Source organism: Ictalurus furcatus, chromosome 1 (assembly GCF_023375685.1).
Source record: "Ictalurus furcatus strain D&B chromosome 1, Billie_1.0, whole genome shotgun sequence".
NCBI classification, from domain to species: domain Eukaryota; kingdom Metazoa; phylum Chordata; class Actinopteri; order Siluriformes; family Ictaluridae; genus Ictalurus; species Ictalurus furcatus.
Window position 1 is genome coordinate 9357517 of NC_071255.1, and position 144179 is coordinate 9501695.

Consider the following 144179-nt stretch of genomic DNA (forward strand, 5'->3'; position numbering starts at 1 on the left):
TCACTACATAAGATCTAGAGAAAAATACTGCATGACGTTAAAGGCATACCTTCCCCAGGTCCTTCACATAAATTACCTCCTGTATGTAAATAAGATACATCCTTCCACAGACTGGCCTAAATTCCAATTATAACCACAAACAACACCATTTGGTGGACCTACAGAGTATCTGGGTATTTAGGGGAGAGCTGGCCAAAGATTTGGGGAATCTGTAGACAGATCTCCCACACAGTTGCTGTGTGTAGTTTTTCTCTATCAGGTATGCAAATTTGATTTTCTTATGTTGTATTATTATGTTTGAATTTGATTGGTAATGTTGAGTAATGATGACTGTCATTCTTTCTTCTTATTATTGTTAGTATTATTAGATTTGGATATGTTCCTACCTTCACAAAAAAATGATTAGACTTGATTATATTCTGACTTATTCTGGAATTATTGTCTCTAGTAGATTACGTTAAGATTATGTGTGAGGTGCTTCATTACTAGGGATCTTTTCCAGTTCACTATGAGACTGAGCACCATGTGTGTGACCTACAATCTCCAGAAGACGTGTGATGCTAGAGTGAGGACAAAGGGTTTGATATAGAATACTTGTCTCTGAAATGACCTCAAAAAAGTCTCTTGTCTCTGAAATCACCACAAAAGCATATGCTGAGGAACGGGGACATGAAAATATGCATTGTACACATGTAACCTAGTCTTGTGGCTACACGACATAAATAATATCTGATACAATTACCATACATAAAGCCTCTCTTCTAAACCTGAAAGTAGGTGGAGCTATAGAACATACCCTTTGTTCTGAGAGTAGGGTCTACTTTTTTGATTGTGACTCTCCCCAAGAGAGAAGTAACTTATTGGAGCAGAGTGGCAAATTGATTGGACTGGAAATTGGCCAAACACTCAGCCTTGAAGGCTGGAGCCAACAGTTTACACTCCCACAAACTTGTCAAGAGGACCCACTGGTCTGAAGTAGTAATTGTCCAATGATCCAATTAGTAAAGTGTCCTGCCAGCAGCCCCTGTCTTTCTTGGATGGGCTCCACGGTGCTCTTTCATGTTGTGGGAGCATCTTTTGGAGGTCATCCCACAAAGTAGTGGGTTGACCTAGGAAATAGGAATTAGTGCTTTATACAGTGAACCAACAGTGATGTGATCCAAGTGTCAACAGTAGGCATGCACTCAGCCAGAGTCCATTAGGTTAGCTAAGGTGCACACCACAGAGTTCAGGCATGTTGCAGTAGAGGTTCTACAAACCTCCTTAAATGTTCTCAATATCATATTTACACTGTGGCACACTGAAATTCTCTGTGTCCAGGGCTGATCACAACAGTTCATTTGGTTTTTGGTCTTACCCGAATTTTAGTCTACGCTAGTAGTCAGATGGCAGGTGATGTGAAAGCTAACCCCTTTCTGTTTTAGTGATAGCTTAATACTCAAGATAGCTTGAATACTTAATTAATTACCTGTCTCTTGCTCAGCAGAAAGAATGGGGGAGTAGCTGAGAAAACTCGGCTTCAACTCCAGACTGTTTTTAATAATTAAGCTACAAGCAGCATCTCAGCAAGCGTGTAGCAACATGCTTAGACACAAGGCATCTACTCAAGGCTTTGTAATAACAGCCGTGATGTCAGAGGAGGCCCCAATAACACAGATACCCAGACGTTGAATGAAACCCAACTCCAGCTCTGTATGAATGTTCAGTTCAGCTAATTTTGCAAAGTCAGCCATCTACAAAGCACAGTATTGGCCAATATAGGGGCATTATAAATTCGGCAATTGACTGAGAGGTTAGTGCCAGGCTGAGCAACAGATCAGGTGTGGACAGTGTGGGAGTTGTGCTAATATGTCTAGAAAGCTAGTGATGGAACCCGGATAATTGGGTTCCATAGGATTTCCATAGGAGATAAAGAAATGATAGAAGATGAGGAGATTATAGAAATCTATCGCCAGTTTTAGAGCACAGGATCCCTGTAGTTCCAATAGTAGTCACAAAAAGGCCAATCAGTTCTTTTAATGGCATTTTTAAGTGTCAATCAATATTTATGAAGTACTTGTGTAAAACTGAAATGCATATGAACATCCATTTAATATACTATTTTCTTTAAAAAATGTAATGACATGTATTTCATTTAGTGCTAAGACACTAGATAAGTATTGCCTGTTACACTCAAGCCAACCAGGACAGCCAGGAACCTTGGATAAACTTTTGATGACAGCTTGACGTTTACAGACCACATTTCAACAACTGCATTGTCCTGTAGGTTCGTTCTGTATAACATCAAAAGAATCAGACCCTATCTCACCAAACAGGCTACACATCTACTAACCCAGGCTCTTGTCATCTCAAAACTGCCCTACTGCAATGCACTACTCTTGAGCCTCCCAGCGAGCTCCTTCAAACCCCTTCAGATGATTCAGAATGCAGCAGCACGCCTCGTCTTCAACCAGCCCAAAAGGACCCATGTCACACCCCTCTTCATCTCCCTCCACTGGCTTCCTGTAGCCACCGATATCAAATTCAAGGCCTTGATGCTCACATACAAGACCTTGTCGAGAACATTACCCCCTACCTCAACACTCTCCTGAAGGCTTACGTTCCCTCACGCAATCTGCAATCGACTAACAACTGACACTTAGTAGTGCCTACTCAGCGTGGCTCAAGGTCCCTTTTCAGAACCTTCACACTAACTGTCCCTCAGTGGTGGAATGAACTTCCAACTCAATCTGGACTGCAGAATCTGTCACGATTTTCAAAAAACAGCTAGAGGCCCACATCTACAGGTGAAAGAAACCAATTTTAGGAATGGGGTTTATATGAGCTTCAAAGGTGAGGGAGGGATCAAAGATGATGCCTACATTTTTTACAGTACTAGTTGGTTTAATGAGAGTGCTATCAATGTCACAACTAAAGTCATAGAGGATATGTTTAGTAAGTGTTGGTGTTCCGATAATAATGATCTCAGTTTTGTCCATGTTAAGTTTTTAAAATTGGACTTATGTCATTGACACATGCTGATAGTGGACCAGTCTGGAGAGTGGGAGCAGTTCTACAGGCTGTATAGATGTCACGTAATGGACGTAAAGGAGGTAGGAAGGATGCAAATGCAGATAAAAGCTTTATTGTATGAGTGACAGGCAGACAAATTCAAATCGTGAAACATAGATGTGGTCATAAACAGGCAATAGGTCAGGCGGTCGGCAAACAAGGCAAAACAAGAATAGAGAATGAGGGCGAGAACAATATCAAAACAATAACCCACGAATCGAGAAACAAATGCTTGGTATATGGAAACCTCACGTAATACTTCGCAAATATTTAGTGTTCAAACAGTCTCTTTTATGTGTGGTGTGATTGTGTGTGAGATTGGATGCAGGTGCGCATGATTAGAATGAATGTGAGTGTTCTGGGAAATGTGATCCATGGTGGCCATGTTTGTGGGCTGCAGTGCAGGATGGGAAATTTAGCTAGATAATAGGCTCGAGTATTTCATGAATGAAAAGTGGAAGAGTCTTTCTTTCAATGCGGACTCTCGTTGTATAGTTTTGCATGCAACGGCCCATCGGCACTCGTGGAGCTTTCAGAGGTTTAATTAGCTCAAATGACAATTAAAACTGTCATGGTTAAAAATTAGACACATACCTCATTTGAAGGGATGCGGGACTTAGTACTGCATCATTGTGTAGACGCAAACTGCCTTCATGAGCAAGTCAGAAGTCCACCTTTCTCCAATTCTCATAGCTGTACCAAGAAAACACACCCAAACTCTTAGACCACTGAAACAAACACTTGTGACCCATTTGAATCCCTCTCTCATCTACTACATCTGTTGTAGGAAAGCACCATGTGCTGTCATAATAATATGTTTAATTTATATAGCGCCTTTCCAGAGCTCAAGGACACTTTACAATTCAATGATACATAAACAATGAACAATCATGCACAAACACACAATGTGAAAAACAAAGAGCAACCAAACACAGAAAAGAAATACATAGTACAGTCACTGAGAAAATGTATTATAACAGATTAGGACAGATAACACTGAGACAACAGATACGTTTTTAATTGTGATTTGAACTCGGAGATGGATGTGATGCTGTGGAGATTGAGAGGGAGAGAATTCCAGATTTTAGGTGCTACAACACTGAAAGTCTTACCATCCATGGTTGAGAGACAAATCTAGAGACAGAGAGCATTCCGAGCCCAGAGGACCTGAGAGAGTGGGGCGGGTTGTAGGGGAGAAGCAGTGCACTAAGATAGAAAGGTACCAAACCATAAAGTGATTTAAATGTGAGCAGGATTATTTTATATTTAATACAAAATGAAATCGGTAGCCAATGCAGTTCAGACAGGATTGGAGTAATGTGAGCTGAGTGCATGGTATGTGTGAGAAGTCTAACGGCAGAGTTTAAAATATATTGCAACCTAGCAATAGAATTAGCAGGTAGACCAATGAGGAGAGCATTGCAAGTCGAGCTGTGAGGAAATAAATGCATGAACCAGTGTTTCAGCATCTTTGAGGCTAAAGAAAGTACGGAGGCGAGCAATGCGACACAGATGAAAGAAACCAATTTTAGGAACGACGTTTATATGAGCTTCAATATATTGAAATTGATGCTGCTTTGTTGCTGCTTCATACTCTGATTTGGTTTTATTTTGTTCTGTTATTTTGTTTTGTGTTGGTTACTGTCTTGGTATGAGACACTGACGCGTCATCGATGTACATTGCCACATCACTGTCTGTCACGACATTTTAAACCCCAAAGACAAAAATAGTGGAAAAAAGCTCAAAATTAACCAGTTTTCTCCTACAATTAAAATTAACGGATACTAAGATTGTCTTTTATGATGTACGACATGTACGCCTGTGTTAAAATCTCAGAAAATGTAGTTTAGTGTTTCATGAAGCTATTAAGGCCTAATAAGTTTTGACGAACAGAAGTTATTTGCACATGCCAAATAATATAATTAAATAATGAATTGATTTAACTCCATCACACATTTAAAAAAGTCTTTCTGTCATTTTTAACAAAAAGGTAAGTCATGCTGCTTCAGAATATGATATAAATGTTTTTTTTTTTTTTTATGTCATTTGTAAATAGTCAAAACCTTGCAGTTGTGTGGAGGTCTGTTATATTAATAGCAAAATAACTTGGACAAAGTGGAAATTCTAAATGTGTGCCGATATTTTTTAATTCACTCTGTTTATTTTGTTTTTGTTTTTGTTTTTGTTTTGGAACTGCAATCTAATGTGTATGTGTCTGTGTATGTTTTACTGTGTTTAGCTTTTTGTAATATGTATGTACATACATTTTCTTTATATTTAAATATCTTTGATTGCCTTTTTGTTCATTGAATTATAAAATTAAAGATCAAAATGACTTTATTTCAAGTGAAGTAGAAATTGTGGTTTGAGGCACCTATATTGTGGTCTAGGTGCTATCGTCAGTACTAACACCATAACACTATTTAACACCAGACGACACACAAGCAGCTTCAACTCAAAGGCTCTGAAGAGTTGATAAGACTCAAGCTAAAGTAAAATATAAAACTCTATAAGCAGTATTTGATAGTAAGTCATACACTGAGGAAAACAGGATGCTCAACAAAAAAAATTTTGAACTTACAAATGTATGACAAATTAGACCATATTTTTTCTTCTCCAGCATAGAAATGAACTTCAAATGATAAATGGATGAACTTGGCATTGCAAACAATAAATATATTGTATAGTATATTAAATGCAGGGAGACATAAGTGTTTGCTGTTGCTGATCTCAGTTCAGCTCAGACAACTGTTGTTCACTGTCCAATGTTCAATGTAAGTAATTCTATTTATTACCAAATGGAATTTTTTCCCAGGATGCCCACAAAATAACTAAATCTTCTTCATGAAACCAAAACAAATGCTGTTATCTGGGTTGAAGTCAAGAAAGATTATGAATGATTACTTTGTCAGCCTACTTATCATTGATATTAAAATAATTTTAAAATGCATAATTTAAAATTAAAAAAACAAATCATTATTTAAGCCATACTTTTGTAATACATATGAACATCCAGTTCACATATCAATTGTTTCAAAATAAAATGTAATGGCACATATTTCATTAGAATTTATTATTGCCTGTTAAAAACTAACTATTTTATATTTACATTCATATGATTTTTGTGGTTCTGTTTTTAGAAAAACATTCAATTCTATTGAGGAACAATAATTTAATAGCATTCAGGAACTATTGTAAGGTATGTATTTGTAATGTTGTAATTCACATCTATTTCAGTAAATATTTTAAATGCTATTATATAGATTTCCTCTTTGGAAAGCTACCTTGTGCACCCACCTAGTAGTAGAACAAACAGTCATACAATTCAGAGTAGCTTTGAAAACATAAGAGCATGTCACAGGCGAATTAGTTATTGGTCCATACAGCAGAAGAAAGGAAATGATTACTCTATGTAACATATGGCAGGAAAAGCAACTTGGAGAAAACATTAATGATCACTGTTGGAGTGTTTGGTAACACTTTCTATGAAGCCAATGCTTATAATGAATTATACAGTGGGGGAAATAAGTATTGGATGTGTCAAAAAAAGTTCAGTAAATATATTTCCTATGAGGCTTTTCACATGAAATTTTCACCAGTCATCAGTATTAACTCAAGAAATCCAGAAATATAAAGAACTCAAAACATTAAAGTCTATAAATAAAGTGATGTGTAATAAAGTGGAATGACACAGGAAAAAAGTACTGACCACGGTAACTGAAATTTATTTAATTCTTAGCAGAGTGGATACTTAGTCCACCAGCGTGGACCTCGAAAATTGAAGGATCTGGAGAGATTCTGTATGGAGGAATGGTCTCAGATCCCTTGCCATGTATTCTCAACCTCATCAGGCATTATAGGAGAAGATTCAGAGCTGTTATCTTGGCAAAGGGAGGTACAAAAAGGGTGCCAATAATTGTTGCACACTTATATTTAAAAAAAAAAAAAAATTAACGTGTGTTTTGTCGGCAATTGTTCGATACCCATGAGAACATATTATTTTTGTGACTTTTTTAAACAAAAGATCAAAAGATTCAACAATAAAGACAAATTTTCACAGCCTTCTTTGCTCATATTTACCAAGGGTGCCAATATTAGTGGAGGGCACGGTAGGTTCATGGATTTCATTTAAAAAGGAAGAAAGTTTGTCATGTCAGTGTGCAGTACATCTTACATACCTTAAACACCAGACAAGTAACTTGTTTTTGATGCTCCTTGATCCCTTGATCTCAGTTCTCAAGTCAGACAACTGTAAAGTAAAAGTTTGCATTGTAAGTTAGTGTCTTTGTTTACCGTTAGTGTTTTTGTTTATTTAATAATCAAATACCAAAAATTGTAGTACATAAATTCGTTCACATACCATTTCCTTAAAAAAATGGTCTCTACATATTGTGTATTATTAACCTATTTTTCAAAAAATATTATAAATGTTATTATATAGAGTCCCTTGTTAGGAACTTACCTTGCCGCAAAATGTGGTGATTATGGCAAGAAAACAGAAAAGGAGACTTTTAGCTTCTACATACAAAGCAAGAGAAACAAAACGAATAACAAAAAGCAGGAAATGCGCGCGCATACACACAAACACACACACACACACACAAACATTCATGCGATGTTTGCATGAGCACATCCCTCTTTCCATGATGTATTGTCTAACCCATAAAGAACTAAACCTAAGCTTGCTTGGGAATATGTGTGTTTTTGAACACTAAACACTAGGGAAATTGTGTGCCCAAGAAAAAAAAGGTTTATTTTCATCTGTAAATATTGCAAGAATATGTAGAATATAATATATGGAATTAATAAATTTACAATAGACCAATAAACAATAAAACACTTTACAAATTAGTAAATGTTACTGGAGGTCTCTGTGCTACTGTACAACCCTGTGACTGTTTCTATGATTTAGGCATTTAAAGTCAAGTTTAGAAACAAAAATGAAAATGTACTCTAGGTTTTCTTGATCAGGTTTAAGATTGTGTTATTGACAGAACAGCTGCTGCTAACATCATGTGATCCATGATGGTGATCCATGAAAACAAACTGATGCAAATGTCCACATCCAGTTATAGTCAAATATAACCTCCATACAACGCAAACTCTGGATTCAATGTGAAACTAAGGTACAAAATGAAAGTAAATTTCTGTGTATTTGTAATTGTAGACAAACAGGGCAAGACATTTAATTTTAGCAGGAGGACATCTGCTAATAAGCATCCAACATAAATGCTGCCAAGGTGCATGTATGAGCACAACATATCTGTAAATGAAAGACAGGTCATACAGGTTGACTTTATACAGGAGTGATACATTATACATAGTTGTAGTATTGTTTTCATTATATCTAATTTTAAGAACAGTTGATAAGTTTTTATGTAGTTCCAAAATTAAAATAATAATAATAATAATAATAATTTCTAGGTTTTAAGTATAGATTAGCAACATACTGGCCCTGCGATGGATTGGCACCCCGTCCAGGATCTCCCCTGCCTTGTGCCCCTGGGATAGGCTCCAGGCTCCCCACGACCCAGTAAGGATAAGCGGTACAGAAATTGGATGGATGGATGGAGAGCAACATACTGTATACTGTAGAGCAAAGGTTCTCAACCTTTTGTAAATAAAGCCCCTCCAAGCCTCCCCTATCATGTGGCATATACCTAATCTATAATCTGTTTTTATTACTTTTATAAAACTATATAACGGACAGGTATGGAACATGAATTATATAAAATGTTTCTGAACACTATAATTACTTTGAACAAGAGAACTAGGCTGTAATAACGTGGACTATTTTACATGTAAAACATGTTGCATTACTTTCATCATGCATTCTAAAAACATTCACAAACGAATTACGCAAATTGGGATGAAGGCCACATCTCATTAGCCATGACAGTGGGATACATACTCTTGCTTCTGTTTACATTCACGTCTATCAGTACGTTTACATGGACGACAATACTCCGATATTAACCCGATTAAGACAATACTCTGATTAAGAATCTACCATGTAAACACAGATTTCTGACGATCTTAATCCGACTAAAGTCATACTCGAAGTAAACACAAATCGAATTAAGACATGTGGAGTATTCCTGTTTTAGTTGCATTATCGAAGTGCATTACAGACATGGACGCACCTTAATCACACTATTAACATCGTGTGGGAGTTCCCTTTTTGAAAGGGAACTCCACGTTGCGTTTAGCATAACACTATGGGAGCACCCCTCACGCACAACCGGCATCTGAAGATTGTGTAAAATCATGCCTATTTAAAGGCCTGCCATGATCAGGTGACGTGGCAATTAAGCGCGTTGCGTGATATATATATGGCACCTGTGAACCGTGACATCAGCCTTATTATCTTCAGTGAGACTGCATGTCGGTTGTTTGTGTAAAGAAACAAAAAGATGCTTAATTTCCTCTCTGTCTTTTCTCAAAATCTCTGGACTTTTCTATCCCTTTAAAAAAAGAGAAGAAATAAAAGGAATGAGCGAGAGAGAAAAATATGAGTGAGAGAATTCAGGAAGTGTGTTACATCTTGCTCCCGTTTCATCACGGTGAGTAGTGCACACTTTCTGTGTGAAGTGTCTAGGTGTGGAGCATGCGATGGCAGCCTCGAGAGGCTGTGAATTGTAACGCCTACATTAGGCAGCTCCGCTCGCGTCTTGCTCTCTTCTCAGAAGACGAAGCAAGTTGGGTTTCAGAGCCTCGCTGATCTGGGCTGGCAGCTGCCGAGGCAGTTAGCCGTCTCAGGTCCGGGGGATCTCTTATGGATCCGGAGGAGGAGCCGGAGACGGGCGCTGCTCTATCTCATGCTCTGTCTTCCGGGTCCGGCTCTCCGCTGGATTTTGGAGCTCGCATCTCACTCCTCCTATAGAAAGCCAAAAAAAACAACAAAAAAAAAACACACACACACAGACACAAATAATAGTAATAATTCCTCTCTGACTCCGAGGAGCCAGAAGGATGTGCTAAAAATTGAGACCAGCATATAAGGAGCTGCTTGAAGTGATTACTAAGGCTGGATGAGCTTTTTTCTCCCCAGTGAAAGTAAATCCCTCTCACTGCAGAAAACTCCCCCTTACTTCCAGAAGTGCATGACAAAATATCAGGCATCTGGGGGAAAACCATGCATAAGCTGTATTTATAACCCCACGATGTTGGATTATTCGGCCACTGTGGGGAATGAACGGCATGGCTATTTAGCTATGCTGAAGGTGGAGGAGGTGCTTGCGAGCTACCTCTCTCCATCGACGGCAGGTAATTTAGGGGTGCCGGCTTTGCCATCCAAGCCACCGTGTAAGGCCACCATTGGTGGGCAAGGCCTATGCAGTATTAGTCTTGCATGTGGGTCACTGCAGACGATGACAGTGTTGCAGGCCTACCAAGCAGACATGCTGAGTGAGCTCGACATATGGCGGCATTCAGCCAGTTCCTTCCATGTTGTGTCGAGTTCACCTGAGCATCCACAATTGGAGCCTGGGCCAGCACTAGTGCAAGGGAGACACAGAAGGCGAGTATGGCAGCCCGCCAACCCCCGTAGACAGCCAGGGGAACTGGGTAGACACAGTCACGGCCTGCTACTAGGCCTGATCTGAGAATGGTCATAAAGGCCAAGTAGACAAAGAAGAACGTTCCTGAGGGATCGTGGAGGGACGTATCAGGGGACATGAGGTTGTTAGGGCAGTTAACCCCCAGTTCTACCATAGGGCCTCCCCTAGCCAAGGCTGTCCCAAGTTTTCAGTGTTCTCTGGTCAGCGAGCTGTCACAGGGCAATGAAAATCTGATGCTTTCCCTCCAATAGAATGTGGAATAGTTAATGTCACTAAAAGACCATCTGGCAGCATGGAAACTATTGCCAAATGTGTCTCCATGGGTTCTGTGTACCATAGAAAAGGGTTACCGGGACCAGTTTAGAGCTCGACCCCCCCGGTTCAGAGGTGTGCTCACCACAGTAGTCAGCACAGACCAGAGCCCAACGTTAGCACAGGAAGTAAGATCCGTCTTGGACAAAGGGTCCATAGCACATGTACCCCGTTCCCTGAGGGAGGGAGGTTTTTACAGCCGTTATTTCCTGTTCCGCAAGAAATAGAGGAGTATGCCGCCAATTTTAGATCTGTGTCATCTGAACTGTACTCTTCGGACATACAGGTTCAAGATGCTGACGCCCAAATTTATCGTTCCACAGATTCAGTTTGAGGACTGGTTTGTGACGATAGATCTAAAAGGTGCATATTTCCACATAGAAATATCGCTAGCTTTATCCCCTCACACCTTCACAAAGTGCATGGATGTCATTCTACCTCCACTGTGACTCCAGGGCATCCGTGTACTAAACAATCTGGATGACTGCTTAATTCTAGCACGATCTAGGGAACTGGTGGTTCAACATTGAGATGTTGTTCTCACCCACATGAAGAGCTTGGGGCTCAGGATGAACCTCAGAAAAGTATGATTTCTCCAGTGCAGTGGACAACTTTTCTAGGGGTTATAAGGATTCTACTACGATGATGGCATTTCTATCCACGACGTGTGTAGAGTCAATCCTATCAAATTTGAGCAAGATAAAGCTGGATCTTGGCATCCCTTCCAGTTTCTATGGGAGACTATTGGCAGCCAACGTCATACCATTTCAGTGGTGGCTGAGAAGTTGGGGGTTTCGTCCAAGGATGAAACCTCTGAGAGTAATCAGTGTCACGCAGCGATGCCTACGTGCTCTGAGAATTTGAGTGTCCCTGGTTTCTAGCCTTGGGTCACACTCTAGGTGTGTCTCCTTAGTGCAAGGTGGTAATGACAGACACCAATCTCACGGGCTACAGCATGGTCTTAGACAGCTGTCCAGCTCACGGTCTCTGGAGTGGCCCTCATCTGGAGCGACATATAAATTGCCAAGAAATGTGGGCCATATTTCTAGCAGTGAAATTCCTTCTTGGTCAGTTGAGAGGTCACCATGTGTTTACAGACAACACAGCGGTGGTCTCATATATTGACCACCAGGGAGGATTATGTCCACACCCCCTGTTCAGGCAGGCGCAACTAATTCTTCTCTGGGCAGAGGGAAAGTTTTGTCAGTGAGTGTAATGTACATTCTGGGCAACTGGAATGTGGGGGCAGACATCCTGTTGAGGCAGGGGCTGAGGCCCAGGGATTGGTGGCTCCATCCACAAGTCGTGAAGTCCATATGGCGGAGATTTGGCCAAGGGGGTGGATTTGTGTTCGCCTCTGAGGAGACAACACACTGTCGTTCGCTCTCACTCCTCCCACACAATTAGGGCTGGACACCAAGGTGCACATGTGGCTGAGGTCACATCTATATGCTTTTCCCCGATCACTCTGCTCCCAGAAGTTCTAGCGAGAGTTCACCAAGACAGTCTACGTCTGCTGCTAGTAGCACCTTATTGGCCAGCTCGAATATGGTTCTCAGAGATAATATCCCTGCTAGATGGCACTCCTTGTGAGATTCCCATCCGAAGGGATCCACTGTAGACCCAGTGAACTGCACAATAGCTACAGTCCTGGAGTTCTTACAAGAACATCTCTCAGTGGGGTGGGCTCCTTCTTCAATCAAGGTTTATGTGGCTGCTATCTCGGCCAGCCACAACCCTGTTGATGGAGCCTCTGTGGGGCAACATCCTCTAACTTTGAGGTTCGTGCGTGGTGTCAGGCGGCTGAGGCCCATCTGTAGGCCACGCATACCTTCCTGGGACCTTTCTGTGGTCCTGGAAGGTCTGTCAGGTGCCACATTTGAGCCCTTAGACTGGATCTACTGTCTCAAGCCGGAGGGCTGATTTATCAACCTCGGCCAGAACTACGGGAACTGTGGATCTGGCCCCTGAGGGGCACCAGCTCATAGAGTCTGGTCTCACAGCTGAGGTTGTAGAGACCATGTTAAACCCTAGAGCACCATCCACAAGGAAATTGTATGCGCTCAAGTGGCGGCTTTTTGTCTTGTGGTGTGAGGAACGCCAGCTAAACCCAGTGAATTGTGCAATAGCTACGGTCCTGGAGTTCTTACAAGGATGTTTCTCAGCGGGGTGGGCTCCTTCTACAATCAGGGCTTACGTGGCCACCATGTCAGTGTGGTGTCAGGTGACTGAGGCCAATCTGCAGGCAGCGCATACCTTCCTGGGACCTTCTGTGGTCCTGGAAGGTCTGTCAGGTGCCCCATTTGAGCCCTTAGAGTCAGCCTAAGCCTGCAGGCTTTCTGCCCTCCTCTGTTCCTCACACCAGAACAAGAGAGAATGCACCAGCTGTGTCCAGTAAGGGCTCTCTATACTTACATCCAGTCCTCACAGTATAAAAATGTTTATTTTCACTATACCGCTAGTTCTCTTTGCAGAATAGCAATCCTTGCTGCCTGTTTCTCCCAACCAATCTTTTCTCCAAATGTCTCTCTTATTTCACTTTTTCCTTGTTTCTGCATAAAATAGATAAGATAGACAGCTCTCGGGTCTATTTTAATGATACAGTGGTATTTTGGGACCAGTGTCCCACTTAGTATGGGATCACTCCAGGTGAAAGACTGTGTTGTGTGTCAGTCTCGTTTTGATTGCTCCAAAAGCAATAGCACACAAAATACCAATCATTATATACTGTAGCCTGCATTCTTTTTGAGTTGAAGCAGAGGGAAGTGTAAGGTGCTTCAATACATGAGAATGATGAGATGAGATGATATTTCTGAACTTCTAAGAGATGCTGTCAACTGTTTGGATGGCTAAACTAGAGTTTAGTAATGCTTTAAAAAAAAAAAAAACGCCTATGAAGACTTGTCGGCCTTAACACGCAGTAATTGCCCTCTCCTACTGAAATACGTTGAAATACGTTGAAAACACACAAAATATTATGTTTAATACATATTTTAACTTACAGAGGCCACCATTACGTGACATGTGCAGTGCACTCGATGAGTCGATGATGATGTAAAATGGTTGCAATTTGAGCACTCTGAACCACACTCCAGAATAGTGCCATTAAACCAAAATAATTAGCTACCAGCCCCTGCAGCAGGAGAAGAATGCTACAATGTGCTGCTTTTGGCTGTGATTTTCTAGTTTTTGTGTGCGGTGATACAGGGGATATCTGTAAATATAATCAAACCTGTAAGCATGTTGTTAGTGCGTTTTTCTGTAAATTCTCATAAAGTAAAGCTCCTGTAAAATTAGCCTAAAATGCCTAGCCAAGGCATACCCAAACTTAAATTAAAGCTGTTCTTGAACCATTTGGAGTACATGCATGGTTTTGGTCTCTTTTGAAAAGTGGACTAAATATATTTCATAATTGGATTGTTTGGACCTTTGCCAGTATAACAGGACTGTTTTTGTCAGGATGTTACTGATCAGTGGATTACTATGAGGATTCATATGAGGTGAGTTGCCTCCGTTTCGTAAGTGTTTGTTTGTATATCGGTGGTTTGACAGAGACGTTGATTGTAGCTGCTGTTTGTATCTTGAAATGGTTTATATTTATATTGAAGCACAAGAATCTTAGCTTTCCAAAGGTATGAGTACCTTCGTACACACAGAATCTGTGTAGATAGCATAGATTTGCTCATATCATGGTGACAGCGTGCTGACCATCGGAATTTTAACAGGATAAAGTATACGACGCGAGATAATAGCTGGTAATCTTTAAAATTATTGATAGTAGAATACATTTCATCATAAAACGATAGTTTAACTGACTGATGAAGGTATGTTTCATTATGGACAACTAAAAGATGGCATTTGCCTAAGACCCTAAGGTAATAATAAGGTAATAATGTAACAAGATAAGAATAATAAGTTCCTATACAGCTAACTACATCTAGATTATTTTATGTGTGACTAGAGTGCCTGTAATCCAAACACAGACTGAATAAACATAGACTGATGCTACTGACACAACACCTCCCACATCCACTTTCATTTTCATTTTAGTCAATGCTTTCAGCTTCCATGCAGATAAGTATTCAAACTGTACCTAAGCCAAGATAATATGAATAAGAAATAACTTGAGCTTTCTTTTGCATAGTAAAATCTATCCTACATGAAAGACAAATTCAGGATTTACTAGGGTACAAAATGAAAGTATATTTCCTCTCTAACATAAAAACAATCCCTGTTAATAGTAATGCTGATATATTTCTACACATTTTAGACAGTTTATCACTTTAAACCATAGATTCAAGAAATAATATTTATTACAATGGTTAAGAAGAAAAACATAAATTTATACCGTGCATAGTTCAAATATTTCATTTTTGTTTCACTTTTGTTTTGTTTACAATTTTATGGTCAGGTGTTTCTTCCATTAATAGACAGCAGTGTCACAACAGAAAAACTGAGATGGATGCAAATGCAGTAGAGGCAGTTAAATCACAATCGGCAGACAAATCCAGAACGTGAGGCAAGTTCAAGGTCAGAAACAGGAAAAGGCTCAGGCGATCAGCAAACAGCACAATGTAGAAAAACCAAAATACAGAAAGCAGGAAACAATCCTAGTCAAAAACCAGCGTTCGTGATACGTGAACAAAAGACTTGGTAAGATCAGAGTTAACACTACTGGGTTTTACTTTGTAACCGTTTGAATGTCCAAAATCTGTTATGTAGAGTTTGAGTGTAATTGGAAACACGTGTGCTCGATTAGAACTCTCTGTGGATTGTAGTCTGTGGTGGCCATACCTGTATGGCTGAAATGTTTGTAAATGATTGTTGATTTTGGACTCTTGGCATTCAAAAAAATCCATTCACAAGTGTATCCGGGTCTCCACATATATTGCACTGCTACTAAATACTGACATAATCTATTTATAGAGAAGACTGAAAATATACAGCTAAATACTTTTGCTGTAAGTTGTGTCAGCCCCATAAATAATTTGTAGAGCTGTAACTTCAAACGATAGATTGTCAGCTGTCCCATTCATTAACATGGGAATGGGTTTGGTTAAAAATCTCACTGCAGCCAGCCATTAGATGCACTGAACAAGGAATACGCGGTCAGTCAGATTTAAGAAAAAATACTATTTATATTTTACATAAAATATTTAGTTTCTCATCAAAATGTGATTTCATTGCTTATAGTAAATTTAATTTAAACAAGTATCTAATATACTAATTAGAATTATGTATTGTGAGTGTGATCAATTGACAGGGTCCTAGGTTCGAGCTCAGGTGAGTGCAGTGTTTGATTTTATTCCAGGGTTTTGAAAAAGCATGATTAATTCATGCTAGCTGTATGAAAACAAACTGTGTTAATGTACACATTTGGTTGCCAGTTTCCACTATAATGTATTGGTTTTGGAATGTTGAGAATATGATTTAAAAACAGATTTGAAGACCATCCGAGGCAGCCAAGATCAGGATTAAAATTTATATTTAAGATGTTATATATTTCCCAAACATTTATGAACCTGACTGTACATTTCAAGACAACTGACATGTTTTACACGACACAGCTTTTATTTATTAAGAAAGAAATATGACATTAAGAATTTCCCAAAAAACAATATCCTCATAAATAGAGTAAAGATGACTTAATATAGCATTAGATTCAACAAAAGCTAAAACCTACTGTTTATATATCTATAATGATTGCAAACATAAAGCCCTGAACCATTGCTGTAATAATTGACAAAGAACTGGACAAGAATTTGAAAGACAAAAGTCAAATAATAATCCTTAAAACATTTTAAGTAAAAATACATAGATTGCATTCAAATATATATTTATATCTTACAGATAACTCCAGTAATCCCAGCTAATGAAGCACATGTTAACATTAGCAACTGTATAACAGTGTCTGAAACCCTTTATATTTTACTGAATCTATTTTAATCGTGGTTCCAGTGATGGACTGTGATCACCCACTGTGGTACTAATGGGCCCTTATATATGGTCATTCATGAAAAGGCCAACAGAAAACCCTTTTCTTCCAAGTGTTTATAAAATGAAGTGCATTTCAAAATACTTTCTTTCAATCCCGATAAAGAAGACCATAACGATGTACGATATCATGACTTTAGAATGGACCACATTCAAGAAATTACAGTAAACATATTTACAACCAGTAGTCAATACAATAATAAACAAATGCATTAAATAAAAAGTCAATAAAATCATAACAGCAATCAAAATTAAACATAAAAGTAAGCACACACACACGTATATATATATATATATATATATATATATATATATATATATATATATATATATATATATATATATATAAATTTGATCAGACATGAAAAAATAAATGCACCTCTGACGGAGGTTTAAATGCAATTTCAATTTGCAATGCAGATGTTGTACAGAACTTGTCATATGCTTAATATTCTTCAAATGGTTGCTGTTGAAAAGCCCTTTAATAATTCTCAAAATATTTAGTATCTAGGTAGTCCTGTACATCAATAAAGTATTTTAAAGTCAGGATGACAATATAAAATTAAATAGTTTGTCTTGGTCGTGTCTGGATATTTTGTAATCCTACCACAGTAAATGTATAAATGTAATCTAGCTGTCATATACATTTGTGCACTTTAATCATCTCAGTCTCTATTTATGAAATTGTCTTAAATTTAATTCCTGAATCTTCCTGGAATTTCTCAATTAGCCAAACAACTCGCTCCTGTTTGCTCTGGTGTGCATGTATGAGCAGAGCCTGTCTGTGGAAACAAACACTACTCCTGCACTTCTTCTCACTATTGAGAATCCAATCTAGCTTATTCAGAGCTAAATTAAGGATAGTGTTGGTAAGTGGACAGCCAGGCAGCAAATGTCTGAGTTTCCCAGAAGAGCCTTGGACTTCTGGAAGAAGGCGCCCCAGAATACGGAACTTGGTTGGGGGGACAGAGGACCTCAAGTCTTTATGAAGTTCACGGCTTGTCTCAAGGAAAGAAAACTTAATCTCTTGTATGCCTTTCTCAAATGTCACAGTGAGAAATTTATCAAGATTTTTTTCTGGCTTTTCCTTGATATAGGGGGAAATGTATGCACTAAGGCGCTTGGCTAAAATTTGAGAGAATATCAAATATTCTGCACTGAAGACATATCTGTCTTGTGAATGATAAGATTCTTTAAAAGCTTCAGATACATGATTTGTCTTTAACATGTTGTTGTAAGTAATCTTTAAGCTTTCTGTCACTTGGCATCGATTGCTTTTATAGTAGCCCACTTGCTTTTCACCAGGTCTTTGTTCTTGTGAGTCAGCCAAAGTCTTGATGGCACTCAGGATTTCTGCCCCACTAATCTTCCCTGATATCCTGTTATTTGGAATTTGCTTAACAAGCAAGGAAACTTTTGGAAATGTTTTTTCCGTCTGTTGCTGCACTTCAAGTTCCATTACAACTGGATTATGATCAGAAATGTCATTGTCCTGTACAGTGATATTACGTGCTCGTACCAGTGTGTCTTTGTGCAAGAAAAACATGTCTATTCTGGAGTGATTCTCATTCTGACTTCGTGTAAAGCCCTCATCAGCATAGCGTAAGTATGACCAGGTGTCTCTGAGATTCAGAGAAAGAGTAAAGTCTTCTAAAACATCTCTAAATGTTGAAGGCCTTAAAGTTGAAGAACTCCGATCAAAGCTGGGATGTAAAACTGTGTTGAAATCACCTCCAACCACTAGCACACCCTCAGCTGTCTCCATCAAATATTCTTTTAATCTACCTAAGACAAGTCTGTCTGTCTTATGATTGTACACATTAACAAGAGTGTGCAGTTCACCATACAGATGACAGAAGAGCACAATGTAACCTCCACTACAATCTTCATCATGGCATATGTACTCAAATGGTACGCTGTTTTTTATCAGTATTGCAACTCCTTTGCTTTTAGGGCTGTGTACAGTGAAGTAGACTTTCCAAACTTTATGATAAGGAAATGGTACCAAGTCTGTGAAGATTTTGTAACAATCTGGCCCTACACGTGTCTCTTGTATAAAGACAATATCAGCCTGAATTTTACGGAGACTGCGCAACACATTTGAAAACTTTTCATCTGGGCTTCTTATACCATTAGTGTTCCAGGTGACAAAACGGAGGCTTGCTTTTTCTTGGGGCATCATGATTAATGATTGGACTTCTGTAAATAAAAGACACAATTAAAATCACAGTTATTTTAATATTTTTGTCTATTGTATGGTATATATGTTTATAGCAAGGATCAAACAGCATGTCACGGATTTCCCCTCAACTGCTCGAAGCACAACAGCACGCTCTTCTGGGTTTATCAGTGACTTTGTTCACTTTCTACACGTGTGTTTTGTTATGGTTTATGACTTGTCTCCACCCCTGTTACATTATTGGATGTCTCCCTCACGTGTCATTATTATTCACAGCTGTTTATGCTCTGCCTTTGATTACGTTAAGTATTTAAAACTATCGTGTGCCTTTGTTCATGGCGAAGTATCATGAGTGTTTGTACTGTATCATGCCTTTTGATCCTAGTTTTTGTTTCGTAGTTTTGTTCCTGTTCTCATCCTCGTTTATCGATTCCTGTCTTAGCCTAGTTCATCCTCTTTGATTTTTGCCCGACCATTTGCCTGTTTATGACCATGTATTTTGCCTTTCCATTTGGATTTTATCTCTCTCTTCAATAAAGTGCACTTGCATCCGTTTCTAAAACTTTTTACATGACACATCAGCTATCTTAATTGTTTTATATCGGGCCATAATTGTGTGAAGGAGTTTTGAGAATGTCATTTTATGAACACAGTCCTCTGTGTATTGTGTGTTCTCAATAGAGTTTTTACTACATACTCATTCACCTTTTTTAGACTTATAGTTGAAAAGGTATATAAGTGAACTGTATATTAGTGAAGAAATATGTAAACTTGACTAAAAGATATCATTTGTTGTAATAAATATCAATCCCAAAATAAATACTGTATCATACAGATTTCTTTGTTGGAAACTTACCTTGTGCTCAGCAGTCAGCTGGTGGTACAAATGAAAGAAAGAAACAAAATACAGATGTAAGAAGTTATGACATAAGGCATTTGTTAAATCTACAGGAATTATTGTACATAGTGGAGATATTGTACACAAATTAATGGCGTGTATGTTGCGTAGCAGTTGGGTAAATGATCTCTCATTGAAAGTTGTACAGTTTTCACTGCATAAAATTACATAAAGGAAAAAGAGATTGCAACTGCTTTTGTGTGTTATTCCTTATGCATCAGTTTAATACAGAAAACATACATTTGTAGACAATCTGCACAGGTTCATGAGATCACTAAGGAGAACTCCCTAATAATGTTTATCATGTTTGTGTACAGTACAATTTGCAATGTAATGGCAATCTTACCGTAAAGACCGGACAGTCAGCTTTGGAGGCCACACTGGATCACAGAATGCAGAGACACCAGTGTTTGTTTTGATGCTCCTTAATCACTTGATCTCAGTTCTCAGGTCAGACAACTGTAAAGTAAAAGTTTCCAATGTAAGAGATTCCTAACCTCTATGCTACGCTAATGGCCCCGTTAGTATTTTTATATTATGTCCTTTGTGATAATTAGATCTACTGCAAAAAACCTAAGAAAAAGCCATGATCATTATTGCTGTTAAAAATTGATAGACTATTATTTGTTTACATTAAAAATCAAGCAATCTATAAAACACTAACACAAAGTTGTAGAGTTGATGCTCATTATTTAAATTTACATAACTTGAACTAAAACAAACCAGTTTTTTGAGAAATACTAAAAATTACATAAATGTGAATAAATACATAAATTGGACACAAATGTCCAGTTCAGACACAAGTTCCTTAAAAATAATCCTTTATGCATTGTGTGTTCTTAAGACTTTCTTATTCTTATTTATTTTATTTTTTTTCTAAGTATTACAAATGTTATTATGTTATTTGCCTCTTTGAGAACTTTGCTCTCAGCTGGTCTCAGCAGAAATGAAGAAGTGTTTCAGGTGAAGAATCAAATTAGTCGCACAAATTACGTGAAAGTGGAAGAATTTTACCTACAGGAAACATATTATAGGCATTGTAACTATTGGGTAAATATCGGCAAGAAAAGAAAGAACAATAGAAAAAGAGGGTTGATGCAGGTGCTGTGGTGCAGGTGGAAGAGTGGGTTGCCCACTAAACGTAGGGTTGGCGGTTCGATTCCCGGCCTGGATGACTCCACATGCTGAAGTGTCCTTATGTGTCTGAAGGCTTATGTTCCCTCATGCAATCTGTGATTGACTAACAACTGACACTTAGTAGTGTCTATTCAGTGTGGTTCAAGGTCCCTTTCCAGAACCCTTACACTAACTGTCCCCCAGTGGTGGAATGAACTTCCAACCTTAATCTAGACTGCCGAATTGGTCATGATTTTCAAAAAACAGCTAAAGACCCACATCTACAGGTGAAAGAAACTAATTTTAGGAACGGGGTTTATATGAGTGTCAAAGGTGAGGGAGGGATCAAAGATGATGCCTACATTTTTTACAGTACTAGTTGGTTTATGAGAGTGCTATCAATGTCACAACTAAGTTCATAGAGGATATGTTTAGTAAGTGTTGGTGTTCCGATAATAATGATCTCAGTTTTGTCCATGTTAAGTTTTTAAAACTGGACTTATTTCATTGAAACATGCTGATAGTGGACCAGTCTGGAGAGTGGGAGCAGATCTACAAGCTGTATAGATGTCACGTAATAGACGTAAAGGAGGTAGGAAGGATGCAAATGCAGATAAAAGCTTTATTATATGAGAGACAGGCAGAGAAATTCAAATCGTGAAACATAGACGTGGTCATAAACAGGCAATAGGTCAGGCGATCGGCAAACAATTCAAAACAAGAATCGAGAATGAGGGCGAGAACAAGATCAAAACAGTACTCGAATCGAGAGTAACGAATCGAGAAACAAACGCTTGGTATATGGAATCTTATGTAATACTTCGCAAATATTTAGCGTTCAAACAGTCTCTTTTATGCGTGGTGTGATTGTGTGTGAGATTGGATGCAGGTTTGCATGATTAGAATGAATGTGAGTGTTCTGGGAATTGCGATCCATGGAGGCCATGTTTGTAGACTGCAGTGCAGTATGGGAAATGTAGCTAGCTAATAGGCTAATAATATTTCATGAATGAAAAGGGGAAGAATCTTCCTTTCAATGTGGACTCTCATTGTATAGTTTTGCATGCAACGGCCCATCGATGCTCGTGGAGCTTTCAGAGGTTTAATTAGCTCAAATGACAATTAAAACTGTCATGGTTAAAAATTAGACACACACCTCATTTGAAGGGATGGAAAAGTCCTCAGGACTTAGTACCGCATCTTTGTGTAGATGCAAACTGCCTTCATGAGCAAGTCAGAAGTCCACCTTTCTCCAATTCTCATAGCTGCCCCAAGAAAACACACTCAAACTCTTAGACCACTGAAACAAACACCTGTGACCCATTTGAATGCCTCTCTCATCTACTACATCTGTTGTAGGAAAGCACCATGTGCTGTCATAATAATATGTTTAATTTATATAGTGCCTTTACAGAGCTCAAATACACTTTCAATTCAATGATACATAAACAATGAACAATCATGCACAAACACACAATGTGAAAAACAAAGAGCAACCAAACACAGAAAAGAAATACACAGTACAGTCACTGAGAAAATGTATTATAACAGATTAGGACAGATAACACTGAGAAAACAGATACGTTTTTAATTGTGATTTGAAGTCAGAGATGGATGTGATGCTGCGGAGAGGGAGAGAATTCCAGATTTTAGGTGCTACAACACTGAAAAATCTAGGGACAGAGAGCATTCCGAGCCCAGAGGACCTGAGAGAACGGGGTTGTGTGGGAGAAGCAGTGCACTAAGATAGAAAGGTACCAAACCATGAAGTGATTTAAATGTGAGCAGGATTATTTTATATTTAATACGAAATGAAATCGGTAGCCAATGCAGTTCAGACAGGATTGGAGTAATGTGAGCTGAGCGCATGGTATGTGTGAGAAGCCTAACGGCAGAGTTTAAAATATATTGCAACCTAGCAATAGAATTAGCAGGTAGACCAATGAGGAGAGCATTGCAAGTCAAGCTGTGAGGAAATAAATGCATGAAGTAGTGTTTCAGCATCTTTGAGTCTAAAGAAGGGACGGGGGTGAGCAATGTGACGCAGGTGAAAGAAACCAATTTTAGGAAGGGGGTTTATATGAGCTTCAAAGGTGAAAAAGATGATTTTTTACAGTACTTGTTGGTTTAATTCAGGAAAAATTCAGGAAAGAGCAACAAAAATCTTCAGATACCAGGGGGAAGTGTGGGAGGAGGGGACAGGCCTAGTCCTAATAGGAGCATGCTTATGCAAAATATCAGAAATAACAGAGTGGTTTTTTTTTGAGAGTATAACTGAAGGACAGGAGATATCAAAAACATCAGAAATTTTAGAGGAAGCAGTGGAAGCACAGACTAATGTGGCATCAACCGATTAAAGCTCCTGATAGGATATCATTGTATTATTGCATTTAGAGCAGGTAGACTGCGACTAAATTCAATGAGCTTATGATTAGATATGCCAGTGTCAAAAGAGGAGACTACAGCAATATCAAACCCAGATGTACAGATTAAATCAAGAGTATGACCATGGGTGTGAGTAGAAAAGGTCACATGCTGAGTCAAATTGAAACAATCAATAACAGACAGTAGTTGAGATGAGTTAGCGCACACTGTATCCACATGAATATTAAAGTCACCAAGCAGGAGGACACGTGAACACGAAGCACAGGCAAGAGTTAGCAGTTCACTGAGTTCGGGAAAAAAGTCAGATTGAACTTTGGGAGGATGATATCGTAGTATAATTGTAAGAGGACAGTGAAATTGTGAGAGGACAGACTTTAATACCATATAGTCAAATTGTATTTGTAATACTAATACTAATTTACTAATACTAATACTAATACTAATTTGTAATACTAATACTAAATTGTATTAGTATTGTGAAAGTCAAGTTGGGCTACATGGCCACCCCCCTTGCCATGTAGCCACGGTCTGGACAGGTGTCTGTATCTGGTGTAAGTAGGTTCAGCTGCACGTAATCACCAGGTACTTGCCAGGTTTCAACAAGTAGTAGCATATCAAAGTTTTTTTCCGTGATTATTTCACTGAGGTATGAGGCTTTATCAGAGATGGAGCGGCAGTTCTGATGAGCAAAATGATGATGTGAAGCATCGGGGTTGATCAGAGATTTATAGCACTGTACATCGTGGTTAGGATATATAAGCGATTGGCACGTCCTACAGTCAGTAGATGGTGACTTAGACTTAGGTGGGGCCCAGTTAAACCAGATGCATGGGATAATACCAGGTATTTGTGCAATGAGTGTTGAGGGATTCTCCAGGTGTGTGGTGTATGTATTGCAAACGACAAGTAATCCCAAGCATCTGACAGTACTCGTATGTCACAGAATCAAGATGCGTACGGCACTTTAAAGCCCTGACTTGGGATGATGAGTATCCGACCTCCATTTTAGTTTCATCACCAAAAATTATGCATAATAGGAGCAGAAAGTGAGCAACTGCCCGAGGCATATTTATGCTGACAGATATGATGCGGCCACCAATACCACATTAGCCAGACCCTGACTGTCACAGCTCACCAAGAGGATGACAACTCATCCAAACAGTAAGTAGTAAGCAATCAGCAGAACTGATGCAGAGAGCATTAACTCATTCACCAGCTGAGCCAGAAGTGGTGGACAGAATGAGGAGAGAACTTGCAGCAGGCCGACAGCCAAACAAGCATCAAGCAGCGAGAAGAAACACAAACGTATCCAAAAGAGTCCAAAACTGAAAATGTTGGCGGTCAAGGAACCAAAAAAGCTAAATAATTCACACAAAGCACATACAAGTCAGACAAAACAAACAAAAGTCCAGGTGCAAAGTGTTCTTGCACCGGAAGTGAAAAGTGGAAAATCATACACTGGGCCGGCCATGAATAATTAAGAGACAGCGTCTTCTCATAGGATAATAACACACAGTCTCATGAATAATTATGAGACACCGACGCGTCATCGATGTACATTGCCACATCACTGCCTGTAACGACATTTTAAACCCCAAAGACGAAAATAGTGGAAAAAAGCTAAAAATTAACCAGTTTTCTCCTACAGTTAAAATGAACGGATACCAAGGTTGTCTTTTATGATGTGCGACATGTACGCCTGTGTTAAAATCTCAGAAAATGTAGTTTAGTGTTTCATGAAGCTTTTAGGCCTAATAAGTTTTGACGAACAGAAGTGTGTCGAAATATTTGCACATGCCAAATAATATAATTAAATAATTAATTATTTCACTTCACTACTTCAAGTGAAGTAGAAATTGTGGTTTGAGGCACCTATATTGTGGTTTAGGTGCTATCGTCAATACTAACACCATAACACTATTTAACACCAGACGACACACAAGCAGCTTCAACTCAAAGGCTCTGAACAGTTGATAAGACTCAAGCTAAAGTAAAATATAAAACTCTATAAGTAGTGTTTGATAGTAAGTCATACACTGAGGAAAACAGGATGCTCAACAACAACAAAAAAAAATACATATACAAAATTTACTTACAGATGTATGACAAATTAGACCGTATTTTTTCTTCTCAGCATACAAATGAACTTCAAATGATAAATGGATGAACTTGGCATTACAAACAATAAATATATTGTATAGTATATTAAATGCAGGAAGACATAAGTGTTTGCTGTTGCCAATCTCAGTTCAGCTCAGACAACTGTTGTTCACTGTCCAATGTTCAAGGTAAGCAATTCTGGTCATTACCAAACGGAATTTTTTCCAGGATGCTCACAAAATAAAAAAAATCTTCTGCATAAAACCAAAACAAATGCTGTAATCTGGGTTGAAGTTAAGAAAGATTATGAATGATTACTTTGTCAGACTATTTATCATTGATATTAAAATGATTTAAAAATGCATAATTTAAAATTAAAACAAACAAATCATTATTTAAGCCATACTTTTGTAAAACATATGAACATCCAGTTCACATATCAATTGTTTCAAAATATAATTTAATGGCACATATTTCATTAGAATTGATTATTGCCTGTTAAAACTAACATTTTATATTTACATTCATATGATTTATATGCTACTGTTTTTAGAAAAACATTCAATTCTATTGAGGAACAATAATTTAATAGCAATCAAGAACTATTGTAAGGTATGTATTTGTAATGTTGTAATTCACATCTATTTCAGTAAATATTTTAAATGCTATTATATAGATGTCCTCTTTGGAAAGCTACTTTGTGCACCCACCTAGCAGCAGAACAAACAGTCACATGAGTCATAGAATTCAGAGGAGCTTTGAAAACACAATCGCATGTCACAGGTGATGTAGTTATTGGTCCATACAGCAGAAGAAAGGAAATGATTACTCTATGTAATATATGGCAGGAAAATCAACTTGGAGAAAACATTAATGATCACTGTTAGAGTGTTTGGTAACACTTTCTATGAAACCCATGCTTATAATGAATTATACAGTGGGGGAAATAACTATTGGACGTGTCAAAAAAAGTTCAGTAAATATATTTCCAATGAGACTTTTCACATGAAATTTTCACCAGTCATCAGTATTAACTCAAGAAATCCAGAAATATAAAGAACTCACAACATTAAAGTCTATAAATAAAGTGATGTGTAATAAAGTGGAATGACACAGGAAAAAAGTACTGACCACTGTAACTGAAATTTATTTAATACTTAGCAGAGTGGATATTTAGTCCACCAGCATGGACCTCGAAATGTGAAGGATCTGGAGAGATTCTGTATGGAGGAATGGTCTCAGATCCCTTGCCATGTATTCTCAACCTCATGTCATTATAGGAGAAGACTCAGAGCTGTTATCTTGGCAAAGGGAGGTAGAACAAACTATTGACTAAAAAGGGTGCCAATAATTGTTGCATACCTATATTTAAAAAATATTTTTTTAACATGAGTTTTGTTTGCAATATTTTGATATCCATGAGAGCAGATTATTTTTGTGACTTTTTTAAACAAAAGATCAAAAGATTCAACAATAAAGACAAATTTTCACAGCCTTCTTTGCTCATATTTACCAAGTGTGCCAATATTAGTGGAGGGCACGGTAGGTTCATGGATTTCATTTAAAAAGGAAGAAAGTTTGTCATGTTAGTGTGCAGTACATCTTACATACCTTAAACACCAGACAAGTAACTTGTTTTTGATGCTCCTTGATCCCTTGATCTCAGTTCTCAAGTCAGACAACTGTAAAATAAAATTTTGCATTGTAAGTTAGTGTCTTTGTTTACCGTTAGTGTTTTTGTTTATTTAATAATCAAATACCAAAAATTGCATAAATGTGTAATAGTACATAAATTCCTTCACATACCATTTCCTTAAAAAAAATGGTCTCTGTGTATTGTGTATTATTAACCTATTTTTCAATAAATATTATAAATGTTGTTATATAGAGTCCCTTGTTGGGAACTTACCTTGCCGCAAAATGTGGTGATTATGGCAAGAAAAAGAAAAGGAGGCTTTTATCTCTTCCATACAAAGCAAGAGAAACAAAACGAATAACAAAAAGCAGGAAATGCACACACACATACATTCATGTGATGTTTGCATGAGCACATCCCTCTTTCCATGATGTATTGTCTAACCCATAAAGAACTAAACCTAAGCTTGCTTGGGAATATGCGTGTTTTTGAACACTAAACACTGGGGAAATTGTGTGCCCAAGAAAAAAAAAAAGGTTTATTTTCATCTGTAAATATTGCAAGAACATGTAGAATATAATATATGGAATGAATAAAGTTACAATTTACAATAGACCAATAAACAATAAAACACTTTACAAATTAGTAAATGTTACTGGAGGTCTCCTGACTGTTTCTATGATTTGGGCATTTAAAGTCAAGTTTAGAAACAAAAATGAAAATGTACTCTAGGTTTTCTTGATCAGGTTTAAGATTGTGTTATTGACAGAACAGCTGCTGCTCACATCATGTCATCCATGATGAAGATCCATGAACACAAACTGATGCAAATGTGCACATCCAGTTATAGTTAAATATAACCTCAATAAAAGACAAATTCTAGATTGAATGTGAAACTAAGGTACAAAATGAAAGTAAATTTCTGTGTATTTGTAATTGTAGACAAACAGGGCAAGACATTTAATTTTATCAGCAGGACATCTGCTAATAAGCATCCAACATAAATGCTGCCAAGGTGCATGTATGAGCACAACATGTCTGTAAATGAAAGACAGGTCATGCACTCTGTCTCTATTTTGAGAATCAGATCTTCTAGCTTCCTCAGAGCCAGATCGAGGATGAGGTTGGTGAATGGAAAAATGTCTGAGTTCCCCAGAAGAGCTTCAGCTTCCATTACATGATACATTAAATACAACATACTAAATGCTAAAAACTGTTAAATGTGCTTCTTTACCTGAATTCATTTATCATTTGTAAGGCAAATACCAGTTTTGGAAAATGCTACACAAAATTGTAATTATCCTGTTTGATTCTAAATCCCAGGTACTCAACAGCTTTATTAGAAAGATTTCAACAAGATCAAAAACTTGAGGCAGAGAAAAGTATATACAGGCAGTGTGTATATATATATATATATATATATATATATATATATATATGTGTGTGTGTGTGTGTGTGTGTGTGTGTGTGTGTGTGTGTGTGTGTATATACTGTAGGTAGCGCTGTACATCAATAAAGTCAGGATGACAATATAAAATTAAATAGTTTGTCTTGGTCGTGTCTGGATATTTTGTAATCCTACCACAGTAAATGTATAAATGTAATCTAGCTGTCACATACATTTGTACACTTTAATCATCTCAGTCTCTATCTGTGAAATTGTCTTTTAAATTTAATTCCTGAATCTTCCTGGAATTCATCAATTATCCAAACAACTCGCTCCTGTTTGCTCGGGTGTGCATGTATGAGCAGAGCCTGTCTGTGGAAACAAACACACGGTTATTTTAATATTTTTGTTTATCGTATGTTATGTATGTTATGAATGTTTATAGCAAGGATCAAACATCATGTCACGGATTTCCCCTCAACTGCTCGAAGCAAAACAGCGCATGCATCTTGGTTTATCAGTGACTTTGCTCACTTTCTACACGTGTGTTTTGTTATGGTTTATGACTTGTCTCCGCCCCTGTTACATTATTGGATGTCTCCCTCACGTGTCATTATTATTCACAGCTGTTTATGTTCTACCTTTGATTTCGTTAAGTATTTAAAAAAATATGGTGTGACTTTGTTCATGGCGAAGTATCATGAGTGTTTGTACTGTATCATGCCTTTTGATCCTCTTTTTTGTTTCATGGTTTTGATCCTGTTCTCATCCTCATTTATCGATTCCTGTCTTAGTCTAGTTCATCCTGTTTGACTTTTGCCTGACCATTTGCCTGTTTATGACCATGTATGTTGCCTTTCGATTTGGAATTGTATGCCTCTCTCTCTTCAATAAAGCTCTTAACTGCACTTGCATCTGTCTCTAAAACGTTTTACATGACACATCACTTATTTTAATTTTTCATATCAGGCCATAATTGTGTGAAGGAGTTTTAAGAATGTCATTTTATGAACACAGTCCTCTGTGTATTGTGTGTTCTCAATACAGTTTTTACTACATACTCATTCACCTTTTTTAGACTTATAGTTGAAAAGCTATATAAGTGAACTGTATATTAGTGAAGAAATATGTAAACTTGACTAAAAGATATCATTTGTTGTAATAAATATCAATCCCAAAACTCCCTAATAATGTTTATTATGTTTGTGTACAGTACAATTCGCAATCTAATGGCATTCTTATGGTAAAAACTGGACAGTCAGCTTTGGAGGCCACACTCACAATAATAGTAATAATAATAATAATAATAATAATAATAATAATAATAATAATAATAATGTGTATAGCATTTAATAAGTTCCTGCTCCTGATCACCCTTTCCTTCTGATTGTGTCTTGTTTTCTACACTTGTCACACACACTTGTAAACAAAACATTCACACTAATCCAGATAAGATAGAGTGTGATGGAGAGGAAATAGATTTCTTAGTTTTGTTAAAAAAATAAAAAGCTCTGTACAGGAGATTGTGTGTCCTAAACATGATTTGGAGTATGCATGGTCATACATTGTGAAAAGATGTAGCCAAAGAAAAATTTGCACATTTTATTCAATTAATATTGTATTAATATGCACAGGAAACCAAGATGTAAATACTTATATATAAGTATATATATAATTATAATTATATATATATATATATATATATATATATATATATATATATATATATATATATATATATATATATGTAATTTAAATGTAAAATGAATACTATTAGACTAAACAAAGGCTAAAAACAAAAGAAAAAAAACTAAACAAAAAACCCACAGTTTATGTATATATAATGATCACCAAATCTACTATTACTGTCAAATTGCTACCATTTACACTTGTTGCTGTTAATAGATACAAGTATATGTCCTTATAGAATAGAGATGAATCCAGTGACTCTCAATATAAGTAACTGTAGACAGTGTCTAAAACCCTTGATATTTTTCTGAATCTGTTTTAATTCTGGATCTAGAGATGCCAGATTTTTCTGGTGTCCTCACATTGCCAGGAGGCTATTCTACATTGTCTCTATGTATGAATGAGCCTCCCACTAGCACACCCTCAGCTGTTTCCCTCAGATAGTCTATAGATCTAGCCAAGACATTTTTGTTTGCCTTATGATTGTACACATTAACAAGAGTGTACAGTTCACCATACAGACGACAGAAGAGTACAATGTAACCTCCATTGCAATCCTCATCATGGCAAATTTACTCAAATGGTACATCATAGCTGATCAGTACTGTGACTCCTTTACTGCGAGAGCTGTGTACAGTGAAGTAGACATTCCAGTTTTCAACATTCTCCAAGATTTGGTAACATGTTGGCCCAACATGTGTCTCTTGTATGAAGGCAATATGAGCCTTTAGGGAAATGAGGCTGCTCAACAAATCTGAAAACTTTTGTGGTGGGCTTTTAATGCCACATGTGTTCCAGGTGACAAAATGGAGCCTTTTTTTTCACCAGTGATGCCATAGTTTATGATTGAACCTCTGTAAATAAAGTACAGAAGGTAAAATCACAGATATATATATATAAAAAAAAATGGTCTATTATATATTATGTATTGTATATTTAATTTATGAAAGAGTTTTGAGAGGAGGTCATTTCATGAACACAGTTCTCTATTCATTGTGTTCTCTCACTGTTTTCAACACATACTCATTTTTTCACTTACAGTATATAAATAAAGAATTGTGTAATTCTGATTGAAAGATATAATTTGGTTCAATAAATAATCAATCCCAAAGTAAGTACTATATTATAAAGTTTCGCCTGTTAAAAACATACCTTGTTCTCAGCAGTCAGCTGGCGGTACAACTAAAAGAAATTAAGAAATAACGCATTATTGCACAAAAGATTTAATGTACATAGTGGAAATTTTATACACAAGTCAATTACATCACACATGTGTTGGGTAACAGTTGGGAAATTATTTCGCACTTGAAAATTTTTAGTTTTCATTGCATGAAATTCTATAAAGGAAAAACAGATTGCAACTGCTTTTTTGTTTTATTTATTATATATCCATTAAAAATAGAAAAATAGATGCATTTGTGCAAAATCTGCATAGGTTTATGACTTTCCATTTAAAAAGCAAGCTGTACTTACCTTAAAGACCAGACAGGCAGCTAGTGAGCGCACACTGGATCAAAGAATGCAGTATTTGATTTGTATTTGATGCTCCTTAATCACTTGCTGTCAGGTCTCAGGTCAGACAACTGTTAAGTAAAAGGCTCCTTTGTGAGTAAGTGATTTTATTTACAAACTTTTTTTTTCCCCGAATGTCTATGTTAAGCTAATGGCCTCACTGATCTTTTATATTTAGTACTTTGGGATAACTACTGCAATAAACCAAAGCAAGCAAGTTATCATGGTTGTAGTTACAAATTATTATTATTATTATTATTATTATTATTATTATTATTATTATTATTTTAAGTTTCACTTATGTAGAAATCAAGTGGTAAATAAAACACTAACACAAATTTGTACTTAGTTGATGATCATTTTTTAAAAATGATATCACTTAAATCTGAAACAAATCAAGATTTAAGCCATACTTGTGTAAAACTGAAAAGCATTAACACACAATTCACATACCATTTGCTTCAAAATATAATGTAATAGCACATTTGAATAACACATTTGAATTGATCATTGCCTGCTAAGAACTAATAGTGCAATTAAATGTGCAAAAATAAAGATTTCACAACATTAAAGTTCATAAATAAAGTTATGTGTAATAAAGTGGAATGACACAGGAAAAAAGTATTGAACGCACTAAGAAAAAGCAGTTCTCCAAAGCAAGGTAAGACAAGGAACCAGCTGAAAACTGTAAGAAATTATACCTCCTATCTGTGCAAATTAATATCAGCTGGGTTAGTAAATTGATGGTCTATAAAAAGGCTTTTCGTTACCAAGGTGTCACACAAGAAACATCTCATGATGGTTAAAAGCAAAGAGCTCTCCAAAGACCTTCACAACCTTATTGTTGCGAAACATATTGATGGAATCTGATACAGACATATTTCAAAACTTCTGAATCCTCCAGTAAGCACCATTGGGGACATTATCCGCAAGTGGAAGCAACATCACTCCATCATCAACCGGCCACGAACAGGAGCTCCTTGCAAGATTTCTGACCAAGGAGTCTGAAGAATTATCAAAAGAGTTCTTTGTTTGAGCTGAGATAAAAAAAAAAAGGGGGAAAAATAAGAATTATCAAAAGAGTAGCCCAAGAGCCAAGGACCACTCGGAAAGAGCTCCAGAAACACTTGGAGGTAGCAGGTGCCATCGTCACAGAGAAAACACTAGGTAATGCACTCCACTGCTCACGCTCACCCTGCAAGACTCCATTACTAAAGAAAAGGCATGTCAAAGCTCATTTATAGTTTGGTACAAATAATTTGGACAAGCCTATGAAATACTGGGAGAGTGTAGTCTGGTCAGACGAGAGCAACATGTAACTTTTTGGCTGTCATACTACACACCATGTTTGGAGAAGAAATGGCACTGCACATCACCTTAAAAACACTATACCACCAATGCAGTTTGGAGGTGAAGCATCATGGTGTGGGGCTGTTTTGCATCACATGGTACTGGCAGACTTCATATAACTGAAAGAATGATGAATGGTGCCCTCTGATGGGAGATTCTTGAGAAGAATCTGCTGCCATCCACCAGGATGATGAAGATGAGACATGGGTGGTCCTTCCAGCAGGACAACGATCCAAAATATACAGCAAAGGAAACTCTCAATTGGTATCAGAGAAAAACATCAAGGTGTTAGAATGGCCCAGTCAGTCACCTGACTTGAATCCAATTGAACAAGATTTAAAGACAATATGTTTAGAAGAATGGGCCAAAATCACACTTGAATACTGCCCATTAATTTCTTTAGACAGGAAGCGTCTTGAAGCTGTCATTACAAACAAAGGCTTAGTGGTTAGCATGTTCGCCTCACACCTCCAGGGTTGGGGGTTCGATCCCCACCGTGGCCCTATGTGTGCGGAGTTTGCATGTTCTCCCTGTGCTATGGGGGTTTCCCCCCCAGTCCAAAGACATGCATGGTAGGCTGATTGGCATGTCCAAATTGTTCGTAGGTGGGTGTGTGAATGTGTAGGTGATTGTGCCCTGCGATGGATTGGCACCCTGTCCAGGGTTTACCCCTTGTGTGCCCCATGCTCACTGGGATAGGCTCCAGGTTCCTCATGACCCTGAGAAGGATAAGTGGTATAGAAGATGGATGGAGTTAAATACTTTTGTCTTTTGTCATTCCACTTTATTACACATAACTTCATTTATGGCCTTTAATGTTTGGATTTCTTTATATGTTTGGATTTCTTGAGTTATACCAAAGTCTGGGGAAAATTTCATGTGAATAGCCTCGTTGGAAATATATTTACTGAAAAAAAAAATGTTGATGCGTTCAATACTTATTTCCCCCACTATAGTTTGCCATCCTTTGTTTTGCTAAATGTTTTGACAATGTCTGAACAATGAATCAAGTGGCAGTTTCTTCCATGTTTCAGCCAACAAAACAGGTTGGTTTAAATTCTTCTCCTGGCTTTCTCCACACAAACACCATACCATCCGATCAATCCAAGTTAAAATTGGATTCATCTGAAAATAACTTATCTTATATGGTATCAGGGAACTGATCTTGTGCTCTCAACTGGTGGCAGAAATGAAGAAGTGAATTTGACTAATCAAAAGAGCCATGTGATTTACAGGAACTCTGAAAAAGTGGAAGCATTTTACATTGGAAAAGCACATCACAGGGGTTGTAACTATTGTGTAAATACTTGCTGCATAAGATTTACAGCAAAATGCAGTGATTGCTTTAATTAATATATATCAGGAAAAATTATTTTTAGCTCCTATTTAAAACAGAAAGGAAAAGAAAGAGGGAAAGAAAAAGCAGCTTGAGGCGCACACATACTTTTGTGCCCAATTTGCCTGAGGACTTGTTTATTTCCGTGATGGATTTTTTAAAATAATTTAAGAGCTGAACCCTGTGTCTCTTTGCTATATGTACAAATGACTTCAGCATGTAACATTTTCAAATTTGAAAGCAAAAATGAAAAGGTACTGTAGGTTTGCTTGATCACATTTAAGCTCTCATTTTTGATCTCAAAACTGCTGCTGCTCATATCATGTGGTCCATGACTGTGATCCATAAACACAGACTAATGCAAATGTACACATCCAGTTTCTTCACCATGTTTAGTCATTGCTTGAAACTCCCATACAGATACTCAATGCAGATAGTCAAATTGCCTTACCTAAGCCTAATTACATTTGCAAAGATGTGAATTAGAAATGACCTCATAGTCAAATGACCTCATAGTCAAATCTAACGTACCTATATGATAAGGCCAAATCTGGATGATATGTAAAATAAGGCAAAACACAAAAGCATATTTCTTCTCTTGGAAATAGTATAAGAGAAACTGTACACTGTAATCAATACAACACTAAATCCAAACCACGGTTAAAGTCCATCATTAAGTAAGTTTAATTAACATTTGCAGAAATTGTTCATTTTCAAGAGTGCTCTATGAGGACTGGACAATAATTTTCTGTGTTGTTTTGACACAAAATGCATTTATACAAAATTACAAAAAATATTTAAAATAAATATATTTAAATTCATTTCCTACACCAGTAATATTTTGTATCTCTACAGCCCAATTCACAAAGGATTACATACTTTGTGTCAAAACTGATTACATTAATGTTACATTAAAGTTTCTGAGCTTTTTTGGTTGTTCTATTTTTGTGTCAGTAGCAATTAAAATATAAAAACATGAATGGTTATTTGATTGTGGTTTTAAATCCAGGCAGGAGAAATGAAAAACAAGCTTTTTTCATTGACTTAATAAATATGAATTTTTATACAATTATAAATTTGATGTAAATTTTATAAATGTATAAACTTGTCAGGAATTATGCATTCCACATATTTATGATGTACGTTATATATTGTAAATAAGCTGTTGTTACTGTTGTTATAAAATAAGAATAAAGATAGTTCACATGTACAGATGGGCATCATGTACAGATGTTCAATACTTTTCAAAATAGAATGGTTCAGGTAAAATCGGACTGCCTTAAGTGGAGATATGAGAAATGAAAGGATATAATAAATGCATGAATGGATGTATGAAACATACAGCAATGGCTATAGCTAAATGGTGCACTGATGGAATTTGCATGAATGTAGAAATAATAAGTTTGTGTGTGTGTGTGTGTGTGTGTGTGTGTGTGTGTGTGTGTGTGTGTGTGTGTGTGTGTGTGTGCAAATCTGGGATTATGAGCCCCACCCTGAGCCGACCCAAAATTGGTCCTATGTGTAGATTCAAGTGTGAACATGTCTTTAGTGTACAGTAGAATGTGTAATATATTGCCAGGGGTCTATTTGCTATAAGCCCTATGTAAATAAATAAATAAATAAACCCACAGGCAACACCACTGTTTTTGTTGTTGTTGTTGTTGTTGTTGCTGGTGGATCACTTGATCTTAGTTCAGGTTGGGCAACTGTTAGAAATGTTCATTGTAAGTAAATGATTTTGCTTACCAACTGCCAACGGCTGCCAACGGCTAATGACCCCATTGGTATTTTATATTAAGTCCATTAAAATACAAGATCTACTACAAAAAAAACAAATCTAATAATGTTATCTCGATTGTAGTTAAGAATTAACAGACTATGTTTTCTTGAAAAATATATTTTAACTTATTTTAAATTAACGTTTCAAACTAAAACAAATATCACTTGTGGTGAAGTAGTTCCTTTAACTCAAACTTGAACTAAATCCATTTCTATAATGTCATGGAAATAACGGAAAAGGGAACTAGTGAGTACAATTCCCATGAGCCACTGCACCTCACCTGACTACGTCACATGACTGTCTGTGCCTGCTCTCAATTTCACACTCATTTCTGTGCACCTGTGTAAGCCTCATTCTGTCACTGCATCACTGCAAACTGTTTCTGTTTTCTTGTCATTAACAAGCCTTGTTTCCCGTATTGCTATTCTGGTTTTTTGACTTTGTTTGTCCTCTGCTTTTTGTACTTTGGTTACTCTGATATCCTGTTTGCTAATTGCCTGAGCCTTTACCTGCATTGACTTTGAATCTGCCTTATGTATGCGATTTGTTTGCTGGACTTTATATACTAAAACTGCTTAAACTATTAACTATGTTCTTTTTGAAGTGACTGACAATTCTCTCATGAGGTTTGGCACAAAGTGATGAGCCATGACCCATCCTTGCTTTCAAAGGCTGACCTTTATTGTGGATGCTCTTTTTATGCCCAATCCTAATACCCTCCCCTGTTACCAATTAACCGGATCCTACAAAATGGTGTTACTTGAATATTCTTACTTTGCCCCGGTCCCAACTTTTTTTGAGTGTGTTGAAGGCATCAAATTCTAAATTTGTTTATATTTACAAAATACAATTAAATAGCATTTCTTTGTACTTTTGTCAGTTAATTAAAGTTTCAAGAGATTTGACAAATCACAGATTTCAGATTTTATTGCATTTTAGAAAAATCCTTTTATGGAAATTGGGTTAGTACTTATAAACCAAGAAAGTTACTAGGTAAATTTACTTACATTTTTTTTGAAGAATAAACACTGATGCAGTGTAGACCTTACTTAAAATATGCTTAGCTAAACTTACTAAGATTTTGTGTGTGCAAATTGTTACCACACTTTTCTTGAATAAGTTAAACTCCAATATTTTATTCAGTGCAATGTCATGGCATTCTTACCCTAAGGACCAGACAAGTAACTTGAGAGCACATGATTGGCTCAAAGAATGCAGAGGGACAGCAGTGTTTGTTTTTGATGGTCCTTAATCACTTGATCTCGGTTCTTAGTTCAGACAACTGTTAAGTAAATGTTTCCATTGTAAGTGATTTTGTTTACCAATTAAAATTGTCCCCTGGCTCTCCTAACCTCTATGTTAAGCTAATGGTCCTACTAATCTTTTACATTAAGTCATTTGGGATAATTACATCTACATCAACTAAACAAGGCAACTGATGTTATCTTGATTATAGTTACCAACTTATAGATGATGATTTGTCGATATTAAAAATCAAATAATCCGTAAAACACTAACACAAATTTGAACACAGCTGATCTTCATTATTGAAAATTACATCATTACAAACTTATAACAAATCAGTATATAAGAAGTACTTGTGTAAAACAGAAATACATATGAACATCCACATACACCACATACCTTTACTTAAACTGTGTTCTGTTCATTGTGCTTTTAGGTAAAACAGTATATTATAAAAGAATGATATAATATTGTCAAAGAAACTTTGGTGTATAACTATAACTATATATATATATATATATATATATATATATATATATATATATATATATATATATATATATATATATATAAAAGATGATTATACAGTAATTGTTTTTATTCAATTAATGTTATGCTAACATACACATTAAGTTGAGAAGCATATATACTGATAGATTATGAACCTTTATACAACAGTTAGCTCTGGTCCACTAATTCGATTGGTCGAGTAACATTGCAACAGTGAATATATTTCCTATAACCGTAGTGGAATGTTTCACTGTGTGTATCACTCCGTCTGTGTTCGTCACATAAACGTTTCACTTCCTAGTTTGAAACCGTTACTACAGGAGATTTAGTGACATCATAAGTTTCTCTCTCTGTCTGTATCTCTCTCCAGAGGTTTTTTCATTTGCTTCTGAATTCTTAGTTTTAGGACAAGAGGACATTTATCAAAAACTTTCTGTGGTTTAACTCTATAGCTCTGTAGTTTGTATTTTCCCATTTTGTCCTCTGGCATTAAAAAAAAGTCTATCCTGGAATGACTCATTGTGAAATTGTGTAAAGCCCTCATCAGTAAAGTGAAGGTATGGTGTCTCTCAGATTCAGAGAGCAGTAAAATCTTTTAAAATAACACTTAGTGGCGAATGCCTTGTAGCTGAAAGTCTTGAGTTAAAGCAAAGATGGAAGTAGAAAATTAATACACAACAGAGCAGACATGCACAAGTGTACAAACTTCCTAATAATGTTTATTATGATAGCCAGACACCTCAAGTGGAAAAAAGAAGACATTAAGGATTTTCTTTTTTCAAATATAATTTTCTCATAAACACAGTAAACATGGCTGCACTTGAATGTAGCATTAGGCTAGAAAAAGAGTAAAAACTGCTGGTTATGTGTGTGTGTGTGTGTGTGTGTGTGTGTGTGTGTGTATATATATATATATATATATATATATATATATATATATATATATATATATATATATATATAATGATTACACAAAGCATTGCATCATTGCTGTAATAATTTACATATATTATATATCCATCCAGCTTCTACCGCGTACTCCTTCTTCAGGGTTGCGGGGGAACCTGGAGCCAATCCTAGGGAGCATCGGGCACAAGGCAGGGTACACCCTGGACATGGTCATATATTATATATATAGTATACAGATATAAAAGTAACATTTTATGTGTACAAATAAAACCTATCATTTTACAGATTGATCCAAAAATCCTAGCTCTTGAAAGAAAATCTAAACAAGTCTAAGAAAATCAGAACTGAATCTGTAGATATAGAGTCTGAAACTCCTTTACAATTTTCTGACATGAGATCTTTCTGAGATTAAAGGAGTGAAAACAGGGAAAACCAGCTTTGCCACCAGCTGGATTTGAACAGTATCCTAACTACAAACAATTTACACTTTTTTCTATTCTTTTCTATTTTTAAACTGAAAATGAAATGTAAATAAAATGCATGTAAGGCCCTTCTACTGATATATAGCATACAATGATTGACTAGATGAGAGAAGAGATTTGTAATGAGTACTTTAAAGGTGTAAATAAAAATGAAGGAAAAAAAATTTCTTCTCAAATGTAGATAAGTTAGAGTACAGGTATGTAATTTGTATAATATTCAAGTAAACTATAAATGCCTCAAAACAATACTTAAGTATAGTTCCAAAATACAGTTACTAAAGTTAGAGTTACTTATGCTTAAAGGTCTGTGTTGTGACCTCAAATAGGGGTTTTAACCATATTTTGTACTCTGTAGTATGTGTAGTTTTTGCCCATTTTCTTTAATAAATCACCTCTTGGTCCATTACAATAAAAAAATGTATTCTAAATTGTTAAAACATCTGCTGCAACATTCATTTTGTAATTTAGTACAGCATTACAGTAATCTAAATAAGAAGATATTAGTACTGTGACCAGTTTCTTATTACGTTTTAAAGAAAGCACATAACTAATCCATCCATACATCCATCTTCTATACCGCTTATCCTTTTCAGGGTCACGGGGAAACCTGGAGCCTATCACAGGGAGCATCGGGCGCAAGTCGTGGTACACCCTGGACACAGTCACATAACTAATCTTGCCCATATTTTGTCAAAGAAAAAAAAGTCAAGTTAGTTATATTATTAGTGTGTATATTAAAAATGATATAAATTTGTCAGTGTATTATACATGTATGAGGACCCATGTTTATTTTTCCCATGGTTAAGAAAAAAGGGTACTTGACCTATAGGCTAAACAATAAGCCTTGATTATAATTAGTCGACAAATGTCACCTTTCTTTACTGGCTGTGAGCACATTTGCAATCATGTCAGCCATCAAAATTAATAATATGGGAACAAATAATTGCAATTACTATAACATATAAAATGAAAACAGAATTAATTCTGTGAAGCAAGTTAAGACCACTTAGTCTGGATGTTGTAAGATACGTATTTTAAGTCCTGACTGCTCCTTGAAATTGTTTATGAAAATATCCACAAAATCAGATGTGATTGGTGGTGTATGTACGCGCAGAACCTGTCTTTGATAGCAAACAGTTCCCTTACATAAATTACGTACAACTATGGCTTCTAGTTCATTCAGAGCCAGATTGAAGATAACATTGGTGAGTGGACTCCCAGGCTCCAAAAGTCTGAGTTCAGAAGAGATTTGGTCTTTAGGAAGAAGGCAATCCAGAAAACGTTCCAGAATGCTGAACTCTGGTGGGGGGGCAGAAGGCCTCCTTTTTGTTTTCTTCACCCTAGGTTGTGGGTTCTTCACCCTAGTTTGTAGCTTCTTAAGTTTTCTTTCAAGGAAAGACCACTTGATTGTCTGTGGACCTGTCTCAAATTTCACAGTGGAAAATGTATCAAGATTTGTCACTATCTTTCCCTTGAAAGAAGGGGAAATGGATGCATTGAGACGCTTTGCCAAAATTTGAGAGAATATCAAATGCTCAAAGGTGTTTCTCTCTCCTACCTCTTTATTCTCTATCATTGAATTGTATTTGATTTTTAAGGTCTCAGTCAGTTGACAACGTTGCTCTTTATATGACTTCACATGCTCCATATCAAGTGAGTGCTCTTCTAAGTCAGTCAAAGATTTAATGGTACTCAATATTTCTGCCCCACTAATCTTCCCTGGTGTTCTATCAGGTGTGTATTTAAAAGGCTTTGGCAGCCGTAAGGCAACATTTGGGAGGATTGTTTCAGTTCTGTGCTGAACTGTGAGTTCTAGTACAAGAGGATAATGATCAGAAACACCCTGTGCTTCAGCTACATCAATATTACACACAAGTCCCAATTTGTGCTCTGGCAGGAAAAACATGTCTATTCTGGACGCTGTCTGTTCTTTCTGACGCCGTGTAATGACCTCATCAGTAGAGCGTTTGTATGACCAGGTGTCTCTGAGATTGAGAGAAACAGTAAAATCTTCTAAAAAAGCTCTGAATGGTGAATGTCTTGCATGAGAACTTAAAGATCTCCGATCAAAGCTAGGATGCAAAACTGTGTTGAAATCACCTCCAACCACTAGCACACCCTCAGCTGTTTCCATCAAATAGTCTTTTAAACTATTTAAGATATCTCTGTCTGCCTTATGATTGTACATGTTAACAAGAGTGTACAGTTCACCATACAGACGACAGAAGAGCACAATGTAGCCACCACTGTAGTCCTCATCATGGCATATGTACTCAAATGGTATTTTGTCTCTTATCAGTATTGCGACTCCTTTACTGCGAGAGTTGTGTACAGTGAAGAAGACTTTCCAGCCTGGAACATCTTCTAAGATGTTGTAACAGTCTGTCCCAACATGTGTCTCTTGTATAAAGACAATATCAGCCTGAAGGTCACTAAGGCTCTTAAAAATGTTTGAGAACTTTTGTGGTAACTTCCTGGTATCTCTAATACCGTTTGTGTTCCAGGTGACAAAAAAGAGGCTTTTCTGTTCTGCTTGCATTGTCATTATTAATGATTGAATGTCTGTAAATAAAATACACAATTTAAAACAATTACATTAGATTATATAGTATATAATCATATATTATATGATATCTGTCTAATGTGTGTCATGTGTTGTATGTTTAAAAGAACCCTCAATCTCAAATATCAATCCCATAATAAGTACTATTTAATACAGATTAACCTTTTGAAAACATACCTTGTGTTCGGCAGTTAGCTGGTAGAACAAATGAAAGAAATTAAGAAATACAAATTTAAGAAATTAAGAAAAATGCTTCAGTTAATTCTACAGAAATTATTGTACATAGTGGAAACATTGTGTACAAGTTAATCACATCACTTTTGGTAACAGTAAATTATCTCCCATAGAATATTTTCTATGTATATGCCCGTTTTTATGGCAATTTTTGCAACAGTTTGCAACTGCTTTTGTTCTTTTTTTTCTTTTCTTTTTTGCTCATGTACAGTATCAGCTTTAAGGGGAAAGGAAAACAGAGTAGACAAACACATTTGTGCACAATATGCATGTGTTCTTGACTTTCTATTCAAAAAAGAAAAAAAAAGAACTTCCTAATACATTTTATTATATTAGTGTATAGCACAATGCGTACACTGAAAAAATAAATGATTCAGTGGTTCAGTAAATATTTCAAGAACAAACCTATGATTTTTACAAAAAATTGTAAATTATTAGAATTACTTAAATGCTTTAAGTTCTTAAAATTCTTTTGAATACTAAGCTAAAAACCCAACGTGTATGTTTTTTGTTTTTGTTTTTTATTTTTACTTATTTTACTGGGTACTACTATTTGGCAAGTGCTCACAAAACTAGAAAAAAAATAACTCAATGTTTACTTGTTGGTTTATGGTTTTTGAGCTGGATTTACATGTGTTCACAGAACTTAATTTTGAACATGGGTTGTTTTCTTGTTTTGTGACAGCTTTAATGCCAAAGTCTATTGTATTATAAAACATAAAGTTTTCTTGGTTTACCCTCTTTGTGTTTCTCAGTCAGGCATATGGTGTGCGCATGCACACAACTTACTTCATTAATGATCTGAGGTTTTGCCAGTTTAGTCTTTATAAAGGTTGATGTGGCTGCATTTATTCATTGGTGTTCTACTTGTGGTTAGAACTATTAAAAGTGTTCGTGACCATCAAGCAATAATAATAATAATGTTTAGATGATGTGTATTTCTTAAAGTTTATGTTTATGTAGTTAATTTAACTAAAACTTGAGTAAAATGTACTTATAAACCAAGAAAGTTGCTAGTTAAATTTGCATACATTGTTTAAAATATGCTTACTTAAATTTACTAAGATTTTGTGTGTGCAAATTGTTACCACACTTTTCTTGAATAAGTTAAACTCCAATATATTATTCAGTGTAATGTCATGGCATTCTTACCTTATAGACCAGATAGGTAACTTGAGAGCACAAGATTGGCTCAAAGAATGCAGAGGGACACCAGTGTTTGCTCTGATGGTCCTTAATCACTTGATCTCGGTTCTTAGTTCAGACAACTGTTAAGTAAATGTTTCCATTGTAAGTGATTTTGTTTACGAATTAGAATTTTCCCCTGGCTCTCCTATCCTCTATGTTAAGCTAATGGCCCCACTGATCTTTTACATTAAGTCAGTTGGGATAATTATTTATACATCAACTAAATGATGTTGATCATCATTGATTATAGTTACAAATTTATAGATGATGATTCATCATCTATAAATTAATCAAAAAATCAAATAATCCATAAAACACTAACACAAAATTGAACACAGCTGATGTTCGTTATTTAAAATTACATCATTAAAGACTAAAACAAATCAGTATTTAAGAAATACATATGAATATCCACATACATCATATACATTTACTTAAACTGCCTTCTGTGCATTGTGTTATGTCTTATACTTCTGCATTTAGGTAAAACAGTGTATTATAAAAGAATGATATAATATTGTCTAAGAAATTCGGTGTATAAAAATATTATATATAACTTACCATGTGCACTCATCTGGTTGAAGAAATAAAGTGTAACTTGAAACAGGAACTTGAAAAAAAAAAAGTGGAAGCATTTTACATAGGAAAACATGCCAAAGGTGTTGTAAATATCTGGTCCCTAGGATTTACAGCAAAAGGTGGTGATGATGGAAAGATGGAGATTTTTGCTCTTTTCAAGAGAACTGAAAGTGAAAAACCGAAAGCACATGTATACATTTGTGCATCATTTGCATGAGCACATCCCTATTTCCATGATGTCTATATTGTTTAACCCTCTTAAGACCTAAAGCAAAACTTGCTTGAGAACAATATAAAAATACTTGTTTACCCAATAAAACAATAAACAATAAAACACATTGTACACTAATATAAGCTACTACAAGCCTCATGTCTCTGTACAAATCTGTAAATGTGTTTAGAATTTGTACATTTAAAGTCAAGTTTGGAAGCACAAATTACATGTAGGTTTACTTGAGCATATTTAAGTCCTCACTATTAACCTTAGAACATCTACTGCTCACGGCACGTAATTCATGACCGTGATCCGTAGACACAGACTGATGTAAATGTCCACATCCATTTTTTTGTCATGTTTAGTCCCTGCTTCCAACTCCCATGCAGATAATGCAATACATGCAATACAGTCTGTTGCCTTAACTAAGCCTACATACATTTGGAAACATATCAGAAATTACTTAAACTAGTAAACTAGCCTCTGTTGTGACTATGGAGGAAAACATAAAACAAAATCAGAGGCAGCATGGATTGTCAGAATGGTAGCCTGCTAATAGGCTCGAGCTTTTCATGAAAGAAAGGGGGTAGAGTCTTCCTTTCAATGTGGACTCTCATTGTATAGTTTTGCACACAACGGCCCATCAGCGCCTGTGGAGCTTTCAGAGGTTTAATTAGCTCAAATGACAATTAAAACTGTCATGGTAAAAATTAGACACACACCTCATTTGAAGGGATGGAAAAATCCTCAGGACTTAGTACCACATCATTGTGTAGATGCAAACTGCCTTCATGAGCAAGTCAGAAGTCCACCTTTCTCCAATTCTCATAGCTGTCCCAAGAAAACACACTCAAACTCTTGGACCACTGAAACAAACATGCAGTTCACATATCGATTGTTTCAAAATATAATGTAATGGCACATATTTCATTAGAATTTATTATTGCCTGTTAAAAACTAACATTTTATATTTACATTCATATGATTTTTGTGCTACTGTTTTTAGAAAAACGTTCAATTCTATTGAGGAACAATAATTTAATAGCATTCAGGAACTATTGTAAGGTATGTATTTGTAATGTTGTAATTCACATCTATTTCAGTAAATATTTTAAATGCTATTATATAGATTTCCTCTTTGGAAAGCTACCTTGTGCACCCACCTAGCAGCAGAACAAACAGTCATACAATTCAGAGGAGCTTTGAAAACATAAGAGCATGTCACAGGCGAAGTAGTTATTGGTCCATACAGCAGAAGAAAGGAAATGATTACTCTATGTAATATATGGCAGGAAAAGCAACTCGGAGGAAACATTAATGATCACTGTTAGAGTGTTTGGTAACACTTTCTATGAAGCCCATGCTTATAATGAATTATACAGTGGGGGAAATAAGTATTGAACGTGTCAAAAAAAGTTCAGCAAATATATTTCCAATGAGGCTTTTCACATGAAATTTTCACCAGTCATCAGTATTAACTCAAGAAATCCAGAAATATAAAGAATTCACAACATTAAAGTCTATAAATAAAGTGATGTGTAATAAAGTGGAATGACACAGGAAAAAAGTACTGACCACGGTAACCGAAATTTATTTAATACTTAGCAGAGTGGATACTTAGTCCACCAGCATGGACCTCGAAATTTGAAGGATCTGGAGAGATTCTGTATGGAGGAATGGTCTCAGAACCCTTGCCATGTATTCTCAACCTCATGTCATTATAGGAGAAGACTCAGAGCTGTTATCTTGGCAAAGGGAGGTAGAACAAACTATTGACTAAAAGGGTGCCAATAATTGCTGCACACCTATATTAAAAAAAATAAAAAATTAACATGTGTTTTGTTTGCAATATTTTGATATCCATGAGAGCAGATTATTTTTGTGACTTTTTTAAACAAAAGATCAAAAGATTCAACAATAAAGACAAATTTTCACAGCCTTCTTTGCTCATATTTACCAAGGGTGCCAATATTAGTGGAGGGCACGGTAGGTTCATGGATTTCATTTAAAAAGGAAGAAAGTTTGTCATGTTAGTGTGCAGTACATCTTACATACCTTAAACACCAGACAAGTTACTTGTTTTTGATGCTCCTTGATCCCTTGATCTCAGTTCTCAAGTCAGACAACTGTAAAGTAAAAGTTTGCATTGTAAGTTAGTGTCTTTGTTTACCGTTAGTGTTTTTGTTTATTTAATAATCAAATACCAAAAATTGCATAAATGTGTAATAGTACATAAATTCATTCACATACTATTTCCTTAAAAAAATGGTCTCTACGTATTGTGTATTATTAACCTATTTTTCAAAAAATATTATAAATGTTATTATATAGAGTCCCTTGTTGGGAACTTACCTTGCCGCAAAATGTGGTGTTTATGGCAAGAGAAAGAAAAGGAGGCTTTTAGCTCCTACATACAAAGAAAGAGAAACAAAACGAATAACAAAAAGCAGGAAATGCACACACACATACATTCATGCGATATTTGCATGAGCACATCCCTCTTTCCCTGATGTATTGTCTAACCCATAAAGAACTAAACCTAAGCTTGCTTGGGAATATGTGTGTTTTTGAACACTAAACACTAGGGAAATTGTGTGCCCAAGAAAAAAAAAGGTTTATTTTCAACTGTAAATATTGCAAGAACATGTAGAATATAATACATGGAATGAATAAAGTTACAATTTACAATAGACCAATAAACAATAAAACACTTTACAAATTAGTAAATGTTACTGGAGGTCTCTGTGCTACTGTACAACCCTGTGACTGTTTCTATGATTTGGGCATTTAAAGTCAAGTAATGAAAATGTACTCTAGGTTTTCTTGATCATGTTTAAGATTGTGTTATTGACAGAACAGCTGCTGCTCACATCATGTGATCCATGATGGTGATCCATGAAAACAAACTGACGCAAATGTCCACATCCAGTTATAGTCAAATATAACCTCCAAAAAACGCAAATTCTGGATTCAATATGAAACTAAGGTACAAAATGAAAGTAAATTTCTGTGTATTTGTAATTATAGACAAACAGGGCAAGACATTTAATTTTATCAGCAGGACATCTGCTAATAAGCATCCAACATAAATGCTGCCAAGGGGCATGTATGAGCACAACATGTCTGTAAATGAAAGACAGGTCATGCACTCTGTCTCAGTTTTGAGAATCAGATCTTCTAGATTCCTCAGAGCCAAATCGAGGATGAGGTTGGTGATTGGACAAATGTCTGAGTTCCCCAGAAGAGCTTCAGCTTACATGATACATTAAATACAACATACTAAATGCTAACAACTATTAAATGTGCTTCTTTACCTGAATTCATTTATCATTTTTAAGGCAAATAACAGTTTTGGAAAATGCTACACAAAATAGTAATTATTCTATTTGATTCTAATTCCCAGGTACTCAACAGCTTTATTAGAAAGATTTCAACCAGATCAAAAACTTGAGGCAGAGAAAAGTATCAAAAAAGGCAGTGGTCAGGCTATGTGCAAACAGGATAAAGAGCAAGACAAAAATAAGAATTGAGAATACTGTACTAGATATAAAATTTAAAACATAAAAACAGAGAGACTTTAAGAACATGAACTGCATGGTAACGACTGGTAAAAAACACAGAGTGTATATAATGACTTGAATGAATGTAAGTCCTTTAAAATTAGGACTCTTTAATAATAGTGGGACCGCTACTATTACAAAAAGGGGCCACAGTGTATGCAGTTTCCACAAGCCTTCTTTTCATTACATTTTTGTGTCAGTATAAAACAAATAAAACATGAGTGGTTATTTGATTGTGGTTTTAAATCTAGGCTGCAAGAAATGAAAAAAAAACAAGACATTGATTGCTTTCACATAACTTAACTGATAATTGATATGCCATTATATAAGGTAATGAGGTCAGCATCAAACACATGATTTGGGTAGTTATGTTCATAAGGATATAAAATTGTCACAAATAATCTGCTCTACATATTGATGATGTGTACATCATCAATAAATGGAATACGTTGTACATATACATAATAATTAAAATAAAGTTAGTTCACATCATGTACAGCTGTTTATAATTTAAAAATTTTCGAGATGGCATGGTTCAGGTAAATTGAGACAGTCTTAATGAAGAGAGGATAGGTGAAGGTATATAATAAGTGCATGAATGGATATGTGAAATCCCTAGCAACCATGATAAAATGATGCATGGATGGAATTTTTCTGCATTAAATTGTGTTTTTATGAAGAATTGTAATAAGTAAGGGAATAGTGTAGACTGTGATATTTTACTTCAGCCTAATAAGTATTCATAAATGTATACGTGTTGTTGATTTTAATATTTTTTAAATCCTTCATTATGGTGTTATTGAAAGAAATAAATTGTGGATAATGTTGCTTACTTCATGGTGTTGAAACCATTTATTGTTGTTATGGCATTAAGGAATGACTTCCAGAATGTTAAACATATAATTGTGGATGAGGGTTAAGTCCTAAACCAATGAAAACACCTGTCCCAAATTCCCAAACATGTCATTAAGCCTCTCAAAATATATTATAAATGTTATTTATTTATTTATTTTTTTACATCAAATATAGATAGTCAACACTTTGAAGGGTATTTCCTTTATTAATCTCAAGAAAGCTAAGACATAAATGTGTACCAATATTTCTGAATTCACTCTGCTTATTTTGTTGCTGTTTTGGGCCTGCAGTCCAGACCCGAAGTGAGGGTGCCTGTGTATTATTTACTGTGTGTTTGTTGTGTGTGTTTGTTTTGTGTGTGTGTGTGTGTGTGTGTGTGTGTGTGTGTGTGTGTGTGTGTGTGTGGTCAGGTTATGACTCCAGACCCCTGCAGTGTCAGTCGCACTGGTTGATGCTGAAGATGAAGACGGATCAGGGTCTGAATCAGGAGAGTTTGCGTCACTATCAGTTTCCGTTTCAACATCGCCTGAACTTTCACTGCTGTCACTATCTAGAATCCTCGCTCTCGCCTGTGTAACTGTGTATGTTTTCTCTTTTTTTCACTGTTTTAGATGTACCTGTGTTCACTGTAGGTGTAACATTACCTGGAACATGATTAGCTTTTCGCTTTGGCATTTTTAGTTCACTTCTACTAGTACACCAATATTCACGCTTGGATCTTCATCGTAATGCCGGCGTAATAACGTTTGGAACAGACACACTATTGCAAAATTCCTCCATGGGATCTCAAAAAGCCTAAAATCCATCTGGAATTAACAAGGAACCATAAATCCAAAACACATCTGAATGATTTCCATTAACAATTTCTGGACATAAGAGCAGTATAGCCACATCATATCTCAATATACACAAATGGATCTTAATCTGGAAATAAAGTGGCAGAGGCTTTTGCAACAAACCAACTGTGTCATGGTAAATGTGTAGTTTTCACTGCAGAGGCAAACGCTCTTCTACTGGCACTGAAGTTTATTGAGACTGCTCCACAAAGGCAATTTTTAATAAAAACTGATTCAAAATTGTGTCTTGAAGCACTGAAAGCTACTAAAACTGATCACTCACTAATCATGAAGATTTTAATCAGACTGTCATCTCTTGAAGCAAAGAGTTTTAATATTATTTTCTGCTGGGTACCTGGACTCATGAATCTCCGGTAATGAGCAAGCAGACAGAGCTGCCAGAGAAGCACTGGCTACTGACCCATTAAAATGCCCTATACTTTCCACAGATTTGAAACCAACTCTGAATGCATACATCAAAAACAAATGGCGTTTGGAGTGGGATCAATGTCTAAACAACAAATTACAGGAAATAAAACTTGTTGCTGGGATAACATATGTGTTCCCTTTTAATAATTGCTGAGATCAAGTCATTTACACATGATGTCGGATAGGACATAGAAGACTCACAGAACAATTTTTACTATCAGGAGAAAATCCGCCAAAGTGCTCGTCTTCCATTAAACATGTTTTACTGGACTGTCATACTTCTACACATCTGAGGAAACTGTATAATAAAGCTGATACTTTTGAAACGGCTTTTAATCAAGTGAATCCACATTTAGCTTTAAAGTTTTTAGGAAAAATGAATCTTAACACATTATTTAACTCTAACTTAAATAACTAAATCCAACTATGCTCCAACCATGAATATAGCCATAGAAGCTGGCATGGTGAAAAGAAATGAAAGACAGTAAAATAATGTTACAAAGCATTCTTTTTTTTTTTTTTTCAAGCTACAATTAAATCTAAGTTAAACTGGGAAATTAAATTGTAGTCTATACAACTGCACCTATTTATGGATATTGCTTGATCTAAATATTCTGTATAGCGAATAAAAATCACAAACATGACACTTGTGAATAAACTATTTTATATATTAAATAAAAAATATATAATATAGTTGTCTTGAATATCTCCACAGGTCATAAAAAATATAAATGTGGAGTCCAACAACTGAAAGCACACTGTGAGACTTAAAATTTAAAGTAGCATTTTTGTATTTAGTTACTTCTATTTCTGAATAAATAATCATTATGTCATTAAATCACAACTCTGTTTTGATTTGATAGTCAGAAGCTATACTAAATGATGAATAAGCTAAAAAAAAAAAAATCCCAAACATGACACTTGTAAATTAAGTAATTTTATACATGCAATTTATTAGATCCTTAAAATAAAAAGACAGCTAAATTGTGAAAAAAAAAAAAATGTTGGAATGACAATAAATTGCTAATAATCCATCACCTGAATCTTTTTAACTGGCATGGGCCTCTAGTCAGTGTTGTTCACGCCCCCAATGGCCACCTACGTGTGCATGGATTAATACAGATGATCCTTCTGTAAAGGCAACTCAAAATGACCAAGGTCATCAAAGTGCATTCACAATACATCAGGATGATGAGGGCTGCTGGAAGATCCACCCGAGAAATACAACACCATCTAAGTTGGGGTGCAAGCTACATTGAGCACAATCAGAAGACACTACAAAGAACGAAGACCACGCATGCATAAACCTCGCAAGATAAATACGTAAGTTATATCTTACAAACTTCATACAATATGATGGTATTAAAAAGTAAACTAAAACAAAGCAGTGGTGTTATAATGTTGGTGATGACAAATATATATATTTTTTCCATTGGTTTTTAATGACATTATTACAGCCATTGATAACATTACTAGCCAGAATGATGAACTGACTTCAGCTTCTGTGAAACAACAGCTGTGGCATGAAAATGGATTAGACATCAGTGAGCAATCCATTTGGAGGATCAGGCAAATAATGGGCTGGAAGTACATGAAAACCCAGCACTGTCCCATGATCAGAGACAAAAACAGAGAGATACATCTCCAGCAAGCGCAAAAATGGATCAATGAGAAGGGACATTTCACAACATCATCTTCACCAGTGAAACAACAGTGGCTTTGGAGCGCTTTGCCACCATGTCGTTCTGTAAGACGGGTGTCATGTCACAGCAAACCGGTGAATGCATTTCCCATCCTTCACTGTGGCCTACAAACATGGCCACCATGGACTACACTTCCCACACACACACGCATTCACCTTCTCTGGAATACTATTCAGATACACTTGTTCCCAATCACATTCACAATAAAACCACACTATAAAAGAGACTGCTCATTCACAATGTCTTTGTGAAGTAATATGCTCAATTGCTATTGTCTCTGTCATTTACCAAGCCATGCTATTGTGTTGTTATTCTGGTTTTTTACTTTATTTGTTCCCTTGACTTTGATTTCTGCCGTACCTGATCTAGACCGTTTATCTGATTGCCTGACCTCTGCCTATCTTTGTTGCTGTTTTTGCCTTGCCCTCTGGAATATATGCTCTTCAATAAAGCTCTTAAGTGTGATTGCATCTGTCCTCAACGCCATTATGTGACAACGGGGAGACGTGTCTCCAAACCAAAGCCAAAACACCCATTATAAGTTCATGTGTCGGGAACAATATCAAGACTAGGACCAGCGCCTATTGCGGGAACCTATGGCTCGCGAGCCAGATGTGGCTCTTTCGATGGCTGCATCTGGCTCGCAGACAAATCTTTAATAAAAAAAATAATAACGTTAAAAATATAAAACATTCTCATATATTTCAATCCATTCATTTCCTACCGCTCATGTTCATGGTTGCGGGTGGCTGGAGCCAATCACAGCTGTCCTCCGGGACGACACCAAATTTTTATTGGATAATGCGTAACGTACATGGGTCGTTGTGAGGTCAGGAAGTAAACTTCCCTCCTTTGAATCAAATAGTCAGCTAGCTAATTGCAGAAACCCTTTTATCGAAGAAGATGGCTAAAAGAAAAAAAGATGAGGAGCATCGTACTTTTCAGCAGGAATGGACAGAGGAATTCGCCTTTGTGGAGAGAGCAGGTTCTGCAGTGTGTCTAATATGCAATGATGAAATTGCATCGATGAAACGGTCAAATATAAAGCGGCACTTCGACACACGCCATACTACATTTGCATCGAAATATCCTGCAGGGGACAGCAGGAAGAAAGCATGTCAAGAGCTACTTTGAAGAGTGCAAGCTAGTCAGCAGCAACTCCGTGTTTGGACCCAACAAGGTGACTGGAATTCGGCTAGCTTTGCTGGTGCTTTAGCAATTGTGAGAAACGGAAAGCCAGTCACAGATGGGGAGTATGCCAAAACATTCATGCTTGATGTTGCCAATGAACTTTTTGACGACTTTTCAGAAAAAGACAAGATGATCAAACGGATAAAAGACATGCCTCTGTCGGCAAGAACTGTTCATGATCGTACCATCATGATGGCAAATCAAATTGAGGCAACACAATTGAAGGACATAAATGCAGCACCATTCTTTACTCTCGCTTTGGATGAGTCAACAGACGTTGACTCAGCATACCTTTATTTATTGCATTTATTGCAAGGTATGCTGTCGGTGACACACTACATGAGGAAAGTTTTGCTGTTTTGCCTATGAAAGGGACAACAAGAGGGGAGGATTTATTCAAGTCTTTCACTGAGCTCGCTAAAGAAAAAAATCTACCGATGGATAAACTTATTTCGGTGTGTACTGATGGTGCTCCATGCATGGTGGGGAAAAACAGGATTCGTAGCACTTCTTCGTGAACATGAAAAGAGACCCATCCTAAGTTTTCACTGCATCCTACATCAGGAGGCGCTTTGTGCTCAGATGTGTGGCGAGCAGCTTGGTGAGGTGATGTCGCTGGTCATTCGGGTGGTCAACTTTATTGTTGCCCAAGCTTTAAATGATCTCCAGTTTAAAACACTGCTGGATGAAGTTGGTAATAATTATCCTGGTCTGCTTCTGCACAGCAATGTGCGTTGGTTGTCAAGAGGGAAGGTGCTCAGCCGTTTCGCGGCTTGTCTGAGCGAAATCTGGACTTTTCTTGAAATGAAAAACGTCGAGCATCCTGAGTTAGCTAACACTGAGTGGCTCCTGAAGTTCTACTATCTCGTGGACATGACTGAACATCTGAACCAGCTCAATGTGAAAATGCAAGGCGTTGGAAATACAGTCTTATCCCTTCAACAAGCAGTGTTTGCATTTGAAAACAAGCTAGAACTCTTCATCGCTGACATTGAAACAGGTCGTTTACTATACTTTGAAAAACTGGGAGAGTTTAAAGATGCATGCACAGCAAGTGACCCTGCTCAACATCTTGATCTTCAGCAGCTAGCGGGCTTCACATCTAATCTCCTGCAGTCATTCCAAGCGTGCTTTGAATTTCGTGAGCACACTCATCTTTTTAAGTTCATCACCCATCCACACGAGTGTGCAGTGGACAGCGCCGACCTGAGTTACATGCCCGGTGTCTCCGTCAGAGATTTTGAGCTACAAGCTGCTGACCTGAAGGCCTCAGACATGTGGGTGAATAAGTTCAAGTCACTGAATGAAGATTTGGAAAGACTTGCACGACAGCAAGCAGAGTTGGCGAGCAAACACAAGTGGGGAGAAATTAAAAAACTTCAACCCGCGGACCAGCTGATTGTCAAAACTTGGAACGCGCTTCCCGTCACATACCACACACTGCAGCGTGTGAGTATTGCTGTACTGACAATGTATGGCTCTACGTATGCATGTGAGCAGTCTTTCTCACATCTAAAGAACATTAAGACCAACCTACGATCACGTTTAATGGATGGAAGTCTCAACGCCTGCATGAAGCTTAACCTCACCATGTATCAACCAGACTACAAAGCTATCAGCAAAACCATGCAGCACCAGAAGTCGCATTAATGGTAAGAAGTACTTTATTCATCATTGGTTAGCAACAGCATAACAACGTTATTAAAACGAATTCAGAGACTTATAGTACTTTAAAAGTGTTGGTCTTACATAAAATGCACACATTTACTTGTATTTAGTTTTAAACATATTGTATGGCTCTCACGGAATTACATTTTAAAATATGTGGCGTTCATGGCTCTCTCAGCCAAAAAGGTTCCCGACACCTGGCCTATTGCAATCTTCTTAGGGATAATGGATCATTTGTTCTTTGAGGATGCTATTATAAAAGAAACAGCAGCTCCATATATTAGGGATAACTTCGGAGTATACCACCAATTTTTTTCAAATACAATGACCCTAAGTACACCGCTTCAAAAAGAGTCATTGCTGAAGAGGGTATAAACTAACTTAAGACTGTGGCACGCGGTGAAGGACTACATTCGAAAGAAGGCTAAACTGACAACAAAATCTGACTTGGTTGCTGTCAGAAATTATTTCTGGTTTGAGGAACTGACAGAAATGGCATACAATAATTATAACAACAGACTGTTTAAAGTTCTTCTTCCAGCCATGGTTGAGCATTGGGGACACACACTGGCATGTAGAAGATCATTTTCAAACTTTCATTAACTTTACCTTGTACATTATGTATCCTGTTTGGATTTGCTGAAAAACCCCCAAATGTGACTTAAAAATAATTTAGGATTGTAGTTCATTTCTACATTAAAGATTAAGTACACAGACTTGACCCATTTGTGTTATTTCATACAGTAGCTTTTCTGACGGTAATATGATTCTGTTGTGTGGAAAAAATATTTTGAATAAGTGTTTTAAAACTTTTGACAGGTAGTGTATTTAAACAGTTGATTCAACTTTTCCATTATTAAATAAACTTTGTTTCTTTTGAACAATGCAGAAATGCATTAAGAAAAAACCTTTAATTTTAATAAAAATAAAATCATGTTGCTCACTCCCATGAAGCACTGAGAATGATGTAATTGAGTCGGTGTTCCTACACTCTCAAACTACTTAAATATTATCTACATTAATATTGTGCAATACCAAAGACATGCATGGTAGGCAGATTGGCATGTCTAAAGTGTCCGTAGTGTATGAATGGGTGTGTGAGTGTGTATGTGATTGTGCCCTGCGATGGACTGGCACCCTGTCCAGGGTGTACCCCACCCTGTGCCCGATGTTACCTGGGATAGGCTCCAGGTTAAGAGCCTGACGAAGGAGTAAGTGGTAGAAGATGGATGGATGGATGGATAAAATATTTGATGAAGTCATGTTTGATGTATGAAAACAAATTATGTTAATGTAATTCAAGTTAACCGATACACAAATTTAAATTAAGTAAATTCACTGGGCTTTTTTTCAGTGTATGGACTTCTGTGTTCACTTTAAACTCGTCTTTTTTAAACAATAAAACTAGGAAAAGAAAAGAAAATTAATCTGAGAAAAGAATAAAAGTTTCCATTGGCAAGAAAGGAGAAGATAGAATTAATTTAATGTTACCTTGAGGAACCTTCTACAGTCCAAAAAAAAAAAAAAAAAAAATGCTTGAGCTGGGGCTCAATCTCCAGTCACTGGCATATTAAACCTGTATGTTACCACTGCTCTGTCCTTGCACACATATAATAGCAACGTTAATTTAAATACTATAGTTATTATACCTGTACTACATGACTCAATCATGCTCACTTTATATACTTAAATTAATTAGAAACTTTATATTTTTATGTGAACCATTCAACCACACATTCCATTTTTATTGTACTGTGTTAAGCTACCGTATGTTGTTCTATGCTTCACCTCGTGGTTGTTGTGTGAAGCACAACAAATGAATTTAAATTCTTAGAACCATGCGTGCAGGATACCGCGTGATCGCACGTGACAAGTCGTGTGAAACCGTATGAAAAAACGTGATTTCTAAATATTTAGAAATATTAACTAAATACAATAAGCTTTTACTTTAAGTACTGCAAAAAAGTTCTGTTTACCAGCATACATACTACATATAACTATAGATTACAGATCCTTCTAAAGAGTTGTACTTAAGCAAATGTATAGCCTATATATAGCCCGAGGTTTGGTCAAAATCTTTCTCAAATAAGAGTAGAAATATAGAGGCAAAAATCTAACTGAGTGAAAATCAAGAAGTATCTAAAAAGTGAAGATTTTAACTGATGAAAAGAGCTGACCACAAGTTCATCATGCTTAACCCTGCATGACTAGCTAGCTCACTAAGCAATCAGTTATCAGTGAAATATTCTGCTAACAAAAAGTCTATTTTAATTGTGGATACAGTGATGGACATTGATCTCCCACTGTGGTACCAATGGGCCCTTACTGAAATGGCCATAACAATTCAATTCAATAAAATTTTATATCTATAGCACATTTTACAATGGACTTTGTCTCAAATCAGCTTTACAGAAACATATAAACACAGGATACAGATTTTTAGTGTGTGAATTAATCCCTATTGAGCAAGCCGGTGGCGACTGTGGCAAGGAAAAACTCCAAAAGATGATATGAGGAAGAAACCTTGAGAGGAACCAGACTCAGAAGGGAATCAGTCCTCATCTGGGTAACAGCGGATAGTGTGAAAGTAAAAGAAAGTTCATTATGGGCTTTACATGAAGTTTTTGTTGAACTGTTCACCAAAGGAGACCTGAGATCACCAATAACAGACCTTTTGCTCACAAGATTTTATCAAATGCTATCCAAATCTGGATTTAAAGAGAAGCAAATTAGTAAATGAATCACATGTAAATGAATCATGCATAAATGGATCACATGAAAATGAATCACATGAAAATGTATCACATGTAAATGAATCACATGTAAATGAATCATATGAAAATGAATAAATAAATTAAAGACAGATGCATTCCAAATAACTTTCTTTTCCCAATAAAGAGGATTATAGGCATATAATCTAATATATTATAGGTTCTCTGGTTTCATCACACTGACTAAAACAATCTATTCTAAATTGCTTCTAGATACAAATGAGTATGTAATTATGTGTTTGATGGACATGTTGTCAGAATCTACCATAAAACTGGGATGCATTAACAGTGCTGTTAACATTCATCATGGCTTATTTTAAGTCCTGAAATTCTTGTGAAATGTTTCACTTTTCTAAGCACGTTCTTATATCTTGTTGACTGTGTATGTATGAGCAGAACCTGTCTTTGGTAGCAAATACTGGCCATAGACCTGAACTGTTTACACCCAGCCTTATGTCTCTTGCCATTTTTGTGTTCATCTACCTCACAATTCCATTTATAAAGGGAAACCAGGCTTTCTAGATGTTTCAGAGCTAGATTAAGGATGGTGTTGGTGAGTGGACAACCAGGCTGCAAACATATGAATTCACCAGAAGTGCTTTGACATTTCGGAAGAAGGGACTGCAAAATTCTGAACGTTGCCGGGGGGGCAGAGGAGATCTGTTTAAATTTCAAGTACTGAAACCTTGTCTGAAGGTAAGACCACTTGATTTTCTGCGGTTCTGTCTCAAATGTCACTTTAAGAAGGACATCAAGTTTTGTTGCTATTTTGACTTTGAAAGAAGGGGTAATGAATAATCTAAGGCGCTTGGCTAAAATTTGAGAGAATATCAAATATTTTACATTGAAAATGTGTCTGACTCCTGAAAGATTCTTAGATTCTTTAAAATCTTTGGATACATGATTTGTCTTTAACATGTTGTTGTACTCTATCTTTAACATTTCTGTCACTTGAAATGGATCCTTTTTTTTGTAGTCCTCTACTTGCTTTTGATCAGGTCTTTTTTCTTCAAAGTCAGCCAAAGTCTTGATGGCACTTAGAATTTCTGCCCCACTAATCTTCCCTGATATCATGTTGGGGTTGCTGTTATTTGATTCATTAAGCGAGGGACCTTTTTGAATTTTTTTGCCAGTCTGTTTCTGCATTTCAAGTTCCAGGACAACCGGATTATGATCAGAGATTTCATTATTTTCTACAGTGATTTCACAAGCTCGCCCCACTGTGTCATTGTGCATGAAAAACATGTCTAGCCTGGAGTACTTATTTATCTGCTGTCGTGTAAAAATTTCCTTGGCTGAGTATTTGTATGACCAGATGTCTCTGAGATTCAGAGAATCAGTAAAGTCTTCTAAAATATGCCTTAATTTTGAATGCCTTGAAGTTGAGGGACTCCGATCAAAGCTGGGATGCAAAACTGTGTTGAAATCACCTCCAACCACTAGCACACCCTCAGCTGTCTCCATCAAATATTCTTTTAATCTACCTAAGACAAGTTTGTCTGTCTTATGATTGTACACATTAACGAGAGTGTGCAGTTCACCATACAGATGACAGAAGAGCACAATGTAACCTCCACTACAATCCTCATCATGGCATATGTACTCAAATGGTACGCTGTTTTTTATCAGTATTGCAACTCCTTTGCTTTTAGGGCTGTGTACAGTGAAGTAGACTTTCCAAACTTTATGATAAGGTAATGGTATCAAGTCTGTGAAGATTTTGTAACAATCTGGCCCTACACGTGTCTCTTGTATAAAGACAATATCAGCATGAATTTTATGGAGACTGCGCAACACATTTGAAAACTTTTCATCTGGGCTTCTTATACCATTAGTGTTCCAGGTGACAAAACGGAGGCTTGTTTTTTCTTTTTTTCTTTTTTCTTGGGGCATCTTGATTAATGATTGGACTTCTGTAAATAAAATACACAATTAAAATCACAGTTATTTTAATATTTTTGTCTATTGTATGGTATATATGTTTATAGCAAGGATCAAACAGCATGTCACGGATTTCCCCTCAACTGCTCGAAGCACAACAGCACGCTCTTCTGGGTTTATCAGTGACTTTGTTCACTTTCTACACATGTGTTTTGTTATGGTTTATGATTTGTCTCCACCCCTGTTACATTATTGGATGTCTCCCTCACATGGCATTATTATTCACAGCTGTTTATGTTCTACCTTTGATTTCATTAAGTATTTAAAACTATCGTGTGCCTTTGTTCATGGCGAAGTATCATGAGTGTTTGTACTGTATCATGCCTTTTGATCCTTGTTTTTGTTTCATAGTTTTAATCCTGTTCTCATCCTCATTTATCGATTCCTGTTTTAGCCTAGTTCATCCTCTTTGATTTTTGCCTGACCATTTGCCTGTTTATGACCATGTATTTTGCCTTTCCATTTGGATTTGTATCTCTCTCTTCAATAAAGTGCACTTGCATCCATTTCTAAAACGTTTTACATGACACATCACCTATCTTAATTGAGAATGTCATTTTATGAGCACAGTCCTCTGTGTATTGTGTGTTCTCAATACAGTTTTTACTACATACTCATTCACCTTTTTTAGACTTATAGTTGAAAAGGTATATAAGTGAACTGTATATTAGTGAAGAAATATGTAAACTTGACTAAAATATATCATTTGTTGTAATAAATATCAATCCCAAAATAAATACTGTATCATACAGATTTCTTTGTTGGAAACTTACCTTGTGCTCAGCAGTCAGCTGGTGGTACAAATGAAAGAAAGAAACAAAACACAGATGTAAGAAGTTATGACATAAGGCATTTGTTAAATCTATAGGAATTATTGTACATAGTGGAGATATTGTACACAAATTAATGGCGTGTATGTTGCGTAGCAGTTGGGTAAATGATCTCTCATTGAAAGTTGTACAGTTTTCACTGCATAAAATTACATAAAGGAAAAAGCAACTGCTTTTGTGTGTTATTCCTTATGCATCAGTTTAAAACAGAAAACACACATTTGTAGACAATCTGCACAGGTTCATGAGATCACTAAGGAGAACTCCCTAATAATGTTTATCATGTTTGTGTACAGTACAATTTGCAATGTAATGGCAATCTTACCGTAAAGACCGGACAGTCAGCTTTGGAGGCCACACTGGATCACAGAATGCAGAGACACCAGTGTTTGTTTTGATGTTCCTTAATCACTTGATCGCAGTTCTCAGGTTAGACAACTGTAAAGTAAAAGTTTCTATTGTAAGAGATTCCTAACCTCTTTGCTACGCTAATGGCCCCATTAGCATTTTTATATTATGTCCTTTGTGATAATTAGATCTACTGCAAGAAACCTAAGAAAAAGCCATGATCATTATTGCTGTTAAAAATTGATAGACTATTATTTGTTTACATTAAATATCAAGCAATCCATAAAACACTAACACAAAGTTGTAGAGTTGATGCTCATTATTTAAATTTACATAACTTGAACTAAAACAAACAAGTTTTTTGAGAAGTAGTAAAAATTACATAAATGTGAATAAATACATAAATTGGACATAAATGTCCAGTTCAGACACAATTTCCTTCAAAATAATCCTTTATGCATTATGTGTTCTTAAGCTTTTCTTATTCTTATTTTTTTTTAATTATTATTTTTTTTATAAGTATTACAAATGTTATTATGTTATTTGCCTCTTTGAGAACTTTGCTCTCAGCTGGTGGCAGAAATGAAGATGTGTTTCAGATGAAGAATCAAATTAGTCGCACAAATTACGTGAAATTTTACCTACAGGAAACATATTATAGGCAATGTAACTATTGGGTAAATATCAAAGTTTTTGTCTGTGATTATTTCATTGAGGTATGAGGCTTTATCAGAGATGGAGCGGCAGTTCTGATGAGCGAAATGATGATGTGAAGCATTGGGGGTTGATCAGAGATTTATAGCACTGTACATCGTGTTTAGGATATATCAGCGATCGGCAAGTCCTGCAGTCAGTAGATGGTGACTTAGACTTAGGTCGGGCCCAGTTAAACCAGATGCATGGGATAATACCAGGTATTTGTGCAATGAGTGTTCAGGGATTCTCCAGGCGTGTGGTGTATGTATTGCAAACGACAAGTAATCCCAAGCATCTGACAGTACTCGTATGTCACAGAATCAAGATGCGTACGGCACTTTAAAGCCCTGACTTGGGATGATGAGTATCCAATCTCCATTTTAGTTTCATTACCAAAAATGAATATTTAAGAGACAGCGTCTTCTCATAGGATAATAACACACAGTCTCAAGAATAATTATGAGACACCGACGCGTCATTGATGTACATTGCCACATCCCTGCCTGTAACGACATTTTAAACCCCAAAGACGGAAATAGTGGAAAAAAGCTCAAAATTAACCAGTTTTCTCCTACAATTAAAATGAACGGATACCAAGGTTGTCTTTTATGATGTGCAACATGTACGCCTGTGTTAAAATCTCAGAAAATGTAGTTTAGTGTTTCATGAAGCTTTTAGGCCTAATAAGTTTTGACGAACAGAAGTGTGTCCAAATATTTGCACGTGCCAAATAATATAATTAAATAATGAATTATTTCACTTCACTACTTCAAGTGAAGTAGAAATTGTGGTTTGAGGCACCTATATTGTGGTTTAGGTGCTATTGTCAATACTAACACCATAACACTATTTAACACCAGACGACACACAAGCAGCTTCAACTCAAAGGCTCTGAACAGTTGATAAGACTCAAGCTAAAGTAAAATATAAAACTCTATAAGCAGTATTTGATAGTAAGTCATACACTGAGGAAAACAGGATGCTCAACAAAAAAAATTGAACTTACAGATGTATGAAAAATTAGACCGTATTTTTTCCTCTCAGCATACAAATGAACTTCAAATGATAAATGGATGAACTTGGCATTACAAACAATAAATATATTGTATAGTATGTTAAATGCAGGGAGACATAAGTGTTTGGTGTTGCTGATCTCAGTTCAGCTCAGACAACTGTTGTTCACTGTCCAATGTTCAAGGTAAGCAATTCTGTTCATTACCCAATGGAATTTTTCCAGGATGCCCCCAATATAACCAAATCTTCTGCATGAAACCAAAACAAACGCTGTTATCTGGGTTGAAGTTAAGAAAGATTATGAATGATTACTTTGTCAGACTATTTATCATTGATATTAAAATAATTTAAAAATGCATAATTTAAAATTAAAACAAACAAATAATTATTTAAGCTATACTTTTGTAATACATATTAACATCCAGTTCACATATCAATTGTTTCAAAATATAATTTAATGCCACATATTTCATTAGAATTTATTATTGCCTGTTAAAAACTAACATTTTATATTTACATTCATATGATTTATATGCTACTGTTTTTAGAAAAAAAAAAACATTCAATTCTATTGGGGAACAATAATTTAATAGCAATCAAGAACTATTGTAAGGTATGTATTTGTAATGTTGTAATTCACATCTATTTCAGTAAATATTTTAAATGCTATTATATAGATTTCCTCTTTGGAAAGCTACCTTGTGCACCCACCTAGCAGCAGAACAAACAGTCACATGAGTCATACAATTCAGAGGAGCTTTGAAAACACAATAGCATGTCACAGGTGAAGTAAGTATTGGTCCATACAGCAGAAGAAAGGAAATTATTACTCTATGTAATATAAGGCAGGAAAATCAACTTGGAGAAAACATTAATGATCACTGTTAGAGTGTTTGGTAACACTTTCTATGAAACCCATGCTTATAATGAATTATACAGTGGGGGAAATAAGTATTGGACGTGTCAAAAAAAGTTCAGTAAATATATTTCCAATTAGGCTTTTCATATGGAATTTTCACCAGTCATCAGTATTAACTCAAGAAATCCAGAAATATAAAGAATTCACAACATTGAAGTCTATAAATAAAGTGATGTGTAATAAAGTGGAATGACACAGAAAATAGTATTGACCACAGTAACTGAAATTTATTTAATACTTAGCAGAGTGGATACTTAGTCCACCAGCATGGACCTCGAAATTTGAAGGATCTGGAGAGATTCTGTATGGAGGAATGGTCTCAGAACCCTTGCCATGTATTCACAACCTCATGTCATTATAGGAGAAGATTCAGAGCTGTTATCTTGGCAAAGGGAGGTAGAACAAACTATTGACTAAAAGGGTGCCAATAATTGTTGCACACCTATATTTAATTTTTTTAACATGTGTTTTGTTTGCAATATTTTGATATCCATGAGAGCAGTTTTTTTTTTTTTTTGAGTTTTTTAAACAAAAGATCAAAAGATTCAACAATAAAGACAAATTTTCACAGCCTTCTTTGGTCATATTTACCAAGGGTGCCAATATTAGTGGAGGGCACGGTAGGTTCATGGATTTCATTTAAAAAGGAAGAAAGTTTGTCATGTTAGTGTGCAGTACATCTTACATACCTTAAACACCAGACAAGTAACTTGTTTTTGATGCTCCTTGATTCCTTGATCTCAGTTCTCAAGTCAGACAACTGTAAAGTAAAAGTTTGCATTGTAAGTTAGTGTCTTTGTTTACCGTTAGTGTTTTTGTTTATTTAATAATCAAATACCAAAAATTGCATAAATGTGTAATAGTACATAAATTCGTACACATACCATTGCCTTTAATAAATGGTCTCTGTGTGTTGTGTATTATTAACCTATTTTTCAAAAAATATTATAAATGTTATTATATAGAGTCCCTTGTTGGGAACTTACCTTGCCGCAAAATGTAGTGATTATGGTAAGAAAGAGAAAAGGAGACTTTTAGCTCCTACATACAATGCAAGAGAAACAAAACGAATAACGAAAAGCAGGAAATGCACACACACATACATTCATGCGATATTTGCATGAGAACATCCCTCTTTACATGATGCATTGTCTAACCCATAAAGAACTAAACCTAAGCTTGCTTGGGAATATGTGTGTTTTTGAACACTAAACACTAGGGAAATTGTGTGCCCAAGAAAAAAAAGGTTTATATTCGTCTGTAAATATTGCCAGAACATGTAGAATGTAATATATGGAATGAATAAAGTTACAATTTACAATAGACCAATAAACAATAAAACACTTTACAAATTAGTAAATGTTACTGGAGGTCTCTGTGCTACTGTACAACCCTGTGACTGTTTCTATGATTTGGGCATTTAAAGTCAAGTTTAGAAACAAAAATGAAAATGTACTCTAGGTTTTCTTGATCAGGTTTAAGATTTTGTTATTGACATAACAGCTGCTGCTCACATCATGTGGTCCATGATGGTGATCCATGAAAACAAACTGACGCAAATGTCCACATCCAGTTATAGTCAAATATAACCTCCATAAAACGCAAATTCTGGATTCAATGTGAAACTAAGGTACAAAATGAAAGTAAATTTCTGTGTATTTGTAGACAAACAGGGCAAGAGATTTAATTTTAGCAGGAGGACATCTGCTAATAAGCATCCAACATAAATGCTGCCAAGGGGCATGTATGAGCACAACATGTCTGTAAATGAAAGACAGGTCATGCACTCTGTCTCAGTTTTGAGAATCAGATCTTCTAGCTTCCTCAGAGCCAGATCGAGGATGAGGTTGGTGAATGGACAAATATCTGAGTTCCCCAGAAGAGCTTCAGCTTCCATTACATGATACATTAAATACAACATACTAAATGCTAAATGCTAATGTTAAATGTGCTTCTTTACCTGAATTCATTTATCATTTGTAAGGCAAATACCAGTTTTGGAAAATGCTATACAAAATTGTAATTATACTATGTGATTCTAATTCCCAGGTACTCAACAGCTTATTAGAAAGATTTCAACCAAATCAAAAACTTGAGGCAGAGAGAAGTAAAAAAAAAAACAGGCAGTGTGTATATATATATATATATATATATATATATATATATATATATATATATATATATATATATATATATACACACTGCCTGTTTTTTTCTTTTTTTTTTTTTTTACTTCTCTCTGCCGCAAGTTTTAATATATATATATATATATTCTTACTGCAAATCTAGCAAGAACATGCCATGCATAACATGTTAAAAGTTACAATAAAAAAGAAGAAACTATAATAATTTATAAACTAATTAATGCTATAAGAAGTCTCATGAATCTGTGCTATACGTACAAATGATTTGGGCATGTAAAGTCAAATTTGAAAGTGAAAATGAAAATGTACTGTAGGTTTATTGAGCATGTTTAAGCTCTCTTGATTTCTTGATCTCAAAACAGCTTCTGCTCACATCATGACTGTGATCCATAAGCACAGTCTGGTTCAAATGTCCACATCCAGATACTCAATAATTTGGTTAGGCCTACATACATTTGCAAAGATATGAATAAGAAATAAACTTGCTTTTGCATAGTCAAATTTAACCTACGTGAAAGACAAATTCTCGATTCACTTTAAAATAAAGCACAAAACGAAAATATATTTTTTTTCTCTCTTGCCAATAGTATAAGAGAAATTGTACACTCTAAGAAATATAACAATCTAAATCCAATCAATGGTTAAATATGCTTCTTTAACTAAACAGTCATTTACAAAAGGCAGGTGTATAGACAAATATAGGATTTGGAAAATCATTATTTAGTGCTTCATACTTGTGAGGTGTTGTATGAATTATGAATAAAATTATAAACTGAATTATCAATCTATTCGAGTCTAATTCTCATGTTAAGTCTTCCATACAGAGTTTCAGAAAGTTCAACTAAATACTTATTAAAGAGATACACATATGTTTACAACTTTATGCACTTACTATAAATTCCATTCAGTCATTTGGTCACTCTCACTTCTAATGTATTTACAAACACAAAATTCAGTCAAGTTTTCACACTCTTAAACCTAAAAATCATCATCTAAAACGTCAAAAATTCTACATACTGCTACATAAATATTAATTATACCTAACTGTGAAATACTTTGAAGTGGGAAGCTGTTGAAGTGTGAAATTATTTTTCACTGGAGTGTTAGAGCTGGTGTTTAAAGTCGGTGGTCTAGATATTTAATTGGAAAACAAAAAAACAAGTTTCAGATGAACAACAAGATAGTGAAGGCATTTGACCACAGAAAATCAGTATGAGCCGAATGTGCTTTGTGTACATGGGTGGAAATTGAAAGCGGGTTGAAGGAGTAAAAATCAGTCTGATGTTGTTGTTACTTAATCACCTACTTGAGTGCCAATCTTGACTAATCTTTACTAATGTACCTTAAATTTTTTAATGATTGAGGATTTTGAACTGTTGGCATAGAAACGTCATCTCTATGGTGAACTGTACACCCTTGTTAATAAAACGTAAATGTAAATGTACACATATTTATTTCATTAATATTGTATTAAAATGCACTGGAAATTGAGATGCAATTTCTGATAGATTACAAATCTTTAGAAACATAAATACAATCAAATTTTACTATATAATAGGTATTTGGTATATGTATAGGTATTGCACATTCATAACTATTGAATTCATGTCTTACACACACTTGTTAACAAGTTTTTACAACACATACAACTACAATTACAGATCTGCTGCTAGTGTTTATTCTTATAAATACATTATCTCAATATTTACAAATATTTTATTATATACACATTGAATAACTATTTAAAAAAACAAAAGTAAATGTATTAGAAAGCTATACATCTCACTTACTATACTAACATCCTTAGTTATCTGCAATGCATTCATATTATTACATTTGTGCCATTTGAGTCTCAGAAGTTGAATGAAAATCCATCACCTTCTGATGTGAAACCTGGCAAAAAGATGAAACCTTCAAGGAGTGTCTGCACTTTCAGAGCATCAACTAGGACTCAACAGACATTTTGACAAAGTAGCTTTATAGAAGTCCAGATGTAAATTTTGATTGTTATTAACCTAGGAGGTGAGAGTGGGAAGGGTATCACCCCAGCAACAAGGACTGTACAATATATTAGCTTAACATTTTTGAAAGGTTATGTAAGTCTTAAAGATAGGCATGTGTTATCTTACTAACAGCACACTTTACTGTCACAGCAAAACCATCAAGGCCATTGCAAAGAACAGGATCACGTCTTTAAGCCTGAGAAGCCATGGTCCATCAGAGGGTGTACTGTTCTCCCAGCCAAAGGTAAAATTTCAAGTGAAAATTAGCTTAATCTGAATGTTTCTCAGTGTCCTATATGCCCTGTTTGATCTTCATATACATGTGTTTGTAGGTCTGCTTTCTCATGTGACAGAGAAAATGTCAGGTGCTTCTCTGAGGAATTGCCTCTTATAGTTGTTTCTCATGATTCACTGAAATCTTTATCTTACATAGATGAGAGCTTCAGTATCAAAGCCCTGGAGGTGGTTAAGCTGGAGGACAGTGTGAAGACCCGTTTAAAACCAGCTGGTAAGCTGGCAAAATACATACAAAATAACCTGCATTATCTTGGAATATCTATTCCATTCCCCGTTACACAAAATACAGTGCTTTTCAGACTGTAATGGTTCCATCTTGATGCATCGACACAGCGGTGAAACTGGCCCTGAGGGAAAAAAAAAACATTTAAACCTCACAAAGCCAGCAGATATCACTATTAAGTGTGGTTCCTCATGAGACATGTGATGACATGTTTCATGTGAGGCTTTTCAAGACCCAGGACTGAGAATTTGGTATATTTGATGGAATGTGAGAGCTTTAAAGCTGCACTGAGTGTCTGCTCGAATTCTACTTCTACGAATTCTATTCTCGGTTCTACTACAGAAAACGTGCATTACTATTAGATATATAAATGCACTGCTAACAAGCATCCAGTAAACTATTTTCCACAAATCAGGTGTCCTTCATGAATCTGATGTTAATATGACATCAGACATAATTTCTATGTGTGTGTGTGAACCAGTGGCACTATATATGGTGTACAGTGGTTGAAAAGTGAAGCCAAATTGGTGTTTTTTAACAACATTATAATAAATATAAACAATAAACAATAAGTACAACCAATGGAACAATACAATAAATACAACACAGGACATTAAATATAACACAACAGCATGGTATAGTGGGTGGTGTGTACAAATAAAGCTGCATTCTCATATATTCTAGAAGTTTCCACATTTACTTACACCAACAAGCTGTCAGGACCATCAATAATAAACTCTCTGCTGCTCACTTACCTCAGAATTAATGGACACAACCCCATCATGCCTTAGCCACTTTAACCAATTTCCAAGTCATCTTCTTATCAGTTACAGCACAGTCAATTTATTTCTATAACACAGGGACTTCTGTGCTGCTAGTGGTGATTATGTGCTACACACCACACACCACCCACTATACTATGCTGCTGTGTTATATTTAATGTCCTGTGTTGTATTTATTGTATTGTTCCATTGGTTGTACTTATTGTTTATTCTTTATATTTATTATAATGTTGTTAAAAAACACCATACAGGTTGACTTTATACAGGAGCGATACATTATACATAGTTGTAGTATTGTTTTTATTATATCTAATTTTAAGAACAGTTGATAAGTTTTTATGTAGTTCCAAAATTAAAATAATAATAATAATAATAATAATAATAATAATAATAATAATAATAATAATAATTTCTAGGTTTTAACTATAGATTAGCAACATACTGGCCCTGCGATGAATTGGCACCCCGTCCAGGATCTCCCCTGCCTTGTGCCCCTGGGATAGGCTCCAGGCTCCCCACAACCCAGTAAGGATACGCGGTACAGAAATTGGATGGATGGATGGAGAGCAACATACTGTATACTGTAGAGCAAAGGTTCTCAACCTTTTGTAAATAAAGCCCCTCCAAGCCTCCCCTATCATGTGGCATATACCTAATCTATAATCTGTTTTTATTACTTTTATAAAACTATATAACGAACAGGTATGGAGCATGAATGATATAAAATGTTTCTGAACACTATAATTACTTTGAACAAGAGAACTAGGCTGTAATAACATGGACTATTTTACATGTAAAACATGTTGCATTACTTTCATCTTGCATTCTAAAAACATTCACAAACGAATTATGCAAATTGGGATGAAGGGCGCATCTCATTAGCCATGACAGTGGGATACATGCACTTGCTTCTTTTTACATTCACGTCTATCTCACGTATTCACGTCATTTATATGGACAACAATAATCCGATATTAACCCGATTAAGACAATACTCTGATTAAGAAACTACCACGTAAACACAGATTTCTGACGATCTTAATCCGACTAAAGTCATACTCGAAGTAAACACAAATCGAATTAAGGCATGTGGAGTATTCCTGTTTTAGTTGCATTATCGAAGTGCATTACAGACATGTACACACCTTAATCACACTATTAACATCGTGTGGGAGTTCCCTTTTTGAAAGGGAACTCCACGTTGCGTTTAGCATAACACTATGGGAGCACTCCTCGCGCACAACCGGCATCTGAATATTCTGTAAAATCATGCCTATTTAAAGGCCTGCCATGATCAGGTGACGTGGCAATTAAGCGCGTTGCGTGATATATATATGACACCTGTGAACCGTGCCATCAGCCTTATTATCTTCAGTGAGACTGCATGTCGGTTGTTTGTGTAAAGAAACAAAAAGATGCTTCATTTCCTCTCTGTCTTTTCTCAAAATCTCTGGACTTTTCCATCCCTTTAAAAAAAGAGAAGAAAAAAAAGGAATGAGCGAGAGAGAAAAATATGAGTGAGAGAATTCAGGAAGTGTGTTACATCTTGCTCCTGTTTCATCACATGGAGTAGTGCACACTTTCTGTGTGAAGTGTCTAGGTGTGGAGCATGCGATGGCAGCCTCGAGAGGCTGTGCATTGTAACGCCTACATTAGGCAGCTCCGCTCGCGTCTTGCTCTCTTCTCAGAAGACGAAGCAAGTTGGGTTTCAGAGCCTCGCGGATCTGGGCTGGCAGCTGCCGAGGCAGCTAGCCATCTTAGGTCCGGGGGATCTCTTATGGATCTGGAGGAGGAGCCGGAGACGAGCGCTGCTCTATCTCATGCTCTGTCTTCCGGGTCCGGCTCTCCGCTGGATTTTGGAGCTCGCATCTCACTCCTCCTATGGAAAGCCAAAAAAAAAAAAAAAACACACACACACACATACAAAAATAACAGTAATAATTCCTCTCTGACTCCGAGGAGCCAGAAGGATGTGCTAAAAACTGAGACCAGCATATAAGGAGCTGCTTGAAGTGATTACTAAGGCTGGATGAGCTTTTTTCTCCCCAGTGAAAGTAAATCCCTCTCACTGCAGAAAACTCCCCCTTACTTCCAGAAGTGCATGACAAAATATCAGGCATCTGTGGGAAAACCATGCATAAGCTGTATTTATAACCCCATGATGTTGGATTATTCGGCCACTGTGGGGAATGAACGGCATGGCTATTTAGCTATGCTGAAGGTGGAGGAGGTGCTTGCGAGCTACCTCTCTCCATCGACGGCAGGTAATTTAGGGGTGTCGGCTTTGCCATCCAAGCCACCGTGTAAGGCCACCATTGGTGGGCAAGGCCTATGCAGTATTAGTCTTGCATGTGGGTCACTGCAGTCAATGACAGTGTTGCAGGCCTACCAAGCAGACATGCTGAGTGAGCTCGACATATGGCGGCATTCAGCCAGTTCCTTCCATGTTGTGTCGAGTTCACCTGAGTATCCACGAGTGGAGCGTGGGCCAGCACTAGTGCGAGGGAGACACAGAAGGCGAGTATGGAAGCCCGCCAACCCCCACAGACAGCCAGGGGAACTGGGTGGACACAGTTGCAGCCTGCTACTAGGCCTGATCTGAGAATGGTCATAAAGGCCAAGTAGACAAAGAAGAACGTTCCTGAGGGGCCATGGAGGAACGTATCAGGAAACATGAGGTTGTTAGGGCAGTTAACCCCCAGTGCTACCGTAGGGCCTCCCCTAGCCAAGGCTGTCCCAAGTTTTCAGTGTTCTTTGGTCAGCTAGCTGTCACAGGGCAATGAAAATCTGATGCTTTCCCTCCAATAGAATGTGGAATAGTTAATGTCACTAAAAGACCATCTGGCAGCATGGAAACTACTGCCAAATGTGTCTCCATGGGTTCTGTCTACCATAGAAAAGGGTTACCGGGACCAGTTTAGAGCTCGACCCCCCCAGTTCAGAGGTGTGCTCACCACAGTAGTCAGCACAGACCAGAGCCCAACATTAGCACAGGAAGTAAGGTGCCTCTTGGACAAAGGGGCCATAGCACATGTACCCCGTTCCCTGAGGGAGGGAGATTTTTACAGCCGTTATTTCCTGTTCCGCAAGAAATAGAGGAGTATGCAGCCAATTTTAAATCTGTGTTATCTGAACTGTACTCTTAGGACATACAGGTTCAAGATGCTGATGCCCAAACTTATTGTTCCACAGATTCAGTTTGAGGACTGGTTTGTGACGATAGATCTAAAAGGTGCATATTTCAACATAGAAATATCGCTAGCTTTATCCCATCACACCTTCACAAAGTGCATGGATGTCATTCTACTTCCACTGTGACTGCAGGGCATCTGTGTACTAAACAATCTGGATGACTGCTTAATTCTAGCATGATCTAGGGAACTGGTGGTTCAACATCGAGATGTTGTTCTCACCCACATGAAGAGGTTGGGGCTCAGGTTGAACCTCAGAAACAACAACTTTTCTAGGGGTTATAAGGATTCTACTACGATGATGGCATTTCTATCCACGACATGTATAGGGTCAATCCTATCAAATTTGAGCAAGATAAAGCTGGATCTTGGCATCCCTTCCAGTTTCTATGGGAGACTATTGGCAGCCAATGTCATACCATTTCAGTGGTGGCTGAGAAGTTGGGGGTTTAGTCCAAGGATGAAACCTCTGAGAGTAATCAGTGTCACGCAGCGATGCCTACGTGCTCTGAGAATTTGAGTGTCCCTGGTTTCTAGCCTTGGGTCACACTCTAGGTGTCTCTCCTTAGTGCAAGGTGGTAATGACAGACACCTCTCTCACGGGCTGGAGCACGGTCTTAGACAGCTGTCCAGCTCACGGTCTCTGGAGTGGCCCTCATCTGGAGCGACATATAAATTGCCAAGGAATGTGGGCCATATTTTTAGCAATGAAATTCCTTCTTGGTCAATTGAGAGGTCACCATGTGTTTACAGACAAGACAGCGGTGGTCTCATATATTGACCACCAGGGAGGATTATGTCCACACCCCCTGTTCAGGCAGGCGCAACTAATTCTTCTCTGGGCAGAGGGAAAGTTTTGTCTGTGAGTGTAATGTACATTCTGGGCAACTGGAATGTGGAGGTAGACATCCTTTTGAGGCAGGGGCTGAGGCCCAAGGATTGGTGGCTCCATCCACAAGTCGTGAAGTCCATATGGCGGAGGTTTGGCCAAGGGGGCCGGATTTGTGTTCGCCTCTGAGAAGACAACACATTGTGGTTCGCTCTCACTCCTCCCACACAATTAGAGCTGGACACCATGGTGCACATGTGGCTGAGGTCACATCTATATGCTTTTCCCCGATCACTCTGCTCCCAGAAGTTCTAGCAAGAGTTCACCAAGACAGTCTATGTCTGCTGCTAGTAGCACCTTATTGGCCAGCTTGAATATGGTTCTCTGAGATAATATCCCTGCTGGATGGCACTCCTTGTGAGATTCCTATCTGAAGGGATCCTCTGTAGACCCAGTGAACTGCACAATAGCTACAGTCCTGGAGTCCTTACAAGAGCATTTCTCAGCGGGGTGGCCTCCTTCTTCAATCAAGGTTTATGTGGCTGCTATTTTGGCCAGCCACAACCCTGTTGATGGGGCCTCTGTGGGGCAACAGCCTCTAACTTTGAGGTTCGTGCGTGGTGTCAGGTGGCTGAGGCCCATCTGTAGGCCACGCATACCTTCCTGGGACCTTTCTGTGGTCCTGGAAGGTCTGTCAGGTGCCACATTTGAGCCATTAGACTGGATCTACTGTCTCAAGCCGGAGGGCTGATTTATCAACCTCGGCCAGAACTATGGAAACTGTGGATCTGGCCCCTGAGGGGCAGATTCTGGTCTCACAACTGAGGTTGTAGAGACCATGTTAGACCCTAGAGCACCATCCACAAGGAAATTGTATGCGCTCAAGTGGCAGCATTTTGTCTTGTGGTGTGAGGAACGCCAGCTAAACCCAGTGAATTGTGCAATAGCTACAGTGCTGGAGTTCTTACAAGGACGTTTCTCAGTGGGGTGGGCTCCTTCTACAATCAGGGCTTATGTGGCCACCATTTCGGCATGGTGTCAGGTGGCTGAGGCCTATCTGCAGGCAGCGCATACCTTCCTGGGACCTTCTGTGGTCCTGGAAGGTTTGTCAGGTGCCCCATTTGAGCCCTTAGAGTCAGCCTCTGAGAAGCTTCTGCCTCTAAAGGTAGCTCTTCTGCAGGCCCTGACATCTCTCAAGCGAGTAGTAGACCTACAAGCTCTCTCAGTTGCTCCTTCCTGCCTTGCCTTTTCCCCTGGATTAACTAAGGTCTTCCTGTATCCTAGGCCGGATTATATTCCTTAAAAACAACTCGCTCCTGTTTGCTCGGGTGTGCATGTATGAGCAGAGCCTGTCTGTGGAAACAAACAGTACTCCTGCACTCCTTCTCACTATTGAGAATCCAATCTAGCTTATTCAGAGCTAAATTAAGGATAGTGCTGGTAAGTGGACAGCCAGGCAGCAAATGTCTGAGTTTCCCAGAAGAGCCTTGGACTTCTGGAAGAAGGCGCCCCAGAATACTTGGTTGGGGGACAGAGGACCTCAAGTCTTTATGAAGTTCACGGCTTGTCTCAAGGAAAGAAAACTTAATCTCTTGTATGCCTTTCTCAAATGTCACAGTGGGAAATTTATCAAGATTTTTTTCTGGCTTTTCCTTGATATAGGGGGAAATGTATGCCCTAAGGCGCTTGGCTAAAATTTGAGAGAATATCAAATATTCTGCACTGAAGACATATCTGTCTTGTGAATGATAAGATTCTTTAAAAGCTTCAGATACATGATTTGTCTTTAGCATGTTGTTGTAAGTTATCTTTAAGCTTTCTGTCACTTGGCATCGATTGCTTTTATAGTAGCCCACTTGCTTTTCAGCAGGTCTTTGTTCTTGTGAGTCAGCCAAAGTCTTGATGGCACTCAGGATTTCTGCCCCACTAATCTTCCCTGATATCCTGTTGGGTGTTCTGTTATTCGGAATTTGCTTAAAAAACAAGGAAACTTTTGGAAATGTTGTTTTCCGTCTGTTGCTGCACTTCAAGTTCCAGGGCAACTGGATTATAAAGAAATGTCATTGTCCTGTACAGTGATATTACGTGTTCGTACCAGGGTGTCATTGTGCAAGAAAAACATGTCCAACCTGGAGTGACTCTCATTCTGACGTCGTGTACAGCCTCCATCAGCAAAGTGAAGGTATGAACAGGTGTCTCTGAGATTCAAAGAAATAGTAAAGTCTTCTAAAATAGCTCTTAGTGAAGACTGCTTTGTGAGAACAGCTGAAGATAACAGATCAATGCTGGGATACGAAACAGTGTTGAAATCACCTCCAACCACTAGCACACCCTCATCTGTTTCCCTCAAATAGTCTTTCAATCTAGCCAAGACATTTTTGTCTGCCTTATGATCATACACATTAACAAGAGTGTACAGTTCACCATACAGACGACAGAAGATCACAATGTTACCTCCACTGCAATCCTCATCATGGCAAATGTACTCAAATGGTACATCATAGCTGATCAGTATTGCCACTCCTTTACTGCGAGGGCTGTGTACAGTGAAGTAGACATTCCAGTTTTCAACATTCTCCAAGATTTGGTAACATGTTGGCCCAACATGTGTCTCTTGTATGAAGGCAATATGAGCCTTTAGGGAAATGAGGCTGCTCAATAAATCTTAAAACTTTTGGGGTGGGCTTTTAATGCCACATGTGTTCCAGGTGACAAAACGGAGCCTTTTTTTTCACTAGTGATGCCCTAGTTTATGATTGAACCTCTGTAAATAAAGTACAGAATTTAAAATCACAGATGTAAAAAAAAAAAAAAAAAAGGGGTCTGTTATATATTATGTTTTGTATATTTAAAGGATCAAACAGCACCTATTTCAGTTATTTCATATCGGACCATAAATTTATGAATGAGTTTTGAGAGGAGGTCATTTTATGAACACAGTTCTCTATTCATTGTGTTCTCTCACTGTTTTCAATACATACTCACTTTTTCACTTACACTATATAAATGAAGAATTGGGTAATTCTGATTGAAAGATATAATTTGGTTCAATAAGTATCAATCTCAAAGTAAGTACTATATTATAAAGATTCGCCTGTTAAAAACATACCTTGTTCTCAGCAGTCAGCTGGCGGTACAACTAAAAGAAATTAAGAAATAAGGCATTATTGCACATAAGATTTAATGTACATAGTGGAAATGTTGTACACAAGTCAATTACATCACACATGTGTTGGGTAACAGTTGGGAAATTATTTCGAACTTGAAATTTTTTTTGTTTTTATTGCATGAAATTCTATAAAGGAGAAATAGATTGCAACTGCTTTTTTGTTTTATTTATTATATATCCGTTAAAAATAGAAAAACAGATGCATTTGTGCAAAATCTGCATAGGTTTATGACTTTCCATTTAAAAAGCAACCTGTACTTACCTTAAAGACCAGACAGGCAGCTAGTGAGCGCACACTGGATCAAAAAATGCAGTATTTGATTTATATTTGATGCTCCTTAATCACTTGCTGTCAGGTCTCAGGTCAGACAACTGTTAAGTAAAAGGTTTCATTTTGAGAAAGTGATATGGTTTAACTTATTTTTTTCCTAATGTCTATGTTAAGTGTAGTGGGGTGTGTGTCGTGATTAAAACGTCACCCTTATTAACTATGTGGCCAATAGGCTCTCTCCCTACCACTGTATATAAGTGGTTGTTTAGGCCTCCCAGAATGTGTCATGGTCGACAACCCGCCCCTTCCTTTCGTTGCTATGGACTACAGAGTGTGATGTTGGGCTACTGAGACTGTGTGCAGGTGTGATGTGCTGCTCACTCTCATTGCGGTGTGCCGTCAAGGCTCCCAACTGTGTAGCATGGTGGTTTAACGTAGCTCCGGTCGGAGCGCCAGCTGTTGCCGTCACAACTATTAAAGACGCTATTATGACTTTCGTATGTGCCATCGTGAGTATCATGTCGTTGGATCACGGGTCCTCGATTTTGCATGCGTTAAGGTGGGCTGAGTGAGATGTGGTCGTTTCGGTATAGCTCCTCCCCCTCATTCATGGAGCCACGTTGCTGCTTTGGGCTGCTTGATTCTGTTTGGTTTTGCTGCATCAGTTTGTTTTGCTTTTATTTATGTTTGTTACTGTCACTAAGATCAGTTTTATTGAACTCAACTTTTGTAACAGTCTTTATCAATTATGGTGATACTGCTATGTGGTAGTAGTGGTTTTGGTCAGTCTTGGTAAACTTGCTACCTGTAATCAGTTTGAGCTCGGGGTTATCTCTGTGTTTTTGTGACAGTAAGTTTGTTTTTGTTTTGTTTTATTCTTTTGTTTGTTTGCTTTGAGCATATTGTAAATGATTTTGTGTTTTTGTTTTCTCCTTGTAGGAGTTGAGTGCTTCCTGTGGCTGGTAGGGAGTTCTTTGCTGCACCTTAGGCTTTACTTAACCAAGGGTCGTTATTATTGCTGTGTTAATTTGCAGTGAATTTTGTGGTTATAACCCTGATTAGTGGGGTGCTTTTCCCTTTTGTATAGCTGGTGCTGTCGTACTAGCCTGCCCTTCATACAGGAAGCCTCAGTCCTCCTATGATTATTGTTAATTTCTTCTTGTGACTGTTTTATTTTACCAATGTATGACTGCATTGGCTGCTGTTTTTTAAAAATAATTCTTGGCCAGTCTTTTTAACTTCAAAATAAAATGTATTTTAGTATGGAAACCCATTCCTCCTGTTCTAAGTGGAACGTATTTGTGTGTCTCTATTTGGGTTATTTTCCCCGTTTTCTCGGGGTGGTGTAATTGCTATGAAAACAAGCACATTGCTACATAAGCTTTTATATTTAGTACTTTGAGATAACTACTGCAACAAACCAAAGCAAGCAAGTTATCATGGTTGTAGTTACAAATTAATATTTTAAATAAAATAATAAAATATTTTTTAAATAATTTTTTTTTTTTAAAGATTCACTTATGTAGAAATCAAGTGTTAAATTAAATGCTAACTGTTACGTTACCAGGTGGGAGGCAAGCAAGGGCCGAGCAGTGACAGAAAGGCGAGGGAAGTGTGAAATGCAAAGCACACAGTCCGAAGCAATAGAAAGAATCCAAGACGAGATCCAGGAATCGTAAGTCTTAAACGAGGCTAAAGTCCTTAAACCATGAAAGTCCAAAGTGTAGTAGGAAGCTTGGTAATTTACTAACGTTTGGGGAAAACTGAGCGTTACTTTGCGCTGCGCTGTCGTTAACAAGGTCTTAAATAACCTTGGGTGGCGCACAGGTGTTGGCACTAAGTACTCTGGAGAACTTGAGCGCGAGCGTGGCTGGGATATGTAGTCCACGCCGGCTGGGTGGCAGCAAATTCACCGTGGTTTAACAGAGCCCCCCCACAAAGGGCTCACTCCGAGAGCTGAATTCCTCCGAGGCTGTCCTCTTCTCTGGGGTGCCGCTCTTTCTGGATGAGCCGCGTGGAAGTTGTCGCGCAAGCTTGCGTCCAAAATATCCCGGGATGGGATCCAACACTGATCCTCTGGGCCGTAACCCTCCCAATCCACCAGATACTTAAGTCCCCCTCTCCTGCGTCTGGAGTCCACGATCTCCCGGACGCGGTAGGCTGGGCGGCCCTCGATCTTTAGAGACATGGAATGAGGGGGCAATGCAGCTGTGTTTGGGGAGGTCTAGGCGGTAAGTGACCTCGTTTACCTGTTTCAGGATCCAAAAAGGCCCGGCATATTAGGTCCTAGTTTGCTGCCCGAGAGAGGTGCCCTGAGCTTCCTCGTTGAAAGCCACACCCTGTCCCAGGGCTGATAATCGGGTTGAGTCCCGCGGCGCCTGTCCGCCCTTCGTTTGGCGGTGCGGGAGGCCCGTACCAGCTGTTGATGGGCGCGTTCCCAGACCTGCTCGCTACAGCGAAACCACTCGTCCACTGCCGGGGAGTCAGTGGTGGCGGCGTTCCAGGGCAATAGCGGCGGCTGATAACCCAAGATGCACTGGAACGGGGTTAGCTGGGTGGTGGAATGTCGCAGCGAGTTCTGGGCGTACTCTGCCCACGGGAGGAAGTGACTCCAGTCCTCCGGGCTGGTGGCACAGAAGGTTCGGAGGAACCGGAGGATCTCCTGATTGGCCCTCTCTGCCTGTCTGTTGGCTTGCGGGTGGTAGCCAGAGGTGAGGTTAACGGAGACCCCCAGCTTCTCCACGAAGCTGGCCCAGACTCGAGATGTGAACTGGGGGCCCCTGTCGCTCACGATTTCTTCTGGGATGCCGAAGTACCGGAACACATGCTGGAACAACAGGTCGGCCATGGCGAAGGCAGAGGGAAGGGCCGGCAGTGGAATCAGTCGCAGGGACTTAGAAAATCGGTCCACAACCACTAGTATAACCGTGTTGCCTTGTGATTCTGGCAGGTCCATTAGGAAGTACAGGGCCAGATGGGCGCACGGATGTGCGGGTATGGGAAGTGGTAACAATTTCCCAACAAGTAAGGCACGGTGCATCTTTGAGCGGGCACAGGTGGAGCAGGAGGACATGATATGCTGTACCTCCCTGGGCATGTGGGGCCACCAGTATTTTTCGGCTAGCAGTTTGTAAATGCATGGGGCCCCCGGGTATCCCGTCGCTCACGTCGTGTGAGCCCTGGTGACAAGCTCCACGTGTTAACATTCTGGCACGAATTGCTTCCCTCGGGGACAGGCTGCTGGGATTCGTGAGCTGGGGAGGCAAGCTAGGGCTTGGTCCAGGGCCCACTCGCTGGCGCCCACAATGCAGGAGGGGGGTACGATGTACCGTTCCTGATCTTCCAGGCCCTCGGGAGAGTGGATGCGGGACAGAGCATCAGCCTTCATGTTCTTAGTCCCTGGCCTGTATGACAGGGTGAATTGGAACCTGGAGAAGGACAAAGACCAGCGTGCTTGGCGGGGTGTGAACCGCTTAGCCGTCCTCAGGTACTTGAGGTTCTGGTGATCAGTGTAGATCATGAATGGATGGTCAGCGCCCTCCAACCAGTGTCTCCACTCCTCGAGGGCCAATTTGACGGCCAGGAATTCCCGGTTCCCTACATCATAATTACGCACCACCGGAGACAGTTTTCGCGAGAAAAAGGCCACAGGGTGCAGCTTGGGTCTGTCCCCGAACCTCTGAGACAGGATGGCCCCCACTCCCGTCTCAGACACGTCAACCTCCACAACGAACGGTCTGGAGGGTTCCGGGTGTCATAGGATGGGGCAGTGGTAAACACCCGCTTAAGCCTCTCCAGGGCCCCCTGGGCGTGAGAGGTCCAGGCGAGGCACCGGGATTTCCCCTTTAGGAGGGACGTCAGGGGTTGTGCGATCTTGCTAAAACTTCGGATGAACCGCCGATAAAAGTTCGCAAAGCCCGGGAAGTGTTGCAGCTCTTTGACGGTTCGGGGCATGGGCCACTCCACCACTGCCCTCACCTTGCTTTGGTCCATGGCGACCCCCTCCGGACTGATGACATACCCTAAAAACATTATGGTGTGTTGGTAAAATTCACACTTCTCGGCCTTCATGTACAGCTGGTGTTCCATCAAGTGGAACAGCACCTCTCGGACCTGCTTGATGTGTTCCTTCAGGGACATTGAATAGATCAGTATATCATCAATGTACGCAACGACGCAGTGCCCCAATAGATCCCTCAAGACGTCGTTGATCAGATTTTGGAACACTGAGGGCGAGTCCATATGGCATGACGAAATATTCATAGTGCCCGGAAGTGGTGCTAAAAGCCGTTTTCCACTCGTCGCCCTCCTGATGCGGATCAGATTGTACACTCTGCGTAAGTCCAGCTTCGTGAAGAAGGACGCGGACCTCAGCTGTTCAAGGGTTGCGGGCACTAGTGGCAGGGGGTAACGGTACTTAACGGTCACCTGGTTGAGACCCCTATAGTCGATGCATGGTCGCAGACCCCCTCCCCTCTTCCCCACGAAGAAGAAACCAGCGGACGTGGGTGACGTGGACGGCTGAATGTACCCCTGTTAGAGTGCCTCTTGAATGTATGCGTTCATGGCCCCCTGTTCTGCTTGGGAGAGCGGGTACACTCGACCCCGTGGCGGGCTGGCTCCGAGGAGGAGGTCTATGGCGCAATCATAGGCCCTGTGTGGAGGTGGGACACTTGCTCGTTCCTTACTGAATACCTCACGGAGGTCATGATACTCTGATGGCCACAGTGACAGGGACAGGGGACAGGGGGCTCTCCACTGTGGTGGTGGCTACTGGAGCCAGGGCAGTTAGTGCGGCGAAGGCGGTCCAGCCGTACTGCCAGGTCGATGAGCTCATCCGGGGTCAGCTGTTCACCCTGGCACGCTAATTCTCGAACCAGCTCATGGTTGAGGCCCCGACGGAAAGCAGTCTTTAGTGCCGGCTCATTCCACCCACTCCTTGCAGCAATGGTACAGAACTCCAGGGCGTAATCCAACACTTCGCGGGGGCCCTGCGCGATCGTAAGGAGCTTCTGACCGGTCTCCCAGCCGTCTGGGGAATGATCGAATGTGCGTTGGAAGTGGGTGAAGAACTCCGTTAGCGGGGGTTTGACCATGCCTCCTCGCGCCCACTCTGCTGTGGCCCACTCCAGGGCGCGTCCGGTGAGTGGTTCTATGAAGTGTGCCAACCGGCGCGCCTCCGGCATCTCCGGGTTGTTCTCAAAAAACAAAGTGCACTGAAGTATGAAACCCCTGCATCGTTCGGGCTCGCCAGCATAGCGCTCTGGTGTCGGCAGGGGCGGGTAGTGCACCACCGGCAGGGCTGGTGCAAGTGCCGCATGCGCAGCTCGAGCAGATGCACGGGGAGACGCGGGAGGAAAGACAGCAGCAGCGGGAAGGGTCATGGTTTGCCCTTCGGCGACGCGGAGACGCTCCAGTTGTTTGGTGAGGCATGGTATCTGCTCGCGCTGCGCACTCATCACATTACTTTGTTCCTGACCAGCGCGTGCCCAATCTGGGTCACCCGCTGCCTCCATGATGGGCGAAGTAAACTTTTACATTACCAGGTGGGAGGCAAGTGCGGGCCGAGCAGTGACAGAAAGGCGAGGGAAGCGTGAAGCACAAAGCACACAGTCCGAAGCAATAGAAAGAATACAAGACAAGATCCAGGAATCGTAAGTCGTAAACGAGGCTAAAGTCCTTAAACCATGAAAGTCCGAAACGTAGTAGGAAGCTTGGTAACTTACTAGCATTTGGGGAAAACTGAGCGTTATTCACGCCATGCTGTTGTTAACAAGGTCTTAAATAACCTTGGGTGGCGCACAGGTGTTGGCACTCAGTAGTCCGGCGAACTTGAGCGTGGGCGTGGCTGGGATATGTAGTCCATGCGGGCTCGGTGGCGGCGAGTTCGCCGTGGTGTAACACTAACACACATTTGTACTCAGTTGATGGACATTGTTTAAAATGATATCACTTGTCTGAACCAAATCTTGAAATCTGAACCAAATTCATATTTGAGCCACACTTGTGTAAAATTGAAGAAAAAAAAAGTAACTCAAAGTTCACATACCATTTGCTTCAAAATATAATGTAATAGCACATATTTCATATGAATGGATTATTGCCTGCTAAGAACTAATATTTTATATTGACATTCCTATGATTTACGTGCTACTGTTTTTAGAAAAACATTAAATTATATTGAGGAACAATAATGTAATACCTTTCAGGAACTATAGTATGGTATGTATTTGTAATGTTGTAATTAACATATCTTCTATTTCAGTAAATATTTAAAATGTTATTATATAGATTCCTTCATTGGGAACTTACCTTGCACACCCAGCTTTTAGCAGAACAAGCAATCAAATGAATCTTACTATTCAGACGAGCTTTAAAAACACAAGAGCACATTACAGGTGATGTAGCTATTGGTCCATACAGCAGTAGTGATTACTCTATGTAATATATGTTATTATATATTCCCTTGTTAAGAACTTGATCATTTTATAATTATACCTACTTAAAAATCTAACAGAAAAAGAAAGCAGCATATGTTCAAATGGTTCCAAAAATGTATTAGAATGCACTTACCACAACTTAAATAATGATATGAGATGAGAGGAAGATGATGGGAGAGGAGAACAAGCTCCCTGTAACTCCAACTGTCACAAAAAAGTCACAAAAAAATCAATCAGTGGATTAGAAGAATTTCTAAGTAATCACATAACACAGCATTTTAATGATTTGTAAATTTAATGCCTCACTTTTACAGCATTTTAAAATGATACAGAGTAATTTACTGCATAAAAACTGACAAAGCACTGTTTTTATGCAGCCAACAAAGAAAACATCCTTGCTTTGTGGTAAAATGTGACACTTTTTTGTTCCACAACATGATGCCTTATCAATGTATAGAGTGAAGAAGTAGCCACATACTCGACAGTTCTATAGTGTTTATGTGAGCAGCTTCAATTTCAGTGACTTGAACCATCAAGGTAAAGTAAAAACTGTCAATGCTATGTGAAAGTATTCTTACTTCCTGTACTACAAGTGACCCTCAAAGCAAGAAAATAATGTGTAATCAATCCATAGTTTGGAAGTAATCCTTCAGCATGAAAATAAATATGGTATTTTGAGCCCCTCTCTGAACCGATCCAAAACTGGTCCTAGGTACAGACTCAAGTATTCTTCCCAAGTGTGAACACACCCTTAATGTATAGTAGAATGTTTAATGTAATATGGTATTGACATCTCTCTTTACTATGAGCCTTACCTTAAAAGACCAGACAGGCAACTTAGGAGCCAAATTTGGACCAAAGAATGCAGCAACACCAGTGTTTGCTTTTGTTGCTGGTTGATCACTTGATCTTAGTTCAGGTTGGGCGACTGTTAAATAACAATGTTCATTGTAAGTAAATGATTTTGTTTACTGGAACTTCCCCCTAACTGATCTAGGTTAATGACCCTATTTATAGTTTATATTTAGCCCATTAAAATACTAGATCTACAACAAGAAACCAAATAATATTCATCTAATAATAATGTAATAATCTAATAATAATACTAATAATAATGTAATAATCTAATACCAATGCTAATGACGTTATCTTGATTGTAGTTAAGAATGAACAGACTATGATTCACTGAAAAATACATTTTAGCATAGTTTAAATTAAAAATTCAAAATAATACCAACATAAATATTTATGAAATTCTTGTGTAAAACTCAAATACATGTGAACATCCAGTTCACATACAATTTGCTTTAAAAAAAATGTAATGCCATATTTCATTTAGTACTAACACACTTAGTGCTAATATAAACACTCCTCTATTTCAGTAAATGTTATTAAATAGTTTCCTTTTGTTTGGAACTTATCTTATGCACTCAGTTGATGGCAGAACAGAAATATAATAAATATATACTATTTAATAAATATATACTATAATCGTCACGTGACGATTTCTACTCCGTCTGATGGGGACTGAGGTCATGTTGGGAATAAAATGCAACGCTGACAGAAAGTAAACTGACGTAAGTCATTGTTATTGACTCTGGGTTTTTGCTAATGCTAGCGTGCATATGACGTTATGCGCTGTCGCGGCTTAGTAAAAAAAAAAAACGCTATTGTTATATTTGAGATGATATTACCTTTCTAAAATCCACTTACTGGACTTTAGTGCAGAGTGCACAGTGTAAGTGTACAGTACTTCATTTGGGACACAACTTTAGTATTTACTCTCTGAAGCGTGTTTTCGGAACAGAAGTAACGTAATGAGTAAACATGCCCCGTACTGCGCTCATACCAACTAATCGATGAGATTCATTAACAACGATTTTCATAATCGAATATTATCGATTTTTATCGATTAGTTGTTGCAGCTCTACATGTATGAGGACCCATGTTTTAGTCTCATTATCGACATGTATTACAGACATGTAAACACCTTAATCACATTATTAATGTTGCGACAGGACACATAAACACATGGCAATGCTCAACAGTTTTACATCAAACAAGAAAGCACGACTGTGCCCCAAACTGCGTACTTACGTACTATATAGTAGGTGTAATACATGTATCTCAGCTACTATATACTAGGTAAGTACACAGTTTCAGATGCAGCCCACGGCTTCAAGCAGTCGTCTATTTGCACGTATAACATGACAAATAATTAACTGCACTTGATGCGTTCGTAAAAAATAAAAAATAAAAAAACCCACAACTGTATACGGTACCATAATGAAGATGAACTGTATGTTGACACGTGAAATTCTGGAGGGAACGTCGGACGGCATGGCGTGGGGACGTAATGATGTGTGCCCTTCATAGCTATGTTCTATAACATGTAAAATGGGAACATGAAAGGAGTATTCTAAAAGCAACTCATGTAAACACCTTAATTGCAATATTGTCTTACTCAGAATAAGGTCAATAATTAGCTCACTGCTGTCCATGTAAACGTAGTCACTGAGTCTGGGTGCTTGGCCCTTGAAAATGCTGCTTGCAGCTTTCATTATTATTATTATTATTATTATTATTATTATTATTATTATTAAAATGAGAAAACTCACAAAACTTAGCACTCACATCAGAAGTGGTGGAAATGAGGATGTGGCAAGTTGGGGCATGATTTAGCAGGAGTGTGGGGGAATGATCAAATGAATGTGGTACACCTGATTATTTTTGGATGGTCGTTTAATAATAACCATCATGAAGCATGTGTGTGTATGTGTGTTGGCTTAGCTGAACTGAACCCAACTGAACCTAGCTACTAAACAACTCTGTTACGTTACTTACTGCAGCGTATCAAGTCACTTCTATCTGAGAGCTTTCTTGGTTTTCCAGATCTTGCCTTGACTTCCAAATTTCCCCTTAACGACCATTTCTTAATGACAATTCAGTCAGTGGAAATTGTGAGCTAGAACATCACTTTGATATCTTCTTATAGCCTTCCCCTGATTTTGTATGCATCACTTTGTTTCTTTTTTAGATCCTCAGTCAGCTTTTTAAAGGAGCACATGGTTTGACAACTGTGTAACAAGGCAATAAATCTTAATGAATCAATTAAAGGGTCATGAAACCTCCCTCTTTCAGCTCAAGTCTACCTCTGAAATGTTTTTGAAAAATGCAATATTTTAAATGGGTGTGGATGGCTATGCAATGAAGGGAGGGGGAGTGGGCATGACAGGGACAGGCAGGGGAGGAAGAGGGGGGCTAGCCTTCAGAACACTCACAATAATCTGTGACAAAAAGTTTGCAGTGGCAGCAGTGCACAGGGCTCTGATGAAGTAGAGGATTTCTCTTCTCCTGAATTCACAGGGCTAAATGGAGACACAATGGATAGCAGTGCAGGTCCTCTGCCCTATCTATAGCCCCTGGTGTGACTATGGAGGAAAACATAAAACAAAAACATAAAACAAACGGACTCTCATTGTATAGTTTTGCATGCAATGGCCCATCGGCACTCGTGGAGCTTTCAGAGGTTTAATTAGCTCAATTGACAATTAAAACTGTCATGGTTAAAAATTAGACACATGCCTCATTTGAAGGGATGGAAAAGTCCACAGGACTTAGTACCGCATCATTGTGTAGACACAAACTGCCTTCATGAGCAAGTCAGAAGTCCATCTTTCTCCAATTCTCATAGCTGTCCCAAGAAAACACACTTGAACTTTTACACCACTGAAACAAACACTTGTGATCCATTTGACTGCCTCTCTCATCTACTACATCTGTTGTAGGAAAGCACCATGTGCTGTCATAAGAATATGTTTAATTTATATAGCGCCTTTCCAGAGCTCAAGGACACTTTACAATACAATGATACATAAACAATGAACAATCATGCACAAACACACAATGTGAAAAACAAAGAGCAACCAAACACAGAAAAGAAATACACAATACAGTCACTGAGAAAATGTATTATAACAGATTAGGACAGATAACACTGAGAAAACATATACATTTTTAATTGCATTTTGAATGCGGAGATGGATGTGATGCTGCGGAGATGGATGTGATGCTGCGGAGAGTTAGAGGGAGAGAATTCCAGATTTTAGGTGCTACAACACTGAAAGACCTGCCACCCATGGCTGAGAGACAAAATCAAGAGACAGAGAGCACTCCGAGCCCAGAGGACCTGAGAGAGCGGGGCGGGTTGTAGGGAAGAAGCAGTGCACTATGATAGAAAGGTACCAAACCATGAAGTGATTTAAATGTGAGCAGGAGTATTTTATATTTAATACGAAATGAAACCGGTAGCCAGTGCAGTTCAGACAGCATTGGAGTAATGTGAGCTGAGCGCTTGGTATGTGTGAGAAGTCTAACGGCAGAGTTTAAAATATATTGCAACCTAGCAATAGAATTAGCAGGTAGACCAATGAGGAGAGCATTGCAAGTCAAGCTGTGAGGAAATAAATGCATGAACCAGTGTTTCAGCATCTTTGAGGCTAAAGAAGGGACGGAGGCGAGCAATGCGACTCAGGTGAAAGAAACCAATTTTAGGAACGGGGTTTATATGAGCTTCACAGGTGAGGGAGGGATCAAAGATGATGCCTACATTTTTTAGAGTACTAGTTGGTTTATGAGAGTGCTATCAATGTCACAACTAAGGTCATAGAGGATATGTTTAGTAAGTGTTGGTGTTCCGATAATAATGATCTCAGTTTTGTCATTGTTAAGTTTTTTAAATTGGACTTATTTCATTGACACATGCTGATAGTGGACCAGTCTGGAGAGTGGGAGCAGATCTACAAGCTGTATAGATGTCACGTAATGGACGTAAAGGAGGTAGGAAGGATGCAAATACAGATAAAAGCTTTATTATATGAGCAACAGGCAGACAAATTCAAATCGTGAAACATAGACATATTCATAAACAGGCAATAGGTCAGGCGATCGGCAAACAAGGCAAAACAAGAATCGAGAATGAGCGCGAGAACAATATCAAAACAATCACACACGTATCGAGAAACAAACGCTTGGTATATGGAAACTCACGTAATACTTCGCAAATATTTAGTGTTCAAACAGTCTCTATAATGTGTGGTGCGATTGTGCGTGAGATCGGATGCAGGTGTGCATGATTACAATGAATGTGAGTGTTCTGGGAATTGCGATCCATGGCGGCCATGTTTGTAAGCCACAGTGCAGGATGGGTAAATGTAGTCAATGGTGTATATATATATATATATATATATATATATATATATATATATATATATATATATATATATATATATATATATATAGTAGAGGTCCAAAAAAGCTAAATAATTCCCACAAGGCACATACAAGTCAGACAAAACAAACAAAAGTCCAGGTGCAAAGTGTTCTTGCACCGGAAGTGAAAAGTGTAAAATCGTACAATGGGCCGGCCATGAATAATTAAGAGACAGCATCTTCTCATAGGACAATGACACAGAGTCTCATGAATAATTATGTGACACCAACGCGTCATCGATGTATTATAGTACATTGCCACGTCACTGCCTGTAACGACATTTTAAACCCCGAAGACAAAAATAGCGGAAAAAAGCTCAAAATTAACCAGTTTTCTCCTACAATTAAAATTAACGGATACTAAAATTGTCTTTTATGATGTGAGACATGTACGCCTGTGTTAAAATCTCAGAAAATGTAGTTTAGTTTTTCATGCTTTAAGGCCTAATAAGTTTTGACAAACAGAATTGTGTCGAAATATTTGCACGTGCCAAATAATATAATTAAATAATTAATTAATTTAACTCCATGAAACATTTAAAGAGGCTTTCTGTCAGTTTTAACAAAAGGGTAAGTCATGCCGCTTCAGAATATGATATAAATGTTTGGGTTTTTTATGTCATTTGTAAATAGTCAAAACCTTGCAGTTGTGTCGGGGTCTATGTTTTATTAATAGCAAAATAACAGACAAAGTGGAAATTCTAAATTGTGGTCTAGGTGCTATAGTCAACACTAACACCATAACACTACTTAACACCAGACAACACACAAGCAGCTTCAACTCAAAGGCTCTGAACAGTTGATAAGACTCAAGTTAAAGTAAAATATAAAACTCTATAAGCAGTGTTTGATAGTAAGTCATAAACTGAGGAAAACAGGATACTCAAAAAAAAAAATTGAACTTACAAATGTATGACAAATTAGACCGCATTTTTTCTTCTCAGTATACAAATGAACTTCAAATGATAAATGGATGAACTTGACATTGCAAACAATAAATATATTGTATATTATATTAAATGCAGGGAGACATAAGTGTTTGCTGTTGCTGATCTCAGTTCAGCTCAGACAACTGTTGTTCACTGTCCAATGTTCAATGTAAGTAATTCTGTTTATTACCAAATGGAATTTTTTCCCAGGATGCCCACAAAATAACTAAATGTTCTTCATGAAACCAAAACAAATGCTGTTATCTGGGTTGAAGTTAAGAATGATTGTGAATGATTACTTTGTTAGACTATTTATCATTGATATTAAAATAATTTTAAAATGCGGAATTTAAAATTAAAACAAACAAATCATTATTTAAGCCATACTTTTGTAATACATATGAACATCCAGTTCACGTGGCAATTGTTTCAAAATATAATGTAATGGCACATATTTCATTAGAATTTATTATTGCCTGCTAATAACTAAATGTATTTAGAAAAACATTCAATTCTATTGAGGAACAATAATTTAATAGCATTCAGGAACTATTGTAAGGTATGTATTTGTAATGTTGTAATTCACATACATTTCAGTAAATATTTTAAATGTTATTCTATAGATTTCCTCTTTTGAAAGCTACCTTGTGCACCCACCTAGTAGCAGAACAAACAGTCACATGAGTCATACAATTCAGAGGAGCTTTGAAAACATAAGAGCATGTCACAGGTGATGTAGTTATTGGTCCATACAGCAGAAGAAAGGAAATGATTACTCTATGTAATATATGGCAGGAAAAGCAACTTGTAGAAAACATTAATGATCACTGTTAGAGTGTTTGGTAACACTTTCTATGAAGCCCATGCTTATAGTGAATTTTACAGTGGGGGAAATAAGTATTGGACGCATCAAAAAATGTTCAGTAAATGTATTTACAATGAGGCAGTCATCAGACTCAAGAAATCAAGAAATATAAATAATTCACAACATTAAAGTCTATAAATAAAGTGATGTGTAATGAAGTGGAATGACACAGGAAAAAAGTAATGAACATGCTAAAAAAAAAAAAAAAAAAAAAAAAAAAAAAAAAAAAAACAGTTCTCCAAGGCAAGGTAAGGCAAGGAACAAGCTGAAATCTGTAAGTAATTATACCCCCTATGTGTGCAAATTAATATCAGCTGGGTTAGTAAATTGATGGTCTATAAAAAGGCTTTTCGTTACCAAGGTGTCACACAAGAAACAACTCATGATGGGTAAAAGCAAAGAGCTCTCCCAAGACCTTCTCATCCTTATTGTTGCAAAACATATTGATGGAATTGGATACAGACATATTTCAAAAACAGTAAGCACCATTGGGGCCATTATCCACAAGTGGAAGCAACATCACTCCATCATCAACCGGCCACGCACAGGAGCTCCTCGCAAGATTTCTGACCAGGGAGTCTGAAGAATAGTCAGAAGAGTAGCCCAAGAGCCAAGGACCACTCAGAAATTGCCCCAGAAACAGCAGGTGCCATCGTCACAGAGAAAACAATAGGCAATGCTCAAGCTCACCCTGCAAGACCTTACTAAAGAAAAGGCATCTTGAAGCTCGTTTAGAGTTTGCTGCAACTCATTTGGACAAGCCTATGCAATACTGGGAGAGTGTAGTCCGGTCAGACGAGAGCAAAATTGAACAATTTTAGCTGTCATACTACACACCATGTTTGGAGAAACATGATTAATTTTTTCACGCAGGAAGCGTCTTGAAGATGTCATTACAAGCAAAAACTTCTCTGCTAAGTATTAAATAAATTTCAGGTAGTATATTCAAAACTTTTTTCCTGTATCATTCCCCTGTATTACACATAACTTAATTTATGGACTTTAATTTTGTGATTTCTTTATATTTCCAGATTTCTTGAGTTAATACTGATGCCTGGTGAAAATTTCATGTGAATAGCCTCATTGAAAATATATTTCTTAAATGCTGATGCGTCCAATACTTATTTCCCACACTGTAAATATTATCTGGAGTATGTATGGACATGACAAATCATTCAATCATGTAGCCCGGAATGATTGTACATGTCTTTATTCAATTAATGTTGTGATAACATGCATAGTAAATCATTGTCAATCAATATATATTATATATAATGTATTATATATAAATATTATTTACTGATAAATTACAAACATTTATAAACATAAACTAAATATAAACAGCTTTCACTTTAGTTTTGTTTAGTTATTATATATAATGTATTATATATAAATATTATTTACTGATAAATTACAAACATTTATAAACATAAACTAAATATAAACAGCTTTCACTTTTAGTTTCTTAAACAAAAAAGGGAGGAAAAAAAGCAATTTGTTGATCTTATTAGCATGTATGTCACAGGTTACATATTAGTTACTCTTTTCCAGAGTTCAGAAGTAGAAAGCTACTTGATTTATATTCTTTACAGGAATCAAATATTATCTTTTCATAGTAGACCTATACATTTGTGGCCTTATGGCAAAAGATAAAAAGTTATATTATGCTTGCGGATAATTGCAAATATGTAATTAAAATATTTAACAGTGAATAACATACACAATATAAATATGATTTGCAGTATGTATGGACATGCCTAAATCGTGCAAAGATGTAGCCAAAGATGATTATACAGAAATTGTTTTTATTCAATTAATATTGTGCTAACATACACATGAAGTTGAGAAGCATATATACTGATAGATTATGAACCTTTATACAACAGTTAGTTCTGGTCCACTAATTTGATTGGTCGAGCGGCGTTCCAAGAGTGAATATATTTCCTTTAACTGCACTGGAAAGTTTCACTGTGTGTATCACTCCGCTCGTCTGTGTTCACCACATAAACGTTTCACTTCCGAGTTTGAAATTGTTACTACAGTAGATTCTGTGACATCATCAGGGGAAATTTTTCTTTTTCTCTGTTAATCTCTCTCCATCTGTATCTCTCTGCAGAGGTTTCTTTTTATTTGCTTCTGAACTCTTAGTTTTAGGACAAGGGGACATTTATCAAAATCTTTCTGTAGTTTAACTCTATAGCTCTGTAGTTTGTATTTTCCCATTTTGTCCTCTGGCATTAAAAATAAAGTCTATTCTGTAATGACCCATTGTGAAATTGTGTAAATCCCTTATCAGAAAAGTGAAGGTACTGTGTCTCTCAGATTCAGAGAGCAGTATGATCTTCTAAAATAACTCTTAGGCCCAGTTTCGTTTTACGCATAACTTTTGGTATGGTGATGGCTGTCGTGTACACTACTCCAGCGTTTTCGACTCTCAAAAACGTAGACTTTTGGACACGCTGAAAACTCCGTTTTAGTTTGAAAACTCCGGGCTTGCATTTCAGTGTAAACAGACCAAAAAGAAGACTTTTGAAAACGAAGGTGAGGCTCCGTCCACATTCGCCCCCTGATTGGGTCTTCTGAATTTTGCGTATCTTTCCCTGATTTCTCAAGCCCCTACTAAATGACCATTACACTACCTTTATCGTATACACAACACCACAGAGACTGAACTGCAAGCTTTGCTGACTTTGTTGTCATTCTTAGCAGCCATTGTGCAGTTAAATTCTGTATTTTATAATACTGCAGCTGCCTACATGCACAAGAGGCGAGCTATTATTAGAGCAATCAGCAACAAATCTCATTTCAAGCAGCGTAAGCCCATGGAACACCGGTTTTTGTGCCTGCCGGTGACTAGCAACCAACTTCCTGTTCATACTTGCATGCGCATGTCCAGTGTGCTTGAATGGTCATGTGACAAACGTTTTTAGTTGTGTAGTGAGGATGGAGATCCTTTCTGAAACACAGCGGAAACGCCAGTGTGGATGAGGATTATTTTAATTTTAAAACACCGTTTTAAATTTAAAATGAGGGATGTTTGGTGGTCCCCCTATTTAGCTAGCATGATTAATCAGGCACTCAACCAATTGCGAGACATGAGACCGCTTGAGTCATTGGGTAGAGGCTGTTGCACTGGCCAATCAGGAGGCGTTAACAGTAGCTAAGTTTCTGTGTAGGGAAGTTATTCCACAGTTTGGAGTCCCAGATTTCATCAGCTCAGACAATGCTCCTCATTTTGTTAATCAGGTTATAGATGCTGTAGCTAAGGCCTTGTGTATGGAGAATAAGCTGGGGTGTGTGTACCATCCACAGTCACATGGAATGGTAGAAAGGGCAAATGGAATACTGAAAAACAAGGATGCAAATATCTGTGAAAGCTTGTGGCTTAACTGGATTCAAGCATTGTCACTAGCCCTAATGAAAATGTGTTCCCAGACTAACAGTACTACTCATTTAACCCCACACAAAATGTTGACGGGCCACCCTATGCCTATGTTGTTTACTCTGGGCCCCTCCAAGGGCCCACCTCTTGAACAGCTAGAGGGCGAAATGCAGGAATATGTGCACCACCTAACCCAAAACCAGAGGCATTTGTATTCGCAGGTTCATGAGGCAATCCATGGTGAAGACTTCACCACACCAGAGAGACTGGTGGAACCAGGGGACTACGTGTACATACGCACGTTCAAAAGGAAGCACTTCAATGACCCTCGAAGAGAAGGCCCATTCGAGGTTGTTGGAGCAACTCCAACTGTGGTAAAAGTCGAAGACAAAGATCACTGGTACCACTTAATCCACTGTAGCCGCAGGGCTGGAAAGGGCAGACTTTTGCACCCTACTGAGAATGGGGAAGATAGGCTCCAGTATCCTAATCAAGGAGGGAAAGGTAGACTCCTGCATCCTGCCGGAGAAACAGGCGGCACACTCTCTGTAGATGATCTGTAGATGCAAATGACAGCGATCCAGATGGGCAGGTCCATCCCACAGAACATGTGGACAAGTTAGGAGGTTGAAGATCGCAGAGCATGCCGATAGACAGCAAGTGACAGCAACACCCCTACGAACACACCAGCTGGTAAGACTCCAGAGCACAGGGCGTTGATTATTCCAGGCAGAGACTCCACACGGGCAGTACCAGAAGTGGCTGTCATACCACCTGGGGAAGTCCCTGCACCTCCGGCCCCCTCCTAGACCCAAGCCAGATTCCTGAGGACCCTTTTATACTTGATGCTGAGATTGAAGAGGGAGTGATGCAGTTGTTAGAGGAAGACTGTCACCCATACGAGCAGCCATTTTGGACTCTAGATCTATAGGATCTGAGAGATCTCAACATCCTTCCTGACCCCCAGTGACCCCAATAGCACCTGAACACTATCCCTGTCCTAGATAAAAACCAGCAGATTCTACAGCTCCTCTTGCCTGAATTGGTAGTTCCATTGCCGCAGGCAGCCCATGCAGTTGGACCAGATGCCATACCCCAAGCTGGCCCAGTGGCCATACCCCCGAATGCGGCTGAGCCGCACCAGCCATCGCACTTAAAAACGGGTGCTTCTTGCGGCCATTGTTCTAATAAGTGTTGTCGGAATGACTGCACTTGTTATTGTCATTGTAGGTTCAGAAAATAGTACCCACTAAGGTCCAGAAAATAGTACCCATGACTGAAACATCATTGCACCACACTACTGTCAGAAACAGCAGCACAATCTTTCATTTGTGAGTGCCTAACACCAGGCAGGCTGACACTATACTCCCTCACCGACAACACTAACACACTAATGGCTTGCCCATATCGACGAGGCCTACTACTCTTGATAATATAGACCATAGATGTGCCTTAGCTTTGCTTAAATTGGCCAAGGGTACAAAGTTGTGTAAAGCAGACATAATCAATACAGTCCATTGTAGAACAAGTGGCAGGAACTGATTTTTTGCAGCAGATGGCAGGCATGCGATATTCCTCCAATTCGTTGCACAAGTAGGTCCATTAAAGATTGCTGGTTGCCCAAAGTTGTTTCTTTGCTTGGCCGGTGCCTTCATAGTCAGTAATATTACCAAGGCAAGGGATTACTCACATTAGGGGCCTGAATACAATATCGCACCTCCACTTTTAGTTTCACTGTAACCACATGGCATGCAGTGATCACCCCCAAACCATCATAATCGAGAGGACCGCCACCCAAATGGTAAAGCTGCAGAGATATAGCATTTATGCGGAGGCTACCTGCCTCCGCAGTAATTTGTATTTGGATTGGATGTTTCACACGGCTCACACAGTTACCAATCACACGTCTCGTATGTCATGAGCATACTGCTCGACCCCCACTCATGCGACCTTTGGGAAATTTGGATGAATGTTTAGTAGAACCTTACAATGAACACTACTTGTGTCCTATGGTCTGCCTGTTGAGGGCAGCTTCCTTTAATTATGGCCCAGTTTGGATGTGTAACGTTAGCCAAAGCTATTATTTCTGCCCAGTGAGTACCCCTCTCGATGCTTCTATTCCAGTATATGTTGGCTTCTCATCCACCTTTCCTCTCCGTGTTTGCTCTGAGGAAGGCCTTGATTTTGTAGGCAACATATCTAGCAACTGTACTCACATTAAGCCAGCCCTCATCTCTATGGTGTCTACCCACACCCAGTGTGAGAAGAATACAGAGTACACGTGTTCAGACTCATCGATGGATCGTATACAGTTGCCTGATTTAGTAAATGGCACTTTGCCCTTGGTGGACATTTTTGGTATTGTGGAGGAGACAGGGTACACCAGATCCTCCCGATGGATCGGTTGGGGTGCTGCAGCCTGGTACTCCTGGAAGGTAAGACTCAGGCATCAAATTCTGAATTTGTTTATATTTACAAAATACAATTAAGTTGGTCAATGAAAACATTGAATATCTTTTCTTTGTACTATTGTCTGTTAATTAACGTTTCAAGAGACTTGGCAAATCACAGATTTTAGTTTTTATTGCATTTTAGAAAAAATCCCAGCTTTTTTGGAAATTGGGTTAGGCAATGTCTTAGCATTCTTATCCTAAAGACCGGATAGGTAACTTGAAAGCACAAGATAGGCTCAAAGAATGCAGAGGGACACCCGTGTTTGTTTTTGATAGTTGTTAATCACTTGATCTCAGTTCTTAGTTCAGACAACTGTTAAGTAAATGTTTCCATTGTAAGTGATTCTGTTTACCAATTAGAATTTTCCCCTGGCTCGCCTATCCTCTATGTTAAGCTTTTATATTAAGTCCTTTAGGATAATTAGATCTACAGCAACAAAACAAGGCAAATGATGTTATCTTGGTTGTAGTTACAAATATATAGACAATGATTTGTTGATATTAAAAATCAAATAATCCATAAAACACTAACATAAATTTGAACACAGCTGAAGTTCATTATTTTAAATTACATAATTTAAAACTAAAACAAATCAGTATTTGGGAAGTACTTGTGTAAAACAGAAATACATATGAACATCCACATACATCACAGACATTTACTTAAACTGTGTTCTGTGCATTGTGTTATTATGTGTTTGACTTCTGCTTTTAGGTAAAAGAGTATATTATAAAAGAATCATATAATATTGTCTAAGAAAGTTAGAAAATATGGTGTATAAAATATTATATATAACTTACCTTGTGCAGTCAGCTGGTTGCAGAAATTAAGTGTGTCAGATGAAGAATCCAATTAGGCACATGATTTACAAGAGCTCAAAAAAAATGTGGAAGCATTTTACATAGGAAAATATGCCACAGATGTTGAAAATATCTGTTCCCTAGTATTTACAACAAAAGTTGATGATTATGGCAAGATTTTTATTTTATTTTTTTGCTCCTACTTACAAAGCAAGAGAAATGAAAGTGAAAAACAGAAAGCAGCTTACGGTGGCCGAGAAGTGCAAAGCAAAACACAAATATGAAAACAAAATAACAAATCCAAAAACAAAACAACAAATTATAAACACAATGATGAATCATAAAACACATTAACAAGTCAGAAAACACATTAACAAATCAGAAAACACAACAACAAATCAGAAAACATAACGACAAATCAGAAAACACATTAACAAAACAGAAATTTGGTGGATTGACTGTATTAATTAACACTGGTATGTAATGTATTCACATACATATTAGAAAATAATGTATTGATGACTGTTTAATTGATTTAGGGACGGATGGGGGTAAATATGGTTGTTCTTTCTAAAATACACCTTCTTCTACTCCTCAGAAAGTTTCACCAAAACCAAAACTAGCAAGACAGAGTGCATTTTAGATAGAGTTTACCTCAGGAGTCAGCTTGAGGACACTGACAGGAAACCCAGTGAAAATGAAAGCCTGTGGAAATAGTTATTTTCTATATTTTTTAAATAGATTAAATTGATCAAACAGATCAAATAACTATGACAAGCAGTAGTGTTTTTTATTCTCTTTTTATTTTTAAATGTAATATATTTATTAAACATAATAAATAAGCATAATAGTGAATAAACATGACAAGCAGTTGTTTTTGTTCTTTTTATTATCAATTAATACAATAAATGGGACAAATTAACAGTGAAAAATATGAACTTTACTTTTTTATGATACAATCCATAGGCTGAGGTGCATTCTTGTTTGTTTGATTTGCATAAAAGACATCAGAGGAAACTCATCTTAATCAGACCTTGCTTATATCCCATGCATACATTATGATTTCATGACTTTGATGTAATATGTCATGGTTTCATAAATGTGTGTACAAATAAGTACTAATGGGCACAATATTAAAAATTCTTATTTTTAAAAAAATATTTTAGCTATTTTATAAGCTGCTGAATAATGAGTATGGAAGCCATATTGTTAAATAAAACCAAATTTGCAATAATTAAAGTGATAATTACAACTAAGACTATACCTGCAGCAATATACTGGAAATTTACTAGACTAGATTAGATTAGATTACTAGATTAGATATTTATTTGAATGCTTTTCATCTTTCATATATCATCATATTAATATTTTATATCTAATTTGTCTTTTGCATTTATGTGACCTTTTTTTTTTTTTACAGGAAAAAAATACTATTACCATCTTTGCATATTCTCTACATTCTCTTTGCATTTTTTATTTTTTAATGACAAGTGCTTGTGTTTGCAGTGGTGGTCTAGGTATTACTGAACGAAAAAAAACCTCAATTAAAAACAGGACGGGAATGGCACTTGACGACAGCAAATCAGTCTCAAACAAATATATTGTGTTGAAAGTGTTATAACATCCATAACAAGATAAGTGGCCTAGTGGGCAAACGACATGTCAAGATTAATTGACTATGCTAACACCCACTCCCATCTAACTGAACTGTGTTGGCCACTGTACATTCTGTAGTTGTGCTTCACGTACATGGAAAGTGGGTCCAAGGAGACAAAATCGATCCATTTTTGTTGTACCTAATTAACCACCAGAGCTCCATTCTTGGCTAATCTTAACTAATGTACCTTTAAATGTTTGTGATTGGGGATTTTGGACTGTGTATATTTAAAATAATTAAATTCACACTTATATCCTTGTCTCAACATTTATTACACTGCAACTAAAATTTTGACATAAAATCTAGTGACAGAGAAGAGAAGAAATACAATTGTTGTAAGTTCTGTCATATTAGATGTTGTAAAAAGCTCTCTAGAAGGGTTTGTGTGTCATACATATGATTTGGAGAGAAGTAAGGTCATGCAAAGACTTAGCCAAACATAAATGTACACTTTTCAGTTAATTATGTGTTAACATAGACAGGAAATGTAAATACATTTACAAATCATTAGACACATTAACTAAATACATGTACAGTGCCCTCCACTAATATTGGTACCCTTAGTAAACATGGGTAAAGAAAGCTATTAAAATTGTCTTTATTGTTTACCTTTTTGATCTTTTGTTAAAAAATTAACAAAAATACTCTCATGGATATCAAACAATTGCAAACAAAACAGAGATTTATTTTTTTTAAAAAACTTTGTTAAATATAGGTGTACAACAATTATTGGCACCCTTTTAGTCAATACTTTATGCTACCTCCCTTTGCCAAGATAACAGCTCTGAGTCTTCTCCTATAATGCCTGATGAGGTTGGAGAATACATGGCAAGGGATCTGAGACCATTCCTCTATACAGAATCCATTCTGTGGTCAGTAAACCATTTTTATGTTGATTTCGATGTATTTTTTGGATCATTATCCTGCTGGAAGATCCAACCACGGCCCATTTTAAGATTTCTGGCAGAAGCAGTCAGGTTTTCATTTAATATCTGTTGATATTTGATAGAGTTCATGATGTCATGTATTCTAACAAAATGTCCAGGTCCTCTGACAGAAAAACAGCCCCAAAACATTACCACCACCATATTTAACCATGGACATGAGGTACTTTTCCATATGGCTACCTCTCTGTATGTGCCAAAACCACGTTGATGTTTATTGCCAAAAAGCTCTATTTTGGTTTCATCTGACCATAGAACCCGATCCCATTTGAAGTTCCAGTAGTGTCTGGCAAACTGAAGACACTTGAGTTTGAGGTGATGTAGGTGACTTCGTTTTGTCGTTTTGGAGACTTTCTGACCCCAAGACGCAATTAACTTCTGCAATTCTCCAGCTGTGATCCTTGGAGATTTTTTGGCCACTCAAACCATCCTCTTCACAGGACATTGAGACAATATACACACGTCCTCTTCCAGGTTGATTCATAACATTTCCAGTTGACTGGAACTTCTTAATTACTTCTCTGAAGGTGGAAATGAGTATTTTCAATGCTTGTGCTATTTTCTTATGGCATATTCACATTTTGTGAAGCTCAACAACCTTTTGCCACAAATCACAGCTATATTCCTTGTTCTTACCCATTGATATGAATGTTTAAGGGAATTTGGCCTATGTGTTACCTCATATTTATACCCCTGTGAAACAGGAAGTCATGGTTTCCTGTTTCTAGTCACCCAGTGTACTAAAAATATTTTAAATATCTATGGAAATATACTTCAAATATATTTTTCTCATATGAATTCATAGGGGTGTCAATAATTGTTGCAGACCTATATTTAACAAAGATATTTATATATTTTGGATAAACGTGTGATGTCCATGAGAGTAGAGTATTTTTTGTGAATTTTGTTTAACAAAAGATAAAATGGTTAAACAATAAAGAGAATTTTTCACAGTCTTCTTTGCTCATATTTACCAGTGAAGGGCATTGTAAGTTTAACTATTGCTAAAAAGTCTATTAAATACTAAATTCATGTCTTGCACAGTTGTTAACAAGATTTCAAGATTTTTAGCTACATACCTTATATAAGCATAGATTACAGATGTTTAAATGTTAACTGCCGTTTAACAATACAAATACATTATTAAAATATTAACAAATGTTTTGTCATCAAATAAACAGATTGAATAAGCCTTAAATCTATATCTTAATGATTTTTTTTAACGCAAATTATTAACATATACAAATAGTTACAGCTCATTTAGTAATAAAGAAATATATTGAAAGGGATACAGGAAAATATGTGCACAGTAATAATCTAGTTTCCAAAATCTAGTGGAAAGCAACTTAAATGTATTTTACAAGGAAGCAAAATGCAGGACTGCCATATTTAATACTATTCATAATAACAGACTTTTTAACATCCTTTTGTCTTATTTATTTGATAAAACTCAAATTTCTGGAATTTTTTTTTAATCATTAAAGGCTGATTTATTCTTTGGCGAGCCCATCTCTGCAAGTCATGCTAATGCTTGCACATGGTAAAGTATCAATACTTGCATGTAACATAAGCAACATACTCCTCTAGGAGGCAGTGTCACATGTACCACACCAAAATTGACTTAATTACAGCAGCGAAGAGCCAAAAAACAGTGCGAATTCTGTGTTTAAATGTAGGAATAATAAAGCTGAGTATAAAAAAGTTCTGTAAAAAATATTTGCTTGTGAATTTGACATCAGTTTGAGTTTGCAAAAAAGTTGACTAATGAATGTATATGTTTTAATAATGGTCTTATATTGTATACTGGACAGTCCTCTGTGTTCTGCTCAGAATGTTGTGTTTTGTTTAAGTCTATATTTAAGCCCTGAATTTTTCACTTGATCTTTGAAACCATTCAGTTCATGCTCTTTTAATTTTGTATGTATGAGCAGAACTCGTCTTTGATAGCAAACAGTGGCCATAGATATGATCTCCTTACAGTTGCGCTTATGACGCGTATCACTTAAGTGTCTGTCCTCCTTACACTTGTATCTAAATTCAAAAATCTGATCTGCTAGGTGCTTTATAGCCAGATTTAAGATAGTGTTGGTGAGAGGACAGCCAAGTCGCAAACGTTTGAGTTCTCTAGAGCTTTGGACGCTAGGAAGAATGCAGTCTAGAATGTCGAAGTCTGGTGGGGGGGTGGAGGGGATCTGTTTTAGATTGTTGAGGGTGTCTAACAGGAAAGACCACTTGATTTCTTGTTCACCTGTCTCAAAGGTCACGCTGAACACGGTGTGAAGATTTTTTTCTATCTTCCCCTTGAAAGAAGGGGTAATGAATGCATCAAGGCGCTTGGCCAAAATTTGAGTGAATATCAAATAGTTCACATTGAAGATGTGTCTGTCTCCTGAACAATAAGACTCATCAAAAGATGTATCTAGACATTTGTTCATTAACATGTTGTTGAAGCGTATCTTTAAGATTCCCGTAATTGAACATTGTAACCATTTATAGTTGCATACTTCCAATTCATCAAGTCTGTGTTCTTCTGAGTTAGTCAAAGACTTGATCACACTCAATATTTCTGCTCCACTAATCTTCCCTGCTGTCACGTCAGAATTGAATTTATGTTCCTCCAACCGTTTGGCAACATTTGGGGTTTGCTTATGAACGGTGAGTTTTAGGACAAGAGGATAATGATCAGAAATGTCTTGTTCACGAGGAGTAATGTCATACACCCGTTTCATTTTGTCCTCCGGCATGAAAAACATGTCTAATCTGGAGTAACTCTTCTTTTGACGTCGTGTGAAGCCCTCCTCAATTGGGAATTTATATGACCAGGTGTCCTTGAGATTCAGAGAAACAGCAAAATCTTCTAAAATAGCTCTAAATGGTGAATGCCTTGAAGTTGAAGGTTTCCGATCTAAGCTGGGATCTAAAACTGTGTTGAAATCACCTCCAACCACTAGCACACCCACAGCTGTCTCTATCAAATACTCTTTCAGTCTACCCAAGACAATTCTGTCTTCCTTATGATTGTACACATTTACAAGAGTGTATTGTTCACCATACAGAGAACAGAAGAGCACAATGTAACCCCCACTGCAATCCTCATCATGGCATATGTACTCAAATGGTATGTCTTTTTTTATCAGTATTGCAACTCCTTTGCTTTTAGGGCTGTATACAGTGAAGAATACATGCCAGTTTTCCTTTTCAACTTTCTCGAAGATTTGGTAACACTTGGGTCCAACATGTGTCTCTTGCATAAAGACAATATTAGCCTGAAGGTTACTGAGGCTGTTCAACAGTTTTGAAATCTTTGCCGATGACTTTGAAGTTTTTTTACCCTTTATACCATTTGTGTTCCAGGTGACAAAACAGAGGTATTCATGTTCTGCTTGTGATGACATTATTAATGGCTGAACTTCTGTAAATAAAACGCACAAATTAAAACACAATTATTTTATATTATTTATGTCTACAGTATTGTTGTGTTTATTGTGTATTTTTAAAAATAAAGAAACTTAATCACAAATATCAGTCCCAAAATAAATACTATATTATAATAATTGCCTTGTTGGAAATGTACCTTGTACTCGGCAGAAAGCTGGTGCAAATGAAAGAAATGAAGAAATACGTCTTTAAGAAATTATGAAATAATTCATTATTTAAGTTTACAGGAATGACTGTGGAAGTTAATCACATCACATGTGTTGGGTGAATTATCTTACTGAAAATTTTAGTTCTCATGACATTTTTTTGTGATGTCATTTATGTGATTTCTTTCTTTTTTTTTAAGAAGCTTTCAGAAAAATCAGAGCAGAGAAACACATTTGTAGACAATCTATGTAGGTTCTTCATGACTTTCCATTTAAAAAGGAAGAAAGGAGAACCTTCATATACTGTTAATCACATTAATGTACAGTACAATGTACAATGCTATGGCAATCTTACCTTAAAGACCAGACTGAGAGGCCACACTTCACATAAATTACCTCCTGTATGTAAATAAGATACATCCTTCCACAGGCTGGCCCAAATTAAAATTCTAACCACAAACAACACCATTTGGTGGACCTACAGAGTATCTGAGTATTTAGGGGAGAGCTGGCCAAAGATTTGGGGAATCTGTAGACAGATCTCCCACACAGTTGCTGTGTGTAGTTTTTCTCTATCAGGTATGCAAGTTTGATTTTCTTATGTTGTATTATTATGTTTGAATTTGATTGGTAATGTTGAGTAATGATGAATGTCATTCTTTCTTCTTATTATTGTTAGTATTATTAGATTTGGATATGTTCCTACCTTCAAAAAAAATTATTAGACTTGATTATATTCTGACTTATTCTGAAATTATTGTCTCTAGTAGATTACGTTAAGATTATGTGTGGGGTGCTTCAGTACTAGGGATCTTTTCCAGTTCACTATGAGACTGAGCACCATGTGTGTGACCTACAATCTCCAGAAGACGTGTGATGCTAGAGTGAGGACAAAGGGTTTGATATAGAATACTTGTCTCTGAAATCACCTCCAAAAGCATATGCAGAGGAACGGGGACATGAAAATATGCATTGTACACATGTGACCTAGTCTTGTGGCTACACAACATAAATAATATCTGATACAATTACCATACATAAAGCCTCTCTTCTAAACCTGAAAGTATGTGGAGCTATAGAACATACCCTTTGTTCTGAGAGTAGGGTCTACTTTTTTGATTGTGACTCTCCCCAAGAGAGAAGTAACTTATTGGAGCAGAGTGGCAAATTGATTGGACTGGAAATTGGCCAAACACTCAACCTTGAAGGCTGGAGCCAACAGTTTACACTCCCACAAACTTGTCAATTTGACCCACTGGTCTGAAGTAGTAATTGCCCAATGATCCAATGAGTAAAGTGTCCTGCCAGCAGCCCCTGTCTTTCTTGGATGGGCTCCACAGTGCTCTTTCATGTTGTGGGAGCATCTTTTGGAGGTCACCCCACAAAGTAGTGGGTTGACCTAGGTAATAGGAATTAGTGCTTTATACAGTGAAATCAACAGTGATGTGATCCAAGTGTCAACAGTAGGCATGCACTCAGCCAGAGTCCATTAGGTTAGCTAAGGTGCACACCACAGAGTTCAGGCATGTTGCAGTAGAGATTCTACAAACCTCCTTAAATGTTCTCAATATCATTTTTACACTGTGGCACACTGAAATTCCCAGTGGCCAGGGCTGATGATTAATTACCTGTCTCTTGCTCAGCAGAAAGAATGGGGGAGTAGCTGAGAAAACTCGGCTCAACTCCAGACTGTTTTTAATAATTAAGCTACAAGCAGCATCTCAGCAAGCATGTAGCAACACGCTTAGACACAAGGCATCTACTCAAGGCTTTGTAATAACAGCCGTGGAGTCAGAGGAGGCCCCAATAACACACATACACAGACGTAGAATGAAACCCAACTCCAGCTCTGTATGAATGTTCAGTTCAGCTAATTTTGCAAATTCAGCCATCTACAAAGCACAGTATTGGCCAATATAGGGGCATTATAAATTCGGCAATTGACTGAGAGGTTAGTGCCAGGCTGAGCAACAGATCAGGTGTGGACAGTGTGGGAGTTGTGCTAATATGTCTAGAAAGCTGGTGATGGAACCCGGATAATTGGGTTCCATAGGATTTCCATAGGAGATAAAGAAATGATAGAAGATGAGGAGATTATAGAAATCTATCGCCAGTTTTAGAGCACAGGATCCCTGTAGTTCCAATAGTAGTCACAAAAAGGCCAGTCAATTCTTTTAATGGCATTTTTAAGTGTCAAGGTAAAGTAAAAACTCTCAGTGTTATTTGAAAGTGTGAATTTCATTTAGATGATCTTAGTTCACGTTGGGCCACTGTTAAATAAAAATGTTAATTGTAAGTTAATGATTTTGTTTTCCCCTAATTGCTCTAGGCTAATGACCCTATTGATATTTTATATTAAAATACTAGATCTACTACTAGAAACCAAATAATATTCATCTAATAATAATGTAATAATCTAATGATAATACTAATAATAATGCTAATTATGTTATCTTGATTGTAGTTAAGATTGAACAGACTATGATTCATTAAAAAAATACGTTTTAACAAATTTTAAATTAAAATTTCATTCTAAAACAAACTAATCAATATTTATGAAGTACTTGTGTAAAACTGAAATGCATATGAACATCCATTTGATATACTATTTTCTTTAAAAAATGTAATGACATGTATTTCATTTAGTGCTAAGACACTAGATAAGTATTGCCTGTTACACTCAAGCCAACCAGGACAGCCAGGAACCTTGGGTAAACTTTTGGTGACAGCTAGACGTTTACAGACCACATTTCAACAAATGCATTGTCCTGTAGGTTCGTTCTGTATAACATCAAAAGAATCAGACCCTATCTCACACATCTACCAGGCTGCACATCTACTAACCCAGGCTCTTGTCATCTCAAAACTGGCCTACTGCAATGCACTACTCTCGAGCCTCCCAGCAAGCTCCTTCAAACCCCTTCAGATGATTCAGAATGCAGCAGCACGCCTCGTCTTCAACCAGCCCAAAAGGACTCATGTCACACCCCTCTTCATCTCCCTCCACTGGCTTCCTGTAGCTGCCCATATCAAATTCAAGGCCTTGATGCTCACATACAAGACCTTGTCGAGAACATTACCCCTACCTCAACACTCTCCCGAAGGCTTACATTCCCTCACGCAATCTGCAATCGACTAACAGTGCCTACTCAGCGTGGCTCAAGGTCCCTTTCCAGAACCTTCACACTAACTGTCTCTCAGTGCTGGAATGAACTTCCAACTCAATCTGGACTGCAGAATCTGTCACGATTTTCAAAAAACAGCTAGAGACCCACAGCTACAGGTGAAAGAAACCAATTTTAGGAACGGGGTTTATATGAGCTTCAAAGGTGAGGGAGGGATGCCTACATTCAATGCCTACATTTTTTACAGTACTAGTTGGTTTAATGAGAGTGCTATCAATGTCACAACTAAGGTCATAGAGGATATGTTTAGTAAGTGTTGGTGTTCCGATAATAATGATCTCAGTTTTGTCCATGTTAAGTTTTTAAAATTGGACTTATTTCATTGACACATGCTGATAGTCGACCAGTCTGGAGAGTGGGAGCAGATCTACAAGCTGTATAGATGTCACGTAATGGACGTAAAGGAAGTAGGAAGGATGCAAATGCAGATAAAAGCTTTATCATATGAGCAACAGGCAGACAAATTCAAATCGTGAAACACAGACATGGTCATAAACAGGCAATAGGTCAGGCAATCGGCAAACAAGGCAAAACAAGAATAGAGAATGAGGGTGAGAACAATATCAAAACAATAACCCACGAATCGAGAAACAAACGCTTGGTATATGGAAACTCACGTAATACTTCGCAAATATTTAGTTCAAACAGTCTCTTTTATGTGTGGCGCGATTGTGTGTGAGATTGGCTGCAGGTGCGTATGATTAGAATGAATGTGAGTGTTCTGGGAATTGTGATCCATGGCGGCCATGTTTGTGGGCTGCAGTGCAGGATGGGAAATTTAGCTAGCTAATAGGCTCGAGTATTTCATGAATGAAAAGGGGAAGAGTCTTCCTTTCAGTGTGGACTCTCGTTGTATAGTTTTGCATGCAACGGCCCATCGGCACTCGTGGAGCTTTCAGAGGTTTAATTAGCTCAAATGACAATTAAAACTGTCATGGTTAAAAATTAGACACATACCTCATTTGAAGGGATGCGGGACTTAGTACTGCATCATTGTGTAGACGCAAACTGCCTTCATGAGCAAGTCAGAAGTCCACCTTTCTCCAATTCTCATAGCTGTCCCAAGAAAACACACCCAAACTCTTAGACCACTGAAACAAACACTTGTGACCCATTTGAATGCCTCTCTCATCTAGTACATCTGTTGTAGGAAAGCACCATGTGCTGTCATAATAATATTTTTAATTTATATAGCGCCTTTCCAGAGCTCAAGGACACTTTACAATTCAATGATACATAAACAGTGAACAATCATGCACAAACACACAATGTGAAAAACAAAGAGCAACCAAACACAGAAAAGAAATACATAGTACAGTCACTGTATTATGTGTGTATTATAACAGATTAGGACAGATAACACTGAGACAACAGATACGTTTTTAATTGTGATTTGAACTCGGAGATGGATGTGATGCTGTGGAGATTGCGAGGGAGAGAATTCCAGATTTTAGGTGCTACAACACTGAAAGTCTTACCATCCATGGTTGAGAGACAAATCTAGAGACAGAGAGCATTCCGAGCCCAGAGGACCTGAGAGAGCGGGGCGGGTTGTAGGGGAGAAGCAGTGCACTAAGATAGAAAGGTGCCAAACCATAAAGTGATTTAAATCTGAGCAGGATTATTTTATATTTAATACTAAATGAAACCGGTAGCCAATGCAGTTCAGACAGCATTGGAGTAATGTGAGCTGAGCGCATGGTATGTGTGAGAAGTCTAACGGCAGAGTTTAAAATATATTGCAACCTAGCAATAGAATTAGCAGGTAGACCAATGAGGAGAGCATTGCAAGTCAAGCTGTGAGGAAATAAATGCATGAACCAGTGTTTCAGCATCTTTGAGGCTAAAGAAGTGACGGGGCGAGCAATGCGACACAGATGAAAGAAACTAATTTTAGGAACGTGGTTTATATGAGCTTCAATATATTGAATAGTGATGCTGCTTTGTTGCTACTTCATGCTCCGATTTGGTTTTATTTTGTTCTGTTATTTTGTTTTGTGTTGCTTACTGTCTTGGTATGAGACACTGACGCGTCATCGATGTACATTGCCACATCACTGTCTGTCACGACATTTTAAACCCAAAAGACAAAAATAGTGGAAAAAAGCTCAAAATTAACCAGTTTTCTCCTACAATTAAAATTAACGGATACTAAGATTGTCTTTTATGATACATGTACGCCTGTGTTAAAATCTCAGAAAATGTAGTTTAGTGTTTCATGAAGCTATTAAGGCCTAATAAGTTTTGACAAACAGAAGTTATTTGCACATGCCAAATAATATAATTAAATAATGAATTGATTTAACTCCATCACACATTTAAAAAAGGCTTTCTGTCAGTTTTAACAAAAAGATAAGTCATGCTGCTTCAGAATATGATATAAATGGTTTTTTTTTTTATGTCATTTGTAAATAGTCAAAACCTTGCAGTTGTGTGGAGGTCTGTGTTTTATTAATAGCAAAATAACTTGGACAAAGTGGAAATTCTAAATGTGTCCCAATATTTTTTAATTCACTCTTTGTTTTTGTTTTGGACCTGCAATCTAATGTGTATGTGTCGTTGTATGTTTTACTGTGTTTAGCTTTTTGTAATGTGTATGTACACACATTTTCTTTATATTTAAATATCTTTGATTGACTTTTTGTTCATTGAATTATGAAATTAAAGATCAAAGTGACTTTATTTCAAGTGAAGTAGAAATTGTGGTTTGAGGCACCTATATTGTGGTCTAGGTGCTATCGTCAATACTAACACCATAACACTATTTAACACCAGACGACACACAAGCAGCTTCAACCCAAAGGCTCTGAACAGTTGATAAGACTCAAGCTAAAGTAAAATATAAAACTCTATAAGCAGTATTTCATAGTAAGTCATACACTGAAGAAAACAGGATGCTCAACCAAAAATTTTTTTAACTTACAGATGTATGACAAATTAGACCGTATTTTTTCTTCTCAGCATACAAATGAACTTCAAATGATAAATGGATGAACTTGGCATTGCAAACAATAAATATATTGTATAGTATATTAAATTCAGGGAGACATAAGTGTTTGCTGTTGCTGATCTCAGTTCAGCTCAGACAACTGTTGTTCACTGTCCAATGTTCAATGTAAGTAATTCTATTTATTACAAATGGATTTTTTTTTTATACAATGGATTTTTTTTCCACGATGCCCCAAAAATAACCAAATCTTCTGCATGAAACCAAAACAAATGCTGTTATCTGGGTTGATGTCAAGAAAGATTATGAATGATTACTTTGTCAGACTATTTATCACTGATGCATAATAAAATGCATAATTTAAAATGAAAACAAACAAATCATTATTTAAGCCATACTTTTGTAATACATATGAACATCCAGTTCACATATCAATTGTTTCAAAATATAATGTAATGGCACATCTTTCATTAGAATTTATTATTGCCTGTTAAAAACTAACATTTTATATTTACATTCATATGATTTTTGTGCTACTGTTTTTAGAAAAACATTCAATTCTATTGAGGAACAATAATTTAATAGCATTCAGGAACTATAGTAAGGTATGTATTTGTAATGTTGTAATTCACATCTATTTCAGTAAATATTTTAAATGCTATTATATAGATTTCCTCTTTGGAAAGCTACCTTGTGCACCCACCTAGTAGCAGAACAAACAGTCATACAGTTCAGAGGAGCTTTGAAAACATAAGAGCATGTCACAGGTGAAGTAGTTATTGGTCCATACAGCAGAAGCAAGGAAATGATTACTCTATGTAATATATGGCAGGAAAAGCAACTTTAAAACATTAATGATCACTGTTAGAGTGTTTGGTAACACTTTCTATGAAGCCAATGCTTATAATGAATTATACAGTGGGGGAAATAAGTTTTGGACGTGTCAAAAAAAGTTCAGTAAATATATTTCCAATGAGGCTTTTCACATGAAATTTTCACCAGTCATCAGTATTAACTCAAGAAATCCAGAAATATAAAGAATTCACAACATTAAAGTCTATAAATAAAGTGATGTGTAATAAAGTGGAATGACATAGGAAAAAAGTACTGGCCACGGTAACTGAAATTTATTTAATACTTAGCAGAGTGGATACTTAGTCCACCAGCGTGGACCTCGAAATTTGAAGGATCTTGAAAGATTCTGTATGGAGGAATGGTCTCAGATCCCTTGCCATGTATTCTCAACCTCATCAGGCATTATAGGAGAAGATTCAGAGCTGTTATCTTGGCAAAGGGAGGTAGAACAAACTATTGACTAAAAGGGTGCCAATAATTGTTGTACACTTATATTTAAAAAATATGTTTTTAAGATGTGTTTTGTCTGCCAATTTTCGATACCCATGAGAGCATATTATTTTTGTGACTTTTTTAAACAAAAGATCAAAAGATTCAACAATAAAGACAAATTTTCACAGCCTTCTTTGCTCATATTTACCAAGGGTGCCAATATTAGTGGAGGGCACGGTAGGTTCATGGATTTCATTTAAAAAGGAAGAAAGTTTGTCATGTTAGTGTGCAGTACATCTTACATACCTTAAACACCAGACAAGTAACTTGTTTTTGATGCTCCTTGATCCCTTGATCTCAGTTCTCATGTCAGACAACTGTAAAGTAAAAGTTTGCATTGTAAGTTAGTGTCTTTGTTTACCGTTAGTGTTTTTGTTTATTTAATAATCAAATACCAAAAATTGTAGTACATAAATTCGTTCACATACCATTTCCTTAAAAAATGGTGTCTACTTATTGTGTATTATTAACCTATTTTTCAAAAAATATTATAAATGTTATTATATAGAGTCCCTTGTTGGGAACTTACCTTGCCGCAAAATGTGGTGATTATGGCAAGAAAAAGAAAAGGAGACTTTTAGCTCCTACATACAAAGCAAGAGAAACAAAACGAATAACAAAAAGCAGGAAATGCTCACACACACACACACACACACACACACACACACACACACACACAAACATTCATGCGATGTTTGCATGAGCACATCCCTCTTTCCATGATGTATTGTCTAACCCATAAAGAACTAAACCTAAGCTTGCTTGGGAATATGTGTGTTTTTGAACACTAAACACTGGGGAAATTGTGTGCCCAAGAAAAAAAAGGTTTATTTTCATCTGTAAATATTGCAAGAATATGTAGAATATAATATATGGAATTAATAAATTTACAATAGACCAATAAACAATAAAACACTTTACAAATTAGTAAATGTTACTGGAGGTCTCTGTGCTACTGTACAACCCTGTGACTGTTTCTATGATTTGGGCATTTAAAGTCAAGTTTAGAAACAAAAATGAAAATGTACTCTAGGTTTTCTTGATCAGGTTTAAGATTGTGTTATTGACAGAACAGCTGCTGCTCACATCATGTGATCCATGATGGTGATCCATGAAAACAAACTGATGCAAATGTCCACATCCAGTTATAGTCAAATATAACCTCCATACAACGCAAATTCTGGATTCAATGTGAAACTAAGGTACAAAATGAAAGTAAATTTTTGTGTATTTGTAATTGTAGACAAACAGGGAAAGACATTTAATTTTAGCAGGAGGACATCTGCTAATAAGTATCCAACATAAATGCTGCCAAGGTGCATGTATGAGCACAACATGTCTGTAAATGAAAGACAGGTCATACAGGTTGACTTTATACAGGAGTGATACATTATACATAGTTGTAGTATTGTTTTCATTATATCTAATTTTAAGAACAGTTGATAAGTTTTATGTAGTTCCAAAATTAAATAATAATAATAATAATAATAATAATTTCTAAGTTTTAACTATAGATTAGCAACATACTGGCCCTGCGATGGATTGGCACCCCGTCCAGGATGTCCCATGCCTTGTGCCCCTGGGATAGGCTCCAGGCTCCCCACGACCCAGTAAGGATAAGCGGTACAGAAATTGGATGGATGGATGGAGAGCAACTGTTGTGGATAAAAATGACATGAAATAAACATGAGGGAGACTTAGTATGAGTAAAATGTAATTTTATTGGTAATTCACAGGACTGGTGGGTGCGTAGTCTGGAGGAGAGCGGTAGGGGGAAGAAAATGGGGTGCGTCCTGGGGACATGGGATAGTCAGCGAAGGTGAAGTGAGAGGACCACTGAGAGTGGGGTGGACTGACAGGTGAGAAGAGGGAAGAATGGTCGGGGCCCAGATCAGAGAAGATGACATCTCCCTCAGACTGAAAGCTGGAGGGGGGTTCTGGCTGTGTAGAGGCGTCAACACACACGTTCACGGGGCAGATTCTGTATCGGGGGGGGGGGACCCCGCATTCCCATTTCCAGAGGGGGTGCTGCGAAGATAGTTAAGTAGCACCATGATATCAGCAGTGAGATGCGCAAGCTGATAATGAGTGTCCAGATCCAGATCCAGATGCAGGAAAGGGGAGAAGAAGGACTGACGATGGGCCCCTAGACACACAGAAGCGGTATTAGGCGGATATTGACAAATTGGATGTACACTTTAAAGATCTTTAAGAGTACTACACTATGGTTTACTAGTCGAAGAGTCAAAAAGAAGTATAAGAGCTGAGGAGTGCTGACACACACACACACACTCACACTCACTCTCGCACAGTCATGGACGGGCATGTAGACATAACGCACACACATAAATAACTTTATAAGAATAATGAAAAGTGAAAAGGAGTATTAAGATATTATAAGGGTAATATCTTATAATAATAGAAAACTCTTTATAAAATACAGAATAGTAGGATATGCAGGACAGTAGAACTGTAATGATATTATGAAGTAGGAAGTACAGTAAACCGTTTTTCAAGCAGTATAACTATATATAAAATAGAGATATAGAGCAAATATGAAAATAAATTATAAACTAGAAATACAGAAAAATGTAACTTACTCATAATTCAGATGGTGAAGATTCTTGTCTCGCAAGGAAGGCCTTAATTTTAAGAGAAAACCATGAGGAGCCATTTATAAGGGCAGCTTAGTCAAGCTGCAATCCCCCCCCCCCCCCCCCCCCCCCCCCGGAGTTAATAGTAAGACCAAGGTCACTCTAGATTGTTTTGTCTCTCCACTTTTGATTCTATGGGTTATTCGAAAACCCTTGGTTTTGATTCTATGGGTTATTCGAAAACCCTTGGTTTTGATTCTATGTGTAATTTGAAAACCCCTGGTTTTGATTCTATGTGTAATTTGAAAACCCCTGGTTTTGATTCTATGTGTAAGTTGAAAAGCCCTGTTTTTTGCGCTATTGGTAAGTGGAATAGCCTTTTTTTTTTTTTAACATAATAGTAAGGTAGATGAGCTCTTTTTTAACCCTATTGGTATTGGTATCATAGTCTTCTTGAAACATATGGGTTATTTACTGTGTAAATACAGTATAAATACTGGAGCTTAAGCTCAGGGTATCAGATCACTTCTGAGAATTCTCATCAGTGTGGATCTCGTGTGGTGGAACAGAACCAGTAAAGCTGGACCCTTGCTTCTTCTCACTCACGGCTGGTGTCTTTTTTTCTATCTCCAACTGGGCTCAGAGGTAGATGTGAGTATTGGCTTCTATGTTGAATTTTAAGTGTTTTTGGGTAATAGGCTAAATTTGAGGCAGCACAACATACTGTATACTGTAGAGCAAAGGTTCTCAACCTTTTGTAACTAAAGCCCCTCCAAGCCTCCCCTATCATGTGGCATATACCTAATCTATAATCTGTTTTTATTACTTTTATAAAACTATATAACGGACAGATATGGAACATGAATGATATAAAATGTTTCTGAACACTATAATTACTTTGAACAAGAGAACTAGGCTGTAATAACGTGGACTATTTTACATGTAAAACATGTTGCATTACTTTCATCATGCATTCTAAAAACATTCACAAACGAATTATGCAAATTGGGATGAAGGGCGCATCTCATTAGCCATGACAGTGGGATACATGCACTTGCTTCTTTTTACATTCACGGCTATCAGTACGTTTACATGGACAACAATAATCCGATATTAACCCGATTAAGACAATACTCTGATTAAGAAACTACCATGTGAACACAGATTTCTGACGATCTTAATCCGACTAAAGTCATACTCGAAGTAAACACAAATCGAATTAAGACATGTGGAGCATTCCTGTTTTAGTTGCATTATCGAAGTGCATTACAGACATGGACACACCTTAATCACACTATTAACATCGTGTGGGAGTTCCCTTTTTGAAAGGGAACTCCACGTTGCGTTTAGCATAACACTATGGGAGCACCCCTCACGCACAACCGGCATCTGAAGATTGTGTAAAATCATGCCTATTTAAAGGCCTGCCATGATCAGGTGACGTGGCAATTAAGCGCGTTGCGTGATATATATATGACACCTGTGAACCGTGCCATCAGCCTTATTATCTTCAGTGAGACTGCATGTCGGTTGTTTGTGTAAAGAAATAAAAAGATGCTTAATCTCCTCTCTGTCTTTTCTCAAAATCTCTGGACTTTTCTATCCCTTTAAAAAAAGAGAAAAATATGAGTGAGAGAATTCAGGAAGTGTGTTACATCTTGCTCCCGTTTCATCACGGGGAGTAGTGCACACTTTCTGTGTGAAGTGTCTAGTTGTGGAGCATGCGATGACAGCCTCGAGAGGCTGTGCATTGTAACGCCTACATTAGGCAGCTCCGCTCGCGTTTTGCTCTCTTCTCAGAAGACGAAGCAAGTTGGGTTTCAGAGCCTCGCGGATCTGGGCTGGCAGCTGCCGAGGCAGCTAGCCGTCTCATGTCCGGGGGATCTCTTATGGATCCGGAAGAGGAGCTGGAGACGAGCGCTGCTCTATCTCATGCTCTGTCTTCCGGGTCCGGCTCTCCGCTGGATTTTGGAGCTCGCATCTCACTCCTCCTATAGAAAGCCAAAAAAAACAACAAAAAAAACCACACACACACAGACACAAATAATAGTAATAATTCCTCTCTAACTCCGAGGAGCCAGAAGGATGTGCTAAAAACTGAGACCAGCATATAAGGAGCTGCTTGAAGTGATTACTAAGGCTGGATGAGCTTTTTTCTCCCCAGTGAAAGTAAATCCCTCTCACTGCAGAAAACTCCCCCTTACTTCCAGAAGTGCATGACAAAATATCAGGCATCTGGGGGAAAACCATGCATAAGCTGTATTTATAACCCCACAATGTTGGATTATTCGGCCACTGTGGGGAATGAACGGCATGGCTATTTAGCTATGCTGAAGGTGGAGGAGGTGCTTGCGAGCTACCTCTCTCCATGGACGGCAGGTAATTTAGGGGTGCCGGCTTTGCCATCCAAGCCACCGTGTAAGGCCACCATTGGTGGGCAAGGCCTATGCAGTATTAATCTTGCATGTGGGTCACTGCAGACAATGACAGTGTTGCAGGCCTACCAAGCAGACATGCTGAGTGAGCTCAACATGGCGGCATTCAGCCAGTTCCTTCCATGTTGTGTCGAGTTCACCTGAGTATCCACGAGTGGAGCCTGGGCCAGCACTAGTGCAAGGGAGACACAGAAGGCGAGTATGGCAGCCCGCCAACCCCCGTAGACAGCCAGGGGAACTGGGTGGACACAGTCGCGGCCTGCTACTAGGCCTGATCTGAGAATGGTCATAAAGGCCAAGTAGACAAAGAAGAACGTTCCTGAGGGATCGTGGAGGGACGTATCAGGGGACATGAGATTGTTAGGGCAGTTAACCCCCAGTGCTACCATAGGGCCTCCCCTAGCCAAGGCTGTCCCAAGTTTTCAGTGTTCTCTGGTCAGCGAACTGTCACAGGGCAATGAAAATCTGATGCTTTCCCTCCAATAGAATGTGGAATAGTTAATGTCACTAAAAGACCATCTGGCAGCATGGAAACTACTGCCAAATGTGTCTCCATGGGTTCTGTGTACCATAGAAAAGGGTTACCGGGACCAGTTTAGAGCTCGACCCCCCCTGTTCAGAGGTGTGCTCACCACAGTAGTCAGCACAGACCAGAGCCCAACGTTAGCACAGGAAGTAAGATCCGTCTTGGACAAAGGGTCCATAGCACATGTACCCCGTTCCCTGAGGGAGGGAGGTTTTTACAGCCGTTATTTCCTGTTCCACAAGAAATAGAGGAGTATGCCGCCAATTTTAGATCTGTGTCATCTGAACTGTACTCTTCGGACATACAGGTTCAAGATGCTGACGCCCAAACTTATCATTCCACAGATTCAGTTTGAGGACTGGTTTGTGACGATAGATCTAAAAGGTGCATATTTCCACATAGAAATATCGCTAGCTTTATCCCCTCACACCTTCACAAAGTGCATGGATGTCATTCTACCTCCACTATGACTCCAGGGCATCCGTGTACTAAACAATCTGGATAACTGCTTAATTCTAACACGATCTAGGGAACTGGTGGTTCAACATCGAGATGTTGTTCTCACCCACATGAAGAGCTTGGGGCTCAGGTTGAACCTCAGAAAAGTATGATTTCTCCAGTGCAGTGGACAACTTTTCTAGGGGTTATAAGGATTCTACTACGATGATGGCATTTCTATCCACGACATGTGTAGAGTCAATCCTATCAAATTTGAGCAAGATAAAGCTGGATCTTGGCATCCCTTCCAGTTTCTATGGGAGACTATTGGCAGCCAACGTCATACCATTTCAGTGGTGGCTGAGAAGTTGGGGGTTTGTCCAAGGATGAAACCTCTGAGAGTAATCAGTGTCACGCAGCGATGCCTACGTGCTCTGAGAATTTGAGTGTCCCTGGTTTCTAGCCTTGGGTCACACTCTAGGTGTGTCTCCTTAGTGCAAGGTGGTAATGACAGACACCAATCTCACGGGCTGGAGCACGGTCTTAGACAGCTGTCCAGCTCACGGTCTCTGGAGTGGCCCTCATCTGGAGCGACATATAAATTGCCAAGAAATGTGGGCCATATTTCTAGCAGTGAAATTCCTTCTTGGTCAGTTGAGAGGTCACCATGTGTTTACAGACAACACAGCGGTGGTCTCATATATTGACCACCAGGGAGGATTATGTCCACACCCCCTGTTCAGGCAGGCGCAACTAATTCTTCTCTGGGCAGAGGGAAAGTTTTGTCAGTGAGTGTAATGTACATTCTGGGCAACTGGAATGTGGGGGCAGACATCCTGTTGAGGCAGGGGCTGAGGCCCAGGGATTAGTGGCTCCATCCACAAGTCGTGAAGTCCATATGGCGGAGGTTTGGCCAAGGGGGCTGGATTTGTGTTCGCCTCTGAAGAGACAACACACTGTGGTTCGCTCTCACTCCTCCCACACAATTAGGGCTGGACACCAAGGTGCACATGTGGCTGAGGTCACATCTATATGCTTTTCCCCGATCACTCTGCTCCCAGAAGTTCTAGCGAGAGTTCACCAAGACAGTCTATGTCTGCTGCTAGTAGCACCTTATTGGCCAGCTCGAATATGGTTCTCAGAGATAATATCCCTGCTAGATGGCACTCCTTGTGAGATTCCCATCCGAAGGAATCCACTGTAGACCCAGTGAACTGCACAATAGCTACAGTCCTGGAGTTCTTACAAGAACATTTCTCAGTGGGGTGGGCTCCTTCTTCAATCAAGGTTTATGTGGCTGCTATTTCGGCCAGCCACAACCCTGTTGATGGAGCCTCTGTGGGGCAACATCCTCTAACTTTGAGGTTCGTGAGTGGTGTCAGGCGGCTGAGGCCCATCTGTAGGCCACCCATACCTTCCTGGGACCTTTCTGTGGTCCTGGAAGGTCTGTCAGGTGCCACATTTGAGCCATTAGACTGGATCTACTGTCTCAAGCCGGAGGGCTGATTTATCAACCTCGGCCAGAACTACGGAAACTGTGGGTCTGGCCCCTGAGGGGCACCAGCTCATAGATTCTGGTCTCACAACTAAGGTTGTAGAGACCATGTTAAACCCTAGAGCACCATCCACAAGGAAATTGTATGTGCTCAAGTGGCGGCTTTTTGTCTTGTGGTGTGAAGAACGCCATCTAAACCCAGTGAATTGCGCAATAGCTACAGTCCTGGAGTTTGTACAAGGACATTTCTCCTTGTGGCCACCATTTCAGCGTGGTGTCAGGTGGCTGAGGCCAATCTGCAGGCAGCACATACCTTCCTGGGACCTTCTGTGGTCCTGGAAGGTCTGTCAGGTGCCCCATTTGAGCCCTTAGAGTCAGCCTCTGAGAAGCTTCTGCCTCTAAAGGAAGCTGTTCTGCAGGCCCTGACATCTCTCAAGCGAGTAGTAGATCTACAAGCTCTCTCAGTTGCTCCTTCCTGCCTTGCTTTTTCCCCTGGATTAACCAAGGTCTTCCTGTATCCTAGGCCGGATTATATTCCTAAAGTGCCTACATCTGCTGCCCAGCCTCTGGTGTTGCAGGCTTTCTGCCCTCCTCTGTTCCTCACACCGGAACAAGAGAGAATGCACCAGCTGTGTCTAGTAAGGGCTCTCTATACTTACATCCAGTCCTCACAGTATAAAAATGTTTATTTTCACTATACCGCTAGTTCTCTTTGCAGAATAGCAATCCTTGCTGCCTGTTTCTCCCAACCAATCCTTTCTCCAAATGTCTCTCTTATTTCACTTTTTCCTTGTTTCTGCATAAAATAGATAAGATAGACAGCTCTCGGGTCTATTTTAATGATACAGTGGTATTTTGGGACCAGTGTCCCACTTAGTATGGGATCACTCCAGGTGAAAGACTGTGTTGTGTGTCAGCCTCGTTTTGATTGCTCGAAAAGCAATAGCACACAAAATACCAATCATTATATACTGTAGCCTGCATTCTTTTTGAGTTGAAGCAGAGGGAAGTGTAAGGTGCTTCAATACATGAGAATGATGAGATGAGATGATATTTCTGAACTTCTAAGAGATGCTGTCAACTGTTTGGATGGCTAAACTAGAGTTTAGTAATGCTTTAAAAAAAAAAAAAAACGCCTATAAAGACTTGTCGGCCTTAACACGCAGTAATTGCCCTGTCCTACTGAAATACGTTGAAATACGTTGAAAACACACAAAATATTATGTTTAATACATATTTTAACTTACAGAGGCTGCAATTACGTGACATGTGCAGTGCACTCGATGAGTCGATGATGATGTAAAATGGTTGCATTTGAACACTCTGAACCACACTCCAGAATAGCGCCATTAAACCAAAATAATTAGCTACTAGCCCCTGCAGCAGGAAAAGAATGCTACACTGTGCTGCTTTTGGCTGTGATTTTCTAGTTCTTGTGTGCGGTGATACAGGGGATATCTGTAAATATATTGAAACGTGTAAGCATGTTGTTAGTGCGTTTTTCTGTATATTCTCATAAAGTAAAGCTCCTGTAAAATTAGCCTAAAACACCTAGCCAAGGCATACCCAAACTAAAATTAATGCTGTTCTTGAACCATTTGGAGTACATGCATGGTTTTGGTCTCTTTTGAATGGTGGACTAAATATATTTCATAATTGGATTGTTTTTACCTTTGCCAGTATAACAGGACTGTTTTTGTCAGGTTGTTATTGATCAGTGGATTACTATGAGGATTCATATGAGGTGAGTTGCCTCCATTTCGTAAGTGTTTGTTTGTATATCGGTGGTCTGACAGAGACGTTGATTGTAGCTGCTGTTTGTATCTTGAAATGGTTTATATTTATATTGAAGCACAAGAATCTTAGCTTTCCAAAGGTATGAGTACCTTCGTACACACAGAATCTGTGTAGATAGCATAGATTTGCTCATGTCATGGTGACAGCGTGCTGACCGTCGGAATTTTAACAGGATAAAGTATACGACGGCGAGATAATAGCTGGTAATCTTTAAAATTATTGATAGTAGAATACATTTCATCATAAAACGATAGTTTAACTGACTGATGAAGGTATGTTTCATTATGGACAACTAAAAGATGGCATTTGCCTAAGACCCTAAGGTAATAATAAGGTAATAATGTAACAAGATAAGAATAATAAGTTCCTATACAGCTAACTACATCTAGATTATTTTATGTGTGACTAGAGTGCCTGTAATCCAAACACAGACTGAATAAACATAAACTGATGCTACTGACACAACACCTCCCTCATCCACTTTCATTTTCATTTTAGTCAGTGCTTTCAGCTTCCATGCAGATAAGTATTCAAATTGTACCTAAGCAAAGATAATATGAATAAGAAATAACTTGAGCTTTCTTTTGCATAGTAAAATCTATCCTACATGAAAGACAAATTCAGGATTTTCTAGGGTACAAAATGAAAGTATATTTCCTCTCTAGGCAAAAACATAAGAGAAATCCATGTTAATAGTAATGCTGTGATATTTCACTTTTGACCAGATTCAAGTAATAGTAATCATTTCAATACTTAATGAAGAAAAACATTACTTTATACTTTATTGTGCATGCTTCAAATATTTTGTGTTTTGATATGTCTTTGGTATGTTGTAAGTTGTTAACTTATATGAAGCACACTCCAAGCAATGTGCTACAAGGCTACAAACATTAATATGGACAAAGTGATTAATTAAGTGAGGTGTAGCAAGCTAGCCAACCAATCTCTGATTTAGCTATTAGTTATAGCTTGCTCAAGTAGGAACAATTGATTTTCCCAACACTAGATAACATTACAGTACCAGATATCAGACAAATGTCTGTTAATGCAATGTTATCTAGTGTTGGGAAAATCAGTTTGATCAGTTTGATTAATTTGAACATTGGTTCACTTTGTCCCACCTGCCAGCTGGAACAGGTACTGCTACTGGCTGGCTATTTAAATACCTGACACATAAAATGAGGGATACAAAACTGCAGAATGAACGTGTAATGTAAGTGGTAATCTACCACGGCCAGCACCGACTGCGTTTCATCACGGACAGATTTGATTTCTATAAGTGGAAGAACAAATAAAAGGCATAAAACTTGTTTTATTTGGGAAGTTAAACGTGTTCAATCTTCAAGAAGATCAGTGGCTTTTGACAACACATCAGGAGCTTAAGTCCCCAAACTTTCCATACATTTCCTAATTATTCTTAATGGAAAAGTGTAAAAAAAAAAAAAAAATTAATAATAATAATAATAATAATAATAATAATAAAGTGAAAAATGTAAAAGTTTACTCCAAATCCAAAAAGTGCTCGAACTTCAAGGCATTAAGGACCATTAATTAGGTATATTGTGTCAAAGTGCTAGAGCCAGCAGCAAAAAGCAGAATATGTACGTATAATCGAATAATCTGCAGTGAATTTCTTTGTTTTTACATTGATTATATAGAACTAAGACCGGTGGAAGAAGTACTCATTCTTTACTTAAGTAAACGTAATAATACAACATTGTATAAACAAGTAGCATGTTGAAGTCCTGCATTCAAAATTATATTATTGTATTATTATTACTACTGTCATTATTACTGTTGCATCGATGTTGTACTATTGTGAATGCTGTGTCTAGGTCTCTGTCTATTTGTCTCTCTGTGTCTGTCTCTCTTCTGTCTCTCTCACTTTCTGTCTCTTTCTTTCTCTTTTAGATAGCACATATCCACCGGTGCCCCTAAGGGGATTGATTCATACTTATTGTGTTCTAATGTGGTTCTATGTTTGTTCATTTTTATGTTTTAAAATGTGCTTCATATGTGATTCTGTTTACTAAAAAGCATTCAGTATCCACATGCTCAGTTTTGTATATTTTTTTTGTTTTCTTCCTTTTTTCTTTTAACCTGACTCTGAATAAATGTAAGTATTCAAAACTAACTAGTTTTAGTTAGTCTTACTTTATAACTGCTATTTTCAACAAGTGCAATTATTCTGCATATGCATTAATAGTAATGCTGTGGTATACTGCAGGTGCAAAGTAGGACCAAGCTAATTTTGTTATTTATTAAGCACCCACAGAACATGCCCAGATCCGTGCCTACAGTATGCCATGGTATGCCCAGTGCTCCCATGGTGTGCCCACACTATGCCTACAGTGTGCAAGTATATAGTATGCCCGCAATGGCCCCTCACAGGCTTTGGGGGCCATGTGCGGCATGTATGGACCACACACTATGAGGCCCAGGTGGGGCCACAGTGGGGCATCCCACAACCAGCCCAAAGTGTGGGCATATGGTGGGCCTCACTGGTGCCCATTATGGGCCCACAGTATGCCCATAGTGTGGAGCCACTATAGGTACCTCACTGGTCCAGCAAACATTTCAGTTTTTCACTTCTGTAATGTGTGGCACTGGTGGGTTTACAGAAAAAGTTGTAGAAAGCGTTGCATGTCTGCGATGGCCATCACAAGCAGACATTCTGTTATTTCCATTGTTTCTTTGTTGAAAAAAAGAATAACTATAAAGACATTTTTTCCAGCAGGATACCTTGTTACATATTTTTTATTGTGAACCAAGAGTCTCCAATTTCTTTCACAATTGCTTCAGTCACAAAACTGCTCATTATGGAAATTAGATCTATTTTGCATCCCATGACTTGTGTAAGTAGCGTGTTGGGGATTCGACTTCATAATTTGGGCCAACTGGGGGTCTCTCCTTATGCTTTTTTCTATCCTTAAATAAAATAAAGATAGAAAAAGCCCACTTCCTCCTTCTGAGATATCATCAAATGCATCTAATTTACCCCATGAAGGCAACAGGTTAGAAACTACAAACTCAATGACATCAATAATACTAGGAAGGTAGTACTGTTTTTTTTCTGGAGCTGATCTGCACTAACTAGGATTGGGATTTGTTTCCATTTCTCTATACGCTGCTCTCTTTCTTTCCACTCACTGAAACAGGCCAAATGTTCCTTGGAAGTCCCATGTCTGTTAAGTCCCTTATTAAGTCCCTTATTGCTGTGTTTCCAGTCAGTGAAGCCTTTGCTAGTGAAAGCTGGATCACATTTGGACCAGTGATGGCTGGTGCTAAAAATTTTGGGGAGGATACAAACAAACTGAAAATCACACCTTTAGTAATGCAGGACTGTATGTAATTGTTAAATAACAGGTGATATAACAATGTATCACCACTGCTTAGCTAAAAATAGAAAATTTAACTGTTAAACTATGCAATAAGGTACCACGAATCAGTGACTTTGAGTTTAATGTGGATTTATTATCAGTAATAAAGTAATCAAGATAATCACTCAAAAAACTGTAATCAATCAAAAAAAAAAATACACTGTAATGTTGCCTAAACAATGGCCAGTAGCAACTCTGTTTGCCATAACACGTGCTGGAGAAACGTTGGTGTAAGCTCGTCCACGATCACTTGACTGCTGATGAATTTGTATGTTGGGTCGATCTGGTCCAAGCTCCTTTATATTTTTTTTTCTTCATTTGATAGCCTTGTGAAAGGGTTTTTTGTAAAAAATAAAACCAAATTTTATTTCATCTGGACGAAATGTTGTGCCTACTTCTACTTTGTTAACAATCTCTTGCAGTCCCGGTCAGCTGACAAGCTGCTGAGTGTGAGAGAGAGTCATTGAGAACAGTCCAATCACATGAGGTGAAAAAATATCATAAAAAACAACATTGATTCGTTAACAACAAAAGTGTGAGTGTCTGGGGTGCAATGAGCTGTTCCCCTACGACAATATGAAGCAAGTCAATTACAGAACAGCCTCAAGTCACCTGCTCTTCAGAAGTTTAAGGACCTACATACGCATTCATTTGGCCGACACGCTGCAGACAGATATGAATGAAATACAATTTAGATTTTTTAATTCTTTAATAAATGCTAACATGACTAAAAGGTAAATAGTATGATTAAATAATTTTATTTCATAATTATTTTGCAATATATATTTACCTTATGTTTAACATGTTTCTCTGGATAACTTGAAAGAACGGTGCCCCAGCACCCCCTATTGACCAGCCACACTGACTTGGACTGAGAAGACTGAACTTTTCTGCACGGGTGTTATTAATATTCAAGCCACTCTCGCTTGTGATACCATGATGGCATGAATAACCTCTTTTTAATCCCAAAGAGACATGAAGGGTATTTCTCAAGTCTGACTTGCATACGCCCATCCACTCTCAAATCATCGGGGCACGTCAGTCTCCATCGGCCGCTTAGCCCGGCAGCATCAATGTTCTCAGTAATGCTAACGTTACTTCCATCGCTGCAGCTTGTCTGTATGTCAGGATCAGATGCACTAATAACGGAGCTATTATTAGCCAAATCATTCATTCGCTTAAACTTGGTTGTCACTGCAATTATTTATTGCCGATGTTGGTGCTGTTCCATACCACTGTCTTATGGCCATATTAATTGAATAATGGCTAGGTTTTGCATATCACTATTAACTGTAAGTTCAACCTTGTAATGTACTAACTGATTGGCTGGTCATTGAATGCACCATACAATGCAGATATGGTAGTTGTTTGTAATTGGCTACGCTAGGCAGGGGGTTGGCACTTATTGTCAGAAATGGTTTCCTAAATGCAATCTATCACTGTTTTGTGCTTTATTATGCATTACAGTGTTAACTCCCCCATTACCAAACCGTATAACTTAATTTTGCTTATAGATGTGAAAGTATTTCAGTTTTGTTTATTTGACAGGGAAGTAATTCAGCTGAGGGGGCACAGTGACCTTTTGGGACACGACTGGACCCCCAAGGCCTGCCCATAATGCCGACGCTGATTCTGGCTTAGACCACAACGAGATTTTAATGTCACTTAGCCGTGTTAACCATGTTGTCATTAGTGTATGGTCATTACTCGTTCACGCTATAAACAATTCTGAATATCTGTGCGTTTGTGCATTACGGTTTACAGTAGTCTGTTTGTGAGGGGCTGTAGGAAATGTGGTTTGGGCTTTCAGCATCATTAAGCACATCCCACCAAAAATAAATAAATATTAACACCTATGTATTTTTTTCCTCATTGCACAGAAACTTTAACGAAAATGTGCAAAGGTCCTGAGGTGCCACTCAGAAACTGTTAGGACTGAGCCTATATAATGCTTATAATGACAGCCAAAGTGTTATCTACAAACGGTGATATATTAATAAAGTGTAGGTGCTACAGTACCTTCTACTGTAGAAGTTTAGAGTCATAGCATTTTATAATACCCACAAATGGCTATTCAGTTCTATTTGTGCCACAATTTAAAGTTAAAATGATTCAACCAGATTTAACAACCTACTGTCAAATGTTTCTATTTATTAAATTATTCAGCACATACTGTGAGTCAGGACAGTAAAAAGTAGAAAGAGAGAAATTTTTAAAGAAACAACACAGTATTTTCATGGTCAGTTTGCTAAAGTGTATTTTATTTGTCATTTAGTAATAACTGATTCACACAGACATAATCTTTTCAACTGAGCAACTGAGGTACTGTGAAGCATGTTCGCCTCACACCTCCAGGGTCCGGGGTTCGATTCCCGCTGGGGCCACGTGTGTGCGAAGTTTGCATGTTCTCACCGTGCTGCGGGGGTTTCCTCCGGGTACTCCGGTTCCCTCCCAGTCCAAAGACATGCATGGTAGGCTGATTGGCGTGTCTAAAGTGTCCGTAGTGTATGAATGGGTGTGTGAGTGTGTATGGGATTGTGCCCTGCGATGGACTGGCACCCTGTCCAGGGTGTACCCTGCCTTGTGCCCGATGCTCCCTGGGATAGGCTCCAGGTTCCCCCGTGACCCTGAAGAAGGAGTAAGCGGTAGAAGATGGATGGATGGGGCACAACTTAACGCGGGGCATGTTCTAATAGAATTTGTCTGCGTCCTGAGTCAATCCCGTAGTGTGACAATACTACTCTATTCGATGCAGTACCTACTGCACAGCCGTTGAAACAATACGTACTAATCAGTATGTGTATGTAGTATGAATACAATCTCGGACATACTAAATCAGCTATATAGTATTTGGCATTGTCATGTGACCTTCAGTGTCAACATAAACACAAAAATCTTAAGAGGGACCACCAGATTAAAGAAATCGCACTAACGGCAAAATGCACTTCAGGAACATTTACTGAATTAGTAATGTAATGTGGGCAGTGTTAACAGGTTGAGGTAAATTTGTTGCCATTAGCTTGGCCGGCTAAGGAGATCGCAAAAAAGTTTTTAAAAGCTGTGACAACTGATTTCTTGTTTAAACCTTCAACAAGTGAACAATTTATTCAGGTATTGATAAACAAGTCCTGTTTAACCAAGGTTTAATAGTTAAAAAGAGCCGATGCGCTGTTTTCCACAATTTTTTTTCTCTGAGCTCTTTTGCACCAGTCCCGTTGCATTATGGGATTTTTGACTTGCAGTTGCATACTGCAAAATTTCGCCAGAAGCAATACGTCATCTGGGTATTTCTCACCTGCTGAGAATTCGGACATACTACCCCTCTGTCATAATGCTTTTCTCCTACTGTGTAGTAGGGTAGCATGTGATTTCGGACACAGACTTTATTTAGAAGTTTCCATTTACACTGGTGTGACGAAACTTCCTGTCTTTACTGGTTGTCATACCAACAGTGTGTGTAAAAAAAAGTCACACCAAAATTCAAAAGACTTTGGAAGATATCAAGGGAAGATTATTTTACCATAGTGTAAATAAAATTTCACGTTAATTTTCAGCTCTGTGTTCATAATAGGGCAAATTTAGTATCATTTTAATCTTTAATCTCTCAGTTATAATCTACATAGTCTCCAAATGCTTATATAGTCTGCAGAAAGTCAGGTCTGAATCTCAGTTGCGCACAGGGGGCATACTGTAACGCTGTGTTAAAACTTGCCCCGCTATTAAAACTATGCTATTCCATGCAGTTACAATAACCATGAAAATTCACACAATTCCTGTCTATGATTTTATTTACTGCAGCATGAGAAACAGGCCAAGGGAGACGGACAGGGGTGTACTGTAGCTGCTGCTGTTTCGTCAATGGCAGGACATGAGTCAATAAGTCAATAATGACAGGCAAGCCAAGTCAATAAGTGGTGTGACTAGGAGCTGTGGAATCTGTCATGTAACACTCCATAGATTTATCACATTGAAGGAAAAAAAAAAGGATGAGGAAGGAGTGATGAATAACCCCTCTGCTGGTTACTCCCATCATCAGCAAATTTTCAGAGCAAATCAGGAGAGGATACTTAACCAGCACTCTGAGACAGCATCTGCCATGTACTATGGTTTGTGTCCAAAGGAGTTCATACTGTAGATAGCCTACACAGACAGAAAACTATGTGATAAGTAAGTAAGTAAGTAAATAAATAAATAAACCATCTTTTCTTCATGTTCTTATTTATTTCATATCCGTGTGCATACTAGAATTTGTAAATTAAAAACAAAGGTCATACATTAAATTGTTAGAGGGGGATTTTAAGCTGTCACATGGTCATGTTACAACGTACCCCTCACATGTGACAAATGTTCTAGCATTTTTCACTTCTCTTCTTTCTGGTTAAATAATGAAAAAGTATGTTTCATTCATAAAACAAGACCACTTATTACCGGACATTTTCAAATGAATGTGAAAAAAGAAAAATGCTTTGAACCCTAAGTACTTTTCCACAAACTTTAGAATACAAAAAGTGTAAGGTTGTGCCCCTCTCTCCCCTACCTTTTTTTTAAATGAAACAGTGCAGTGTTCAGTGTGTGTGTACCGAATGTGATTATTAATTAAGCGCATGTGCCAGCTTTCTTTTTCTTCTGTTCCAGATTCTGTTCAGTTTAAACTTTCGCATTTTGTCCGTGTCTGCATAGTTTGCATTAGTTTTTTGTTGTATATAAAAATAAAAATAAATCAAAATTCAGTCATCACATGTCTTATTTTTCACAAGTAGTAATCTACATGGGCTAATACACCTAACATCAATTTCACCAATACATTGTGGTGGTAGTAATGTATAACTGTCTAGCTATGTTATGATAGATTTTATAGTATAGGCACGTGATGTTAACCTGCTTTTCCAGGTTGTGAATTAGTCTTGACATGTTTAGTCTTATTTGAATTAAAAACATTTCCCTTAGTGAAGCCCTTGCTGATTAGCTAGACTAAATTTTTGCTGTGCGGTATGGTTTCGTCTCACTACTGTCATGCAAATATGTCAGAGTATCCAATCCACATTTATGCATTCAAAACTAATCCTTGTTTACATTTGCACCATTGTGTGCCATTTCACCATGTCCGCTAATGGGTATAAAATTTAAATATTAATGCTTTGTTTTTGCATGCGTGGCATGATCACAAAAAAAGCCCTATATGTCTCATCATGGACATTTTTTTTTTTAATGGTGATGTCACAGGTTATTAGTTCAGAAGTAGAAAGCTACTTGATTTATATTCTTTACAGCAATCAAATATTATCTTTTCATAGTAGACCTATACATTTCTGGCCTGATGGCAAAATGATAAAAACATATTATGCTTGCAGTTAACTGCAAATAGTGTAAATATGTAATTAAAATATTTAACAGTGAATAACATACAATATATAAATATGATTCGGAGAATGTATGGACATGCCTAAATCATGCAAAGATGTAGCCAAAGATGATTATACAGTAATTGTTTTTATTCCATTAATGTTGTGCTAACATACACAGGAAGTTGAGAAGCATATATACTGATAGATTATGAACCTTTATACAACAGTTAGTTCTGGTCCACTAATCTGATTGGTCGTGCGGCATTCCAAGAGCGAATATATTTCCTATAACCACACTGGAATGTTTCACTGTGTGTATATCACTCCTCTCGTCTGTGTTCACCACATAAACGTTTCATTTCCTAGTTCGAAACCGTTACTACAGTAGATTTAATGACATCATCAATAGACATTTTTATTTCACTCTGTGTCTGTATCTCTCTCCAGAGTTTTTTGTTTTGTTCTGTTTTAAATGTATTTGCTCTTTTAGTACAAGAGGACATTTATCAAAAACTTTCTGTAGTTTAACTCTACGGCTCTGTAGTTTGTATTTTCCCATTGTGTCTAAAGTTTATCCAGGAATGACTTGTTGTGAAACTGTGTAAAGCCCTCATCAGTAAAGTGAAGGCATGGTGTCTCTAAGATTCAGAGATGCCGTAAAAGCTTCTAAAATAATACTTAGTGGTGAATGCCTTGCAGCAGAAAGTCTTCAAATAAAGCAGGGATGGAAGTAACAGATTAATACACAACCAAGCAAACATGATGCACATCTGTACAAACTTCCATAATGTCTATTAGGATAGCCAAACATCTCCAAGAAAGAAATATGACATATTAAGGATGCCTTTTTTTTTTTCAAATACAAGTATCTCATAAACACAGTAAACATGAATGTAGCATTATTCTTGACAAAGGCAAAAAAAAAAGAAAAAAAAGAAAGAAACTGTTAATGTATATATAATGATTGCACAAAGCACTGCACCATTGCTGTAATAATTTACAAAACTCAACAACAAAATTAATTACAACACTTATATCCTATTCAAATTTTAAACATTTTAAATAAAAGTTTCATTTTACGTGTACAAATACACCCTAACAACTTAGAGATTAATACAATATTCCCAGCTCGTGAAGCAAAGCTAAACCAATCTAAGCAAATCAAAGTAACTGTAGATGTAGAAGAACTGTAGAAGTAACTGTAGTGCCTGAAATCCCTGATATTTTCTGAATCTATTTTAATTCGGACTAGTGATGGACAGTGATGACCCACTGTGCTACTATCAACAAAATCATAATAGCAATCATAATTAAATATAATAAAGTAATGCATAAGAGATAAAAGCCAGCATAAGTATTGTTTTTTTTTTTTTTTTTTCATCTGGACATAAAAATAGATGTGTACCACTGATGTTTATAGAGAGGTTGTAGCACAATTTGTGATGTAGCTGCTGTAGAGGGGGAATAAAACTTCTCAACCTGTCCTGTGCTTAATATTCTAATTGCTGTTAAAGGCCCTTTAAAAGTTCTTCAATTATTTAGGCTCAAAGTGACTTATTTGTGTGTGTGTGCTTGTTTGAGTACATGAAGTACAGTATTTAACTTCAGTCCTGAATCATTCTGGAACAACTGAAGCATATCAACCAGCTGTTTATTTGCCAGATTGAGGATAGCTTTGGCTAGTGGACAGTCAGGCTGTAAAACTCTGAGATCCTCAGTAGAGTTTTGGACTTTAGGAAGAAGACGATCCAGAATGCGGAGGTCTGGTGGGGGCGCAAACGGGGCCTGTTTTGGGTCTTTCTCTTTATAATAACAATAATCTAGCTTATCAAATATTGTCTTCAGGTAAGACCACTTGATTTCCTGTGGGCTCTCAAAGTTCTCAGGGGCACAGCTATCAGTTTCACATGAACTGAATGGCAAGAGGCGCTTGGCCAAAATTTCTGAAAATATCAAATATTCCATGTTGTTGTCTCCTGAAGGTTTATAATTTTTAGGTACCTTCAGTGTATTTAATATTTTATTGTACTTAATCTTCAATGTACAGCATTTTGTTTTGTAGTCCATCTCATCATTCATATTTGGTCTGGGTTCTTCTTTGTCAGTTAAATACTTTATTGCACTCAGTATTTCTTTAAGACTAATCTTCCCTTGGCACCTGTCAGGATTGTATTCATATTTCCTTAACCTTGTGGGGAGTTTTAGGACAAGAGGGAAATGATCCATTTTTTGCCCCTCCAAACCTTTTTCAACTGTAATGCTAAGTACTTGATTTATTGTGGCATTTTGCAGGAAAAACATGTCTATTCTGGAATAACCACGAGGATATTTGAATGTAAATCTCTCTGTATCATTATCAGTATGTATGTTTGACCAGGTGTCTCTGAGGTTCAGTGATGCAATAAAGTCTTCTAAAACTTTTGATGGTGATTCTCTTGACTTTGGAGGACTGTGATCTACTCTGGGATCTAAAAGTGAATTGAAATCACCTCCAACCACTAGCACACCCTCAGCTCTCTCCATCAAATAGTCCTTCAGACTATTCAAGACAATTTTGTCTTTCTTATGCTTGCACACGTTAACAAGAGTGTACAGTTCACCATACAGATGACAGAAGAGCACAATGTAGCCTCCACTGCTATCCACATCATGGCATATGTACTCAAACTGTACAGAGTCTCTTATCAGTATTGCAACTCCTTTGTTTTGAGAATTGTATTCAGTGAAGTAGACTTTCCAGTTTTTAGCCTTATTAATGGCTTGGAGACATTTTGTTGTTGGCCCAACATGTGTTTCTTGTAGAAAAACAATATCAGCTTGAAGGTTACAGAGAACGTCCAATATTTCTACAATCTTTTCTTTAATACCATTTGTGTTCCAGGAGACAAAACAAAGGTTTGTTTCGGCATTTGATGTCATTTTTGATTAAACTTCTGTAAATAAAATAGACAATTTAAATTAGACAATTATTTTATATATTTTATGTTTGTTATGTATTGTATGTTTAAAAGCAAGCATCAAACTACAGCTTTTTTAATTCTTTCATATCAGTCCATACATTTATGAATGAATTTTGACAATATGTCTTTTTATGAACACAGTTATCTATTCATTATGTATTCTCAATACAGTTTTCAGTAAATACTAACTAATAGAGATGCACCGATGTATCAGCCAATAATATATATAGGCCCATAAAGGCAATTTTTCACGCTATCGGCCATCGGGCGATAGTTTAAAAACATCCAGTGATCAGGAGCAATTATATCCTGTCAATCAAAAGAGGGCGGGAAAACACATTGATTTCATGCTGTGTGTAAAGAAGATGTCTTTTGTGTGGAATGATGACAAAACTGCAGTCTGTAATCTCTGCATTGCTAAAATTTTACACCGGACACTGCAGCAGTGGAACGGGAGTTTTGGTGGCAAGTCTAATTTTTTTTATTTCCACGCTGCTTGAGCTGAATTAACGCACCAGTACACTGTTGAAAGATTTAAATGAAGATGAGTTGACAAAAAAAGTATATATTGCACAGAAAAATATATTTGTAGAGTAGTATATTTCGTATCCATTTAATGTTAATATATGAAAAAGTTGATATTATATATTACCAGTTTGATGTCAGTGATGAAGTAGAAATGTTTTTGTTTGTGGTGAGTGAATGTGAGACTAACAGGAGGTTTTTTAGTATTCAGTCAATTAATTCTGTTAATATGAATTAATAACATTCAATAAGTTAAGAAATCTTACTTTAATCTTCAGAATTTAGTTCATGTGTTAATGTTAATTTGAGTAATGTGTTTTCTGTTTAAGACCGGTTACTGTGAAACAACTTGTTGAAATGGAGAGAATAAAGGTTTTCTTTGCATTTCTTTCAGAATTGTGGAATTAATTATGATTAATTTAAAAGAAGGCATAAAAGGCAGAACTATCGGTATCGGTTATCGGTATCGGCTGATATCACTCTGAATAATCGGTTATCGGTATTCGCTGAGAAATTTAGTATCGGTGCATCTCTACTTACTAACACTAAATAAATACTATGTTATATAGATTACCTGGCTGGAAGCCTTGTGTCAGCAGTCACCTGGTGGTACAAGAAATGAAGGAATAAGATTTAAGAACTGAGGTTGTCACATGGAGCATCAGTCTATAGTAATATTTGTACATAGTGGAAATATTATACACAACTAAATCACATCATGTGTTGGATGAAATGTCTTGTTATTTAAAATTACACTTATTTTGCCCTGCGATGGGCTTACCCCCCATCCGGGGTGTCCCCCTGCCTGTGCCCTGAGTTTCCTGGGTTAGGCCCCAGGCTCCCCATGACACTGTGTGTCACAAGGAAGAAAGAACCATTATTACTGTACAGTATATTGTGTAAGGTCATGTTCCCACTTGAGGTTTTAATGGACCTGGGGCCATTTACCCTGATTTTGTGGTCTATTTGGTGGAGTGCAAAAGCTGTTTTTTAGCCCAAGAGTGGTTCAGAGAACACATTGCAGTTATGCCATCAGACAGTTTTGCTTGTTTTTAATTTATATTTACAGCTCAGCAATGTGTACATTTTAAAGTTATTTATAAATTTACCTGACGGAAATTCTGAGACGGATGGAAATTTTTAGTGGAACACTGGCCAAACACAGATAGAACCCTATTATTCTGTTCGAATAGTGTCTGGTTTTATAAGGTTCTACTGTATGTGACAATTTCTTACTAAGCAATCTTTTAAGCTCATCAAATAACTAATAACTGGTGATAAGAGAAAGACATGTTCAGCCTAATAAAACCACATTTTAATCATAGAGATTATGGTGCAGAAAGTTTTATTTTTCCATTTCCACCTGCAGAACAGAGGCTCACTGGATGTTTGTTTTTGTTTGTTTGTTTTTGTGTAACATCTGTGTAAACTCTATTCTGATGTTTAATTAAAAACATTAGTAGCTTTTGTATCCGCATGATTTTATGTATTGCTCTTTGGGAAACATGATTGGCTGATTGAATAATTCCATGAGTGTATCTCTAGTGTACTGAATGTGCTGTGAGTGTATATCATTTATATAGTACTATTTAAACTGTATATAAAGTATTATATACTTTATATTAAACCAATCAATTGAAATGCATAATTTCATTCATTTCTTTGTAGCTTTTTTTTTTTTTTTTTACATGTGATAGCAAGACAATCCAAGGTGTCTGATGGTAAGACTGCAGAGAGGAGATGGTATATGAAATGTCAAAAGTGACAGGTTTTGCCACAAAACAAGTAGTTTTAATTTATTTATTTATTTATTTTTTCCCCAGCACAGTTGAATACTAAAGGACTTGTTTAACAGACACAAGACAATAAAAAAGTTATGTTACGAAGCGCTGATGGAGACAAGCGCGGGCGAGCGGAGAGATGGCGTGTGACTGAACACAGGATGAGAATCGACTCGGGACCGAGCAGGTAAGCTGTATATAAGGGACGTAGGCAAAAGCGTAGTGAGGGACGAGCGTGAAATCGAGCACCAGGGAAAACACTTATAATGAAACCGGCTTGGTAATCAAACAGAGACGAGGCTGCTGAGCGGTTACTTCGCAAGCGGCTCATGCTAGGGAGGCCCTTATATAACCTTAGGTGTGTACAGGTGTTCGTAATCAGAACTCCGGCGAACTCGAGCGCGGGTATGACTGGGAAGTGTAGTCCTCCTCCGCCACGTCCCTGGGCGGCACTACACTTTGTGAGCTGCCGCGCCGATTTCGCCATGTCGTAACAGAGCCCCCCTCAAAGGGCTCACTCCGGGAGCCGAAGTTCTCCGAGCCCCCCCCCCCCCCCCCCGGGGGGCTGGTTTGTCTGGATGAGCCGCGTGGAAGTCCTTACGCAGGCCTGCGTCCAGAAGGTCTCGGGCTGGGACCCAGCACTGTTCCTCTGGTCCATACCCCTCCCAGTCTACCAGATACTGAAGTCCCCCTCTCCTCCGTCTGGAGTCTAGAATGTCGCGGACGCGGTAGGCTGGGCGGCCTTCTATCTCCAACGGTTCCGGTGGGGAATCCTCCGGCACCGCTGTGGCCAAGGGGCCTGAGATCACCGGTTTGAGAAGTGAGACGTGGAAAGACGGGGCGATGCAACTGTGTCTCGGAAGGTCCAGACGATACGTGACTTCATTAATTTGCCTCAGTATTCGGAAGGGCCCGATATACTTCGGTTGAAGTTTTGTGCCCGTGAGGGGTCTCAGATCTCTTGTGGAGAGCCATATCCGGTCCCCGGGTCGATAATTAGGGTGAGCCCTCCGGCGCCGGTCGGCCTTTCGTTTAGCGATGTGGGATGCCTGCACCAGCTGTTGATGGGCACGTTCCCAGACCTGTTCACTTCGGCGGAACCACTCATCCACTGCTGGCGAGTCCGTGTGGGACGCGTTCCAGGGGAATAATGGTGGTTGGTAACCCAAGACACACTGGAACGGGGTGAGCTGGGTGGCGGAATGCCATAGCGAGTTCTGGGCGTATTCCGCCCATGGAAGGTACTGACTCCAGTCCCCTGGGTTGGCAGAGCAGTAAGTCCGAAGGAACCGTATGACTTCCTGGTTGGCCCGTTCTGCCTGTCCGTTGGCCTGGGGGTGGTAACCGGACGTGAGATTAATGGCGACCCCCATCTTCCTCATAAAGCTGGCCCAAACCCGCGATGTGAACTGTGGCCCCCTATCAGTCACAATCTCCTCGGGGATGCCAAAGTAGCGAAAGACGTGTTGAAACAGGAGTTCCGCTGTGGTGAAGGCAGATGGGATGGCTGGTAATGGAATTAAGCGCAGGGACTTCGAAAACCGATCTACGACCACCAGTATCGCGGAGTTCCCCTGCGACTTTGGCAGGTTGGTTATGAAATCGAGGGCCAGATGGGACCACGGACGTTCAGGTACGGGTAAGGGCACCAACTTCCCAGCCTGGAGCGCACGTGGGCCTTTGGACTGAGCGCAAGAGGAACACGAGGATACGATGCGCTGAACCTCTCTGGGCATGTTGGGCCACCAGTACTTCTCGGCCAGCAGTTGGTAAGTGCGGCGGGCCCCCGGGTGGCCCGTGGCCAAAGTCGTGTGGGCCCAGGTGATGAGTTCAAGACGGTACCGCTTGGGCACGAACTGCTTGTCAGGAGGACAGGCTGCTGGGATTCTTGCGCTGGGAATACGGGCTAAGTTCTGTGCTAGGGGCCACTCCAAGGCGCCCACTATGCAGGAGGGAGGCACAATGTAACTCTCTTGCTCTGTCGGCCGCTCTGGGGCATAAATGCGAGACAGGGCGTCGGCCTTTGTTTTCTTTGAACCAGGTCGGTAAGACAGTGTGAACTGGAACCTGGAGAAGAATAAGGACCAGCGGGCTTGGCGAGGAGTGAGCCGTTTGGCGGTTCGTAGATATTCCAAATTCTTATGGTCCGTGAAGATAACAAATGGGTGTACTGCCCCCTCCAACCAGTGTCTCCACTCTTCAAGGGCCAGCTTGATGGCCAGAAGTTCACGATTCCCCACATCATAGTTGCGCTCTGCTGGTGACAACTTCCGGGAAAAAAAGGCCACGGGGTGTAACTTGGGACTCTCGCCAAACCTTTGCGATAGAATTGCTCCCACTCCCACCTCCGATGCGTCGACCTCCACAACAAACGGCCTGGAGGGATCCGGGTGTCTGAGAATGGGAGCTGTGGCGAAGGCCCGCTTAAGTCTCTCCAGGGCCTCCTGGGCAGCTGGGGTCCACAGCAGTCGCCTGGGCTTACCTCTCAGGAGCGACGTCAGGGGTTGCGCTACTTTACTGAAGTCTCTAATGAATCTTCGGTAAAAATTTGCAAAGCCAAGGAAACGCTGCAACTCCCTGACGGTTTGCGGAGTGGGCCACTCCACGACCGCCCGAATCTTACGCTGGTCCATGGCAACTCCCCTTGGGCTAATGATATACCCCAGGAAAGAGATTGTGTGCTGGTGGAATTCGCACTTCTCAGCCTTTACGTACAGCTGGTACTGCAGGAGGCGTTGCAGTACGTGCCGGACATGCTGGACATGTTCCCCCAGGGAGGTCGAATAAATCAGGATGTCGTCAACGTAGGCGATGACGTACTTTCCTAGCATGTCCCTCAGAGCGTCGTTGATCAAGTTCTGGAACACGGAGAGGGCGTTAGCGAGCCCATACGGCATGACCAGGTACTCGTAATGTCCAGACATGGTGCTGAAGGCCGTTTTCCACTCGTCCCCCTCCCTAATACGAATTAAGTTATAAGCGCTGCGGAGGTCCAGCTTAGTGAAGAGGGTGGCGGACCGTAACTGTTCCAAGGCTGAGGGGACGAGAGGCAGTGGATATCGGTACTTAACGGTCACTTGGTTGAGGGCCCGTTAATCAATGCATGGTCGGAGGCCCCCTCCTTTCTTCTCCACAAAGAAGAACCCGGCAGACGCAGGGAATGTGGACGGTCGGATATACCCCTGCCGGAGAGCCTCCTGAATGTACTCCTCCATGGCCAGCTGCTCCGCTTGGGAGAGCGGGTAAACACGGCCCCGAGGTAGGCTGGCCCCGGGGAGGAGGTCAATGGCACAGTCGTAGGACCTGTGAGGTGGGAGACAACTGGCCTTCTCCTTGCTGAACACCTCAAGGAGGTCGTGGTACTCGGGGGGAATTTTAACTGAGGCAGGCGACAGGGGACTCTCCACAGTCGTGGTGGCCAAAGGGACCGTGGGGCCCCTCAAACAATTCTGCAAGCAATACAGGGACCATTGGGTGAGTTGCTTGTCAGTCCAGGAGATTTGGGGGTTGTGCAGTTCCAGCCAGGGGAGTCCGAGTATAACGGGGTGTCTGGTGGAGACTGTGAGGTAAAGGACCAGAGTTTCATGGTGAAGGGCGCTAACTTGAAGGCAGACAGGGTGTGTGCTGTGAGATATTACGCCTCCCCCTATAGGCGACCCATCAATGGATTGGAGCTCACGAGGACGGAGGAGGGGACGTATGGGAAGGCCGAGCTCCTGCGCCGTCTTCTCATCTATGAAGTTCTCCGCCGCTCCCGAGTCGATGAGTGCTGAAAGAACAAAAGAACGGCCTGAACGTTCTATCACGACAGGTACAGAAAATACGTGAGACCTACAAGACTGGTTAGGACTCACCCGGGCATGACAAGGTGGGTTGTCAGTGCGCCCCCCGTTCCCTCGGCGCCTCCTGTGCGGGCATTGGCGGACGGCGTGGGTGTCCTCACCGCAGTAGAAGCACCGGAACTCATTGCGTCTTCTCTCCCTCTCCTCCTCGCGGGACCGTGCCCTTCCGAGCTGCATGGGTTCGCTTGCTGCGGCCAGCTCAGCTGGCAGTAAACCGTGTGATATGGAACGGTTGGTACGGCGCAGACGGTCCAGCCTTATGGTCAGGTCCACGAGGTCATCAAAAGTTAGCTGTTCACCCCGACAGGCCAACTCATGCAGTAACTCCGGATCGAGGCCACGGTGGAACGCGGTCTTAAGGGCTGGTTCGTTCCAGCCACTTCGGGCAGCGATAGTGCGAAACCCTAGCGCATATTCTCTTGCAGTACGAGAGCCCTGTTTGAGTTACATGAGCTCATCACCAGTCTCCCAGCCATCAGGAGAATGATCAAAGGCGCGCTGGAACCGGGCAAGGAAGTCATCTAACGAGGGTCTGACACCCCCTCCTCGCTCCCACTCAGTCGTGGCCCATGCCAAGGCTGTTCCAGAGAGTAATTCCATAAAATGGGTCAACTTACGGACCTCAGGCATCTCTGGGTGACTCTCGAAGAACAGCGCACATTGTAACATGAAGCCCTTGCATCGCTCCGGCTCCCCAGCATATCTCTCTGGTGTGGGCAGAGGCGGGTTGTGCGCCGGCGGCGCAGGAGCATGAACAGCTGGGGCAGGAGTGTGAACAGCCGGCGCTGGAATGTGCGCAGCTGGTGTCGGCTGAACATGCGCTGGGGCGGTCGGCAGTGGTGACGCGAGGGCCAGGGGCGTGGCGTTGGTGGATGCGGAAACGCTCAGTCGCGAGACTTCGGCACGCAACGCGGATATCTCATCCCGGTACACCGCTAGCGCGCGGTTTTGTTCCAGGACGAGACGTTTCCAATCCGAGGCGCCCGCTGCCTCCATAGTACGGCGAAGTAATCTGTTACGAAGTGCTGACGGAGACAAGCGCGGGCGAGCGGAGAGATGGCATGTGACTGAACACAGGACGAGAATCGACTCGGGACCGAGCAGGTAAGCTGTATATCAGGGACGTAGGCAAAAGCGTAGTGAGGGACGAGCGTGAAATCGAGCACCAGGGAAAACACTTATAATGAAACCGGCTTGGTAATCAAACAGAGACGAGGCTGCTGAGCGGTTACTTCGCAAGCGGCTCATGCTAGGGAGGCCCTTATATAACCTTAGGTGTGTACAGGTGCTCGTAATCAGAACTCCGGCGAACTCGAGCGCGGGTATGACTGGGAAGTGTAGTCCTCCTCCGCCACGTCCCTGGGCGGCAGTACACTTTGTGAGCTGCTGCGCCGATTTCGCCGTGTCGTAACAGTTAATGAACAGATTTAAAACAGAAACAAAGAAAAACATCGGTGCTTGAGCATCAATATAATTTGAACATTATGTATACAATCAAGAATTAATTAGGTCATAGTGTTTTTATTAGGTTACAGATTTGTGTGAGCATTTATAAGGGCGTGTCATTTCTCTGGATAATGTATTTTGTATATTTTAAAACCACTTTGCTATTGAATTTAAAATCTTCTTTTGTTTTGGACTTTTCCCTTCTTTCTTATTCTTATTATACTAATGGAAACTGTGGAAATGTTGTGTTTATGATTATGATGATGATGATTCTGTGCTGTTAATACATCTTCTTTTCTGTCTCTTTAGTTTATAGTTTATAACTATAGTATAACACTGGAATCAATATGAACTTTACACAATGTCAGCCTGTATGAATTTCAGGATTACTGTTTTAGCCTCCTCATTCATCCTAATTCTAAATCTTTCTTCAGGCATGGACTTATAGGCTCACCATCCACTGACATTTTCAGCTGGCACCACTCTTCACAGACATTGTAATTCCACAAATCTTTTTCTCTTTTCACGTGCACCAAATCTTCATAATTAGTTAAGAAATAGAAAAAAAAAATTGTTCTGCAAATGACAGAATAGAGGGTATGCAGTGATGTCACGTTCCCGCTCCCTCGGCCGGGTGGCCAAACACCCAGCAAAATGGCTGGTTTCAATAGGGGAAACTGCGAAAAATGCTAGAATAACTAATGATTATCAGCTTAAATTAAAGGTAGTTGGACTCGACAGTGACCCTTACAACTTGCCCAAGAACCTGTGCTCCATGGACATTGGATGTGTTAAACATACAGAAATGGCTAAAGCTAAATGGTGCACTGATGGAATTTACATGAATGTATAAATAATAAGTTTGTGTGTGTGTGTGTGTGTGTGTGTGTGTGCAAATCTGGGATTATGAGCCCCACCCTGAGCCAACCCAAAACTGGTCCTATGTGCAAATTCAAGTGTGAACATGTCTTTAGTGTACAGTAGAATGTGTAATGTATTTCCAGGTCTATTTGGTATAAGCCCTGTGTTTAAAAAAAAAAACGAAAGGCAACACCTGTGTTTTTTGTTGTTGTTGTTGTTGTTGTTGTTGTTGTTATTGTTGTTGTTGTTGCTGGTTGATCACTTGATCTTAGTTCAGGTTGGGCAACTGTTAAATAAAAATGTTCATTGTAAGTAAATGATTTTGTTTACCAACTTCCCTAGGCTAATGACCCCATTGATATTTTATATTAAGCCCATTAAAATACTAGATCTACTACAAGAAACCAAAGCTAATAATGTTATCTCGATTGTAGTTAAGAATGAGCAGACTATGATCTTTTGAAAAATACATTTTAACATATTTTAAATGAAAGTTTCAAACTTAAACAATTATCACTATTGGTGAAGTAGTTCCTTTAACCCAAACTTGAGGAAAATGTACTAATGCCATTTCTATAATGTCATGGAAATACCGGAAAAGGGAACTAGTGAGTACAATTCCCATGAGCCACTGCACCTCACCTGACCATGTCACATGACTGTCTGCACTGTTCTCAATTTCACACTCATTACTGTGCACCTGTGTAAGCCTCATTCTGTCACTGCATCACTGCAAAACAGTTTCTGTTTTGTTGTCATTACCAAGCCTTGTTTCCCATATTGCTATTCTGGTTTTTTGACTTTGTTTGTCCCCTAATTTTTGTACTTTGGTTACTCTGATATCCTGTTTGATAATTACCTGACCCTTTGCATGCATTGACTTTGAATCTGCCTTATGTATTGGATTTGTTTGCTGGACTTTATATACTAACACTGCTTAAACTATATTTTGCATCAATCATGCATTGAGCAATGTTCTTTTTGAAGTGACTGACAATTCTCTCATGACGTTTGGCACAAAGTGGTGAGCCATGACCCATCCTTGCTTTCAAAGACTGACCTTTATTGTGGATGCTCCTTTTATGCCCAATCCTAATACCCTCCCCTGTTACCAATTAACCGGATCCTCCAAAATGGTGTTACTTGAATATTCTTACTTTGCCCCGGTCCCAACTTTTTTTGAGTGTGTTGAAGCATCAAATTCTAAATATGTTTATATTTACAAAATATAATTTAGATGGTCAGTGAAAACATTACATATTTTTTCTTTGTACTTTTGTCAGTTAATTAACATTTCAAGAGATTTGACAAATCACAGATTTTAGTTTTTACTGCATTTTAGAAAAAATCCCAACTTTTATGGAAATTGGGTTAGTACTTATAAACCAAGAAAGTTACTAGGTAAATTTTCTTACATTTTTTTGAAGAATAGACACTGATGCAGTGTAGACCTTACTTAAAATATGCTTAGTTAAACTTACTAAGATTTTGTGTGTGGAAATTGTTACCACACTTTTCTTGAATAAGTTAAACTCCGATATTTTATTCAGTGTAATGTCATGGCATTCTTACCCTAAGGACCAGACAAGTAACTTGAGAGCACATGATTGGCTCAAAGAATGCAGAGGGACACCATTGTTTGCTTTGATGGTCCTTAATCACTTGATCTCGGTTCTTAGTTCAGACAACTGTTAAGTAAATGTTTCCAGTGTAAGTGATTTTGTTTACCAATTACAATTTTCCCCTGGTTTTTCTATCCTCTATGTTAAGCTAAAGGTCCCACTGATCTTTTACATTAAGTCATTTGGGATAATTATATCTACATCAACTAAACAAGGCAACTGATGTTATCTTGGTTGTAGTTACAAATTTATAGATGATGATTTGTTGATATTAAAAATCAAATAATCCATAAAACACTAACACAAATTTGAACACAGCTGATGATCATAATTTAAAATGACATAATTACAAACTAAAACATATCAGTATTTAAAAAGTACTTGTGTAAAACAGAAATACATATGAACATCCACATACATCACATACATTTCCTTAAACTGTGTTCTGTTCATTGTGCTTTTAGGTAAAACAGTATATTATAAAAGAATGATATAATATTGTCTAAGAAAGTTTGAAACTTTTTGTATAAAAAATATTATATATATATATATATATATATATATATATATATATATATATATATATATATATATATATATATATATATAATATTTTTTATACAAAAAAGTTATATATATAACTTAAGTTATATATATAAAAAAGTTATATATATATATATATATATAACTTACCTTGTGCACTCAGCTGGTTGCAGAAATGAAGTGTGCCAGATGAAGAATCCAATTAGTCACATGATTTACAGGAACTTGAAAAAAAAAAGTGGAAGCATTTTACATAGGAAAACATGTCACAGGTGTTGTAAATATCTGGTCCCTAGGATTTACAGCAAAAGTTGGCGATTATGGAAAGATTTTGTTTTCTTTTTGCTCCTACTTACAAAGCAAGAGAAATGAAAGTGAAAAACAGAAAGCAGCTTGGTGCACATGTACGCTTATTTGTGCATTTGCATGAGCTCAGCTCTATTTTAAATGATGTCTGTAGTGTTAAAAACCCTCTAAAGACCTAAAACTAAGCTAGATTGGGAAGATGTGTGTTTTTGAACACTAAACACTATGGAAATGGTATGTTCAATAAAACAATAAACAATAATAATAATAAACAATTAAACACTTTGTTAACTAATAAATGATACTACAAATCTAATGTGTCTGTACAAATCTGTGCATGTTTTTACAATTTGTTAAAAGTCAAGTCATGTAAAGTCAAGTTTGGAACCACAAATTACATGTAGGTTTGTTTGATCACATTTAAGTCCTCACTATTGACCTCAGAACAGCTACTGCTCACAGCATGTTATGACGGTAATCCTTAGACACAGACTGATCTAAATGTCCACATCCAGTTTACTTGTCATGTTTAGTCCCTGCTTCCAACTCCCATGCAGACAGTCAATATAGTCAAATTGCCTACATTCATATGGAAACATAAGAAATTACTTTTTCTTTGCATTGTCAGATCTAACCTATGTGAAAGACAAATTCTGGATTCACTGTGAAAATAAGGTACAAAATTAAAGTACATGTCTGTTAAAGAAAACACTAGTCGAGAACTGTGTCAGTTTTGAGAATCAGATCTTTTAGCTTCCTGAGATCCAGATTGAGTATGGGGTTAATAAATGGACAAATGTCTGAGTTCTACAGAAGAACTTTGGTTTCATTACATAATACATACAACACTCTACATTCAAATCACTGTTAAATGTGCTTCTTTACCTATAGATGCATTTATAAAACATATTTGAAGGAAAATACCAGATTTGGAAAATGTCCATTCAAGGCTTCATTCTACACAAAATTGTACTTTTTCATCTATTTGATTCTAATTCTCAAGTCAAGTTTTCCATCCTGCTTTACAGAAAATTTGACTCAATAGATGATGATGATGAAGATTTATTGCACAACTTTAATTACTTACTATATAGTTGATTCAACTGCTCTCACTTCTAATGGACACACAAACATAGAATTTAGTGCAGAACTCAGGCAGTGTCATGTGAGGTCACAAGCAAGGGTGTGCTAGATACTCCTTCATGTCAGGAGGCCTTGAGGAAACTCATGATCATTTTAAGCACTTTGTATGGTTAGCATCATTAGGGCCAAAGCACCAAGGGCGCAATATGATGCCGTTGTTGTTGGTTCAGTGGATAGTGTTGCCAACTAGCGGCTCCAGGGTCCCTGTGTCAATCCTGAGCTCAGGTTACTGTCTGTGTGACGTTTCATGTGTTCACATCCTTGTGTTTGTGTGGGTTTCCTTCTAATTCTCCAGTTTTCTTCCACTGTCCAAAATATTCAGGTAGATGAACTGGCTGCACTAAATTGCTTTTGAATGTGTGTGTGTGTGCATGGTGCCCTGCAGTGGACTAGCATTTCATTAGCAGTGATTTTTATTAAACCATAATGAACTTTCATTTACATTCACACTAGCCGTTGTTACCCAGATAAGGACGGGTTCCCTTCTGAGTCTGGCTCCTCTCAAGGTTTCTTCCGCTTAACATCTTAGGGAGTTTTTCCTTGCCAAAGTCGCCACCTGCTTGCTCAGTAGGGATAAATTCACACATTCAAAATCTGTATCCCGTGTCTATATGTTTCTGTAAAGCTGCATTAAAACTGCTTTTGTGTTAAAGCTGCAGGTGTTAAAAAAGCTTCTCCAGCATCAACTCTATGTCAAAGCAGTGAAATGTGAATTCCACCAACACATACCATATCATTTCTGTTGCAATGATTCCTGGTGTTTGCTAACTTCTACCGGCATTTCATAAGAGGATTCAGCACCATAGCACACCCCTTGATGTCCCTGCTGAAGGGAAAACCTAAGTGGCTGCCATGGAACCCAGCTGCCGAAGTGGCATTCGAACTACTCAAACAAGTGTTCACCACCGCTCCTCTTCTCAAGCATCCAGATCACACTAAACCCTTCATTGTCGAGGTAGATGATTCAGAGACTGGAGTCAGTGTTGGGCTGTCTCAGAGGTTTGGGGACAAACCTAAGCTTCACCCAGTCGCTATCTATTCCAAAAAGTTGTCTTCAGCAGAAAGGAACTATAATGTGGGAAACAGATAACTTTTGGCAGTAATCTTAGCCCTGGAGGAAAGGCGACACTGGCTAGAGGGGGGTCACACACCCATTCATCATTTTCATAGATCATAAGAACCTAAAATATCTCCGCACTTCTAAACGTTTGACACCACGCCAAGCCTGCTCTTGTTTAAAACACAATGGAAAAAAAGAAGGAAAGAAAAAGCACCTTGGGCGTGCACACATACACTTTTGTGCCCCATTTGCATGAGCATGTTTATATTTCCGTGATGATGTGTTTAACTCTTTAAGACATAGATACATATACATATACATAGATATAAACACAGACTGGTGCAAATGTCCTCAAGCAGTTTCTTTAGCATATAATCTCTGCTTGAAACTCCCATT

The 144179-nt window shown here is 38.3% G+C and overlaps 3 protein-coding genes and 2 long non-coding RNA genes across 12 annotated transcripts in view; all 5 read right to left on the reverse strand.

Annotated features, from left to right (window-relative positions):
* The window catches only part of LOC128606503 (uncharacterized), a 20523-nt gene extending 12920 nt beyond the window's left edge, over positions 1-7603 (reverse strand). Inside the window, exons 1-3 of the mRNA XM_053623083.1 lie at positions 7515-7603; positions 7231-7301; positions 3646-3744 (exon numbers count right to left, since the gene is read on the reverse strand). The gene's annotated coding sequence lies outside the window, so the exon portion shown is untranslated. The remainder of the gene's footprint in view (positions 1-3645; positions 3745-7230; positions 7302-7514) is intronic.
* Positions 7604-21883: 14280 nt separating this feature from the next.
* Positions 21884-28046, reverse strand: LOC128607108 (uncharacterized). Its single transcript, XR_008385810.1, has 3 exons — positions 27505-28046; positions 27207-27277; positions 21884-22375 (listed from the first exon to the last, which is right to left on the reverse strand). It is a non-coding gene; the product is annotated as an uncharacterized LOC128607108 (long non-coding RNA).
* A 10989-nt stretch (positions 28047-39035) lies between these two features.
* Positions 39036-64554, reverse strand: LOC128607084 (uncharacterized). 7 transcript variants are annotated; one of them, XM_053623719.1, is made up of 12 exons: positions 63957-64554; positions 63660-63730; positions 60319-60431; positions 59937-59954; positions 59052-59135; positions 46562-46616; positions 46265-46335; positions 44932-45075; positions 43978-44026; positions 43381-43496; positions 42172-42189; positions 39036-41993 (listed from the first exon to the last, which is right to left on the reverse strand). In XM_053623719.1, the coding sequence occupies exon 12, from the start codon at positions 41974-41976 to the stop codon at positions 40438-40440; it is 1539 nt and encodes a 512-aa protein (XP_053479694.1). In that variant the 5' UTR covers positions 41977-41993; positions 42172-42189; positions 43381-43496; positions 43978-44026; positions 44932-45075; positions 46265-46335; positions 46562-46616; positions 59052-59135; positions 59937-59954; positions 60319-60431; positions 63660-63730; positions 63957-64554; the 3' UTR covers positions 39036-40437. The 7 variants fall into 7 exon arrangements, with proteins under 7 accessions (XP_053479694.1, XP_053479700.1, XP_053479709.1 ...); XM_053623725.1 differs by having other exon boundaries at positions 59052-59132; positions 63660-64554; XM_053623734.1 differs by having other exon boundaries at positions 44932-45040; positions 63660-64554.
* An 11364-nt stretch (positions 64555-75918) lies between these two features.
* On the reverse strand, positions 75919-82543 carry LOC128607127 (uncharacterized). Its single transcript, XR_008385819.1, has 3 exons — positions 82453-82543; positions 82192-82250; positions 75919-75980 (listed from the first exon to the last, which is right to left on the reverse strand). It is a non-coding gene; the product is annotated as an uncharacterized LOC128607127 (long non-coding RNA).
* A 17466-nt stretch (positions 82544-100009) lies between these two features.
* Positions 100010-110280, reverse strand: LOC128607112 (uncharacterized). Of its 2 annotated transcripts, XM_053623775.1 has the most exons (4): positions 110214-110280; positions 109931-110001; positions 106348-106446; positions 100010-102033 (listed from the first exon to the last, which is right to left on the reverse strand). In XM_053623775.1, the coding sequence occupies exon 4, from the start codon at positions 102014-102016 to the stop codon at positions 100448-100450; it is 1569 nt and encodes a 522-aa protein (XP_053479750.1). In that variant the 5' UTR covers positions 102017-102033; positions 106348-106446; positions 109931-110001; positions 110214-110280; the 3' UTR covers positions 100010-100447. The 2 variants fall into 2 exon arrangements, with proteins under 2 accessions (XP_053479750.1, XP_053479758.1); XM_053623783.1 differs by lacking the exons at positions 109931-110001; positions 110214-110280 and having other exon boundaries at positions 106348-107491.
* Positions 110281-144179: the final 33899 nt, after the last annotated feature.

Excerpts from the sequence above, each read along its gene's own strand:
- LOC128607112 (XM_053623775.1), bottom strand. The coding sequence starts at position 102,016 with ATGTCATCACAAGCAGAACATGAATACCTCTGTTTTGTCACCTGGAAC.
- LOC128607084 (XM_053623719.1), bottom strand. The coding sequence starts at position 41,976 with ATGACAATGCAAGCAGAACAGAAAAGCCTCTTTTTTGTCACCTGGAAC.